At 49.9% G+C, this 115,573-nt stretch overlaps 6 protein-coding genes across 24 annotated transcripts; 4 read left to right on the top strand and 2 right to left on the bottom strand.

Moving 5' to 3' along the window:
• Positions 1–6,140: 6,140 nt before the first annotated feature.
• On the bottom strand, positions 6,141–31,747 carry LYRM9 (LYR motif containing 9). 9 transcript variants are annotated; one of them, XM_080357253.1, is made up of 8 exons: positions 31,641–31,667; positions 22,001–22,093; positions 20,518–20,592; positions 16,182–16,346; positions 10,358–10,570; positions 8,962–9,102; positions 8,302–8,394; positions 6,141–7,170 (listed from the first exon to the last, which is right to left on the bottom strand). In XM_080357253.1, exons 6-8 carry the CDS (start codon positions 9,085–9,087, stop codon positions 7,153–7,155), a joined length of 237 nt encoding a protein of 78 aa, XP_080213379.1. In that variant the 5' UTR covers positions 9,088–9,102; positions 10,358–10,570; positions 16,182–16,346; positions 20,518–20,592; positions 22,001–22,093; positions 31,641–31,667; the 3' UTR covers positions 6,141–7,152. The 9 variants fall into 9 exon arrangements, with proteins under 9 accessions (XP_080213379.1, XP_080213380.1, XP_080213378.1 ...); XM_080357254.1 differs by lacking the exon at positions 31,641–31,667 and adding an exon at positions 31,316–31,543; XM_080357252.1 differs by lacking the exon at positions 22,001–22,093 and having other exon boundaries at positions 31,641–31,747.
• A 203-nt stretch (positions 31,748–31,950) lies between these two features.
• On the top strand, positions 31,951–58,062 carry NLK (nemo like kinase). 5 transcript variants are annotated; one of them, XM_080357159.1, is made up of 13 exons: positions 32,251–32,291; positions 33,059–33,243; positions 33,377–33,812; positions 47,089–47,218; positions 48,457–48,512; positions 51,194–51,300; positions 51,538–51,623; positions 52,185–52,394; positions 53,343–53,444; positions 54,130–54,216; positions 55,134–55,332; positions 55,642–55,735; positions 56,271–58,062. In XM_080357159.1, exons 3-13 carry the CDS (start codon positions 33,388–33,390, stop codon positions 56,323–56,325), a joined length of 1,551 nt encoding a protein of 516 aa, XP_080213285.1. In that variant the 5' UTR covers positions 32,251–32,291; positions 33,059–33,243; positions 33,377–33,387; the 3' UTR covers positions 56,326–58,062. The 5 variants fall into 5 exon arrangements, with proteins under 5 accessions (XP_080213282.1, XP_080213285.1, XP_080213283.1 ...); XM_080357156.1 differs by lacking the exon at positions 32,251–32,291 and adding an exon at positions 31,951–31,972 and having other exon boundaries at positions 33,059–33,812; XM_080357157.1 differs by having other exon boundaries at positions 33,059–33,812.
• A 1,624-nt stretch (positions 58,063–59,686) lies between these two features.
• TMEM97 (transmembrane protein 97) lies at positions 59,687–63,081 on the top strand. Its single transcript, XM_080357332.1, has 3 exons — positions 59,687–59,820; positions 61,004–61,148; positions 61,655–63,081. Exons 1-3 carry the CDS (start codon positions 59,701–59,703, stop codon positions 61,903–61,905), a joined length of 516 nt encoding a protein of 171 aa, XP_080213458.1. The 5' UTR covers positions 59,687–59,700; the 3' UTR covers positions 61,906–63,081.
• A 154-nt stretch (positions 63,082–63,235) lies between these two features.
• Positions 63,236–65,102, bottom strand: IFT20 (intraflagellar transport 20). 2 transcript variants are annotated; one of them, XM_080357018.1, is made up of 4 exons: positions 64,874–65,102; positions 64,582–64,667; positions 63,768–63,871; positions 63,236–63,666 (listed from the first exon to the last, which is right to left on the bottom strand). In XM_080357018.1, exons 1-4 carry the CDS (start codon positions 64,998–65,000, stop codon positions 63,585–63,587), a joined length of 399 nt encoding a protein of 132 aa, XP_080213144.1. In that variant the 5' UTR covers positions 65,001–65,102; the 3' UTR covers positions 63,236–63,584. The 2 variants fall into 2 exon arrangements, with proteins under 2 accessions (XP_080213144.1, XP_080213145.1); XM_080357019.1 differs by lacking the exon at positions 64,582–64,667.
• Positions 65,103–65,157: 55 nt separating this feature from the next.
• On the top strand, positions 65,158–76,044 carry TNFAIP1 (TNF alpha induced protein 1). Of its 2 annotated transcripts, none has more exons than XM_080357321.1 (7): positions 65,158–65,261; positions 66,544–66,880; positions 68,535–68,704; positions 70,029–70,118; positions 70,223–70,275; positions 72,388–72,583; positions 73,768–76,044. In XM_080357321.1, exons 2-7 carry the CDS (start codon positions 66,664–66,666, stop codon positions 73,984–73,986), a joined length of 945 nt encoding a protein of 314 aa, XP_080213447.1. In that variant the 5' UTR covers positions 65,158–65,261; positions 66,544–66,663; the 3' UTR covers positions 73,987–76,044. The 2 variants fall into 2 exon arrangements, with proteins under 2 accessions (XP_080213447.1, XP_080213448.1); XM_080357322.1 differs by lacking the exon at positions 65,158–65,261 and adding an exon at positions 65,363–65,426.
• Positions 76,045–77,608: 1,564 nt separating this feature from the next.
• Positions 77,609–112,705, top strand: SGSM2 (small G protein signaling modulator 2). Of its 5 annotated transcripts, XM_080357103.1 has the most exons (24): positions 77,609–77,796; positions 83,383–83,458; positions 90,754–90,916; positions 92,261–92,422; positions 93,609–93,676; positions 94,156–94,301; positions 94,726–94,860; positions 95,278–95,402; positions 96,348–96,415; positions 97,389–97,549; positions 98,381–98,510; positions 99,901–100,035; positions 103,268–103,418; positions 103,905–103,969; positions 104,389–104,534; positions 104,991–105,119; positions 106,361–106,543; positions 106,839–107,240; positions 107,918–108,042; positions 108,488–108,570; positions 109,033–109,142; positions 109,350–109,446; positions 109,870–110,037; positions 110,831–112,705. In XM_080357103.1, the coding sequence occupies exons 1-24, from the start codon at positions 77,740–77,742 to the stop codon at positions 110,917–110,919; spliced, it is 3,174 nt and encodes a 1,057-aa protein (XP_080213229.1). In that variant the 5' UTR covers positions 77,609–77,739; the 3' UTR covers positions 110,920–112,705. The 5 variants fall into 5 exon arrangements, with proteins under 5 accessions (XP_080213229.1, XP_080213230.1, XP_080213232.1 ...); XM_080357104.1 differs by lacking the exon at positions 99,901–100,035; XM_080357106.1 differs by lacking the exon at positions 99,901–100,035 and having other exon boundaries at positions 97,386–97,549.
• Positions 112,706–115,573: the final 2,868 nt, after the last annotated feature.

Genomic DNA, 115,573 nt, shown 5'->3' with positions numbered 1-115,573 from the left:
ACTTGGGAATCCTTTCTGCCTCGCCCTCCTTGAGCAGCCGTGCCCAGCGCGGTGCCTGGGACCTGCGAATCCCAGACACCCTCCCCAGCACGGCCAGCTCCCGCACTGGCCCATCCGGACACCGTCCCCAGCACGGCCAGCTCCTGCATTGGCCCATCCGGACACCGTCCCCAGCACGGCCAGCTCCCGCACTGGCCCATCCGGACACCGTCCCCAGCACGGCCAGCTCCCGCACTGGCCCATCCGGACACCGTCCCCAGCACGGCCAGCTCCCGCACTGGCCCATCCGGACACCGTCCCCAGCACGGCCAGCTCCCGCACTGGCCCATCCGGACACCGTCCCCAGCATGGCCAGCTCCCGCACTGAGCCCGCTGCCAGCACTGCACCAGCACAGCCCTGCGAGTCCTGGCGAGCGGCACTGAGCACCGCACCTTCTCTAAGTATTCGAGGTAGTGAAAATGGCGTGAAACGGTGAGCGCTCACTGCAGCACACAGGAGTCCTTCCCTTTGGTTTCAGAGGCTTTGGCTCAGAACCCATGAAGACTAAACATCCTGACAAGTAATTATCTAGAACTCCTTTGTTCTTACAGACCAAGACAGAACGTGACAGTGCATAAAGGCAAGACTGATGTCTCCCAGCTTTTCACAGACAGTCCCTCTGAATCCCAGACGTTCTTAGAGTGTTATAAAGTTCTATAGAGCAAAGTTACAGAATTATGATCTGTGATTTTTTCAGATACTTGTTAAATTGAAAACACTTTCTAACCAGTAAATCAAAAAAATCCCACAAACTCACAGTACAATAAAATCAGCTGATAACAGGTTCAGTTTGGTACCCAAACTGTTCCTTTCAAAGTGCCTTTGTCAGATGAAAGAGTTTATGGTTCTGTTTCTCTCTCAACCAAACATATATTTCATTCAAATTACTTTTTATGCTAAATGTGACTCATATTGTGTACAGTCTTTGTATTATTACATTAGCTATAAAACCTGCACCTGTGTTTATCAATTAAGTTTGAGGATAATGAACAAGTCATAGAGGGCCCGCAGGGAGGCGAGCCGGGCCCCGCGGGTGCCTGCGCCGCGCTGCACGCTGCAGTCCCACACAGCGCTCGGCGACCTCTGAGAAGAGGGAAAACCAGAAAATAAAAGAGAAAGCAGCCCTGGTAGTTGCACAACTGTGGAAACAAAATACTCCATTTTTAGGCACAAAAGATGAGTCCCCGGGTCGGTGAGTGCCAGGGAGGCGTCTCCAGAAGACGTGGCCCTTGCCTGTGACCACCACCATGATTTAATGTTTTCCAGACTAGTAACTTCTGTTTGTTTTGAAACAGTTTTCCTTGTTCCTCGTTCCACGCCATGTGAGATCCAGCTGACTCTCTGTGGACCACAGAACTACTGAGAAAATGAAAGTAAGCCTGAGGAGACCCAGATCCTGTGTGATGTTACCCAACACCAGCCCAGTCAACCTAACCGCTTCAAGAACTTGGTGTCAGTTCTCTATCTTCTCAAATCCATTCTGTAGAATGGCAGGAAATATCAATCAAAACACCATTTTTAATCTTCTTTCAAGAAGGATACAAAAGACCAGGCAAAAAATAGGCTGTAATAATAAAAGGACACAAAGTGCCCTGGTTTCTAAACAGTCGGAGCTGAGCCCCGCAGGAGGAAGCACGCAGGTACCGAGGCAGCTCGACCGAGCGCTGCGGGGTGGCAGCTGAAAGGAAACATTCTATGAGGCAGCGAAGCACCCAGACAAAGCTGCCTCAGAAGTTACTGACAAAACGAATACACAAAATCAAGCGAACCCTTTTCAAGAGGCACCCAGGCCGACAGCTCCAGCACAGGGAAGGTGACTCCTCAGGCCTCACAGTTCATGGGTAACCAGCAGTTCCAGAACCTCCTCCTGGCACGGCGCTGCCTTAGCCGGGCGCGCGGCCCGAGCCCGAGGCGTGCGCTGCCTCTGTCTGCTTCGAGACGTTTGAAACTCCACGATCCCGAGCGTCTCTTCCAGCTGAAGCGACTCTATGATTCTATTTTAAATATCAAACACAATGATGAGGAAAACAGAAAATATTTTTCAAACAGGGGTTTTTTTAAGTTAATGTGTCTGCCCTGATTAATCACAAGCTGAAAGGAGTACTTGATGACTAGTGTATACTTCAGTTAGCACTATTTCATAAAACCTGGCTTGACAGAAGTATAAGATAAATTAGTCAAATAATACAAAAGTTGAAAGATGCAGCAGCTGGCTCGTGCTCAGGAAGAACCAGAGCGCCCGGGACAGCAGGAGCTGGCAGGACAGGAATGGGGTGAGCGGGCAGCAGGATGGCGCCGAGCCATCGCTGTGTACCATCACTGTGTGACATCGCCGTGAGCCATCGCTGTGTACCATCACTGCGTGATATCGCCGTGTGCCATCGCCGTGTGCCATCACTGTGTGACATCGCCGTGAGCCATCGCCGTGTGCCATCACTGTGTGACATCGCCGTGTGCCATCGCTGTGTACCATCACTGTGTGACATCGCCGTGAGCCATCGCCGTGTGCCATCACTGTGTGACATCGCCGTGTGCCATCGCCGTGTGCCATCACTGTGTGACATCGCCGTGAGCCATCGCCGTGTGCCATCACTGTGTGACATCGCCGTGTGCCATCGCCGTGTGCCATCACTGTGTGCCATCGCCGTGAGCCATCGCCGTGTGCCATCACTGTGTGACATCGCCGTGAGCCATCGCCGTGTGCCATCACTGTGTGCCATCGCCCGTGCCATCACCATTGCCATCGCCATTGCCCGTGCCATCGCCTGCTTTAGGACACAGCTCTCGGCAAGGAGACCCCTCAGACGGTTCAAACAAACTCAGGCTGGCCTGGCTGACACCGACGGACGCTACACTGCGCAGCATAGAGCTCTGAGACCTGTTCTTACAGCTGAAGGTCAAGGACTCCCATAATGAACGGATATTATATTGAATGTCTAAGCCTCACAGCCCCTGTGCTGCCCATTCTGGTTGTTTTATCAGAGCTTTAGATGAAAGCACAAAGCTATCCACAAATAGGAAAATTTCCCTTAAGAAAAGATCACAGTGACTATTATTTGTTTCTCAGAAATAGCGTGCACAGTTTTTCTTTATAGTATTGCAGTAAAGATCGCTTCCTTATGACATTTGAAAATGAGCCAAACACCAGAGAAGGGATGTTTTTGTTCAGCATCAAATTCTTCAGCTCACGTGCTTCTGAAGGAAAAGCAACGCCTGTGACATAATGAAACGTGTGAAGAAAGTTTACAAAGTGCTGGTGCTAAAGAACCGTTTAAAGAGTATCGAGTTATTGACTTAGGATTCTGTTCAGTACACATAGGGCTCAAATGACCTTCGGTGGCAACAGTGAATTGAAATCAGTAACACCTGACATAAGAATGTGATCACAGATGTACACATCTATTTAGCTATGTGAAGCACAGAGTGCTATCCTCTATTTTAAATAAACCACGAACTTACAATTTTTTCCACACCAAAATCTGATACTAACAAATTTAAAAAAGAAAATTCAAATGATGTGTTTCTCCACACTTCAAGAATTAAAAGCGTGATCCCAGTCTATTGAACAGAAGTCTCCCAACTGACTTTTCCTTGTTCTAATGTTTGTCTTGTATAACCAGCCTCCTGTGAAAACCTCTCTCTAGTTTAACTGGTGGAGCTGTCTGTCTGCAACCTTTGAACAGTTCAGTCCATTCAACTCCTCTGATTGTTGAGGAGAACTTAGAAGTTATTGACCCAAGGTCTTACAGTAACAAGCAAAACTGTAGTTATATCACTTCTGTAAACACCCTGACAATGAGTGGCCAGGCGACGCCAGCCGTGGGGGATGCCCGCCGTGGGGCGATGCGTGCCGTGGGGCGATGCCAGCCGTGGGGCGATGCCCGCCGTGGGCGACGCCAGCCGTGGGCGACGCCAGCCGTGGGGAGAGTGTCACTGAATGCCCAGGACAGGAGTGCTTATCAGTGCAGCCAACCAAAGCCAGGGCTTTGGAGCAGCCTCCCGATTAGCCCTTTATCTTCCCAGGGTTGCACATACCGAGCAACAGGCCAGTACTTACCAGAACTGGCATGATATACGAGCACAGAAATGGGTTCCTCATTACAATAAAAAGAAACTAAAACCTGGGAGTAGCCTTGTTCCTTTTTACCGACATTATCCTTGTTTTGTATCAACAGCTCAACAAACATTGCAAGCTATTTTCTTTGAAACTTTGCAAGAGCAGTTACAGCACACAACACAGCCTCCTTGACCACCTGTTACTTAACTTGCACCCAAGCTTTTGATTTGCAGAGATTCTGGATGACTGACTGTGGAAACAAATGCCCCGGTCTGTTTGGTGTTGGTATCTTCGTTGCAACTGCCGCCAGAGAACCATGACGGAGACCGGCCAAGGAAGCGTTCCCCTGTGAGCAGCAGGAACAACGTTAGGCCCGCGACTAAGTGTTCCCTGCGGCAGGTCTGGTTAGAGCCACCGGCAGCACAGGGCACTGACACCGGACAGACACGTGGGTGGAGTGGAGAACGGCTCCGAGGCTGAGCGCTGCTCAGAGCTGACCCTGGGTATCGATGAACTCAATTTACCGTATTAACTTGTGAGTCAAACAGGCTAGTGAGCAGTAAATTAAGGCAACTCCACGATTAAATGACTTCTGACTAGAAGTTTTCTGAACAATAATTTGGGTCGAAAGTATTGAAGCTCTGCCTAAATCTCTTTCAGAGTGCAAGTTCTCATCTACATCTGGGCTAATATTAAACACCTTTGCCTCAACTTATGCTGCTGAAGAACAGAATTCATATAATAACTTGAAAAGATAAAGGCCTCAGCTATGCAGCTGAGTGACTCCAGGCCAGTTATCAGATAAACGAGTCTGTCTTAGACATCGAGGTTACTTTCACTATTACAAGGAAATAAGTAGTTGTTTGCATTGTGTCTCCCACTACCAAGAAATTTAGCTGTTCCATAACAGAGTAAATAAAGTTATATTCACATTATGTTTCCATTCTGTTCAAAGGTCTGTTATTTTGAAAACCAGGTTATGTTTGTATATAAAGAAGTTACTCTGCCATCTCGTCATGCCCTACAACTGACTGACTGCCATCAAAATATTTAGTCACGGTGTCTCCTGCCTCAGCGACCACGTTCCCCACTGTGCCCCACTCAGAACCGCATGTGCTACCAGGCTCCAAAGACTAAAATTCACAGACCTTGGTCCTACCGTATCAGTTACATCTACTGTACCTTTGGTCCCACGTTCCCAGAGCTCAGCCGGCACTTCAGGCATTCGGAGCTGCAGACATGCCACAGTTGTGCCTTCTAGCTCCTTGGGCTGTCCCTCTTGAACTATCCATAAATTAAATAACAGGCATATCAGAATGGTTTAGATACATGCGATTATCCTATTTACTAACTGAACAAAATATGATACCTCGCACTACACGAAGCGCGACAACGAAAGCCGTGTCCTGGTGGGCACTGGACCGGCTGCCCAGAGCAGCGCGGGGTCCCCATCCCTGCGGGGTTAACGGCCGCGCAGCCGAGGCTCTCGGAGACACGGGGTTCTGGTTGGACTCAAGGGCCTTAAGGGTCTCTTCCAACCAAAATTCTATGCCTATTGCTATTATCTTCCAGACATATTTAGATTATAAGCCTATGGTCTTTTGCAACATGTTTTACACCACTTAGTGTAGTATGGTCTGTTTAATGAACATGACTACCACAAAACACCCTGAGGGAAAGTAAATGTAAGATAGATAAACATATTTAAAAAAGAAGACAGATGAGCATATTTTTAAAACCTATTTTAAAAAGGACAGTAAACATAAGCATTTTTGATGTACGTCCAGGGGTTAAACCCTTCCTAGCTGCAGACGCTCTCCTGCAGCGGCAGCTGAGCGGCTGGCGCAGGGGCTGGCACTGCCACCTGCAGGCGCCGCGCAGCCGGGAGCGCGGCTCGGCCGGCACACGGAAACTATTCACCCCACAGTGCGTTTTGTTTAGGATACCTAGTATTCTATTGAGTTTTCCCCGATAAAAATCTGTTAGAGCAGAGGAAAGATAGTTTTTTAAAAAGGACATGGACTTCCATTTTTAAAGGACATTTATTACATGCTGCAAAAAGCTGCAAAGGCCTTTATATCTGTGCAACATTGCACATTTCAGTGATTATACCATTCAGTGTGCAAATCCTGTCTAAATGGTGTCTGCTTTCATGAAAGCCTAGAGATCAGGGTGACAGGCACCTATATTTAAATAAGACAAGACAAGCATCAGTTCAAGTGCAAACCTAGAGAGCAGAATGAAGATACACCCGCAGCACAGACAGGCAAGTGGAAAATACTGTGGTTCAAGTTTCAGAAGCATTTAAAGTTGCTGTGGGCACAGCGTGCACTCAGTGCCCCTGCGTTGGTGTCTGCTGCTGGCTGAAAACCAGAGCCCAGCTCGGGTCGCACCTCTGCTAACACACCCCCGGTTCTGGCAGAGGCTGATTGAGCCCCCTCGATGAGAACAGGACACAGGAAGCCCCACTGCTGAACCGTCGGGCAGTGCTGTGCCACGCACCGGTGTGCCACAGGCGCTGTGCCACGCACCGCTGTGCCACGGGCAATCCGGGCCCAACAGCACATCCCAGGCCCCAGCAAATCAAAGAAACCTGCCCCGATCCTCGGAGCGTTTCTCGGGTTTGCAGGCTCCCAGGACCTTCATGCTCATCCTAAGTTCTTTCGGATGAGATGCTGTAATTCAGATACGAACCACACACAGGGCATCACTTATTTGTTAATGACTTGTACTCCCTTCCACTTTTATTCTCAGTAAGCCTTCCTGAGAAGCTCCGTGTTACTCAAATCTTAGACTTGCTAAGTTTGGGCTTTAACTTAAAAGCTGGTGATTATACAAGCTAATACTGTGAACCTAGACTGTGCCTTTTAATCTACAGACTCGTGTAGCTTCAGAAATACTAATTCAGCTTCATGACATTCCAATGAGATATAAATTATTGTATTTGCATTATCTAGGAGAAAACTCCAGGCAATAACTAAAATATAGTACTGAGTTTACTGCAAGGCCTCTCCGGACGGTTACCAAGGACATTCTTGTCTTCATCATTCCTTTTCTACTTCTGTTTTTTATACTAAAAAAAAAAAAGAAAGAAACAATTACTTGTGGGAAACAGCCCATAACAACATAATAGTTCATACTGACAAGGATTTACAATCCTCTTCATGATCTACATAAAATTATCTCAGTTTCCTTTAAGTTAGATTGAAATGTGATAGGCTTTCCCTCCGCAGTATAAACTAATGTCTCTTGGCAGGTCCCACGCCGTTCACTCGCCAGCTTGCCCAGGCGGCAGCCTGCCGGCCCCGCAGCAGAACCAGGACGATGGAGAACAAAACCAGATTCAGGCACAGACAGTTATTTACTAGGCTGGAACTGCTGGGATTTGCCTACTGCTATAATTTTATAATCTATGATTAATCTATGCTTGCTCCTGTAATAATTCTCATGTGGATTTCATGGGCTGGCAGAGAGAAGGACTTAACGGTCATTTAGTAAATTAAATCACAGGTATTTAGAGCAAGCTGAACTTCTGACTCGTTTCCTCATACTCTGAGAAATGCACGTCACCACGTTAACACGCTCCTGAGCAGACTGTGGGCCAGGCGACCCCGGCTGTCTGATGAGAAACCGTCTTCATTCTGTGCTTTAAGAACCAGTTTGGGTGTATCGCGCAGTGCTGTGGCACAAGAGGCGTCTCCGCTGGTGACACCTACAGCACAAGTAACCAGTGACCAGAGTTTTGCCAGCTCGGTGTCCAGCCCCGGCTGCAGAGCCACAGGCAAGGGCTGAGGGAGGAACAACTGTTCTGGGAGTTCACATAAACCACGAGAGGACAGAAACCTGTCCGGAGAGCAGCTGACGCACAGCAGCAAACCGTGGCTTGCAAAATAGCATCTTTTTTCCTCCATCATACACTTATAACAGACACCACTGCTGCATTTTAGTGTAATTCTTCATAGAAACAAAGATTTATACAGAGACCAACTTAAAGCATCATCAGTTCTGAAAACACACTTCAGTTTATATCAACAAAGAATTTTTAAACAAGAATTATCACACTCATAAACCCCAGTGGGTATTTCCCTTCACCCAGACACTTCTGCGTCCAGAACAACACGTTTGCTGTTCCTGACTCGCTTTCCAGTGTGTTACTTGGTCTGAACTGGGACAGAGCAGAACGTGGACAATCTGATGCACTTACTTTATTCATGACCCAGTCAGCATCTTCAATGGCCCTCTTAATAATCTGCTGGATTCGCTCGGGATCGTCTTCATCTGCATGAACTTTGAAGCTCTGCAACATAAAGTGTCACACTGAGCAGGAATTCAATGCAAATATAATATCATATGAAGTATTCTACTCCTTTCATCCGTCATCAGCAAAAATCACCAGAGAACTTCAATTCAGGACAATGGAAATTGTCTGGTACATTAAAACTAGAAAGAGACAGGATGACAGTATCATCAAACGCATGAAATTATTTCCATGTGAACAATTAGATGAGATTTACCCAGCGGGGGGTTGGGCCAGGAGATATACATGTAGATAAATGACTGACAAGAAACCAGTAAGTCACCATAAAATATGTGTTCAGTTGAGTAAGGAACTATTGTTCACTTTCTTGTCTAACACAAGAATCAGACATGAAAGCCAAGACAAATAGGTTTTGGATTCAAAGCAAACAAGAAGAAATGCTCCTTCACACACTCCAGGATAATCCTTCAAAGCCACTAGTGTTTCAGACTTACAGAGGAATACATCTTTAAGTGCCAGGGGTTATAAAAAGTTGGTCCAAACGGTAGGAGGAGAAAATAACCCCACAACACGGGATTGCAGCAGGAGAAGTGGCGCGTCCCTCACCTGCCTGACGGCGTGTCTGTAGTGCTGCCGGGCGCCCTCCTCGGGGAGCCGCTCGCAGCACCGCAGCAGGTACCGGTACAGCTGCACCGCGGTGCGGACCCGCTCAGCACCCGGCAGCGGCGCCATCACCCGGCTCCGTGCCTGTGGGAAACAAAACCAGGCAAAACACCTCAGGAATTTTGTTCAAGCCACAGAAATAAAAGTGTAGGTTTACAACAACGAAAACAGGTCCAGCAAATCACAGGTTAGCAGAATTACTTGAAGAAACTTTAGAAGAAAACACAGTATGAAATGAATCTCAGCTTATGGAGACATGGGGCTTAGTTGTCACTGATCAAGGTACTGAAATACCACAGTGTGCGGTTCATGCCAGATCACTTTCTGATGGTAGTATTACTGTGTGTTGCAATACTCATTTTTTCCTAGTTTAAAGGAGTCCTGCAGTGTAAACTGCTGTCGCTGCCCAACACAGCAGCGCTGTCGCTAACACTGCAGCGCTGTCGCTCCCCAACGCAGCAGCGCTGTCGCTAACACTAATGCAGCAGCGCTGTCGCTAACACTAATGCAGCAGCGCTGTCGCTATCCAGTGCAGCAGTTTTCTGCTCGACCAGCCCTGCCTCAGATCCACTCCAGTTTCCAGCGCTCTCCTTGAGCGCCCTCGGGGCCTGTCCCATGGTGATCCTGCAGAGCGAGGATGCTCTGCTGGGATTCAACACTATTTCCTAGTACTGTCACTCTCTCAAGAATGTTTTATGAACTGGCCTATTAACTGTCAGGCTTTAATGTGATAGCTGGCTTTTTGGTTTTGGGGAGTTTTTTGGGGTTGTTTTTTTGGTAACAGGAAAAGAACAAACCTAACAAGTTTCACCTCCATAACTATACTTGCATTTTGTAACAATAAGTCCATCAGAGCTCTATAAAGTGCTAATCACATACTGTAAATGACTTGTCATTTAACAGATGGTTACCATCTGGGGAGAACTAAATTAACATTTGGAAAAAAAGCGCTTTTATATCACTACTTTCAAGAATAAAGATAATAAATAAGTAACTGAATAATAAAGTAGGTGTATGGCATTATTTTAGCACCTGTTATGGTACTTACTCATCATTTGGAATATTTTTTCCCTTTTCTTAAGTCACTTAAGTCCTTTGGCCAAATTTATTTCAGAATAGAACTGGATGACATCTATCCCACGTTGGTTTTCTGAATCTACGTATCTTTTGTCAAAAATAACATCTTGTAGAACGAGAGGGCAGAGCTTCTTGTGTCCAGTAAGAGTGAAAAGAGCCTGGCGATATCAGCGTTATTATCTGTACTGGGCTTGTGCCCATGCTCTTCAGCTAAGGATTCCGGCTCTATCATGGCAGGTACTTTATATACATCCACACCTACCTAATGCCGACGTTTCTGCTGTGAGGAGTGCCGAGGCCGCCCAACGACACGGTGTGAGGAGGCAGGACAGGCAGGGGACGGGGACCCAGCCCGTGCGCTGGGACCCACCCGCACACCCGGCACCCGCGCAGGGGTCGGCAACGCAGGGGCGCGAAGGACCCGCACACAGCGTGAGTCACGGCAGCGATGGCTACGGAACTCCTGAGAAGGGCTCTGCAACACAGATCTCAAAATACATTTGGGGACTGCAGCCAGTTTGTTGAGTTGTTTCTAGGCTTTGATGTGTAAACTCATCATATGTCATTGTGCTCTAATTAAACCTAAGTGGTGCAATAGATTTCCTGTCACACAAGCACATTTCCCTCGTGCGTGGGGAATGCATAGGACAGCTTGTTTCAGCATGAAGAAACGAAGCTATGGGAGAGAGCAAGAAACCAGAGCCACGGAAACATGGAAGGATTAAACCGATCAATGGAATTGGAAATGTTGTTTCACTATAGATAATTAGGAATTTTCCACTGCAGTAACTTTTCACGGGAAAACAATGAGCTGCTGAATCCAAATCATGTAGCAAATACGTCTACATTGATGGATTTCAGAAACAAAATCCTTCCCCTTCCCAGAAATACTGAAGCAGAGGATGCGAAGACGGAGGGTTTCACCAGGTGTGTGAGGCTCCCACGCTGACAGAGAAGAGGTGCCCGAGTTCTACCATAGACTCAGAGCTGCAAGAGTGCTACGAATCGCGTGACATGGGTGAGCTGCGCAGGGCGCTTCACCAACACGGACACACATTTTTCTGAGCACGTCACTGCACAGCACTGGCCATTTTACTGGGCCAAGAAAAAACCCTCGACCTCCCAAAATCTGGCTATAATACTGACTAATAATGTAAATATCTTTCTAATAACTTAAATATCATGCATAGCACAACAAACAAGCTATCTAAACCAAGAACTGTTGAGTCAGAAATAAAATAATCCACTAATTGTGCTTTTCTGGAACGGATGACTGTATAATGTCCCAATCAGAAGGCTGAAATCCCATTTGCATTTAGATAAAGCCCTGTTTAAGAAGAGACAAGTACAAAAGGAGACACTGAGACTATTGTGGCATTTCTCTGCATTGCATAATCGTTTACATTCCTGATAATGACATTCAGATAGTGAAGCAAAGGCTGACCAAAGCCAATTAATCCTGCACTGCGCATTAGCGAGCCTGTCAATTGACTCGGTGCACAGCTGACCCCGGTGACACCGATACGCCGCTGCTCTCGCGTTCGGTTGTTCTGCTGCTGCACCAGTTTGCAAGCAGATCCCTACGGTTCAACAGGCAGAACCTCAGTCCCCTCAGAGCAGTCAAGCAGCCCCAAGCCGGGCTGTAGAGACTGCAAGCGCTAATTAAAGGACGGCAGGAGTTACCTGAGCTGTTGCTGTGTACAGGTTGGCTCCCTCGTCCCCCCAGTTTACAGGCTGGAGATGTGTTTGCTCAAGACCTCAAAGTATTACGTCTTTACAAGCCTAACTCAGGTATTTACAATTCCCTATCCTAGTCAAACCTCATGCTATCTAATGTATTGATGTTACAGTATCCCAGTAAAGCAGCACAGCAGCGCTATGTTCATTTTCAGCAAGGATGGCCCAGGACAGGCCTGGACTCCACTCACAATTTGGCCACTTGGGTGACACGAAGCCAGGCTGGGCCAGCTGCTCCTATTTCTCTGCTGTTGGCTCTGTGTTACTGCAGGTACCTGTGGGATCAAAAGCTGGAACCGGAGTTTGCAGCTGGCTCCAGGCACTGGCTCCAGGCTCTGTTAGAGCTGATCACACCACACGTTCAAGAATTAATTCCTCAATTAAAAAGAAAAAAATAAACAAAGCCCATGGTGTCTCACTGGGTGTTATTGAGAAGCAAAAAGTTCACTTTGCAGACCAGGATTAAGCAAGCAAACTCTGTAAAAACGAACCAACCCCACCACAAACGCAGAATGTCTTTAGAGCAGCATTAGTTTCACTTAGGGAGATGCTTCGGAATACCCCCAGCAGTACAAGTGTTCATAAACTGCAGAGAAATGGACTGGGTTTTGTTTTGTTTCAAACATAGGTGTGACTTTAGTTATCTTGGGAATTTGGTGTTGCACTTGCAACATCTTATATAGTTATCTTATTTAAGGTGCCAAAATTATTTAGCCTCCTTGGAAATGTAAATCTAAGCGTCCAATAACAGACTCTGAAAGAAAAACAAATCACTAGTGAAATTACTATTAAAAATTCATAGCCAAGTTCTGTAGCCTGGCTCATCATGTCTTTACTGGACCTGCTTTTCTTAGTACAAATACAGCTTCCAAAAGTGGTATTTGTGCAAAATGAGATCGTAACATTTTCTGCACAGGAAAGTAATAATCAAACTGCCAAAATAGGAATGTAATTGGCAGCCTCTCCAAACCTCTTTAACCACAAAACATGGTGGTTCGTGTCATGTCATCAGCCCCGGAGGACACCCAGCAGATCGCTGCTGCGCAGGATTGCGACTCTGCTCTCGGTGCTGGCGACACCAGCCCTCCCGTCCCGGTCCCCGCGGGCAGGTACAGGCAAGGCCAACACCCGGGCTCTGAAACGCACCCCAGTCACGGCAGCAGAGCGGCAGGCCCTCCTGGCTCCTCCAGCACGTCCTTGCTCATTCCCCAGCAGGTCAGAGCACAGGGACTTGTGCTCCCCGGTCCTACCGCCCCAGGCAAACCAGCCCCTGTGCAGCCGCGCGAGTGGCACTGGCCGCAGACCCCCCGCGGACCCGCCGTCCCGCGGGTGAGCACGGACAATGCTCCAGCCCCGCGCTAACAGACACAGCTCTGCAGCACGCTGGGCTTTTATGAAGATCTGCTGCTGTGATGTGATCACTTCTGACGAGCTGCGGCCTGTCATTGTTGTGGATTTTGTCCTTTCTAAACATGATCTGTAAAGTCCAATTGCGTGAACGGTGACAGTCAGTCTTGTTCTGTTCCCTTCTATTTCTGTTCTTCTCTGCATGATGCTTTGCACGCAGGGCAAATGTTTTATCTCACCCTCTCATTTGGTATCACAAAGCAGAGACACGTCATGTATCAAACGCAGCAAATAAAACATTGAGACTTTTGCAATTTAACACCAGGGAGGAACATGCTGCCCAGCCCACACTGAGGCCAGATTACCCTGTTCTGGATAATTAATAAGCATGCTCAGACTAATTTGAGTCATATTCTTCAGAGCACGCCCACTAACTGCCGAGCTCAGGCAGCAATAAGGGGGACAGGAGTCTCCCCGGTTCGGGTGCAACTCGCACCTCCCTGCTCACTCTTGAGTTGGCAATGGCTACTCTGCCCAGGGAAAATTCTGAAACAGTCTCAAATACCTTCATCTTCCTGGCTGCAAACTGCTCCGCTCAACTTCTGTCAACAGGAAATTTGTTCTCTGTGGCCAAATCTGTACCTTTGAGATCACATCTGAATATGAATTGAGTTGTATCTTAGTGCCATCAGCTTTAAACCAGACCTGTCTGTTCACTCCTTCCTTTCTCATGAAGGCTGTATTTTGACACGTTCCAGTGCTCAGTTCCACTCGAGCAACCATGGGTCTCCCTACTATTTTATGATGGTTAATACAACAACTTTCTGGCTGGACTTACCACCTTCTGTGCTTTTTGAATCTTCAAATTTTTGAAAAATCTTCCAATTGGGCACAATATAAGCTACCACCAATTTTATTATAGGATGGATACCTCTAAACATTCTTCTAGTGCAAACCTCATATCCAGCCTACAAGGGAGTAAACCAGCCTAACAGGGCTCTCCAGTATGACCTCTCATTGTACGGACCCACTGGATGGGATGATCTGCTGAGGTCCGTTCCAATCCCCAGCATTCTGTGATTCCGTGATTTCCAGTCCTAACGAGACACACATAATCCCCAGACTAATGACGATGGCACTTGTGCAGTGCCCTGGTACCTACAGCGCGCCCTGTAATCGTCCTTCCCAATTCACATTATCCACTACCGCAGCACCAAGAACAACTTGGTGTCTTTCATTATTTCAGAACCACACCTACTGAAATTTAGCATCTTACAGTCCTTTGCCCCCAATCCGAGGAATAATCTGAGCCAGAAGGCTCCCTGGCACAAGCCGTTTCTGCAGTGCAGGTATGGACGAGTTTGTCCCACCACATCTAGCGCAGAGACGCCTGCTTGCGGGGGAACCGTCCATAAGCAGCAGCATTACAGAACATTTACGTCCAGGAGCCTTTAGCCTCTTAAGGGGGATTTTAACTTGTCCAGTTCACTAATCAGGGATTGTTACCATACCAACAGCTAATCATGTGGGCAGATGCCCGCCACATCTTCAGGACATTTCTGAGGTCTTAAAGCCACATCTCGAGTTTTCCCAAGAACCCTCCTGTCACTCTCCATGGCCTGGCCTGGCTCAGAGAGCCTGGTCTAGAATAAAACCAAAGGAGAAGTCTGGCTAACAATGAGCTTATTGCAAAGAAAGAGTCCCCAGTCCAGCAGCTGGTTTGTGAGCATGGCGCCTTACCCTGGGTGGCTCCGCTGGCCGCCGGGGACGCCACCAGAGAGAGCTCCTCACAAACCAGAGGAGATCGGCGCCTTCTGCGTGCCTTGGGCGGCCAGAGAGCCACACCAGCCCCTCGGCTCCTTCAGGGACCACTCTCCTCTACATATTAGAAGATACTGTTCTTGTAGGAAGTTAAGATATTCTTTTGAGAGGAGAAGAAAAACGTTAAAGGAACTCCATCATCCAGGAAATCAGTACCTGGCTCCAGAAAGGGGCCACTTAACAACTGATGTCAGTGCTTTATGATTTGACCCAATTAAAAGAGGGAAGCAATTGAAACTACAGTTGATGTACTGATGGCAGATGTTAGCTAGTGTAATGTATTTAAATTGCAGGCCTACGCATTGCTTGAGCACAGGGCTAGAGACGTTGTTGCCTACATAAGTTCAGTCCTTGTTTCTCTCCCATTCTGATTTAACAGAGGCTACCAAAAGGAAAAGAGAAGCTGTGTGTTGGGAGAAGACAGTTTGGTAAATTTTAAATAGGCTTCAAAAGTACACCGATGGATCAGACTCGTAGCAATCTCACCAGGCGGCACAGCTCCGCTGCCCCCCGCGCCTGCAGCGCTGCAGGGCAGGACCCGAGCTCCCGCGGCAGCACAGGCTGACCGACACCATCGCCACGGCAAAGTCACACACGTGCTTTAGCCGAGCACAGAAAGCACACTTTGAGAATGTTCACATTAGTAACGTGACCTCCCTCCTCTCGGTTTTGGCCAAAGGACAAAAGCTGGCTTCGACCCTTGCCAGAGTCGTGAGCACCCCAGCACAGAGATCACTGCAACAGACATGGCAGCCGCTCAGACATCCCACCGCACCGTATCTGGACCGTGGGTGATGCACAAGCAGAGAGAGCCCGAGCCTCTTGGGTCTCTGATAGGGAAAACATCAAAGGAAAGAAACCGAGCTCCAGAAAAATCGAGCCGCTCGTGCAAAGTCACACAGCGAGGCAACAGCAGAGCTGGGAAGGGATTCTCAACCCACCACCTTAGACAAAAAATGGTGCTACTGAGAGTGTCTCAGCCAGTGATCCACAACAGCATCCCTAATCCAAAAAGCTGCCTCTGAACCTTTGGAATCCATGTCTTAATTCTTTTTGAAGTGTGGCATCTAAACCAGGTTCAATATCCTCTACACACCTGAATTTTTGTTAATGATTATTCTCCCTTTCTGCCCTTGGCTGAATGGCTCTGGAGTGACTACAGGATTTCTTTTCCCACATACCTGGATGCTGACACAGAAGCCACAGTGCTCTTCGCTTTGCACACGTACCGACGCGCACCGGGCGCGGGAGCGCGGCGGGACAGCTCTGACCGGCAAAGCGCCCGATGGAAACGGAGCTGCCTCAGGTTCCAGCCGCGGTGCAGATTTGTTTACAGCTTGTGAAACCTCAGGAAAAGGGGGACAAAAGCTTTGGTTCAATTGAAGTCACGTTGTTAACCCCCAGTGCTAATAATTAAATCAATTATGCTGAATTAATTTGATGTAATTGTTGGTGATGGTGCAAAGACAGTGGCCCAGAGAAAGTTTGAGAGACAGGAGGAACAGAAGTCTTAACAATACAAAATACCCCCTAAATAGCATCTTTTTTGCCAGAATGAGTCAAAGACACAAAATGAGTTCATTACAGTCATCTGGCTTCACTCAACCCTCCAAATTACCCCAATCCCAGACAAATAGCTGTGAAATCCAGCAAGCGAACTAGAATTAAAACCTGCCCTGACGGATTTGACACAGCACTCAGCACAAGTGTCTTTCCCCATCCTATTATCTAAACAATACGGATTTAATAATATATTTAAGAGAGCCACAATGCTTTCCCTTTAACTGAAGACATTAATTAAGAACATTTTCTTGTTGCAGTGTTGTCAGTTGGGTGGTTTTTTGACGAACAATCTGGAGAACGCTTAAGGAATCTTTTCATTTGATCTGCAGTTTTTATCCGGCATTTTCAGACTTATTCAGTTCAAAACAAACCAACCCAAACTGTAAAACAAACATCTATCTTTCTCCTTCCCCGTTTAGTATTTCTGTGACTTGCTTTGAAAAAGTATAACAAACGCATTCTTTGTTATGAAAATATGCGTATTTTACTGAGGCATTTTAAACACCTTCTCGTACTAAAGGAACTGGAGGAAACACTCAGATGTCATTGTCTTGTGTGTCTGGAGGGGAGCAGCACCCACCTGAAGAGCGGGTGCCCGTGCCCCCGCCTTCGCTCTCTAACACTGCCTGACTGCCATTTGTCCTCATGCTGTAATTACACAAGCTTCTCAACTTCTACTGTATTTTCATTATTCTTGGTGACAAGAATAAAAATATTACCTCTAATATCACCAATTATTTCTGAGGAGAGAATGCAAGCACTTTGCTGTAGGAAATGAATTGTATCTTTCTAATTTGATAAGTGGGTGCTGCTAACGCGCCCACAGATTGCATCTGCATCAGGAGCTCTGATGATGCTCCAACAGCTGATATTTCAGAACTCCGTCTAATTGCCATCAGGCTCTGATCAGACTCATCATTTCAAAGCAAGATGAATTACATGCATAATTTATGCACCGGATTTCAATAGATCATTTTCTTCCCAGTTGTGAGGGGCAAAAAGTGTTTTCCATTGGGAAGCTGCAAACACTTGCTGACGAACCAAAATGATTTTATCAAGAACATTTAAAAAAAGATACGATTTAAGAAGAGACACTACATTTGTAAGTAAATTTAGTGTGATGGATTGTTTGAAGTCTCCCACATTTATTTGCACAGCTCCTGCAAATTTTCTCTGTGCCTGTTTAGCAGTCTGTGTAGTTTTAGCTTAGTGAGCTCAGAGCTGTCGCTGGAAGTTGTTAAAAGAGATCAACTGAAACAGCGGATGTTGCTGTAAATGAATTTGTGTCCAGCATAAGAATCTGGCATTTTCAAGCAAAGCAAGCAATTGGGAAGCAACCGCTCAGTTCACCTTGGAGGCCGGTGCAGATCCGGCGGGGCCGGCCGCGCTCAGCACCAGCAGCCGGCGCTGGGGGACGTGGCTGGACGGTCAAAGCCGCTTCGCACCTGACAGCACCGCGGGTTTGCCCAAAGGAGAACCGACACCAGCCCCAGCTCCCAGCCCCAGCTCCTCTTCTCACGCCCCCAGCCTGCTTTTTATTTCTGTCGTCACACACTTGATTCTCCCTTTCATGGATTTTTGCTTGAAAAAGCATCGCTGCCTCAATTCTCTATTTTCAGCCTGTGCTCAAGAAAACCCTTTGGTTCCATTTGTAGCCACATCCTGTCTCAGCCTCCCCCTCTTTTTGTTCCTAAATATAAGGCTGATGCAATTTGATGTGACATGACAAAATAGCACATTTGCATCGGCAGAAACTTTCTCCCAACAGCAGTAATTAAAGGGAGTAAATGAGACATTGCTGAAATTGGTGTTTATTTAGCCTGGAAATAAAAGGCTTAAAGAGGACTTGAGAGGGATGTTCAAGTGTGTCGTGAACACGCGATTCATCAACGAGTGCCTTCTTTTACATGCTTCCTCACTGCTAAGCAAATGGTCCTTCAAGCAGCGTAATCAATTCAAAGAGATTTAAAAAACATCAGAGATTTCTCTAGACCATATTCCTAACCAGTGAAACTCATTTAATGTGTTTCAATGTCTTATAAATAATGCCAAGACACTTGTTGTTAAACTCAAGACAAGGTCATTGGATGTCTAACTTCAGATCAGAGACTTTCTCGGTTTGAGTAGAAGAGAACTGAGATCTCATTGACTACAGTGAAAATTAGGTGCTTAAATATCTCTGTTTCTGAGCCGAGGTGCACGAGCAGCAGAGGTGCTCCCCTTCACCCGCACCACATCCTTGTGAATTATCAAGACAGGAATTCGGAATGGCAGCCCAGGGCTCTGAACGCCGGGATTTCAACAAGACTCACATGGCAGCTTAAAAACATGTATCTACGAAATTTAAAATCGTTTACTGCGATTGGTTTTGTGGAACGGATACACTGCAAATACTTGCCAGGATCGGATACTGCCAGCTTCCCACACTGCGTCCCGTTGCGGTGACAGCGATGGAAGCGTGCTGGGAGGGACACCAATGTCTGGAAGTTGAGGGGTTTTTTCTTGATTTTTAGAGAATAAGTTTAATCTACTTAATCTATGTGAAGTATTTCTGGAAAGGTCTGATGAATGTTCCATAGGATTTACCAGACAGCATATGCTTCCAAGTGAAACTTCCTGCTCTCAGGAGAACCTTCCTTCTCCTCTTGTTCACATGAGTCTATTCTTTCGAATCCATCTGTGGCAGGCAGAGCCTGTTTGGAGCAGGCTCGTTTCCACCCCAACACAGATGGCACCAAGAACAAGGCCAGCCAGAAAAAAATCAGTTTGCTTATTATGCTTCAGTTTTTATGGGTCAGATTACCATTCAAAGCCATCAAAATGGCAACCCATATGTGACGTGTCTGCCACTGGAACCACAGCGATACACCATCATCATCTCGACAAGCTGGCTGGAAAAAGTCCGATTAACCTACCTCTGATATTAAAACTAAAAAGCTATTCTCCTTTCCAACATAATTTCAACTTTGACAAATCAAGAAAATAGCTTTGGTGAGCTAAAAAGGAAGAGACATTATCCCACCTTCAGCCCTGCACAACTGTTTCGGCAAGGCTCGCTTGGCAGAAGGCGGCTGAGCGTCTATGCCAAACATCAGCTCAATAAGTGCGCCAGGTGCAGATGTTGGCGATGTAATTCATTCTAAATTCTTTGTTCTACAAGCCAGAAAATTGTTCCCACAGTTTTGGTGAGAACTGGGGATATGAAGAGCTCTTTGCATGTTTCATTGGCGCGAGAATATCAGCTGTTTTAAAGACACTCTTGTAGAAACAAGAAATGTGTCGTCAGCAATATGCACACGGATTAATTACAGAATCGGCAGAGCCGTGTGCCGAGGCCACCGGCGGGACGCGGAGCCCAGGCCGAAGCGGCGCAGCGCTCCCGTGGGCACCGGGCCAGGCCCGGAGAGCTGCTCACACAAGACACGGAGTGTCCTGCGACGCCAGCACCACCTGAATCCAAACTGCTACGGCACATGACAGCCAGGGCCCTGCCCTGCATCACTACCAAGGGGAAAGTTGCTCATCCACCATCCTTAGCACCCCTCCAACTTCTCTATGAGATATTCTGGTCAAGATACTCTCCTGACACTTGAGATATTTATTCTCAACCAAATGCAACACAAACAGCAACAGTCGATTCCCTCCGCCATGCTGAGATCGCTAATGTAGTCGTAGCCCTGACAGAAGTACGAAAATATCGTTTCCTTTGGCACCTTTACTGGCAATTTGCAATTAGGGTTCTGCTACTGCATTCATCAGCACGGTTGGAATGGAGACAGGAGTGTTCCACAATACTAAACGCCATTTAGAAATCTCTCTTGCAAATATGTATGGCCATGGCACCAACTTCATTTCTACCATTTGTTTGTGACTTGGTGTTTTTCACCTTTTTTCCTTCGTGAGGCAAATAGGCTCCTAACGACTTCAATAGAACAAGCAGAAAAGATCACTTACAGCATTCGGAGTAAAGGAACTTCAATTATCTTCCCAGATCAGGTCTGTCGAAGTCCAACAGTAACCGAGAGAGACCTGCGGAGAGAATCAATTTTCATTACCCAGTTCTCCTCAACCCACTACTTAAAGAGGTGCAGAGAAGCCCATCTATACCACAATGTATCAGTATGTAAGACTTCACTTTGTCTAACTGGGTACATTAAACATTAATTCACAGTCTTGACGTGACTAGACTATTGCTTTCAGTAATCTACTCAGAAATCACTTTTTAATAAATATGCACTACAAAAATAAGTAGAGAGCAATTCCAAAGCACTCGGTGGAACTGAGCCTGCAACGCTTCCTGCAGGGAAGAAAGCATTTGACTCCTTTAGACGGTTTCTAGTGTTCCGAGCTCTCTACAGTGACACAGTAATTTCATCATAGAGACTTACATATTTGTCAGAGACTCAACTGTTGCAAATGAAAAGACTAAACGATTATTCCAGCCAAAGGAACCACCTGAAGCACGGGGACGCCAGCAGGGTGAGCCGGCACCAAGCCAGGACTCGCACAGCCCGAGGAGCAGATGAAAATAGGACCTGGTGGGACACATTCAGCTTGAACTACAAGCCGGTCCTGAGTCCACTGAAGCGCTCCAGCTTTGGTACGAGAACTGAACACTGAAAGCTGCTTTAAGACACTATTTTCATCCATCAAAATTTTCTCTCTGAATAGCAAGCAGGTCGCCTGATCTCTGCCTTAGGCCAGTCCTGCAGAAAACATCTATTATTCAGCATTGTTAATTAACATTTTGTAGCTATACCTGCAGTTAGTTATCCCACCAGGATATTTACGATGCCCCTTCTGAAGTACCTTGTCCTTCGCTGTTAACACGTAGCCAACCCAAGAGCCAAAGAGCAACGCAATTAACTTCTCCACGGGCCGAAATCTATCCCAGCAATTACTACAGTAATTCACCGGGCAGACCATCAGGCACCTTTGCTCAGAAAGCTTTCCAAATCTATTCAAAATACACCCAGTTGAGCTTTGAGAACACAATCAAATAGTATCAGTTGCCATATTCCATTGTTTAGTGACAAACATTGCTTAAGGTCTAACTGGAATTTCTACTTTGGAAATAGAGGGGTCTTTAAAAGCAAAGTTAGTTCAAGTTGAGCCCGACGTTCCTTTACACCGCCAGAAGCGTAGGAAGGAGCACAAACGTAAACGTGCACTACATCGCCAACATGTTTACTAGCTGGTGCAAATTAGTTAAAGCCAATAATCTCCACCTTGCTGTGCTATTTTTACCAACTAAAAACCCAGTGTCTTCTCTTGTGCTTAAAACACAAAGCTGATTTGCACTCAGTCACTTTTTGCATGGTACTGTTTACTTCAGGGTATACACTTTAAAAACCAAACCAAACCAAACCCATAGACACACACCCCCAAACAAGTTCTAGTGGGCATTTCTTGTTTATCACACATCAGATATACTTGCCATATCCAAACAGGAGTGGAAAGATGCTAAAGTCTTTACACCTGAATAAACAGTGATTAAGGATATCTCCTTGGAAATTCCAACTTTGCAGACCTAGAAGAACAAAACCAAAACAATTCTTTGTGTTTTGTTCTTCAGTTTGTGTTTGCCGTTATGTAAACTTGCTTTGGCGGGCAGACAAGCCCTGCGGCTGTACACCCATGATGTGTTTGGCCGCTGTGTCTGCGTGTCCAGCGCCGTGTCTGTGTGTCTGGTGGGACGGCACCAGGACGCCCCGCACTCAGCTCTGCACCGGGATTGCTGCCGCGGTCCCCGGCGAGGCTGCCTGCAACCAAAGAGTTAATATCTGTGACCCAAATATGGAGACCCATTTTAAACTTGCTGAAAATTGCTTTTTAATCCTAGCTCTCGAGGATTTCCTTTGAAACCATCTGCCACGCACGCTGGGTACGCTTTTCCTGTATATATGCAGGATTACTATAATATGGATTCTTTTGTGTAACTTAATACATTTCAGCATATTAAAAAATTAGTTGAAATTCCCATTATTTTCTGATTTCAACTCCATATCATAAAAATGACTGTAAAAGTCAAAATCAGAGATGAGTTCATAGCAAAACTGACACCCGTATTTATCTTCTTTACCACAGTATTTACACTGCAGTCCTAACACATTTAGTCCGTCTAACACTGGAGAGGATTTAAGCAAATAGTTACGAGTTATTTAACTAATAGAACTTACGCACATGCTTAAAATTAAGCTCAAGCATTTTCCTGGATAGGAACAGATTTAAGCATGTGCTTTCCCGACTGGAGCGTAGTTTGAAGACTGAAAGACACAATTAACATTATGATAATTAGAGATCAGAGAAGATTTCCAAATATTATTTCAAATCTATTGTTCAGCTTTTTGTATTTTCTTGCTGCGAATCTTCACACAGTTGTATTTTTATAGTATAAATACTGTGGAGAAGCAATAAAGTTACATCCATAAATAAACTGAGTCTTAGAATCAGTGCATGCAATGATATAAATTCTAGCGATCACCCAAAACATAAAACAAAGAAAATATACTGCTTCCTATCAGAATCATCACAGCAAGAGTGATTGAAATGGCAAACATCCAGCAAGACAGATTGATAATCAATTTATTGGATCGATCTATAAAGAAAAATCAAAATTCCAACACAATTATTATTTTCAGTGTAGAATACTTTTAAAAAATCATGATGTGCCTCATAAACATGCTGAGAACAGAAAGCAAGAGAAATGATGGGCGCAGTTCGAACCGCGCACGGTGACGCCGCACGCAGCAGACCGGCCACAGCCTGCAGCTCCTTTGTCTCGCAGCACATCTGGCACGGGCTGCGCGCAGCACATCTGGCATGGGCTGCGCTGCCGCAGCCCCGGGCACTGGGCACCACGCCGGGGCTGGAGACCCAGCAGCACCCTTCCCTCCGCACCCAGCCCCTGGAAAGGAGCCGCGTTCATTGTGATTGATACACAGAGCAGACCTACACTTGCGGATATCAGAAGAACGTGGAGAGAGGAAAAAAGTAATAATTAAAAAAAAAAAAAAATTGAGCAAATAATTTTGTTTATAGGAGCATCATCCTGCAGACATTTCACTTTTAAAACAAAACTGCTCATATAGTGAGTGAGTGGACAAGGACAGAATCAATGCCCAATTACCCAGTTACTTCAGTGTTTCCATTTTAATGAGCTTCCTATATGATTTTGTCTTTTAGTCTTCCTTCTCTAATAATCATATCAAATTAGTTTTGTCTTGAATGTCAGTGACAAGAAACTCAGCTGTCTTTAAAAAAATTCCTAAAGCAGCTAGCAGTGGGTTTTTAAAAATGACACGTTGTACTGTCATTTACTTCTGGGTAAACCCAGAGCAATTCGTGAGATCCTATGGCACTACTTGGGACGAGCCCTGACTGAAAACAGCTTCACATCCCGATACATCTGCTTCTGTGGGAAATGGATGAGAAAAGACTCCAACAGTGCTCTGGCATTTGCAGATGTATCAGTGCTGAAAAAACAACCAAATGCATAATAGATTAAAACCACCTTTCTCTGGCCGAGGGATTAACTAGGGCCTGGTCTGCATTCCAGCTGGGGAATAACCTGCTTTCCTGCTGGATTGTGTTTCCCACTCACATTACCAATAGAGCACCAGCTTCCTTCCAGTTCCTTAACCTCGGGCAGTGGGTGATGCTGAGGAGCCGCAGAGACAGCAGGGCTGTGAGTGGTGCTGGTGCTGCAGAGTGTAAGCCACACCGGCACACGCTTCGCCCTCACCAAGTCTGTCTCTTCACATGCGGGGAAAACAAAAAAATCCCCAAAAATCAAACAAACACAAACCAAACAAAACCAAACAACACCATACACACACAAAACCAGAAAACACCACCACAAGCCACAAGCACAACAGCCCACACGCACACACCATCACCCGAAGGCAGCAGTCAGTCCAAGCCCCAGGCTGAGCGGTGGAACACGCTGCAGGGCCTGCAGGGCAGCACGGGCGCAGCACGGAGACTGCGCCAGCGCCCACTGATGGCATCTAAGCCCTCTGCTAAGCCACAGGAACACAAGTAACTGCCAGCTACTCGGAGAAGCAATTCAGAAAAGCTTACGCAAGACAGAGGTGAAGATCATGATGCTGTATGGATTCACCAGGCTGAGCAGCGTGGCATCACACTGTAAAAACGAGGCTTAGTCCATGCTGGAACAAGAGAGCCGTGTCCTCCGCACCACACACACTGGTACACGGAGCTGCAACAGTGCCTGCTGAATTGGGGCTGTCATCTCAGACACCGTTTCTATTCAGACTGCACCCCCTTCTTTTTAATGCCAGACTGCTACTATGTCACCCCAGAGTCTCATTTACAGAATATTTACACCCCACTTCCCTTTACAATGAATTAAATTGAATATAATTAAGACCACAGGGCAAAAGAAAAGTGATCAGCAGCTTTTAGGTCGCCTGGAATTCAGCCTGGTCCACTGAAGAGAGCGCCATGGCAGTGGCAGCAGGCACACGTATGCTGGTAGATGCAGGACATTTATGCACCAGCTACAAACGACTGTACTTTGAGAGCCCTGTATCTCTTGGATGACATTCTCCATCACAAGTAGTTTTGGAATAAATTTGCTTAGCTGTGTATAACATGGCCCCTCACTAGTAGGCAATTAGCGCCCCAAAAGCTGCCTAAAGCTACCCCGTATTTCTTCATGCACATGTGTAAACCTGCAGGTTTTCAGCAGCTGTGCAAAAATACGTATTTCAAATAGCCATGCAGAGGATGTATTTCAAAACAAAAATCCTCACCAAAAAAGTAAAGACAACCCCCACCAGCCATAACTGTTCACAGAACAGCTTTCTTGGAACCCACTGGTCCACCAATACCAGAGAAATAGTGATGTGTAACTAATTGATACAAATCTCCCCCGGGCAGTATTGCTGCTGGTTATCTTGATATGAGAAATGTAGTCCAGAAGGGCAAATCGGACAGACAGCTGAAAAGCTTTAGTTCTCCTAGTAGGAAAGGAATTGATCTGGTAAAGAAAGTCCTTAAAGGGATATGATCATGTCAAAAAGCAGGATTAGGAAAAACACCTCAGAAACACTGTTGAAGCTGCGTTCTCAGAAGCGCCCCGCCGCAGCTGCGCTGCTGCAAAAGCCGCAATTTTAAAATCACCCTTGAGGTGTTTCCACAATGCATTCTTCTCTTTTTGATACCGAATGCATATGGTCTATTACAACGCTCAAGGAACTCTGACATGGTGAAGGATTTATCAGCTATTACGCCATGCCATAGTAGTCATTACACGCAAAAGCACTAAGAAGCTATCCCAACTGGAAATAAAGGTGTGGGGGTGTGTGGAGGAATCGGAATCAGGGTGGACTTTGTGCTACCATTATAAAGCTAGAGCAAACAAAACTCACTGGTATTTACAGATACACCATCACCTGCAGGAACTTCACAACCTAAAGGTTCAATCTCCTAGCCAGAACTTTGCTGAATCGTGCCTAGAGAATATCGGGTCAAAATACAGCTAATCTGACAAGGCAAATTGTTGCAAGGACTTTGTTTCAGTGTAACTGAATGTGGGACAAGAAATAGCCCTGACCATTAGCCATGATGTTGCAAACGAATCTCTTGGCAGGGGCTACAATCGGAGTTGCATACAATCAATTCCGAAAACTCAACTGCTTTGCTCGATTTGTTGTCACTGGACTCAACGACAGAAGGAAAAGCGACCTGAGGGACAACCAGAGTAGGGAGTCAGGTCTAAAGGATGGTATTCCCAAAAATACCACCAAGCAACAGCATTTTCTATTCTGATTAAATCTACAATCCAGAAAATTCAACAAAGTACTGGTGCCTTAGCCTCCCTCCTCCCTCCCCATCACCGAATAAAAGATATAGCAGAAGCAAAGTGCTTGGATATTATCGTAGCTATTTTAATTTGGAGGAAAAGTAAACAGCCTGCTTCTCTCCCCACTCTAAAAAACGTTATTTAGGGATCCTGCTCACACAAAAACAAGTGGCTTGTGGTAGCTTTTTCAGTTCTCCACCTCCTAGGGAAGAGAAGATGCTGTGGAGCTATTTTAAGAACATCCCATTCACAAAGGTCTCCGATTCAGTCTTCAGAGACAGGGATGATTTTCTTGCTGCTTCAACATCTTTACTGGAATGACATTTGCTTCAGAGGGAGTTCATTTGCTGTTCCAACATCAAAACGGAGCGAGAGCAGCTGCCAGGAGAGGGATAAAAGGAAACACTGGAGACAAAGAGCAGCAGGGTCATTTCTGGTGTAAAGAACTGGAGAACAGAGAGAACTGCAGAACTGTCACTTTCTCCAAAGGCCGCAGGGGACAAAGGGCTCCGCTCTGCCCCTGCAAATGGTGGTTAGCAGCAAGAAGGAAAAGGAGACAGAAAGAAGAATACAATCAGGCCAAAGTCTTTAAAGGGCAAATTATTATAAATCAACTTCAAGCACCTGAGCACTCCCAGTTAAATCCAAGCTCATTCTTAAGCTCTGCAGTGAGCAAAGAATTCAGGAACTACTTCAGAAAATTCAAAAGAAAACACTTGTGGCTAGAAAGCACCGTAGGGTATGGCGTTCAGTGCCTGGAGGTGCAGCCCGGGAGGAACTCCTGCCCCAGCGCTAATCATGACCTCGATGTTTTCTGCACAGCACACTGAACCAACCGGGGGCGAAGCGTCAGCTGCAGCACGACCCCCAGACGCGCGGCCAGGGCCGCAGTGGGGCTGGCAGCCCAGGGAGCCGCAAAGCGCCCACAGAGCACCTCCAGCAGCCCAGACACGCACTGGCTCAGATGACACCATCTGTCACCGCAGCCCTGGTCCCCCAGACGGAGCTCAGATCAGCGCGTCCAGTGCAGTAAGTACCAGCCCATCATCTGAGTGCCTCGTCAAAGAAGTGGCCAAGTTCCCACAAAGATGAGGTTCATCTTGGTCAACTTTTCTGATAAACTAACAAGCTTATGCTAGGTCATCCGCTTGGTTTGACTGCTTCATCTTTTTCCTCATCTTCTTATTAATACCTTGCCCAGAGCGGGACAGGATTGGTCCATCATTCAGCAAGGCGAGCAGAACCCTCCCTCCTTACATGAAGGTGTATTGCCATCCTTGCAAACTCTTACCAGACAAACCTTTATACATAATCCAAGTTAAAACAAAGATTATTTCCTCCTGCTCCACACTGGAATTTAATAATAGATTAGCTTATTCTTTTCCACTTTTGTAGAAAAAAGGCTTTAAAGATGAAAACTCTGGAAAATTATTCTTTGCAAAGAGAAGGATTAATATACACCAATGGGAATTTTAATCCTATAAATATTTTGTGTATATTAACATTTATTCTGCTGTTTGTTAGGACCACAGTTTTATTTAGATCGTGATATTTATCTGACTAACCAAACCCCCTCAAATTCACAGGCACTGTGTTTATGACACCTTAAGGGCTTCAGCATTAGGATTTATGAATAAAATATTACCAGGGTGTTATAAAATACTGAGGACTGCATCTGCAGATTTGTATATCAAGGTATGCGTGGGCTTGTCAAACACCCACAGGATAAGCTATCACCAGTGCAGCTCACAGTAGTCCTTTTGTGGATCACACAAATCGGTGCAACCATTTTATTCTGCTTTGTTCTCCTTAATGTTACTTTTTCCTGCATTAAAGGGTCACCAAATATCCATACATGCATCAGGGCTGAAGGACCTTTATGCACAATATTCAGCCATGAAATTAAGAGACTTGAGTCCTGTTTTCTCACCTAGTTCTTGTGGTACAAGAGTAAGCTCCAGCAGGCCTGTGTCTGGAACTGGACCAGAACACTTTATATTGTGCAATGCAATACCATCTTTTGTGGAGAATTTTAAGTTTAAAACACTTATGAGGAGAATAAAAGAAATGGAACTGGCTGATTACAAATTGGCTTCCATGTCTTACTCTTATGCAAAATGCTGTTGAAAAGATTATATCCCTGCAAAGCAAGTGGCAAATCCAAGGGAAAAAAACAATCTTTTAAGAGTTAGAAGAGACTAAACTTGATATAGTAGATTTTCAAATAGGGACAAGTCTGTACTCTGTGTTTCTAATACACAGTATTTACTTTTTTATGTAGTTTTGAAATGAGATTAGCTAAGAGTGCCTGACAAATCCAGATACACCAGCGTTCGGTGTTCAGTACTCGAAGGGCAGACTTGCTCCTGCACTACAGCACTCTTACTGTGAATAAAATAGTAAGAGACAGATGCATGTCCCCATGAATAACTGTCTTCACCAGCAAGAGATTAGAATTGATCTGTCGTGTTTCATCAGCAGTGGTCACCAATCACATCTCTCCATGCATCACTGGGGATGACAAATGAGCTGCAATCAACCCGGGCTTTGGCAGATCTCGAGCACTGTCTCTACCTGCCCAGTTCAAACTGCCACGGTTAGATTTTGCCAACTCACTCATCAAGCAGCTCGAGCTCACTGAAGTGCTCACAAAACACTCTTGCTCAGTTACACGAGCCAGCTCTGTAACGAGCTCCCCCTCGGCAGACTTACGCTCCTTCCACAGAGGCAGGAAATAACAAGGAAGCACCGACTTACAATAAGACACAATTAATTCATTCTGCAGCCTTGTTCCAAGTAGCCGTGATTCATATCACTAATAGGTAATGCTTTCAAGTAACAGATCTGTTCTGAGGGAACAAAGGCTCAATTAGAAGTTGAGTACTTTGTCTGCAAGTTTCATGTTTTCTTAATATTATTTTAAAATATTTTTCCTTAAACACACCTCTGTATGAATCAACTGGATCTTGTCCCCCTTAATTTCCATAGCACAAAGTGCATAAAAAGCTGCAGAACTGACAGTCTTAAACTTCACAGCATGACAGAAGGCAGGGACACCAATTAAAAGTGTTCACAAACCAGTGTGGAAGGAAGATACACTTGTTAGGGTGGGTCATTCAACACTGGCATCTGACATTACTCCATATGGACGCAGAAGATAAGCGTATCCCTTCAGCTGCCATCTCACCAGGCTCTCGCCTCACTGAAAAGAGCTGGTTCAACTTCAAAGGGCAAATAAAAGATGAATAATATGGTTGTAGCATTTAGTCAAACTAAAATAAAAAAAATAATGTGGGTGCCAGATTTACACTTTACAGACAAGGAAATTGGAAAGCAGGGCTCGTGGTAGCCCAGTCAAGAAGAGCTGCCAGGAAAACTGGTGCAATGCCAGGACTGCAACCCAGTTCACTTCTTCTGCTCTCACTGCTGAAAATGCATCTACATGACAGAGTCTAACGGCACTTTTAGAGTATTTCTAAGACAAGACGCTTATGTACTCACATATGACCAAAAATGAAGCCACCATGGACTTGATTTACTAAAGCTAATAGAAAAAGTCCCTATGTCAAATCAACAGGAAGCCAGTAAATTTAGACAAAGGCATGTGGGGAGAACCTCTGCTTTGTGTACAACTGTAATATCAGCTACAGGCCACGGGCAAGAAGACGGAGCATGTCTTCCTTCCCTTTTCTTCCCAACATGCAACTGAAGACGACTGACCTGCAGCAAATGCACCAGTAAAAATTAAACTCTACTAAAAATCAATTGTTTAAAGATATGAGACCAAATTAACTCAGTAATATATCTAACTGAAAAAAAAAAAGTTGAGATGACACTCTATATGTGGACTTGAACAATACCACTGAGGTGTTAACCTGCAAATGCATTGAGAATCCAAGTTTCCATAAAAAGAATGTTAGGCAAATGCTTGATTTTACTACTTGGAAACTTTTCACAATAACAGAGAAATAAAAAAGCCCACGTGTGGGAGCCTGAAGAGCCTCACGCTCCTCACGCGCTGCCCGGGCCAGCCGCCAGGCTCCGCGTCCACTGCCCCCCGCCAGACCTCAGCGCCAGCAGCTGCGCTCTCGCCGTTCCGAGGGCCTTCTTCCGCTCAGACATGAGCCAGAGGCGGCGAAGGAAAGGCGGCCAGCTCACCCATAGAGGGGCATGCACAAATTCACCACCGGCCATTTGTTTCCTTTGGAACTGCTCACCCAATTTAATTATATGAAGGAACCTCTTTGCCACTCTCACAGTTAATTTAATGCTACTACCATCACGGGTAAGGCTCTGATAACTAGGAGATTTTGTGAGGTAAAACTGTTAATCCGATGTGATTAATATTCACGCAAGTAAATGGGAAGTGTTAGAACTGTCAATTTTTTATTAATCTCTATGTTTTAGGGAACATTACGCTTTAAAGAACCACACTGCATTCCCAAGCATGCAGATTAATGCCACAAGTGAACTAAAACAAGCCACAATGCATATTTTGATCCTATGTTAACACATCACATTTGAAACGACTTTGGAGTGTGTTAATGAGCGTGCTGTAGCAAGCCTCAGAAAAAGACTTAGAGGAGGACTGGCTATGGTGTCTACCAGTAACTCCATAGTGACTACAAGCTGCTGAAGAGATTAAAACCTCTTTCTCTTTTTTGGCTCCCCCGCGCCCCGGGGCCCGTCCGGGGCCCAGCCGGGCCCAGCTCCGCACCGGCCCCGCTTCCTCAGGCCCTTCAGGCACAGCCCTCAAGCTTTGCCTTCTGCTCTTCACACCAAAGAAAAAATCAAAACCGAAAAATCACTAACAAAAAGATCCCGCACACATTTCGAGGCCAGTCCCCGACTTCGAAGCACGTTTTGCTTTCCGTTAACCGAGTCAGGCGAGCTTCTTTAGCGAAATCCCGATTGAACAATCACCTTCTTCTGGAGAGCGGGGCTGAGGCAAAAACATCCACCTCAGGGAACCGAGCTCCTCTTCCCTCGCTCGGCTCCGGCGGGCGCAGCGCGGGCTCCTCAGAGTACCACAGCCCTGAGGGCCGCTCCGCCGCCCTGGGGAGCCGGCACGGAGCCGCCGCGGGCCCGGCCGCGTCCCGCTGCTCCCGGCCCGGCTCCCGCGCCCCTCAGCGCCCACAGTGACTCCCGCGCCCCGCCGCGTCCTCGGCTCACCCCGCCCCGCGAGCGCCATTGGCCCCTCCCGCCGCCCATCAGCCGGCTCCCCGCCTCCCATTGGCCAGCTGCCCACCCGCAGACGGGCGCACGAGCAACTTCCTCAGCCGGAGCCTCGCGCTGCGATTTGAAGAATAACGGCTCCTTTACCGCCTCCCGCTGCTAGTCACTCGCGAGGAGAGCTGTCAATCACGGCACCGCCTCGCCCCCGAGTACTATTGGCCCAGTAACCCCTTTTCGGGTTCTCATTTCTCCTCATTGGCTAATTGGATCGGATAGGGCCCTGCGATTGGGCAAAAAGCTGGCCTTGTGGGCGGGACTCGGCTCATAAGGAAAGTCAATTGGCCAGTAGGCTGGAGCGGCACCATGTGATTGGCAGGAAAGGTGAAGAAGGCGGGGCCACCCGAGGTGAGGGTTGTGTGAGGTGAGGGAATCTCGCGGGGTCTCGCTGGCTCTGGGCGCGGAGGCGCGCGGTGATTGGGCGGCGGGGTCAAGGGGGCGGGACTGAGCTAGGGAGTCTCCGCAGCGGCCGAGTCCTATGGGCCGGCCGAGCTGGGTCCCGCTCGGTGATTGGGTGGGGCCGGCTCTCGCGGAGCCTGGTGGGCCGGGTCCGATTGGCTGCGGGCGGGTGTCGGGCGCGCGCCCCGCATGGGGCAGGGGGGGCGGCAGGGGGAGGGCAGGCCGGTGCGCGTGCCCGCTGTGCGCTCCGCGCGGGCTCCGTGAGGAGGTGAGTGGCGGCGGGTCGGGCGGCCGAGGCGGCGGCGGCCGGGGGGCGGAGCGGCGCTGCGCGGCGGGGCCCTGAGCCCGCCGGGGCCCTGAGCCCGCCGGCCCCCACCTCTGCCTGCCGCACGCACGCAGCGGAGACCCCCTCCCCCCGCGGCCCCGGGCCCTCCCCGCCCCGCCGGAGCGGGGGCTGCAGCCGCCGGCGCCCCCCGCGGAGCGCCGCCCGCCGCCGGCCGGGCTGTCAGGGCGCCCCCGCCGCCTCCTCCCCCCGCCCCTCTTTATCCCGGCCCCGCGCTCTTCCCTGTCATTCATTTGTCACTTTCCCCGCTCCCATTTTCTCCCTCGCCCCCGCTCCCTCTCGTCCCTCCGTTGTTTCCTTCCCTTCCCCGGCCTTTTTTCTTCCGCCATCTATTTTTATCTTCTTTTCATCCCCCTCGCCTCCCCCCCGCTCCTCCTCGCCCTCCTCCCCTCACTCCTTCCGTCCCCTTCACTTTCTCTGGGTGCTTGTGTGTGTTTCAGGCCTTCAAGGAAAAGTTGCAAAGTGCCGAGTTGTTTTTGCTGCGTTTGAGGGAGCAGGTGCCTGGCAGGAGGGAGCGATGTAGGAGGTGCCTGGGCGCTCGGGGAGGCTCCAGGAGATACATGGAGAGGATGTGGGAATGGCAGGGGTAGGCTGGTCAGTGCACTCAGGGTGTTCCAGGGGAGAGACTCCAAATCCTCCTTCTGCAGGGAAGGGGGATTGATCGCTCTATTTCCTCTTTATATTAAAAAAAGAAAAAAAAGTGAAGAAAAAACCAAACCAAACCCAAGCCAGTTGCCCAAGGATGGAGTTTCAGTAGCCACCAACAGCTGGACTCGTGGGGGAAGAGGGTTCGTGCACTCACGCACACATGAAGAGATTCTCCAAATTGTTTGGCTTCGTGAAGAGATAAGGCCAGTTGAGCTCCATGTTTTTGAAGGTGGGCCGTGTGTGATGAAACCCAACTTCTTTTAAAGTGTAGCAGATTTCATTTTTATGGCCAAATGACAGCTTGACCCAGTTGTTATCCAATCAAAGGGCATTTTTTTGAATGTCTCTTTGTGGCACAACAGCCAACGCAAAAATGATGGCGGCTTACAATGGCGGTACGTCTGCGGCAGCAGCAGGTCACCACCACCACCATCACCACCACCTTCCTCACCTCCCTCCTCCTCACCTCCATCACCACCACCACCCTCAGCATCACCTGCACCCCGGCTCTGCGGCCGCGGTCCATCCCGTACAGCAGCATGCCTCTTCGGCAGCTGCGGCCGCGGCAGCGGCGGCCGCGGCGGCGGCGATGCTGAACCCAGGGCAGCAGCAGCCGTATTTCCCATCACCGGCACCGGGTCAGGCCCCTGGACCAGCTGCGGCAGCCCCAGCTCAGGTACAAGCTGCAGCAGCTGCTGCGGTCAAAGCGCACCATCATCAGCACTCACAACATCCACAGCAGCAGCTGGACATTGAGCCGGACAGACCTATTGGATACGGAGCCTTTGGTGTTGTCTGGTGAGTACAGGACAAAAACTGAACCGATTTTTTCCATTTTTTACCAGATCATAATTCATTCTTGGTTTTGTCATTTGAATCAGAATACAAGGAAACTGCTTACTGCATTTTTTATTTTTTGCTGGTTCTTCTCTGTTCTTAGAAAGTTGACTTCGCTGGGTTTTGTTGGCAGAATGAGTTTAGAGCGGTGAAGAGCAAGCTCTGGCTAACAGGCCGCACCAGCGGTCTCTTAAGACAAACGCAATGGGCTTATGTACCTTCTGCGCATTTTATTAGAGTGCGCTAAGCTATGCTTCCTAAAGTTTCAGATTAACAAATGAGCATTAGAATATGTGTTTTGACCTGACTCGAGAGTTAAAAATTAAAAGCGTATGAAAATGTCTTCCGTCTTCAGTCACCTGTCAAGATCTTTGTCTGGGAGGCTGTTTGACCTGCGGTAGTGTGCTGTGCGCTGCCTGAAACAGCATATCTGAACTTTGCTCTCCTCTCATAAATGTAAATGCGATTTTCTGTCTCGCTGTAGTGCTGCCTGCAGCCCTTTTATTCCCCCAGCCGCTATTTCAGAGGATTCTGTCAGTGGAGCATAATCTCTTCTAATACCTTTTGTGACCACCTAAACATAATGTACGTAATTACTGCCCTTCAGGATCACTGAAGCAAAGCTGGCATGAGTTTTATGTTTTGTTTTTTTAATAAATGGCCGTCAGTTTACTGTATTCTGAGATGTTCATTAGAAACATGCGAGCTGCCTCGGTGGTGTTTTCGGGAGCGTGTGTTGCAGCACACTTCCTGCATCGCAAACGCAAAGTTTGAACTGTGCAACTGTGTCGTGTCCCTGCAGAACTTTCCACAGCATTTAGCTGACAAGACCTGCTGGGGTGCTTAAGGAGTTTTGCTAAAGTACTGTCCATACTTTAACTTTGCTGAGCTAGAACTGGGGGGGTTGCAGGCTGTGCAGGACAGGCCTCAGAAGCAGGCTCGGGATCGCTCCGTCCCAGCCCTGACGCCAGGCTCTCGGAACCAGAGCTGTCCTTGGAACAAAACCGTGTTTTCTAAGAAGGCTGAGCGAGCTGCACGAGCCAGGCGTGGGTTAATGTTACGGTTGATCCGGTGTCCCTGGATTCAGAAGGCCTAGGGAGTTAATTTAAATGCTGAGTTTTCAAAGTCGGAGGGGTGCTGTTGTTGGTTAGCGCTGCTGTGTTCCTGCTGTGCTACAGGGGAAAAAAGTTGGTATAAAAGACTGAAAAATGACAAGAAATCTGCTGTAAAAAATTATCTAAAGATTATTTCCATTTGTTGATATATTTTTTTGATAAAGTGTGGAGTTTTTTTTAACTGAATTGTTACAAGCTTCCTTAAATTCAGATTGTTATGTAAGGTCAGACCTTGTTATCGTTTCTACAAGCATTTTGTTTACATGTATTTATTTCCTGGGTCTTTATTTTCTCTGTTTTATTTGCAAAATAAGAAGGTGCAGAGAGAGATCTGCTTTTGTAATATTCAGTAGAATAAAAGGTCAGGCTTGCATATTTAAATATAATATCATGAAAAATGCTGGGGGGAAAGAAAGAAGTGTAGAAAGAAAGGTCTGTTCTTGGGCAGCACTGGCAGAACTGTGGTGCAGCGGCCACCCAGACCCCGACCACGCAGCTGCCCCGGTGGGACTGCGCTCGCAAAGTTGTCACTGCAGCGTTTGCTTCAAGATAACAACAGCTTAAAGAAAAGCAGAGAGGGAGGGTGTTAAGGAAAAGCAGAAGCTGGGAGGTCAGGCCGCCTGGTGAAGCTGCGCACAGTGCGACCGGTTGAATTCAGTTCCTCTTGCTCACGTGGGTTTGAACTCGGTGGCCGCTGTCGGGCTGTGGCGTTTCATACGGAGCTCTGCAAGTGGAGAGTCTGTAAGCAATAACTAAACTGCCCTTTAGATTTCAGTTAAAAGGTGAAAGAATGCCTGCGTAATTTAATTTTAGCCGTATGAGATAATGCAGCTGAACAGAAATGTTGGTTTGGATATTTATAGTTTAAGTTGACTTAGGCGTGAAAAATGTATACTTTGGTACAAGTGCAACGTAGAGTTTCAGTAATGTAAGGCCTGAGCTAATTTTCAGTAAGGATTCTGTTGCTTATCTCTCCCTCTGAGCATGTATTGGCACTGGCAGATAGCTGGGAAGTTCATCTATGTGCTTCTGAGGGAAATGGATGTTATTTTACAGACAGTTGGAGTGTTTGAAGAAGTCGCCTTTCATCTTGCGACTCAGATGTGTCATTGCATTGTCTACAAAGATACGACTTACCCTGCAGTGGGGTTGGGCTAATAAGCAATCAGTAATGTGTGGTATTGAGTTTCCCGTTAGCTCACCGAGAGATTTTGACTTGGCAGTGGAATTAGCATTTGTCATTAGCTCATTTGTCTGGTACTTTATGATGTTTTGGGGTAGCTAATGTGCTGCTGGAGTGTTTCCCTCACCCAGAGCCGCAGCATCGTGCTTCAGCATTTCCACGACGCGCTCCCGCGGGCTGGCGTTGCTGGGTTTGCGCACACCACTGCTGCCTTGCCCAGCTGCTGGCCGCTGCGCCTCGCGTCGGTGGCCCTGGCACCCTGTCTCCTTTGGTACATGCAGCTTTTAAAGTGAACTTAGGCCAAGCTAGCAAGGTAGAAAAGAATCTCATGAACAATCAGCATTAAATTGCTGTATCTATCCATTTTCATTGTGCTCCATGGTTAAAGGTGTGTCTATTAATGCAGTACCGGAGCTCGGTGTTTCTGAACTGGGACAAGACCGGAGCTGCTGGAGCAGGAGATGAGCAGGTTCCTCCCCCAGCTTTGCAGATTTGCCTCAATGAGCTCTGGTGTGGCAAATCGCCACGGGGCAAGTTGTGTCCCTAATCCACTGAAAACAAAGCCATTTGCTCCTGAGTATTCACCGTTAAGACATTCCTAAAGCGCTGGGAAAACAATTCCAGATGTTAGTTTCGGCAGCAAACTCTGTGCCCTGGGTTCGGAATCGTCAGTGTGATTTTTGGAAGTCTTGTGCACGTTCTAAGAATAAGGAGCTGTCCTTTGCAGAACTGCTCCCTGCTTTGCTGGGGAGACGTGCTGCTGCCATCTGGTGGGATTCCTCAAAATAATAACAATAATAATAACGAAAAGCTGTCTGATGAGCCTGCCCAGGCTCCTGGCGGTGGTGTGAGGGGTCGCAGGGACCCCTCTGCGGGAGCCGTGCCCTGCAGACTCGGGGCCATGGAGCTGGAGCCGGAGGGATCGCTCTTGTGGCCGGTCCGAGCTGTTAATGCAGCCGGGATTCTGTGGAAATGCCTCGTTGGTCGGGATATCTTATCATGGGGTGAGAAACTGAGGCTCTGGAAAGTGTGTGGGGGTTGTATTTGTCTTACACGCGTCTCTGGTTTGGAAAAGTTATTGTTGTTCATCAAAGATTGTGAAATCAAGCCATCTGTTTTATTATCAAAACTATGTTAAAAGACGTCTCTGTGGAAAAGCTGTTACAAATGAGAATAGAAAAACGTATATGATTACCAAAAAAAGTCCTGATTTACACAGTTTTAAATTGCAGCGTAGATTTGGATGTATTTGCTCCTAATACTCTTTATTCGGGAAGTCAAACAGCAGTGTGAGGTTCCCAACAGTCTGGCTGTTGATGTTGAGCTAGGACATCACGTACAGGCTCCCACAGCTTTTAAAGGGAGAGATGCTTTATCCTGAATCGGTTCTTCATTCCTCGCCTTCAAAGGCCTGAAATCACTAAAGTCATTCCTAAATAAAAATTGAAAGAATATTTGATGCCATCGATTGTTGCCTGAACCCTGAAACTATTTTAAGAGGGTTTTATCACTAAACTGATACAAAGCGCAGCTGTAGGAGAGACATTTCTAGGATAAACCGATAATCTTACTTTACAGGAACGTGTGGTGCTGAGCAAGTATGCAATAAAGATAATTTGTTTTGGACAAAATTGCTACAATGTATATTAGGAAAAAAAGACGTTACAGCTTCAAAAAAGTGTGAATAACTGCAGGATGAGTTCCCCTTCTGATGTCTGAAATTGCTGTGAACCGCAACGGTGTTTTGCATAGTTAATGCAAATAATAATGCAAAAGTCCGGTCTGGTAATGATGAAAAGTTTAGAAAAAGTGAATGAGGAAAATTTGTTTTATGGAACTTTTTAAGACCTTTGGCGTGAGGGATTTTTTCCAAAGCTGAGGATGTTTGTATCATAATCTTTTTCCAGTCCCTCCAAACTCGCCTGTCAGTGGAAAACAGCACCTGACCACTGAGGTGATGCCCTGTGTTAATGAGCGTTTAGATGGGCGATGGTTTGCAAACCCTCTCCTGTGACAGAAATGCTGTTACCGTTTCCTGGCTGCTCAGGGGTGACGTTTTGTTCAACACCGTCCCCGTTCTGGGGGGTCTGCTCCCCCGGGGGGGCCTGGCCGGGCCGTGCCTGCAGCCCCGCAGCCCCCGCATTCCGCCCTCTTCCCCCGGCCGCGTGCTCCTCAGCGGGTTTTCCTGGTGTCTGGGTGTCTGATGCCGATATGCAGCGGCTTCCTAAGCACCACGCTAAGTCATTTTTATCCGGTTATTTCTTGGAGGAAGCGGTGAGGCTGCCTGGGGCACAAGAGGCGGTTCTGGCAATGGGGATGTTACGGAGCAGAGGGCGTATTGTGTTTCACTCTTACATCACGATTTAAGGATCTGCAGGTGATTATCTTTAATAGCTATGCCAGTAATTTCTAAAGGATTGCTTTATCTAAATTGGATTGTGTTTGTGAAGAAATACAGTAGAACAATGACATTATGCAGGTTTTTTATATGGGAAATTTTGCAAAGCTGGTATGTTTAAGCTGGGGGTTTTTTTCCAAATTTCATGAAAAGAAAAATTCTGTTAACATTTAAATGACTGTGTCCCCAAATGTGCTGAATTAAATGAAATGGATATAATAACTCCCTGCATTTACGTTAGGGGTTGGGAATTAAGTGACATTCTATCTAAGTAATGGACCGGATTGTTCGTTATTGTCTTGGAAGATGATGCAAGGAGGAAGGAATGTGCATAACACACTTTTCTCCAAGTTTTGGATGAATCAGTTCACTGTGAATTACGCCAGGGTCTCGTTTCCCAGGTCCCTTCAGACGCAGGTTGGTTGTGTCCAGGTTCAAGTGCACGGGGACACCTGCGTTGTCTCTGAGTTACAGCGGAACCGCTTGTGACTGGCCGTGCCACCTGATGCTGAGTTTGTACAAGACATATTTCAGATGTTCTTTTCCCATTCCCCCTCACATACTCCTTCACCTTTTCTTAAGAGAGCTGACATTGTAGATGTCACTAATCCAGGCCCGGCAGTGCCTTTGGTGTGTACACGGGGGCGCAGGTGTGAGCACTCACACCCGCTGTGTGTGTTGGATGAGGCTGCTGCATTCCTGGGGAACATGGATTGGGGCTGGAAATAGCTTTGGGCAGGTGAAGTGGAAGGAGGCCTTTGGGATGTGTTTGGAGTGGGTTTTGATGACTTCTAATGGTTGTATCTGGGTCTCATGTATCTTTAATCCTCTGGAAAGTTCTGCCTTCTAGTCTGGAATACGTAACGTTCAGCTTTTCGTATGAGAAAAGCTCGCTCAAGGTTGTGTAGAGCTTAAACTGAATTTGTGTTTATTTGATAATGTAATTTGTAATGGTTTTTAAAATGGCACATGAAAAAAATCCCCAAAGAACTGTAAATTGTTAGAAAATAAGAGAACTGCGAAGCTGGCTTAGTCTGCAAAACCGAGCAGAGATGAATGAGTTTTATAATGGAGGGAGATCTTTGGGGCAGTAATATTGTATTTTAGGTTAAACTATTGCTGTAGGCTCCTCTGTGTAAGTAGACCCATCTGTTCGGTATTCGAGGGTTAGTTTTTGAAGTCCTGTTTGTCTGAGTTGTTTGTAAGCAAATAGAGAGCAGTGGCTTTACTGCTGGATGCTGCGTACCCAGGAGGTGCAGTGCCCGGGGCTCCGTGTGGCAGCTCTGGTGACTGGGGCACAGCGCGCCTTTGCTTTCTTCGGAAGAGGAGTTGCAATGGAGCAGTCGAGTCCTTGTTTTACACAGTGTGAGAAATGTTCCCCTCTGTATTTTTGAAGGTGACAGTGGCACACAGGGAATGCCACCTTCTTCTTGCACGATCTGGGTTAATGTGATCGGGTGGAGCGTGCGGCTGGGCTGCAGCTTTTCATGGGTTCACAGGTGGGTTGGGGGCACCCAGGGGCACCCAGGGACACCCAGGGGCACCCGGCACTGCCGACACTTCCGTTCTCGTTCAGCGCTCACCTAAGCTGTGCTGAACCAACGTTCCTTACTGCCTAGAACCAAGGATATGCTACAGGACTGTTCCAACTGATCCAAACAATTCCTACTGAGACAAAGAATGAATTGTGTTTTGATGGGTCTTTTCCTACCTTTGCTGTGTTTAGATTTCTGTTAGTAGAATTTCTGTGCATGTTCCCAGACTCTGGAGATTTCTTGAGAATAGAACTGGCTACTTTGAATTAGTTGAAAATGAAAGTCCTTGGAACAGAGAATAAGACGATATGGGGCAATTTAGATCTTTAAATCCTTCTGGAATATGAGAAGCAAGGTAAAAGGCAGGATCTGAACTCAGAGCAGCTTCTGGGGTTTACTGAAAACCCGTTTATTTCTGTTCAAACGAATTCAATAGAGAGAAGCTTGGCTCAGTTACTGCAGTTTCCTCTGTAACCTTTTGAATCTAACGGTAAACACTTGATTAAAGATTAAGTTATGAATATTATTACGGGAGTAATCTATCTGAAAATGTTTGGATTTTGTTTCTGAAATTCAAGTGTGTAGTATGCTCGGTATTTACTTAATAGCTGAAGTCCACTTTAACTTTCTGTAATAGATTATTTAATGACTGTGATCAATGACTATGTCCTCTGTTGCTTAGTACCAGGTATTTACAATTATATAATCACTTTCAGTAAACAAGCTCTAGTTCCAGTTTTCCAAGGTGTAGCTGGGGCTCGTGCCAGCCCGGCTGCCTGCGCTTACCTGTGAGGGCGGAAATTCCCACAGCAGCGGGGAATGTTTGGAGGTGGCGCGGCTGTAGTGTCCGTGACAGCGGTGAGCGGAGTCACTGGTGTCACCTCTGGAGCGGGGCAGGTCTCCCTGGCGCCAGCTCCGAAACGCCTGTGTACGGCTGTGCTGGAGCGGGGAGCCCCGCGGCTTCACCGCGGTGCAGGACGGGCGTTCTGACACCTCTGACCTTGGTTCTGTGTTGCAGAGTACACCAGTGGGCCCGTGTCAGCCTTGGCATCGACTCATTGCGCGGCTGACTGCGGAACTTGCCCACGCAGAGTGTTTAAAAGTGCTCAGTAAGAATTCCAGCTTTAATCAGGAGGCTGTAGCAAAATTGGTGTGTCCTGGTAGTACCACTCTTTAATTTCCTGGTGTGGTGTTTTTTGTAAAGGCTTGGAAGCATACCTGTGTGAGTAGAACTGTGCTGTTAATGGTGTTGGATACAACACCAGAATGGTGTACTTGGATAAATGATCTTCTGTTATTTCTTTTCTTGGCCGTCTCTGCTGGTCTCGCGTGGCCCAGAGGGCGTCCCAGGGCCCGCGGGGGACACGGCGGCAGTGCTGGTCGGCCCTCGCGGCCGTGGGCGTCGTTGTCTGACAGAGTGCGGCACAGACCACGCTGGCGGGCAAGCACGTGGTGTTTAGAAAATTTTACCATAGGTCACTTGATGGAATTCAAGGGAGTAGCAGTAGTATGCAACAGCTTAATCAAAAGCACTTCTTAATTATGAAGTGGGAAGTACCTTTTATTTGTTTTCTAAGTTATTACAGACAGCTCAAGGTATCAAAGTGCTTTTCTGAGCCTGTTTGAAAAGTCAGGCTAAGGTGTCGCACTGATTCTGCCAGCGAGGCAGTGGCGCTGAGCCGCGCTGCCAGGCTGCCCCGCGCTGTCCCTGCCCCTGCCGGGGAGAGCAGCGTTCGTGTTCTGGAGCTTGGGCTTGTTTGTTGTTTTCTGAAGCAGCTGAAGAAAAGTAGGTGAATGTTGACAGAATCGGGACCAGCCTTGACCTACTTGTGGCTTTTTCTCTGATCTGTCTCGGGCGCGTCACCCGATTGTTCTTTATGCTACTGCTCACTCCTTTAAACTCATGTAAAAGATGGAGAACTTAAAAAAATACACAGGCAAGGACTTGCTTTTACCAGAAAAACTGGATTTTGCAAATTTTACAGTATTTCAGTCGCTTGGGTAGTAATCCAAATGATCTCCCACAGAATTATCAGCAAGGTGAGAAGCTGCGTTGGCCGCACGTTCTGCCCGTGGCACACAGGACAGCGTTTTAAACGTCTCGTATTGCCCTTGGCAGCTCTCAGTTCACAGGTGCTGGTTACCCCTCTGCTTTAGTCTGGCCCTAATACCTTAATATTTGTGGAATTGCCCTTTGAATCCAATGGTTACTTTTATGGAATTAAAAAATACATCCAAATAAACGTCTTGTACAGTGTAATAACTTACTGGAGTTGTGGTTTATATAGGCAGTCAAGAGGTAAATAAAAAGGTCTCAAGCATAGCCAGAAAATTTTGTGTAGATGGGGAAATAAATTTGATTTGGAAAACAGTTTTAATTTAAGCTTCCACGAAGGAAGACAAATTAAACATTTTCAAATATATTAGCCATAACAGTATCCCTTTAATTTTCTATCATTTCTTTTAAGGAAGATACTCTGGATCAGTTTTTGTTGAAGGAGGCAGATTTCTTGCAGTAATCTTGCTTTTAGCTCTGATTTTTAAAGCAGTGCTGATGGCGCACGTGCTGGCGGGTGTGCGGGGAAGGCACCGTTCCAGGAGGCGCGTGGTGCAGAAGGGGCTGTGCAGAGCTGAGCCAGCCCGTACGGCTGTGCAGTGCGGGAGGAGCAGGTCGTTAACCCTTTCACGTGAAATACCGCTTAGTGAAAGGGAAATCCAGGTGTTCCCCAGACCCGTCTATACGTTAAACCTGTCAGCCTGTGTTCCGCCGTTTCTTTCCGGGATGAATCCGGTCCCTCTGAGAGCACCTGTCAGGTCTGTGTTGAGAGCGCCGGGTGTTTGGAGCGCACGGTGCACTGTGTCAGTTTTCCTCCTCGTAACTCACCTGGTGTGGCTTTTCCTTTAAAAGTTAGAGCTGGAATGATTATGAGGATCTCCTTTGAGCGAGGTTGTATCAGCTTTTGCATCTCTTGAACAATGCGTGTACAGCCAGAGGGTAAAACACATTATAATACCATGCTAATTGCAGGAGTGTGTGTGCTGGAACTCTCTTGTTGTGAAGAATCCAACAAACCCAGAACGCAGCTCCCTTCGGTGACGCCGCTCCATTAGCCACCGCTCCGCTTGTCCCTGCAGGGGGACGGGAATTAACACGGGTTGTAGCGTACAGCAATTGTGATTATAAGAGTATAAAATGTCTCTAACATTTGCCAGGCAAAAGCAGAACTCTTTTACATATTAACCTCAGTAGTTTTATTTTAAGCTGTGCTGTTGTGGGTTTATTGCAATACTGTGTGCTGAAGAAGTGGCATATTGGGTATCACATGCCCTCAAATTTGAGTTGCGTTATTTGTTTAAAAGTGTGTATCAAATACTCTGGGTGAGCAGCTGGGACGCCGGTGGGACCGGGTTGGCGTGTGCCTTAGGGCAGGCTTTCTGGAGACAGCCAGGCAACTGGGGAAGGAAGTTCACTGGCTAATGAGAAAAACCTGGAAAGTAATCCTATTAAATCCCCCTTCTGATAAGTCCTGAGGTAAATTTATATGTATTTTGTATAAACATAAGGGAAAGTTCACATCTCCCTCAGAACAAACTCCATCAGCAGTTTCCCACACCAGCCCGAGAACATTCTTTCATTATCTTGTTTCTGCGTAACAATTGCCGTGGAGTAGTCACACACTTGTTGAAACGGCAGAGCGGTGGTGTGCCCGACCCGCGTACACACGGACGGGGTACCGTACACACGGACGGGGTACCGTACACACGGACGGGGTACCGTACACACGGACGGGGTACCGGCGGCCTGGCCGGCACCGGAGAGCTTGCCGTCCAGTGGCAGGGGTGGTGGAGACTTCGAATGCGGAGCTGGAAAGGCCGAATGCCTGCAGGGAGCCTTTGAGATAAGGCTTGTCTTTGGAGACATGTTAACTAGACATCTGGATTGTATCGTTAATCCTTTCTGTAGTTTCTTACTCTTTCAAATGTTGTTATTTCTAGAGTGATTAGCCTGCAACGTCAATAGAAGCTACAGTTTTTGTAAAGTAACTTTTTTTGGGATATGGTTTATGTCACACTCTCTTAAAACTTTTTATGCAGTTCCTAAATATAATGAGATATATATTTATATGGCGATGATGTAGGCAGGGTGTGAGTGCCAAGGGGGCACTGGCCACCGGGGCCACCAGCCAGGAGCCAAACCTGCGGCAGCCTGGGGTCTGGTACAAGGGACGTGGAGCCGCTGTGGAAGCGAAACGTGTGCCGTGGTGTGAGAGCACTGGGAGCAGCTTTTTGCCGTGGTTTATACATTGTGATAAAGAATCCTAAGTGATTGGGTGTTCTCATGGAAACATCTGGAATCATGTAATTCTTAGAGGCACAATTGAAGCCAAACTAGATACTCTTTGATATTTTTTCCCCTCTCCAAATGAAATTTATTAACTTTGTTTTGCTGGTTATATTTGGTTCAAGTCCTGGTCTCTTGTCTCTTTATCCCCAGCTGATGGTTGGGCGGTAAAGCACTGTGGACTCTGTAGTGCTGCCGTGCCCGCGTTCCTGCTGCGCTGCTGTCACCGCGGGCTCTGGTGTCACCGCCGGCCTCCCGTGCTGTCACCACAGCCTCGCTGGTGTCACCACAGCCTCGCTGCACCGGTGCCACCGCGGCCTCTGGTGTCACTGCCGGCCCATGGCTCCCCAGCCCAAGCACAGCGGGAGCCGGCAGGTCTGGGGGCAGCAGGAGGCAGAGCTGCCGTTCCAATTGTTCCCTCAATGAGCTCCTCAGAGATGTTGGTGCCTCCCTAGTTTCTCTCGGGGATATGTGACCTGATAGCGTATTGCTATAAATAACTCTTTTCCTGCTATCAAAGCAGGTGCTGTACACAAACACAAAGCAACGTTTTCAGCGTCTTTATTGGATGCTGTAAATACCCGCTTTTCAGAGAGGCTGTTTTCTTTCTTTGTTTCCTTTTTCTGCTCTCTGGAATACAGTCCCCACGTTTCTGATCTTGACGACCTTGTCAGTTTTGTGCCGCCCCTTGCAGGAGCTGCAGTGGTGCTGTGAGGCTCTCAGGCTGAGGCAGGGGGTGAGGAGCAGGGTGAAATCGTTGCAGCTATGGGGAAGGAGTAGAGGGTGCCCCTAATGCAGAACTGGGGGTCAGCCCAGCCAGGTTCCAGCAGCGGGAATGCGTTAATAACAGCATTACTGTGTATGGACGGGATACCCCTAATGCAGAACCGGGGGTCAGCCCAGCCAGGTTCCAGCAGCGGGGACGCGTTAATAACAGCATTGCCGTGTACAGACCCTGGCACTTATCTCTGCTCGGCCGCTGTTTGCGCTGAACCAAAGCGGCTGCTGCCCCGGTTTGCAGAGAACAGACTCAACACAGCGTGAAATTGCCGCGCTGCCATTCACCTTCGTTAGAGCGAGATTGGTACCGGCCCCGGCAGGACTGGGCTCTGCGTGGATAATGACAAGAAATGCTACTTTGGGAGTTTTACCTTAAAACATAATGCAGACTTCGAAACCATGTGTTTTATGGTCCGTCTGATAATATGTATTATCACATTTTTCTTGTCAGTTGCTGGAATAATATTTATACTTACAAGATTTGGAAAAAGGCAGATAGGAAGTTTCTAAAGGCAAATATGGTTAAAAGGTGACTATTGAAAATAACTCCAAAAGATCTCGAGTGTAGGTTCCCGCAGCTGTGTTGCACTATAAACGTGCGGCCGCCGGGATGTTTGTTGTGGGAGCAGAACCCGTATCCCTGGAGCACCAAAGAGGTGATTCCCTTTGGGCGTTCGCTCCTCCCCGCAGAGCCGGCCCGGCCGCTGCCGGCAGGTTCTGCTTCACTAACGGCTCTGTCTCCTGCCTTAAATTCGGTGTCGTTTGTTGGTGCTGCGGCAACAGCGAGACCTGAACACAGCTGGAAATCTGCCGGGCGTGTGGTTCTTAAGGACAAATGTAGCCATCAGGGTACCTGGCTGCATGGAGCTGCTTGTGTGGTTACAGCATTGCACGAGAGGAAAGTTATCGTGGGCATCCCAATAAAAACGTGCAGGAAAAAATGGAGGTTTCCTAACAACTGGAGATCTAGAAACCCTGTTTTGTAGCGAGCTTTGAGAAGTCTCACCTTAGAAACAGTGATTGGGAATGGAGGCACCATGATCTCCTTGCTCTAGTTTTATGGTTCTCATTATAAAATTCTATTTTCAGAATCTAATTACTTTAAATTAAAATACTTGCCATGTGCAAAGCACCTTCTCGTTTCTGAACTACTATACTTGCATCCCATAAGCTCTGCGAGAGAAAGGCAGGTGTCATCCCTGCTTTCTGTTGGTGGAAACTTGGATACCATGTCCTGTTGCATCTCCGGGTGTAAAGTGGTTTAGTGATGGATCAATTGAGAGTCTTACACTGGCCAGTGTTCTCTCAGAATGGGATTATTACATTTTTTGCCTCCTTAGGAGAGGCAGAAGAAAGCAGTACACCTGACAAAATCAAATCGGTGTAACCGAGAGAACGTTTTCCTCTTGCTCTGGTCTTTTTTGGGAGGTGACGGAGATGTTTGTGCTCAGGTCTGCTCCTCGGCTCGAGGCGTTGCTCTGGCTGAGCTCCAGCCTGTGCGCTGGTGTCCCAGCGTGTGTCCCCATGTGTGCTGGTGTCCCCGTGTGCGCTGGTGTCCCTGTGTGTGTCCCCATGTGTGCTGTTGTCCCTGTGTGTGCTGGTGTCCCCGTGTGTGTCCCCGTGTGCGCTGGTGTCCCCGTGTGCCGGCACTGGGCACCCAGGCTGGGCTGCGTGTGCCCTGCTCAGCACCCACGGCTGTCGCTGTGGACTCCAGTACAGGGCATGATGCCCTTTGCTTCATGCTTCTTTGCCTAGAAGTGTCTTTGTGTTGTTTTGACTCACTGTCTAATTTGAGAACAATCAAAGAGCTCTAAAACAGTCCTTTCTGACTCAGAAGAGTTGTCTAACGATCATATGTGATGTTCTGAATCTTTTATTCCACAGGTCAGTAACAGATCCGCGAGATGGAAAGAGAGTTGCACTCAAAAAGATGCCCAACGTCTTCCAAAATTTGGTCTCTTGTAAAAGGGTCTTCCGGGAGTTGAAGATGTTGTGTTTTTTTAAGCATGACAATGTAAGTAAATTCAAAGTAATTTTCAAGTATTTGATAAAACCTGATTGTAAAGTGGAGCTGTCTATGACAGAAGTTTGGGGTTTTTTCTTTTAAGTTATAGATTATCTGAAATGCTTTAAAAGTTCTCTGATTTTGTGGTTATCAGACTTCCTGGACACTCAGACAGTAGTGTTGCAAACACTCTAAAAATGAAATCTAGGGATGTTCATAATTCCCCTTCCAAAATATTTGCAAATAGACAGGTGGTACATTTCTGCCTGTTCTTGGTTTAGGCTTCAGGTAACTGTCAGTGTGCTCAAAGCTGTGCCAGCTGGAGACGCGATTGCTCCCAAGCTGTTTCCTGCTCCATGTCCCCGTCCCCTCTGGAGTTCTGTGCTGCCCCGCTCCCCAGCACAGCGGCCGTGCCAGCGCTCCCGCTGCCGGCAGCTGCTCGGTTAAAACACGTAGAAATGGTCTGACCCGGCCCCCGTGGTGGTGTCCGGTCCGGGTGGGTCCGACCGTCCGTGCGGGTCCCGGTCCCGCGTGCCGGGCCTTAAACTGCCCCTCGCCAGGCTCTTCGGTGCGGAAAATAGTTTATGGAGAACTATAACATCGAATAAAAGCATCTCTGTAAGTGCTTGGAAGTTGAGCCAAGATCGTATTTTTTCCTGTGGGAAGGAAGTGAATTCTGTGCTGCTGCTTTTCAACCCTTGGCTTTGTGCAGGGCTGAGCTTCCGATGGGGAGCGTGAGCAGCGCAGGGTTGGTAATTCCCAGCCGTGTATCACAGACTCTGAAACATGGAAGGCAGAACGAAGTGGAAAATCTTTTGCTTTTGTGTTTCTTTGCTAGAATTACTTGTTTCAAATATTTTATGGTAATATATATACATTTGCAGTAAACCAATGTTAATTGGGTAGATAAATGGATGCTTTTAAGCTAGTACTTGAACAGATGGAAAAAGTTTCTCTAATTAAAAAAAGAGAGGCCCTGAGTGTACAGAATATGTGACCAGGGGGTATGAAATTCACGCTCTCAGGAGGCCGTGTCCGTCTGTCTGTGCGGGACAGAGCACCGCCGGCCGTGCGGGACAGAGCACCGCCAGCCGTGCGGGACAGAGCACCGCCGGCCGTGCGGGACAGAGCACCGCCAGCCGTGCGGGACAGAGCACCGCCGGCCGTGCGGGAACATGCAGCCCCGCTGGCTGAAGGGATCTGGGTTTGTGTGGCGGGCAGGCCTTAATCCTCTGTTGTGTTTCTAGGTACTCTCTGCCCTTGACATACTCCAGCCTCCACACATCGACTATTTTGAAGAAATGTATCCTAAATATAAAATAGAGCATCTTAATTGAGGTAGGTGTGATTTTCATTAGCTTAAAACTGCAGGTAGTTGGTGGAATCTATGGAACAGAACGACAAAAGCTGGAGCCCGTATGTGAGCAGCCAAGGAAGTGAATGTCCATCAGGAGCTCTGGGTGGCTGTCACGGCTGAGGTGGAGCGCGCAGGATGGAGCGTGGCGCGGTGGGCGCGGCAGAGCCGGCGGGGCTCGCGGTGATCGCCCCGCACACCGCGGCTGCTGACGCCGCTTCCCCCAAACGTTGTTCTGAACACCAACCCGGTCATTGCGTTCCCGGTGCACCAGCTCACTGCCGCGGCTGGACGGCGGGACGCTGGGTTTAGTTACTGCTTCTCTGCATGACCCACTTTACCAAACAGTTAATGGGTGCAAAGTTGTTATTCTTTATTTTTAGACAAACTGAACTTTGTGAAATATGATTTGATCTATTTATATCTTGAACTGATTGGTGAAGAAAGTAAGTGTATTTTAAACTCTGATATTAACCAAAGTACAGCGTGATTTACTGACTGACAAACAACTTTGTTGGTTGAAAATCTCACTACACTCCACCAGGGCTTTTTTGTATCAATGTTAAGATAAAGCTCTTAAATTTTGCCTTGGTATGTATTTCATGTGAACAGCATATAAATAGTCTTCAGAAACTGGATTTTGGTTATTTGTACTAGTTCAATGCCCTCATTTCAGAACAAGTCAGATGAGTTACAAGTCAGATCTAGGTTAAGGATCACTCCTTCCCTGTAATCGTACGGCCAAGAAGAGTTAAATGGGATGAGCTTATTTTGATGAGCTTAGCTACGGCCAAGTTTTGAGTATAAACCCAGAAATGTTAGGTTTCTTCATGGTTAACTGATTCTAAGTCATTCTGACTCGTGTTTTATAAGGCTGGGCTTTTTTTGGTGTTTTTTTTTTTAAATTTGTTTTAATTTCTTGACTATTGGTAATAGAAGACTATTTGCTTTGTATCATCTTCTTTCTGATTTCTTTAAAATTAATTGCAGTCAAGTGCAATTAATTAGAAGAACAAATGAGTAGGTGTTTCAATTTGTATACACATTTTTAATTGCATGTGTTTCTGCTTACTGGGGAATACGGAGAGCTTACTTCAGGTTAGCTTTTGAGAAAATCAGGTAACTATATTCCGTATTTAGGGGATGCGGTTGTAAAAACTTCTTTTATTGACCCACTAGTACAGTTCCTAAAGATGTCATAGGGATGTTCACGTAGCGATGTTCACATAGTGATGTTCGCAGTGTGCTGGCCTCTTCCAGAGAAACGGGCTGTAGAAGTGAGTTTTGAGGCATGCAGAGACTCGGTAAAGAAGGACCCGAGTCCCGATGACAGCTCCACATCACAGTGTGCTTTATTCCTTTGCAAATCGCCCCTCACTTTGTGAAATTTACCCACTCAGCAGGTCTCCCAGTCAACAGAGTAAGTGAAGTTGTTCTGTGCCATGCATTTGCCTTGGTAATTATTCTGAAGCAAATTGGTACATTTGTAGTTCTAATTTTATACAGCTACTTAACTAATTACTGCTGTCAGTAGCAATTTTGATCTGCGTGTAACGTTCAGCTTAGCTGCGTATTACAGCTCCGGTGACCACTCGTAGCCAGGGAAGGGAAGGGAAGGGAAGGGAAGGGAAGGGGAAAGCTGCAGGTACCTGTTTGAAGAGTTGACTGAAATCCCACGGGATTTTTGTGGATTATTTTTGCTAAACGTTTCTAGTCCTGGCCGAATAAAGTCATTGACTGGTGAAGAAGCTGCCACGTTCGTAAAGGCAGGAGCGCCAAGCAAGTGCTGCTTTTGCTCTTGCTTCAAGATCCTCATTAAATTACCCAGAGACAATAATCAGATCGCCGCTGTTGGAGTTAATGGCACCTCTGAGCCCCGTCAAGAGAGCTTTATTTAATGCGCCGCAGACCTGGAGTGGTGCAGGTGCCATTTCGGGCCCTCATTTAATTTAAGCTGCTTTAGTTGGCATGGCAACTAGTGGAGACATCTGGGAGACATTATGCTTGGGATTGAGATTTGGGAGGATTTGTGGTGTAGCAAAACAAAAATCTTATCAGAATAAAGTGCAGAGTAATGCTTCTGCTTTGTTTTAATATATATTTTACTCTAAAAATGGGATGTAAAGATTTGTTGCAGGCATAAGGTAAAACCCAAATTTTAATAGGCTGGTATAAATATTTAGGAGGGCATTTGCAAAAGGAAAAGCTAAATTAGAAGACTAGAAATTACGGTGCTGCAAGGTTGGTTTTATTCTTTATTAATGCAGTTTTAGTTTGGGGTGGTTTTGGTTGAAAAGCTGGCAATGTTTCATTTATCAAATTGATTTAGTGTGGTGTGCTGATAGCAGGTGGACGGCTTCGTTTTCACCCTGTAAGAGTCTGGAGACTCGGCCTCTGAAGACGCTGTCTCGGGCTCCCTCGGGGCTCTGCGTTCTCGCAGGAGCTCCCACTCATGGGAGCTCCCACTCACAGGAGCCCACTCGCAGGAGCTCCCACTCGCAGGAGCTCCCACTCACAGGAGCTCCCACTCACAGGAGCCCACTCGCAGGAGCTCCCACTCGCGGGAGCTGGGGGGAGTTTTGAGGGATTATGTGCTGGACTTCTGCTTTTACCTTAACTAAGATCTGAAGATACGTTGTCACTGAGTTGATGCAGAGTGACCTCCATAAGATTATCGTCTCTCCTCAGCCGCTCAGCTCGGATCATGTCAAAGTTTTTCTTTACCAGATTTTAAGAGGTAATTTTTCTTCTTTTAAATCTAATGAAAGTTGTGTAGCAGCACTATTCTGTCTTTCTCTTTCTTGATGTTTATTCTCGAGACATCCTCATCTTGATTAAGTTTCCCTTGGAAACTCTTTGTATTTCATGTTGTGCATGAACAGCAAGCACCAGTGACTGTAGTTGTAAGAGTGGCAGCTTAAACTTCTTCTGAAAGTCAAAAAGGTATTTATTTTAATTTCATTTAATATTTCAGGTCTGAAATATCTACATTCTGCTGGCATTTTACATCGAGACATCAAACCAGGGAACCTCCTTGTGAACAGCAACTGTGTTCTTAAGGTGCTACTTGATTTTATTGAAAATGTACATGTGTATATGCTGTTCATTATAAATCAGTCGTTATTGTTTTAAACAAGAACATTTCGTGTGAACACTTTGCCTGAGTCATCTTAAAAGAAAAGAAATCCTACAGATTCTTTAGCAGCTCTAAAGGAAACAGGTGGCTTCCTCTCCCATGCTCTCCCTGCCTCTCCCTGCTCCTCAAACTTTCTGGAATATTGACGCGTATCACGAACAACTTAAATCTGGTTTGAGATTAAATATTCTCTACCCAGAGGTTGGCAATATTTTTTTAATGCAAAGCTTTTTAATATTTTAGATGATCAGTGTTGTAATGCCAACTAAAAATGTACCGTGATTCCAAGTGAAGCTGTAGGAAGTCTGACAGGATGTGGAGTGGAGTAGCTATTCCTCTTCCTATTCCACTTCCCGTTGCTCATGCAGTCACAGCAGATTGTCTGAGTGTTTGGGATTCCCTGCTTCGCCACCAGAAGGCTGCCTATTTGAAACACATTAAGTGTTTTGGTTATTTTAATTTTCTTATTTGCCTTCTCAATTTAGATTTGTGATTTTGGATTGGCCAGGGTGGAAGAATTAGACGAATCCCGCCACATGACTCAGGAAGTTGTCACTCAGTATTACCGGGCTCCCGAAATCCTGATGGGCAGCCGGCACTACAGCAACGCCATCGACATCTGGTCCGTAGGCTGCATCTTTGCAGAGCTACTTGGGCGAAGAATATTGTTTCAGGCACAGAGTCCCATCCAGCAGGTATCACCACGTTTCCCTTGGCGTTCCGTTCTGCTGCATCATTTCGTGCCGTCAGTCACACTGATGCCTTGTGAACCTCGAACCTGCTTTTGTTTTGCTTGGTTTACACGCAGGCGAATGACCAGGCTCTTTGTAGCGCTGCAGGGACAGCGCCCAGACAGCCACAGAAGCAGTGGTTATCAACGTTAGCTTTAGCAATGTGCGTTTTGTGTGCCATCTGCTGCAGTACCAATGCCTCCTCTAGCATTTTATTGCCATAGGGAAAGGTGATATAGCCAGGATCAGGTGTTTTTTAACAACTAATATGAGAAAGTAATAAGTATTAACAGTATGTTTTATGTCAAGACACTTGAACTCTTTGAACTGCCAGTTAATAGCAGTGCTGAGACTGCTCCATTTTAGTAACGACCAAGTGTGTAAGAAAGTAGTGAGTGTTTAGTTGTGTAACCGTGGCCAGGTATAAAAACATGGAATGCACCAGAATACTTCATCACCACCCCAGCAGCGAGCGAGCTGATGTAATAGACGTACATCTCTGATCTTGGAGTGCTGTTTGTGCAGTAGATAAAAAGAATGTCTGCAGCAAGATACGAGAGATGGCTGCATTTATACTTCTAAGGGAAGGAACAAGATGTGGTGACATAAAAATGCTTATCTGCAATGTCGCAGTATCTCTTAATGATGTGAAATGGACTTTTAAATTACAGTAAAATATTTTACTAAACCTGTAAACAAAAAAAGCTCCCAGACTTGAAAATCAGCTTCTGTTAGGGCTTTTCCAGTGAAGTTACAAATGTTTGTACTTCCTATGGACCAAATGTATACGTTAATATTTGTAATTTACTGTCCGTAAAGCAGTGGTTGTGATTCATGCCCGCAATAATTGACGTTAGCATAAGGATGTGCTGTCGTAACGGTGTCTGAGCTGCGCTGTGTGTTGTGCTGCAGCTGGACCTGATCACAGACCTGCTGGGCACGCCGTCGCTGGAGGCCATGCGCACGGCCTGCGAGGGCGCCAAGGCTCACATCCTCAGGGGTCCTCACAAACAGGTACGTGCGCTCAGCCCCCAGGCCGGGCTTTGCTCTGCACAGGCATTTCAGGGCGTCCTGGGATCCTCCTCGCCCGTGTGCTCGCAGACTCTTTGGTTGAAGGTTTAATCTCGTGGCTGTCGCTGCCTGCAAACCGGGTTCCGTTTACCAAAGGTGTTGTGGTGTCGCAGCGACATGGGCTGATGATGCAGTTGTTCAAATTACTGCTCAGACGGTTGGGTGCTGACAACGTCACCATCGTGCCGCGGGAGCTGCGCCATGTGCTGGGGCTGCGCTGGCCCTCGCCGGGGCTGCTCCCTTTGCAGCTCCAAGCACGTTTCATGTTCGAATGTAAATTGGTGGCTTTTCATCCTTTAAAATGGAGATTTTGGTGTTTATAAATAGCTAAATGTTACCAGTTTCTTAATTAGATTAATAGGGAGAGAAAACCAAGTTAGAAACTGGTGATTACTTTGTCATGCAGACTATTTTCGTCGATGTAGGTGAGCGCAGTGGGAGTGAAGGGGTGAAGCATTTCGCTGCTCTGTGTAAAAATAGTGGTCGCGCTCGTGTTGGGAAGCGTTGGGTAGCGCGTCCCCTGTTTCACAGAGTGTCCGTAGTGACTCAGGTAAAGCTGGAGCCGGGTTTTCTTGCCAATGGATCTGACAGGACAACTCTGCTTCTCTTTCTCCCGTGTCCCCCGCAGCCATCCCTCCCTGTCCTGTACACACTTTCCAGCCAAGCGACACATGAAGCAGTTCATCTCCTTTGCAGAATGTTGGTCTTTGACCCAGTAAGTATTATTTAAAGTGTTTCTAATCCTTTTCATTTTAGCAGTTTGTGCTCTCTGCCACTTAAATTAATATTTTAAGAGAAGGACTGCTTTAACTGGTTATCTCCTGCATTGCATGTCAGTATTTCAGGGTCTGTAAGACATGAAAGTATCATCTTATGGTTGATCAATTAATTTCCCCCTGCAGTGGGGGTTTCGCATTTAAGATCGAGTGGTCTTTTGAAGAAAGCCACAATGGGCGAGAAAGAGGAGGGCGTTGTGAATCACGCTCCTTTCCTGGCGAGGTGTAGGTAGCAGAACATCAGATACGTCGGTGCAGTTCTAATTAGAGACACGTGGGTGTTCGTGGTCTTGCGACACACAAAAATTCCTTCTGCGTCCGCAGCCCCGCGGCAGATCCTTTTTATAATGAGAAATCGCTGCTGTGGGTTTGGGATTCTGGAACATGTTATCAGCGACCCTTAGATTTGCGTTTTATTTTAAATAGGTACTTAAGGACACACAGAGTATGGACCCACAAAATGCCATATTTGCTAGCATTACATTCATATTTGCTTATATTACATTATTTGGGCTTACTTTGATTTATTGTTGGAGTCGTAGTTTTAAGGTTATCAGGATAAAGTAATTATTGAAAAGTGCATTTCCAAGAGTCGCATTGGTAGCGTTTCTGTGCTGAGCTGGAGCACAGAAAGGCCGATGTCCTGAGCGACGCGACTCGTTCTGAAGTCAGACCTTCCCCCTGGTGGCAGTTTGCAGAGCAGAAACGCTTCCTGACCTGAACTGATCCTTTAACATGGTTAGGCATTTATAAAACAATTTAGAGTTAATTGGTAAGTGTTTGTTAAACTGTTTCAGTGCCTCTGAAAACACCCTGACTCTTTTTTTTGTTTATTCTCTTTAAATGCAACGTTCAGTCCAAAAGAATATCTGCTAAGGATGCCTTAGCTCACCCGTACCTTGATGAAGGGCGGTTGCGATACCACACCTGTATGTGTAAATGTTGTTTTTCCACATCGACTGGAAGAGTTTATACGAGTGATTTTGAACCCATCACCAATCCCAAATTTGATGACACTTTTGAGAAGAACCTCAGTTCTGTTCGGCAGGTTAAAGGTGAGCGGATGCACCGTTGTGTTCATTGCAGTGGGTGTGGGTGGGCTGTGCAATCTGGACACTTACACTGACCCAGCTCGTGTTCTCTGGTGTGTCATTTTCCATAGTAGCTACTGAAAATCATTTATTTTCACTAAAAGAACAGAATAGCCTGTAAATGGTGAGACACAAAGAGTCTTGCGGCGTGGCTGCCGTGCAGAACCTCTCGGTTCCCAACGGGCGCGTTGTGCTGGCGCGGGACAGGGCGGGCAGGGAGTCACCTGGCGACGTCTGCGGTGTTAACGGAACCCTGTGCTCTGTCCTGTACAGAAATCATCCATCAGTTCATTCTGGAACAGCAGAAAGGAAACAGAGTGCCTCTCTGCATCAACCCTCAGTCTGCTGCTTTTAAGAGCTTTATTAGGTAACTGTATGTAATCACAGCTGATACTCATTCCTGTTTCTTAGCAGTACAGAACTCACACATCCAAAATGTTTCTATGTTTGAAGTTTCTGAGAGTAGGAAAGGCCCCTAGATAATTTCTGCAAAAAATACCTTATGGACATGTCTGGTCAAATTCTAAAAGTACTTTTGTGAGTTCTTCTAGAGTGAAGTAAAATGTGCAGAAATTTCAAGTAATATTTTTGCGTAAAAGCACAAAAGTCAGACTAAAGACTAGAATGGAAAGACTGACAATTTGAATCCTGATCGTAGAACCGCACTGTACAAACATTAAAATGAATTACTTACAGGTGAAGGAGCGTTAAGGAAATAAGTGGGCGAAGTGTAGCGAAGCCCGGGCTGTCGGTGCCGTCAGGCGTTGCGCTCGGGCTGCTTTGCGCTGGGTCCGGTGGGTTGGTTGTTTTCCGTGCAGTGTTTGCTCACTGGTCAGCATTAACTTTCTCGTCTGTTCGCGACTGCAAATGAACACTGGTTTTCTGTGTCGCCCGCATTCTAGTTCCACGGTTGCTCAACCCTCTGAGATGCCGCCATCTCCGCTGGTTTGGGAATAACGTGGAAGATAATTTACTACTGAAGATGTAATGTAGCTTTCCACTGGAGTCTGGGATTTGCAATTCTGGAGGTTAATCATGCTTGTACTGTAATTTTACTAATGAAGTTTTAAATTAACAACCACTACTTGTACAATATGAATAATATTTAGAAATGTACTAGACTTTTAATCTTGTAAAGTGGTTGTGCTTTTAGAAGAAACTGTTTTACCCAGAGCTGCAGGTGTTTTCTGCATCGTGGTGCCGCTGCGATGGCTCAGCGCAGGACGAACGGAACCCAACCAAATTCGGGGAGCTTTGTTCTCTTTTCTTTTATTTCTTTTTTTTATGGAAGTGGGATTGTACAACAGCCAGACGTACGTTTTGATATCGAGCCATTCCTGAAGATTTGGGGTTTTCTAAAACTAAGGAACACAGAAAACTTGACCGCGACCAATGACGAAGTCCCGTCGGGTGACGGCGACCACGGGCAGCGGCCGCGTCACCCGGTGGCCAGGCCCTATAAATAGCTTCTCACTAGAGCTGTGGTGGTGATGTGTGCTGTTCTAAATCAGATGTTGTGAGTAGAGAGAATGAGTTTGTGACTAGGAGAGACTAAACTTCTGTTTCCTTACCCAGTATAAATATATATATATATTTAATCTATTTTTATTAGAAGTTTTTCTGCTCTTTCTTACATAAAACCCCCAGCATGCATCTTCTATGTGTGTAAATAATTCAGTTTATGGGCTAATTTCAGAGATCCCGACATCGTTGCTGTATAGAGAGGAACTAGCTTGCACATTCTAGGTCTGTGAAATTTTGTGAGAACTTTTTCCTGCACTGGACAGATGAGAGAAAAAGAAAAAGGAAAAAAAAAGCACCTAGGGAATTGCATTAATTGTGTTTGTGTCGTTAGGCGAAGCTGTGGAAGTCTTGAGATGTCACAGTAGGACAGAACTCTGATTACGTTTGGGCTGATTCCCTTTCTGTTGAACACTGAATTCTGTGCATATGTATATAGGAACACGAACCGAAGGCTCTACCTCCTGGAGTATCCAACTTGCTTTGTTTACCTCCACATGAGTTTTGTTTTTTAAGTTCAGTGTGGAGACTTGAAACTTGAATGTCCCTTCCAACTTTTGTATTTAAAACGACTAGAAAATCCGAGACTGTTTTTCACCTGTACAAAGGAATCCTGAAGGGTGGTCTGAAAATCTGAGCATTGGTCTGGAGAGAACCGTGGTGTTTGCTATGGACAATTAACTGTTAAAGTTATTGTAAGTTATCTGTATTTAGCAGAGTATTTTCAACAAGAGTGATCTGAGCTGAAATTGGAGACTATTAGTAAGTTATGTTTGGAAGTTTTAACTTCAATGAAGTAATTATTTGCTGTGAAAGAGACAAACATTGAATAACTGAACAAAGATGGTGCAATATCTTTGTTTTTTATGAGGCTCCTGAGAATAAAGCAACTGAAGCATTTCAATTCACTTGATTGAGAATCGTGTTTAATTAAAGAGCCCCAGAAGACACTGGTATGCAAGGTAAAATCTCAGAGGTTGGTCAGTTATGTGGCACACTTGCTGGTCACTTTGTACAATGTAGATTTGAAGTACAGTGGTGAAAACATTAAATGTGACATTTGAAAAAGAAGTGGCGTTATCTTTATTTCCCGTCTGATCTCCCACCGTTATTTAAGAATAAGCTGTTACCTCTTGATTAAGTGCTGTCTAAACGAATACAAGTAAAAAGACTTTATAACATCTTCGTTTGGCCATGGTTTTGCTTTTTACACACACATGCATACACACACGTATACATACATAAATGCGCGTATATATGACTTCCTAAACAAAACATTCATTGACTCTCTAAGCTTGATCCTGGATGAAGGCAAAACTTGCTGATTAAATGAAAACAAGGAACTGCCTTGCGCTTTAATGGGAAGCTGAGAGACATTGGTCAAGCATGGATGGTCCTTCATTTGCGAAGTTTGTGTTATTTTTCCAACACAAATGTCATTGTTTTCTCTGGTCCCAGTGCGAACAGTCCCCCGCGCAGAGATGTTGCACGGGGACGGAGAATGGCCGTGGTTTGTGGGTGAGACCTTTCTAAAGGTCAAACCAATTGGCCTGTGCAGCCCTTGGTCTCACCAGACATACACAGAGGCCCCTCGGTGCTGGCCGTGCCGGTGCTGGCCGTGCCGGCTGCGCGGGACGGGCGCAGCTGTGCCCGGTTCACACTGGGGACGGTGTCGCTGCTTCGGGCTTTGCTGCTGCGGAAGCAGTTGCCATTAACTCGCTGCCGTTTCTCCTGAGCCTGCTCGTTCGATCCTCGCTGGGCGCGGGACGGGGCCCAGGGCTCGCGGTTGGCTGGGTCTCGGTGTGAGACGCGGTTTTTGAGGCTGCGAGCGGCGAGGACAGAGCTGGCAAAGGCCCTTCGTGCAGCGCTGTTGTGTTTTGGAGGGAGCTGCTGGACGTCCGTGGGTTAATCTCATTCATAAACATAAAAAGAGTAAAATGTCTTTTGGACGTTGACCTTTTGGGGGTCTCTGTACAAATGTGGGCACGGGGCTCTGCACACCCAGTGATCAGAATGGGCACAACTGCGTTACTGAAATTGTAATGCAAATCTATGTAAAAAAGAATGTTTTCAGTCACCTCAACTGCATTTCACGTGAGGATGGCGGTGAGGCCTCGTGAGAGCTGCTGTGCCAGAGTGTCCCTGCTCGCGTGGACGCCGGGCCGGCAGACGTGGGCCGGCAGCGGCCGTCGCGGCTGCCTGGCGGTTCTCACACTTGCGTTTTAATCCGTTTTAAGCTTTGCTGATATCAAGGTCTAATTACAGATTGTAATCATAAATTCTGTATTGTAATCCCAAGTTCTAAGCTCTCCAAATACAGCTTCTGCACCTCCTTCTATGAAGTGTGCCTCGAGAAGAGCACGGAAGTTGTGAGCTCAAAGAATAACTTCAGAATTATTCACAAGTTGTCAAAGGGACATCCTGGTATGAGGCGGCCTCATCTCTTTCTTCATACGAGGTGATGCGAAGGAGCTGAACGAGATCAGCTACGGAAAAGTTGCTAAAATCAATTTCCTGGTGTTGGGTGACATATCATTGACTGATTCCAATCGATGAATTAATGGAAGTTACGAAGCGCTTTTCTCCTCCAGCCGGTGTGTTGGAGGAAGCTCATCGGTGAAGGAAGCCGGGAAAGCTCCGGAACGCGACCCGCCCCGCCCGCCGCCCCCACCGCCCCGCCCGCCGGGCTTTGCGCAGCCGCTCCGCAGCGGTGGGCGGGGCCCGCGCCTGGTGGGCGTGGCTCGGCTTGCTGGGCGGGGCGGTGTCGGTGGTGGGCGGGGCTCGGCGCGGTGGGCGGGGCTCGGCGCGGTCATGGCGGCGGCTCCGCGCTGGCGGGAGCGGCTGTTCGCGCTGTACTTCATCTCGCACGTCCCGGTGACGCTGCTGATCGACCTGCAGCCGCTGCTGCCCGCCGGGATCCACCCGCCCGCCGTGAGTACCGGGGCGCGGGGCCGGGCCCTGCGGGCAGCGCAGCGGCGCTGGGGGTGACGGAGCCTGGGGCGGGTTTTGCAGAATCGCGTGTGTGGGGACGCGAGGGGGCGCGAAGCGCTGCGGTGCGTTTCCTGGGATGAAGTGCTGCTGTGAGCTGCGCTCCGCACGTGCCGCGCGGGTCGTTCACTGGGCGGGACAATCGGTGCGCTCGGCGGCGCGTTCAGCAGCCGCGGCCGCTTCTGGGCTCGAGTGGGTGACCCGGCGCGCGCGGGGGCGAGCGGCCCGCGGGGCGGCCTGCGGGGGGGCGGGCCCGGGGCGCTCCTGTGCTCTGCGGGCGGGAGGGACCGGGCTCCGCACCAGGCTCCGGATCGGCCGCGCTGCCACGTGCCCCGCGCGGCCCCGCCAGCACGTGCCCGGCGCGGGCGCCCCGTCTGCTGGTGAAAGTCTCCGGTTTGCTGGGTTTGGGGTAAACTTAGAGGTGAAAAGAAACAATAAAGTCAGTTAAGTTAATAGTTGGATAGAAGGTAATCGGTTGAGCTCTCGTGGTCAGGGTGAGATCAGCTGTAAGTTCCTACACAAGCTTTACAATTAGTGGGTTTGAATTTTGCCGTCAGGATTGCCTATAGAATTACTCCATTGTAGAAACCATTCTTAGTTAATGGTTAACTAGCAAATATCAATACCTATCTTTCTGTTCAAAGTCCACCTCAAAGCCATGCTGGAATTTACATTTCTGTCATGGAAACGAATTGCAACTCCCTAATCCAAAGCTCGTCCACCAGGCAGCAGCGGGACGGGGGCGGCCCTGGCAGGCGCGGGCTGAGCCCACCCGAGCCGCCACAGCGGCGCCCGACCGGGAGGAACGCGAGGGCTCCCACGTCCACCAATGCCGGGGCGCGGGTCTGGGCTTTGGCATTTTTCTGGTAGGAAATGATACGACAAATGGTTCTTGGAAAGCGACTGCGCTTAGTGCTGTCGTAATCCTGGAACCGCCTGCAGTGCAACGCTCACGTGCGCTTAGTGGGATGGTTCCTCACTCTGAGACTTCAGAACCGTCGTCCCCGCCCCAGTGCAATTAGCAGAACGAAGCCTCGTGCAGCACGACGAGGCCGCTCGGGCTCCCACTGCGGTGGCGGGTGTGCGCGACATGGCCCGTGTGACGCCAGCCGTTCTGTCCCCGCAGCTGGCGGAGCTGCTGCAGTGGTACGTGGCCGCCTTCAGAGACCCCCTGATGCTGCAGCCCCCCGAGTGGTTCAAGGCGTTCATCTACTGCGAGGCTTTCCTGCAGCTGCCGTTCTTCCCCGTGGCAGGATACGCCTTCTGGAAAGGTTGGTGTGAAACACGCATGGGACGTGTCCCGCGCAGCATTTCTGTGTCTGTGCAGCAGAGAACATTTATTTGTCGGTCTAAAGCAAATATGTCCCGGGTGCAGCGCGGTGCTGAGCTGCTTTCCTGGCAGGTTTCATTGGAGAAAGCAGCACGGAATAAGACCTGTCAGAAGCAAAACTCTGAGCGGGGACCCGTGTCCACTGCGGCCATTTATCTGTAAGCAGCATGAGCGTCTGACACCGGGCATGTGTCCAGGGCAGACAGAGTTCTGGGTCAGGCCTGCGGACTCATCTCGTTACTTTAAAACTTTCCCGATCACCCCATCGTTCCAGATTTCCATAGAGGTAGATAATTGTCACGGGTTGCTACTACCGGTACCTGTGTGACGTGATTTCTGGCTCACCCTGTCAGACAGAGCGCGGTTCATGGTAGTTTAAAGGCCACTGAATTCTGCTTGTTCCAAACTAATACACTGAAATACTGTTTCCTTTTTGCTCCTGTACAGGTGGCTGCAAATGGATAAGGACACCTGCGATTATCTACTCCACCCACGTAGCCACGACTCTGTTTCCCATCCTGGCGCACATCCTGTTCCACGACTTCTCCAAGTCTGAGCACTCGGGACCTCAGACGCCGCGCGAGCGCCTGACGCTGCTGTCGATATACCTGCCGTACCTGCTGGTCCCGCTCCTCATCCTCTACACCATGCTCCGCAGCCCCCACTACAACCAGGCGGACAAGAGGAAGAGGAAGTAGCCCCAGCAGCGGCTGCACCGCAGCGCCGTCCCGCTCTGCTGCAGCTCCTGCGCTGGCGTCCCGCGGACAAGCGGCTCTGGCGGTGCTGGCTGCAGCAGCGACGGCCCGAGGACCTGCACCAGGAACAGGACTTGGTTTGAGTCTACGGCTCCTTCCATCCGAGTTTAATGCTCCCCCCGTCCCAGCTCCGCTCTCCGTCCCCCGTCCCAGCTCCGCTCTCCATCACCTCTCCCGGCTCCGCTCTATCCCCGGTCCCGGCTCGGTCCGGCCTGTGCAGCCGCCTGTGCCGCAGCCCGCGGGTCCCTCCCTCGAGGGGTTTTGTGCGGTACCTGTGCACAGGAACGGGAGCTGTTGGCCATTTGAGGTGTAATTGTGCGGCGAGGGAGCCACAGCCGATCCTTTTCCTTCACGTTCCTTTTCCAGGGTGACTGTTAGAAAACCACTTCAGTAACAAACTGGTCTTCCAAAAGCAACATCCAGAGCTGGTTGTCGCAAAGCTGTGCTTTTGAGGCATTGCAAATCATACGATCATTCTTTACTTCCTCGCTCCTTCCTTTAAAATTTCACCTTCCTTTGCTCTGCTTCAGCCCTGGCACATCGTCAGTGTCTGACCAACGAGAATGTGCCAAAATCTGAATTTCCAAATGCGTATCGTGAACTTTATGACATGAGGATACCGCTGGAGTTCCGAAGTACTTCAGGGTTGTACTCGAGGATTTCTAAATTGCTCTATCCTATGAAATCACTTCTAGTATGGAAATAAATAACTACATGCATTAAACTGCATTTAATCTTCTTAAGGGAATGACTGAAAGGAATTTAAAATGACCACGACATCATAGACAGTTCACAAAGAAATATACACATAAGCTACAGTAGATAAACCAAACTACTGATGGAGATTCTGGGGTGGTTGGGGCTCAGGCTGGGTTTCAGACCCCAGGGCTGAGCTGTTCAGTGGGTTTCAGACCCCAGGGCTGAGCTGTTCAGTGGGTTTGAGCTGTTCAGTGTCACACCTGCGGTTCTGTCGCCACCGCGGCCCGTGAAGGACCCGACTCTGCCCTCCCGGGGTGGACACACCTGGGGCAGTTTGATGTTCTTCATTCTGCTGTGTTTTCTGTTTCACGAGTCCGTAATTGATCCGTTCTGCTAATCACAACTCGTTGGGTGTTTCCTAACTCTGTAGAAACAAAATCATCTGGTCAATATAAATGAAAGTTACGGTGGCTTGTGTGTTGTGTCTCTTGCGGACATGGAAAATAAGCTCTGTAGGAAAACCGCTGTGACTGCCCCGGGAGCTCAAAAATAACATCACAGAAACAACTCACTCTGATATATCCAGAAAATCTGAAAACAATACTTTATTTCCTGATTTTTTGAAAGAGTTGTGCAATGCAAAAAGTGACAGACATGACACCAGCAGCACTAATTCAACTATAATGTGAATTAGAACTACCGACTGTACAAAACTTTTATAAAATCAAAGGACAGAACAGTCTTTAGAACTGTTAGAAAACTCTCCTTATTGCCACTTCAGTGTAAATCACACTGAATTAAAGACATTTCCGTTTGTACAAGCCAGCTTATTCACTCACACACAGTGAAAAATTGCATATTTTTTAAATTCTGAAGATTCTGGAATGGTCAAGTTTCCAAGTTCATTTTTATCTTGAAATCCTTTATTTCTGGAAAATGAATTGGTCGATGAATTCGTTCTGGTCTGCTTCGATTTTGCAGAGAGTCTCGTACTCTATTCGGTACCTGGAAGAGAAACGCCGGAGGGTCCCCAGCGCGTGGCACCCAGCGCAGCGGCTGCAGGGGCTGGGATGGACCTTCCCCAGAGCACAGAGCAGCAAACCCACCTTTCCAGCTGCATCTTCTTCTCCGCTATCAGAGCCTGGAGCTGCTGCTCCTGAGCTTCTCTTTGCTTCGCCATGGACTTGAGCAGGTTCCGTGCGCCAATGGCCTGTGGAACAGGAGGGGCAGAGATGTGCCTGTGTCGGGGTTTAAATGTTTTAACCCTTTCACTGCAGCAGGGCGGGTTTGGGGCATTTCAGGGAGGGCGACATCGGAACAGCCCCTGTAGAGGCTGAGAATTCCTACACACTGGAGGAACTGGAGTCCCCGAGCCCTCTGGAAACACCAGCTGGTCAGCGGTGCCCCGGCGGCCACACGAGCTCTGGCTGCGGCTTTTCCCCAGAACAAGGAAGGAAAAAACCAATTACCTACAAGCATGCTAAACATTAATTCCTATTTCCACAGTAACGTGAAAAACCCACAGCACCGGGTGTCCCACAGAAAGACAGAATATTTCAACGGTAGTTACAGGGCTCTTCACTGATCTGGTCTTGAGAAAGCCCTTCTCCTCATCCTCCTCAGCCTCCTCATCCTCAGCCTCCCCCAGGGCCTCCCGGGGACACAGCTCTACCGAGCGGTGGCAAAGCAGAGGTGCTGCACACACGGTGCGGCTGGAGCTCTGCCGGCTGCGGGCGCCAACGCGGGAGCACCGCGTGCTGGGGCCAACGCGGGAGCACCGCGTGCTGGGGCTGCAGACGGACGGACGGACGGACGGTAACCGCGGCGGCAGCGCCGGGGCCAGAGCGGCAGGAACCGGCTGTTTATGCAGGAAGGGGGCGGAGCGGCGGGCCCTGCCCAGCGCAGCGGAGCGCACCGTACCTTCATCTTCTCGCTTTCGGCAGCTTTTGCCAGTTGATCCACAAGCTCAATTAAGCTCCCCACTATTCTCTGAAATTCCACTATTTCTGCAAAGAAAAGCAGCTGTCAAGCGGCACTCAGAGCACCCTAAAGACCGGCGGCGCTACCGCACGCGTGCAGCTTGTACTGGTAGTTTGCTGCAAACACTGGAGATTTTCTTTGCCTTTAGGTCCGCTATAAAAGGGGTAAATAAAAGAGAAGGGCCCCCGGGTGTCCGCGGGGCCATGGGAGCCCCGAGCCCCGCGGGACTCACTGTCCAGGAAGGCCCGGCACTCCTCCCGCAGCTGCGCCGTCTGCTGCGCCGCCCCGGGCTCCAGCACCCGCAGCTTGTTCAGCTCGTCCAAGTGCAGCCCCGCCGCGCCCAGCGCCGCCTGCGCCATCTCTGGGCACGGAGCGCACGGAGCGCCGAGCCCCGGGCCGACCCGCCGGGACCGCGGCCGAACGGGGCCCGACCGCCGCCGGCACTTCCGGCTCCTCCGCCACTTCCGGCTCCGCTGCCACGACACCAGCGCGCGCCCGCGCGGGGCACGCCGGGAGCGGTGGTTCTGGCGCCGTCGCGGGGCACGCCGGGAGCGGCAGGAAGCGGTTCCGGGTCGCCGGTCCCTCAGCGGAGCCGGAGGAGATGAGCTCAGGCGGGGCCGGTGAGCGCCGGGCGGGCGGGCTGGGCCGGGCCGGGCCCCGGAGCCGCTGCTGGCTCAGCCTCCGTTCGCTTTCTCGGGTGCTGGAGCGGCCGCGGCGGGAAGGGAAGGGACGGGCGCCCGGCCGCGCTGCCGTTCCCCGGTGCCGTTCCCCGGTGCCGTTCCCCGGTGCGTGAGGCCCCGGCGCGGGCGGGCTGAGGCGGGCGGTCCCGCAGGCCGGGCCGTTCGGGCACTGGCGGGAGCGCGGCCCGGGGCCGGGGCGGGCCCGGCTGTTCCCCCGCGGCACGCTCGGCACGGGCCGTGTCCCGGCGCGGCGCCCCAGCGGCTGTGTCGTTGCTCCCGGCCCCGCCGCCCGCACCGGGGAGGAGGGGCGAGAGGATTTTCCCTTGTTAAGGCGGGTGGTTGAAGGTCGCGGCGCCGTGTACCGCACAGCCCTCCGGGCGCACCGGCTGCCGCGGCGCTGGAGCGATCGCGGCGACTCGTGCGTGGATCGTTCCGCTCCGGGGCCCGAGTGTGAGCGGGCGGGGGCCGGGCCGTGGGGGGAGGTCCGCCCGGGCTGCCGCGCTCTGCCCGCACAGGGCCGGGCCGTGGGGGGAGGTCCGCCCGGGCTGCCGCGCTCTGCCCGCACAGGGCCGGGCCGTGGGGGGAGGTCCGCCCGGGCTGCCGCGCTCTGCCCGCACAGGGCCGGGCCGTGGGGGGAGGTCCGCCCGGGCTGGCGGCTCCGCAGAACGCGGGTGTTGTGAGGAAGGGGCTGCGGGGCCGGGGCAGCACGGCGCCCGCAAACGTGCACCCGCAGGCATTTTCCCCTGTTACCAAAGGTCTTCCCGGCAGCACGAGGTGTAGTTGCTTCCGGTGCTGATTTACTTATTTGTAATGGATTGTAGTGGACACCTCTGAGTGGCGGCTAGGAGGAACCGTGTTACCTGTGGTGCTTGGACAATTTCTCATTGATTATAACCCTCGGTGGCTTTGTTGGAGCCATGTCCTTCTCCAGCCCCGCCACCGTAACACGCAGCTCCCGCTGCTGCTCGCTCACGGCGCGGGAATGGCGCTCCTGGCCTGTTCCGCGTGCCGCTGCCGTGCGCTGGGGTTGGTTCCCGGGCTGCTGGGCCCGTGTGCCGTCACAAACACGGTGTCTGAACTGTGCTCTGAAAACCAGCCCAGCCTTGTTTCTTCAGAACGGGTGTAGATGTGTCCTTACGACTCTACTGAAACGTGGGCTCCGTGGGTTTGGTGTGAATGGCAATTCCAGGCTCTGTGCTGATTTCCACGTCTGCGTCTCCAGGCCCGCGGGGTGTGAGCGCCGCCGCCTCGCCATCCTCGTCGGGTGACTCGTGACCCCTCACCAACCACGGCGGAATCCGTCAAGCCCACGCTCTGCAGGGTCGTCATCTACCTACAGAAGATGTCGGGGGACACGTGTCTGACCACCGCGCTCTGTCCAGCTGCGGGGCCCAAGCCCAAAACTTGCAGCTTCAAGGGGGGCAGCCTGGGTAACAAATACGTGCGGCTGAACGTCGGGGGCTCGTTGTATTACACCACAGTACAGGTGCTGACCAGGCACGACACAATGCTGAAGGCCATGTTCAGCGGCAGAATGGAAGTGCTCACAGACAAGGAAGGTAAAGGAACAGCTTGTGTTGTTGAGAATTCAGGAAAACAATCAGGTTTTGATGGTGTTTTTTTAAATATATTAAGACTACGCTCAGTTAAGGACGTAGGGAACGGTATATTCCAAAAATAACTTGGAACATTAGTCAGCCAATACCCATTGGCACTAACAATCCTCTGGGCTTTATAAAAACGTGTTCTTTTATTACTAAAATTAACTAGCGGAAGGACCGGTTCTCTCTCCTACGATCACAGCTGATGTGCAGATTGTTGATGTTGTTGTGAGGACTGAACAGACAGTACGTGGGTTGTCATTTATGTGGTGTCATGCAGTGGCATCATTCGAAATGCGTATGTGGGGAGGGACATTAGGTTTTCATCTTTAAAACTCAAAATAGCCTTGCTTGCCATGTTGAAGGTTCCTGTTTTCCTCCTCCCAGTAGCATGTGGTGCTCACGGCTCCTGGCGCTGTGACCGCGCTCAGCCGTCAGCCCCGCAGTGTGTCAGTTCCAGTGGACGCGAAGGGTCGGCACTGTGAAATTCTGTAGCGAGTTGCAGAGAGGACAAGTCAGAAGAATCTAGCAGTGGATTAGTTTGCTTTCCTGTGGTGTTTGCTGTGGTGAGGTCCTACGAGAATACTTCAATAGCTTTTTGCCTGCTCTCCACGCTGTGGAGGAGGTTTGGCGCCGTACGAGGCCCTGCGCATCCTGCATGGCCGTTGTTTGCCAGCGACTCACACATCCTGTTTCCTCCGCAATGGGACTTCAGGGATGTTTTACAATTGCGAGAACTGTCTGTCTGCAGTTTCCTGTGCTGGATCCCCCTCTGCTCCCTCCCAATGTGCCTCTGTCCTCTCTTTGCTCCCGTTTGGAGACTGGAAGAGCCTTTTTCCCATACTGGGTGTTCCAGGCTCATCTGCACTTCTCTGTCTTTAGCTCTGACGACAGCAGAAGATGTGGTTGGAAAACTGCCACATCCTCCGTGTTAGTGCACGGAGCTCAGCCCAGGTCTCCTTGTGAGCACTTGTGAGTTCTTTCTGCCAGTCTTTCCTGGCCTGGTGATGAGTTTCTAATTACCCAGCATTACACTGTAGCAGCAGTTATTAAATCTATTCCCGTACCAGGACAGCACACCCCATTTTGTTGGCAACACAACAAGCCTCTAAATAAAAGAAGCAAACCACTTCACAATAAGCTCTTTTTATTTTAAGGTTTGGCTGACTCGGGCAGTCAGTTAACGGATGTCAGTGAGACTTTCTGTAGTACTTAAAAGGTCTGTTCCTTTAGACAGAATTTAATACAGAAAAGACAAAGCACAGATAGTCATTTTGGTCAGGCAGCCCACTGACTGGTCAATTGATACAGCGCAGTCAGGTCCACGCAGCAGTTTTAGTGTCTTGTGCTACGAAGCCAAGTATTTGTAGCTTGAGGGTTTTCTTTTGGGGTGCGGGGAAGCAGGGAGGCCTGCGGGAGGTGCCAAAGGGGCTCGCTGTGGGCTGCTCTGTAACCAGCCCTTTGCTCTCCTCCAGAGAACCTTCACTGGGTGGAGGGAGCGGTGCCGGTGCCGCCTGCGCCTTCCAAACGTTCGGTTTCCTTAACCCCTTTGAGGAGTTTTCTTGCCTCGCAGTGTTGAGATGACTGAAGTGATGCGATGGGTATTTTTCAGGCTGGATCCTTATAGACCGTTGCGGGAAACACTTCGGAACAATCTTAAACTATCTCCGAGATGACACGATCACACTTCCAAAGCACAGACAGGAGATCAAAGAGCTGATGGCAGAAGCCAAGTACTATCTCATTCAGGGCTTGGTGGACATGTGCCACGCAGCTCTGCAGGTAAGAACTGCAAGTAGCCGCTAAAGATTCCTGTGGGTGTTTTGCTTATCAAATGTACTTAAAACAACTTGAGAGAGTATTCCACGGCCTGAGAGATGGCGTTGAGTCCTAGATGTGCACAGCAGCCGGGGAGGAAAATGAGACAGAGCCGGGTAAGTTGTACATTTATGCAAGTCCTAGTTCCCCTTGCTCTGTACACACACCGGAGATTCTGTGATGCTTTGAATAAGAGATTCAATTTAATTTATGATCTCCCTGGAGATGTTTTCAGACCCTTGTGCTATTACAGCACAGCCTTCCAGGCCGCAGGCACCTGTGTCTTAAAAAACCTTATGGCATTTCGCTTAATTTTCCGCAAGTTATGTCACTTTTAAGTATATAATATAGAATGAGTTTGAATATTTGAAAACATGGTAACTTTAGAGTTTGAATCTTAATGGAGAAAAATGGTAAGCAATGAGTACTTAAGGACTTCTCTTTGGATGAGTTCTGCAAATACTTAAGTTCATAGTAGCTTTATTCACTATACAAGTCTCTCTACATTCAGCTGATTGAAATCAGCTTGTTCTGCCAACATTTAATAAGGTTAGGCCAGATGTGGTATGTGTAGCTTATCATTAGTCTTAAGATTGTGAAATGAATGTTTCCTGCAGGACAAAACTTAGTAATTAATGAATGCCTGGCATGCCTGGTTCAGCTCTTGAATCCACTGGAGGAAATGGAAAGCCACACTGACAATTTTCCTTTTGGTTTGGAATTTAAACCCTTTCTTCTAAGGACAAAATGTTCCAAGGCTTCCCCGTTAGCTGTTGAGCTTTCCTTAATTTGCTGCCCGAGGACTCTGGAGTCGCAGACCGTGCTGCGCGCTCTCGATCGCTGCTTTTGTATCGCGAGGGCCCAGGTCTGCGGTGACATGCCGTTCTTACCAAGTATTCAGTTTGTAGTGGCTGATGTTCCTACGTACTGCGCTGTTTCCTGCTGATTCGAACTGGCGCAAACTCTTACAATCCTTTTCTTCAAAAAAAGATAGAATAATAAGCCCGCTTAAACCAAACAGGGCTTGAGCTCAGGGTCCTTGCGACAGCCGAGGAGAACATCCACGTGCATGCCAATATTTCCATTACTGCTGCCTCCTGGGGACGGGAGATCTGTGTGCAGCTCAAGGTAACGCGGGGCGGTTGCTGTGGCAACACAGAGCGTTTCCTTCGCACCGCAGCTCTGGGAACGCGGCCGGAGGGGTCGAGGCGGCAGCGGCAGTCGGTGTTGGCTTTAGCGTTTCTCTCTCTTGAGTCTATTTCATCTCTCTCTCCTTTCTTTAAAACAGGACAAGAAAGACTTGTATGAACCTGTCTGTAGCATCCCTATTATCACGTCTCCGAAAGAAGAAGAGAGGCTGATAGAATCATCAATGAAAGTAACTGCTTTTCCACAACTAACTAGTGAGAAACTGAATTTTTGCTAAATGTGCTCAAACACAGAACTTACCTTCTCTGCTTGTTTTTCTTTCTCTCCCCGTAGCCTGTTGTTAAGCTGCTTTATAACAGAAGCAACAACAAATACTCCTACACCAGGTACGTCAGCTTTTTCCCCGCTGTAATGGGAAGTTTTCCCTGTGACTGTGGGAGTGGAGGGAGATGTGGTGCAACCTGACTTTTTTTGTTGTGTTTTTGACGGATGTGAATCTAAATGGAGGAGAACACAACACCCGGTGCCTGTCAAAGTCCAGCGGGCGATCCAGTTGTGTGAGAAATCATGAGCAGGCTTGCGAGTGCGCCGCACCTCTGCCAGCACTCGCTGACCTACAGAAATTCTTCATCTTCTGATGCTTCTACATGAATTAATTATTTGGTTATGAAGAAAGATTCTGCTCAGGAACAACCCAGAGAGGGCCAGACTTTCCTCCTGCAGAAAATAACGTTATTTACTTAGTTTTGTGCTGTAACTATCACAATCTCTTTGTTATGATGGTATCAGAAAGGCTTTGGGTTTTCCCACACCAGCCGTGGAAGCGATGTGAGTAATGCTTCATGCTGTGCAGAATCCTCGTGTTTGGCCTTTTGAGGCTGAGATGCAACCTTGGAAGCTTTTATTCTCCGGACAAGCCGGCAGTCTGTCTGTCTGTCCGTCAGAGGCGGCTTCTGATGGTGCCGGTATTTCGGGGGGGCAGGGGACGCTGCCTGTGGCAGCGCTGGGGAGCAGCCCGGTTTGCAGCGCCCGCGTTTTGTGCCGGCGGTTGCGTTTGCCCGTCCCCGCGTGGCCCACCAGCCCGTGGCAGCCGTGCTGAAGCGAGCACGGGAGAGCAGATTAGTCACCGTGGGCCTGGAAATGTAAACGCACCAGTAACGAGAGCAACAGAATCCTGGATACCAGGCGGTGCTGGTATCTCACTCGCTGCAGGTTTCTAATTATTCCTGGCCTGTGAATCTGCATGCCTTGCTGGCATTTGAATGAGACATCTTTATTCAAAATTCCACTCTGCCTGCTCGCAAGCACACATTTTTTTTCCCCTTCTGTTCTTCCTGACCAACAGTATAAAAGGAGCTTTCTCAGTGACGTTGTCAGTGTGGTTTAGTACCATAAATGGCTGATGACTTCCACGTTTTTTTCCTAGCTCTGCCACTTGATAGAAGCCCAGCTTGCTTTAGCAAGTTGTTTTTGTGAGCTGAAGGTTTTGTCTGGTTGCACATCATCCTTTTTTGATTAACGCCTGAACAGAAACACTCCTCACACCAAGTACTTTATGCCCAGCCCGGCCGTCCTTGGCGGTGTCTGCGGTGTCCCTGGGCCTCCCATGGGAGCCGCGGTGCTGCGTGCAGCAGCGGGATGTGCCGTCTCTGGGGATGCTCTTGGCAGCACGGTGGGGATCTGGAGCCTCTGGCTCCAAAGCGTGAGGCATTTTCCTGTTCAAGCTAGCGAGGTTGGCCGTGCTGGCTGGGCAATAATGTGCTCACTAATTTCCACAGATCGCAGATAATTTCCCCGCCATCTATACAAAGACAAAGGGACACAGAGTGCTTATGTTCAATACAGCTGCATTCAAGCTGATGTCGGAGGAGTAAGGCTTTTACATGTCGGGTTGGTTGTTGTTGGGTTTTTTTAATGACTTAATCAAATTGGACATTTATTTGCCATAATGTTATTATTGAAGTAAAATACTTTAAGTTTTAAGAATAGTTTTCCAATAGCTTTACTTGTTTTTAAAGCTATAATACATTTTATTGTTTTTTCTCTAGACCATCTAGATGTTGCTTTGAAAAGTAATTAATATCGCACATTGCATTGGCTGTCAATAAGACTTCCTAAATATTGTGTTTGCCCTGGAAGTCTGTGCGTGGCACCAGCAGCTCCGGGTGCCGAACACCTCGCTCCGGCGCTGCCCTTCAGTCGAGAGCTCGGTGTAGGTAGTTGATGTAATGATTTGGGAAATCGTGCTGTCGTTATTAATTATACAACTTGACCTCTAGAAGCTGGTGTGTTTGCTCATGGGCTCAGAGCATCTTATTTGTATCCGAAATTGGCTATTACCCTCTTTTCTTGGCAACATATGACAATGAGTCACTACTTATTCGTGTTCTGCAGTTAGATCAGTGCTCGGAGCTGTGGAGGAATAGGCATATGGAATCTGTAGAGGTGGCCAGTTGGGAGACCACAAAGCCCACATTCCTTCTCTGTGGCTGTTTCAGTAACTCAGATGACAACTTGCTGAAGAACATCGAGCTGTTTGACAAGCTCTCTCTGCGGTTCAACGGCAGGGTGCTGTTCATCAAGGACGTTATCGGGGATGAGATCTGCTGCTGGTCCTTCTACGGGCAGGGCCGCAAGCTCGCGGAAGTGTGCTGCACCTCCATCGTGTATGCCACCGAGAAGAAGCAAACCAAGGTAACGCCGCGTTACCGGCCTGGCTCTGCTGGTTTTAAACCATCGGGGGGACGGTACATCACAGAAAGATTTCCTGTAACTGAGGGCTGGTTGCTGGGGACAGGCAGTGTCATTTCTTGGGAAAGCTTTGCTACCAGCTCTCCTGAATACTGAACTGCTGATCCATGCTGTGGAAACCAGCCGGGTGGCTGCAGGGTGAGCTGGTGTCTCGGTGGAAGATGCTGTGTGCCAGGTAGAGTTCGGGGAAGGTGGAATGCGGTGGCAGCTTTGAAGGAAAGACTGAGAATGGTGATTCTGAAAGCATGTACGTTTTAGCGCAAGTCCCTTAAAGCTGATGGACTTTGTGTGCCTGAAGCATGTAAACCTGTTAATTCTTCTCTAAATCGAGTAAAGATATAATTCTGCTCCTCATTATCCTACGGAAGTTTACTTCATCACGGTTACTTCGTACTGCGTTTCGCTTGCCCTGATGTAGTTATTGTATGTAATTGGACTAACTGGTTGTATCTAGGATTCTGAATTTCTCCAGAATGCTGGAAAGTTTGTGCTAAAAAGGAGAAGACTGGGATGAAATCAATGGAATGAAAACTTGAGCTCAAACACTGTTTAGAAACATGATATGTTTAGCATCACTCTTGTATGTGCAAAGCTGTAGAATATCTGTTAAAGTTCAGCAGGAGCACATATTCCCAATAACAAACATATCTCGATTTCCCCACGTTTCCAGTGATTCTTCTCAAAGTTGTTCCACCTCTGATTTTGCAAGGGTTACCCAAGGACTTGCCTTCAAGCACAGTACATCCTGAAGATGAGAGTTACGTGCATGAAAATAGGATAAGGATTAGCATGACATCTGCAGCGTGTCTCTGATTTCAGGAGTTAACCGCTGCCTTGCGGTGGGCAGGTGAGGTGACCAGGGTCCAACATTAGCTTTTAAGAATCAGATACACCGTATTCCATTCTAGAACAATCTAAAAGAAGAGGCGTGGCAGGAGAGCGGGCGGGGGCAGTGACCCTCTGCTGGGAGTTCAGTGGCTTTGCTCCATCTTTCCAATTTACAATTGTTTTACTCTCTCTATAGCGTATGTCTTTTTATGGTGCCAGTATCTCTGGACCTGCGGGCGCGTGTTCCAGTCGCGTTCTCCTGCACAGATCAGGAAAGGGCCATGTGCTGTGTTTTGCAGGTTGAATTCCCCGAGGCACGAATTTATGAGGAAACACTAAACGTCTTACTGTACGAAACCCCACGGGTTCCTGATAACTCCCTGCTGGAAGCAACGAGCAGGAGCCGGAGCCAGGCGTCTCACAGCGAGGACGACGAGGGCTTTGAGCTTCGAGACCGAGTGCGCCGCATCCACGTGAAGAGATACAGCACCTATGACGACCGGCAGCTGGGCCACTAGCGCCCCGCTCCGGGACAGGTTTGGTGTCAGGGCTCTGCCGATGGCCTGGGGGAGATGGAGGGGAAGGGAGGGTCAGTTGGACTCTGGATTGATCTCGTTTGGCTGCTCGGCTCCCTGGAGAACAAACGGGCGTTTGTGCGCACAGAGCAACGCTCCAGGGCTGTGAGAACTCAGATGATAACTTTGCACCACGTGCTTTAAGTGCGGACTGGCCCCCTTTTCGTGTCGTGTGAGGAGTGGAACTCGGACCAGCGATTCTGATGGCTGAGGGTTGCTCTTTCAGCACAGCTTTTCCTGGAGGAGCTGGCGTGGTGGCAAAATCGTATTCCAGACACCCGCCCTCTTAGGGCTTTGTATAATGGAATTTCCAGTTTTTAAATGAAGATACCGAAGAGGGGTGGAGAGGAGGTGGAGACAGGTGCTCTTAGAGAACACCACGTGCTGACCCCAGCAGGGCGGTAGCGCTCAGAGGCGATGCGCTGCGCCTGCGAGTTCCCCTCCTCCCCGGTGCACTTCGAAGGCCGGTGTTCCGAGGTGCCTGACTTGGAGCTCGTCCATTCTAAGGCAAGCAAGCTCTTCCCCAGAGCTTCCCGCGTCACCAAAACCCCTCCTCTTGTGAAGATCGAGAAAACTTTGACAGTTGAAATATGTGTGAAATGACTTGTCTTGGGAGATGGAGAAGTGGGTGTGGGGAAGGAAGAAACTTCTTCGGGTTAGAAGACTTGAGGAGCAGATTGTGGCAGCATTGCTGTTCTGGCTTGTGATCATGAGATCCCATTCATACAAACAATGGCAATATGGGGGACTGGTTTTACATTAGCTTCCTCATGTGGCCCAAAAGTGCTAATTTATGTTCAATTTCTCAAGCAGCGGGGAAAAGCCGCAGTGCTAGGGACGTCCGGACTCAATATTTGATAACACTGGAAGAGCGAATTCCAATCCTGTGTTCTACATCCCATCTAGAGCACAGAAGTGGAAAGAGAAGAATAGTCATAAATATCTTGTTCTAGCATGAAACTGCAAGAAGCTTTGGACACAGGACGGAGGTTGCTTATACTGACTTTTAAACTGAAATAATCACTTTAATTCTGGGCGCTTGGCTGGGTGCTAATTGTAATCTCGCTCTGCGGATTGGATCTCTGGAAACAGTTTCAGGTTTAGTATTAAAAGCTGTTACTGTATTTTTAAATGATTGAATCTGTGACCTACAGCTAAACATTCAAGCAAATGTTAGCACTGCCCTAAGCAGTTACCGCGTGCTGGCGTCGGCAGCTGTGGTGGCGTCGGCTGCTGTGGAGTGTGACAGCGGTGCAGCATGCGCCACAGCTGCCTTTATCTTCCCACATTGCACATGGACACAGACGCCTCCGGCTCCGCGATGGTCGGTCTTGAACCTACTGACCAGTGCCAGAGCTACCTGTCACTTGTAAAGGAAATCACTGCAAAAGCCTGGCAAGAAAATAATCGCAAATTAATCCAGCAAAGTCATAAGTAGAATCGAGACGGCAGATGGTTTGGTAGTAAGTGAAGCGGGAAAGGGCACAAAGAAGTTATTTCCACTCAAATAGGCTTTTCACAGTGAAATGGTGGGTTGGTGAGGGGTCGCCGGTGGCCGCAGAGCCGGGTTCCGTTGCCCGGCGCTCGGCGCTCCTCACGTCCCGAGCAGCGTTGCTGCAGCCGCGCGCCCGCCGTGCCGGGAAGGGCCTCTCTAGAGCTCCGGTAACCTCTTCTCTTTTCATGTGGCCTTCTCTAAGTTGTTTTCCAGCTGGTTTCCTATTGTGCCGGTGAAAATACAGCTGCTGAGGTCAGTTTTGATAAAGATTTTGTGGGAGTTTTTTCTTTAATTCTGCTGCAGAGTGACATGGAATTTTGTTAAGAAGTTTTTTTGCCCTCCACTCTACAATTTAAATGTCGCCGTGGTTGCTCTGAGCTGCCTGCAGAGCCTGCAGTAACGGGCCTTTGTGCTGTGCTCAACAGCTTCAGCTCATCCTCCTGTACTTTTTTCATCTTGTAACACGTGAGGCTGCCGTTTGGAGCCCATGGGCGGCACTTCTCTCTCTCGACAAATGATTTATAGTTTTTTTCTTATTATAGTGAATGTTAACAGATCAAGTAAGTGATGCTGTGCCTTTGCAAGGGAGAGGTGCCTTTTGCCCCATTCCTAATGACTGAATTCAAACTGCGTCAGCTTGCACTTATTAGCTGCTGGAGCTCTTTTTGAGACCTTACTGTCCTCTTCACTCCTAAATTTAAGTGAACTTTTGCACATTTAAAGATAATTTTAGCAGACTGAATGAATGGAAGAGATGACCTGACATCTCTAAAAAGCACCGTAATAAAGGTGGCGAGTTTCTGTAAGGGTGTTCACGCCCTGCAGAGCGGCCTCGGGCTCTCCACAGAGGAGATGGTGCCTTCAGCAAACGTCTCCTGTTAAACAGCTTTTCAGTGCCGGTGTTAATGAGGCAGTAATGTCAGAGGAGAGCTCTGCAGGGCAGCGGCCTCGACTGCTCGGTAAATGCCGAGACAAAACCAAACGCTTAACCTTCGCCTTGATATTTAGTTTTTGGAACAGGAGGTGTTTATTATAAGGTTCCATCCCGCTGGCTTCTTATCTATTGCACTTGGTTAAAATAGCAAATAACTGTTGGGGAAGGGGGGCACTGGAGGGGCCGGTGCTGCGTGTTGCCGAAGGGCTGCGTTGTGCTTGGAGCCGGCAGTGCCTGTGGTGGGTTTGATTAGATGGTTTTTCTCACTTTTTAAATTTTCAGGCACAGTTCACTCTCAGAAATACAGATGAGGTCCCTTAACTCAGTGTCTGGCCCAGCAGTCCTTGTCTTACACAACTAGATCATATGGTCTGACAATCCTTGGCATTCGGTGTTTGCAGCCAAGCCCCGCAGCGGCCGCTCTGCTCGAATGGTTTGCAAGAGCCGAGCGGGCACGAGCACGAGTGCTGTTTCCAGCTTTGCCACTGACATGCGGCTCCTCGGTTCTTCTGGGTGTGCAGAATGTGTCCTCGTCTGTAACAAAACGGTGGGAGGACCCTCCCCTACCTCAGAGGGATGTTCAAACTTAATTTGTTTAATAACAGTAAAGGACTTTAAATTTCTATAATACTTTGTATCCAAACGATAGTAGATGAGCTAGCTGATCTTGTTTCAACTGACATTTCTGTGATCAGTTCTGTGATTAGTTAATGCAGTAACCGTATTAGCTGTTGATTTAAGTGTTTTCTCTTTTATCAGTGCATTAAATTGAAATGGAACACTAATTTTTAATAAAGTGTTATATTTTGTCTTCTGTGATTTTTCTCCAGCATCATAGCTTCCTATTTGCCGCGTTGCTCTCTGCGCTGCTGTCCTGCGCTGTGGTTGTGGTGCTCGCCAAGCACTGAGGATTCCTAAACCACAGAAAACTGGAGCAGCAGCCGGCGTTAGTGTTAACGGAGCTGTTGCTGTTTTCACGCACGCCCGGCAGGGCCGAGGGCGCCGGGGTCCCGGGACCCAGCGCCCGGGAGGCCCCGCCCCCGTTGCCATGGAGCCCCCGTTGCCATGGAGCCCCCGCAGCCGGGGCGGTGGCGGCAGGTGCGGCCCCGCCCCCGGTGACGTCAGCGCGGCGGAAGATGGCGGCGCAGCGGCCCCGGTGCCTGCAGCCTCCCCGCGCCCGGCCGCGCCGCGCGGACCCTTCGCCCCGCGGGCACCGGCGGCTCTGAGCGCGGGCACGGCGGCCCCGCTCCCCGCGCCCCGCGCCGCCATGAGCTGCTCGGCGGACGCCGTGAAGGAGAAGCTGCTGTGGAACGTGAAGAAGGAGGTGAGCGAGCAGCGGGGCGGGCAGAGCCCCGCTCGCCGCGCTCCGGAAGGCGGCGGTCCCGTCCCCGGGAGGGCTGCGGGGCCTGGGGCCGCCGGCCCGGCCTCCTGCGGCGCGTTCGGGCCGGTAGCGCGGGGTGGAACCTTGGTGCGCTGGGTTCGGTTAACGTCGGGCGGTAGGGCCGGCAGGTAGGAGTTTGCGTAGAGTAAATAAAATAAAGCTGTGGCCAGGCTGCATTAAGCCCCGGGTTCCCTTCAGGAGGCGGTGAGCGGGCGGGAGGACTGTCCGCCTGCAGCCGTGTCACCGTCTGTGCGCTGCCCGGGCCCGCCCGGCGCTGCCGGGCCGCACCATGAGCCGGGCCGGGCCGGGGGTTCGCGCTGCAGCGCGGCTCGGGAAGCGTGCCCGGGGCTTTGCGGGTGTTTCCCGGCGGCCCGGGGGCGGGAGATGCGGCTCTGCGCGTCCCTCTGCCCAGGCACGAGCTCCCTTATTTCTGCTTCTTTACTAACTTTTCTTCAGCCACGAGTCCTCCAGGAGAAAGGGGGAAATCAGTGATGAGGAAGCGAGTCCCGGGGTACCCTCCGTGCCTGGACTTGGCTCCCGCATGGCAGAGCCCTGGCCGGAGCGGCTGCTCGCAGCGGCACTGCCTGCGCTGCGGGAAGCGTGCGGCTGGCTGGGTTACCCGAGTCCTCGCGAAGGGCTGTGACAGTTCTGCGCTGGGGCGACCTGAGATCTGCGGGCGGACAAACCCCCGAGCACCGCGGCCCGAGCGGGGACAGCGGCGTCTGGTCACGCCAGCTGGGGCTGTGGTGCCGCAGCCTCGCAACGAGCTGCTACCTGTGGACGTGTTAGCGGGACGGGGCTCCTGTTCCCCGTGGCCGTGCTCGTGGGACGGGGCTCCTGTTCCCCATGGATGTGCTCGCGGGACGGGGCTCCTGTTCCCCGTGGACACGCTCGCGGGCCGGGGCTCCTGTTCCCCATGGATGTGCTCGCGGGACGGGGCTCCTGTTCCCCATGGATGTGCTCGCGGGACGGGGCTCCTGTTCCCCGTGGCCGTGCTCGTGGGACGGGGCTCCTGTTCCCCATGGATGTGCTCGCGGGACGGGGCTCCTGTTCCCCATGGATGTGCTCGCGGGACGGGGCTCCTGTTCCCCGTGGACACGCTCGCGGGCCGGGGTTCCTGCTGTGTGTTGCTCTGGGGTGGAGCGGCTGTGCACCCAGAGCGGGGTTTGTGCTGAGCCCCTCTCGGGGTCCCTGCAGGGTGCTCTGGGAGGGAGTGCCCGGTGCTGTGAGCCCCCCGGGTCCCTGAGCACCTTCCTGAAGGTGCTCCAGGTGGAAGCAGCAGCGTTGCATATTGTGCACACCGTATTTTGTATTTCTGTGGCACTGTGTAACAGCTGTGTGTAGCTGCCTGTGCTTATGCAGGAGCCAAGGGAAGATGTACCGCTTACCCATCACAGCAATGAGAAGTCTTCTGAAAAAGGCAGCTGTCCCTCTCTCTGCTCCTTCTGTCCCTCTCTCTGCTCCTTCTGTCCCTCTGCTTCTTCCTCTGCCCCATTCACAGCTGGGGAAGTCAGGAAAGCAGGATTCAGTAAAGCTCAAAGGAAAAGTTGTTGCTACAGGCACGGTACCTGGGCCTGTGTCTGGTGTCTGAATATTTGTTGGTGCAGAACCGCAGGACTCTGTCCGGTAGGTGACCCGGGCAGCGCCGGCCGCAGGCACCGAGCAGCTGGTCCCTGCTGCTGCTAAATGCTGCGGCTTAATGCAGCCACGAACCTGCTGCTGCATTTAGAGATGTAGCTTAAACTAGGACCTTTGAGCCAAGACCGTGTAAGGTTTCATTTGGAAGTGTGTGCACTTACTCTCCTGGGTTAATGTTTAAATATATAAATAAATGTGAGAAATGTTTTCCAACTCTGAACACGGCAATCTTGTGCTAATGTACGAGATGGGGAGTGAAATGGATTTTCATGATCCAAGCCAGCTCAAGCTGAGGAGAACAAGTGGTATATAATTAAAAAATCTGAGGCTAATTTGTTTTTAGAGTCTCTAAAATGTTTTTAATCGGTCAGTAGCTTTTAAATTACTTGAATAATGCTTCCAAGTGTTATTTGTACCTTCTGTGTCATCTGCTTTTTGTTTTGTCTTTGATTATTTTTTCCTTCTCCAAATCCTCACAAACGCTCATTTGGGGGTTTGTGTTGGTTTGGCTCTGGGGGACTGGCCTGAGCTTCCCGTCCTGCGCTGGCCACGGGGACCCGGGGGCCCGTCCTGCGCTGGCCACGGGGACCCGGGGGCCCATCCTGCGCTGGCCACGGGGACCCGCCCTGTGCTGGGGGACGTCGCGGGGCCAGAGGCACCGGAGACGCCCACACTGAGGGTTTGTCTCTTCAACAGTTGGTGACAGGAGCCGGGGATTGAACGCAACCCCGACCATACAAACCAGCAGATTCACTGCCCTTAATGATGGGAATTAACTTTTTCTGATAGAATTTGCAGCCTCATTTCTTTATTTTGCGTGAGTTTTCACACAGCCGCTTCCACCCCCGTGCGTGGTGTGTGCTGGTGCTCTTGTTTTGCAAGTGTTACGTGTCTCACCTGTTCTCAAAGCAACCGTTCCTTTCCCTGTCCTCCACACCTGGCTTTTCCCCCGCTGGATTGTTTTCATGTCACCCCGGGATGCAGTGGGGTTCAGGGGAAGCATGTTCTTTCTTTATGTTGTTTACACCGAGCCTGTTAAAATCCAATTGTCTTTGCAAATTGTAAAATGGTTGTCTCCAAATCACTTGGTGCAAAGTGGTTTTCGGTTTTTGTCTCTCCCTCTCAGCCAGAACTTTTTCCTTTGGGAAAATTTAATGTCATTTGCTTTTCCTGAGAGAGACTTTCAGTGCCCACGGGTGACGCGTGGATCTCGTGGGTTCTCATTGAAGGGCTGTGTAATGCGTTTTGGAAATTGAACTCTATGGGGATTCACGCTGAGGCTGCACATAAGTTCACATTTCAAACATTCAGGAAAGTCTGTTGTGACAAGTAGACTCATAAAACAGACTTTGCTGTGGCCGTTTCCTTCTGCCCACTGAAACTGAGGGGCTTTGCCGTTTCTGGGTTTAAACAGCGCATTTTCTAGCCATGAAACACACAGGTTATTAACCTTAGCAGTTTCACCCCGAAAAATTTCAGAGCCCTTCAGAAACACGGTGGCTCATCTTACAACTAAAATGCAACCGCTTTGGAGCAGAAATACAGCACTTATTTAACAGCTTGTGTTTACGGCACCCAGCGCTTCAAGAGTTACAGCAAGTCAGCGCAGCAGGGCTGGGTGACGGCACCTGCACCAGCTGCTGAAGGCGCCATGCTGGACGGGGCTTTGCTCTGTCGAGAAGGAAATGCTGCAGGTGTTAGCGTGGCGCTGGTGTCCCCGCGGCGCTGTCCCAGCGATGGGAGCGCGCTGCAGCCGGGTTCCGGAGAGCGCTGGTTTGAAAGGCTGTTCCGGACCATGAAGGTTGAGGACCTGCAGGTCAGCCCTGCTCAGAAATGCGTGCTTGCGGCAGCTCAGCACTGCAGCAGGGCCGGTCCTGTCTGTCCCTTCGGAGGGCACCGGGAACTCAACAGAGGGATGGAAAAGGCAACACCGTGGGTCTCCTTCCAGCCCTGTGCTTGGGAATAAATCGGTACCCAGTCAGTGCAGGGGGTGTCTCCGTCTTCATTTTCTTGGTCTCTTATACATGGAGGTTGCTGCAAAATTGGAGTTTATTTCCATTTTTAAAGCTTCCTTATAATAAAAATATATATTTTTTTTTAAATGCCACAACATAAGAGGCATTTCTCTTGTCTTTTTCTTTGGTGAAACTTTGTAAATAATCCATATATAATGACCTAAACTTGGTGTTTACCTGGTTCCGAAGGCCCGGGCCATTGTTGCACGCGGGAGGCCGGGGCAGCGATTGTTCATCATGTCGTGCCGAGCGTGTCAGCTTGTGTTTGGGGAGCTGGCTCTGCCCCGCTCGCTGTCCCGCCCGCTCCTGTCCCGGCCGCGCGCCCTGCGGGGTGCCCGTGGGCTGCGCTGCTCCGCGTCTCTTTCAACGACGCTCGTTGGCAGTTCGGTCAGCCCGCTGCTGTCTGCGAGTGGGTGTCTGTGTAGGCTTGTGCTCAGAGAGCTTCATTGACAAGCGCCTCCTCGGAACAGAGCGTCACAACAGCGCAGTTCCTGCAAAGAGAGCCGCGCGGCATTGCGAGGGGAATAAAAAATAGCTTAAAGAAAGGTTTGTGTTCCGTTGGATCAGAAACATTGGATTGAGCTCCTTGTCTGGAGCACCATCCCCGAGTTAGGTGGCACTGAGGGTCGAGGCGGGACTGAGGAGCGCTGTGGACATTCTGGGGACGCTGCCTGGTGTGCGGTGTCGGGGGGCCGCTCGCCCCGCCTGTCCTGGTCCAAACCTGCCCGCGGGCCGGCCTGCGGTGCTGCTGCTGAAAGGAGCGTTGGTTGGTGTATCTGAAACCTTTTGCTTGTTTTTAATACACTCTAAGTTTTTGTTCCTGGGCTACAGATGGGGATGTAAATGACATACTGAGCTAATGAAGACTAATGACTGGGGTATAACTGGGGTATGCCTGGGAAATGTGTGACAGTGGGGAATCGGCCTCTGAGCTCCAGAGCTCTCGCTCCCAGGAAACGACTCTTCTTCCTTCCTGTCATCAGGAATTTGATTCCCGTTGCTGGTCCCCGGGGGCCGAGGCCGGACCCCCCGTCTGCAGCGCTGTGAACTCCAGTGGTGTTGTGTGACCGGCCCCACTGCAGCTCGCTCTCTGCGGTGCTCGTGGCACGCAGGGGGACTGTAGTGAACCAGGCCTTTCCTTGGGGGGATTAACCATGGCCTTTTGCAGTGAGATGGGGTTGCGGAGGCCGGGTCGGAGTCCGTGTGGCACAGGTGGGCTGGCCCAGGAGCAGAGATGAGCGGCCGCGGAGCCAGCGGGTGGCAGGTGCTTTCAAACCTCTGGCTGAGGTCTGGAACAAGTTTTCCTGGGTTCCTGCCAAGACAAACAGACATCAAGCTGGTAAATCAACAGTGATGCGAATAAAAATGTGAGAAGAGGATTGCTGGATAAACAGCGTAGTCCAGGTGCTGCCCGTGTGAGTTCCCTTCCATGAGACCGACTCACACCTTCTTGCTCGATATCCTCTTGCTCCTCCACCTCCCACTGCTTTACTGTAAGGCCCAAGGTTCTTATAGCAAATACTGAAGGCAATACACGATCTTGTTCCATGAGCAGAAGTGACTATATGCGGGAGGCCAAGGATGAATCGTATAAAAAGTTTTGCATGGCCCTTCGGAGCCTCTGCTGAAGTTCTCCAAAGGGTCATACCCCAAACAGACCTGTCCTTGCTCCACCAGAGGTTCCCTCGTCCCATGAAAAGCTACTCAGGCTTGTCCTTCCTTTCCCTTTGATGCTTTTATCGCTCCTTCCCTGCAGAGTAACTTGTGTGAGTTGTTGGTCTGTGGTGGTAGGGAAGGGGCAGGCAAAGGCTGAAACAAACTCCCGAGTGCTGGTTTGTGCTGGGATCTTACAAATCTTTTTGTTTCTTTATTTTAGGTAAAGCAGATCATGGAAGAAGCCGTCACCCGGAAATTTGTACACGAAGACAGCAGCCACATCATCGCCTTATGTGGTAAATGACACACAAATTGCTAATGCTACGGAATCTCACATTTCCTGCAGAAATGGGTTTTCTCTGCTGGTACATGCAGGGCATTAAGTGTTGGAGATCGTTGCCCCCCCCTGTGCTGAGTGCTGTGTTACATCAGTGGGGCGCTTGGGAGACTGAGGTCTAGGATTTGGCATTGTGGACATTCTCGTGTATTTTTTAATATGATCAGTGAGCCTTTGTGTTGGCAACTTTTCCTCATCACTGTATTTTGGAGGTTGCATTAGCAAGAAAATAAAATGTAGTTGGACATAGCACATATACCAAAGGCAGCTGGTGTTTCAGAGCTCTGTGGATCAGTCACAGTCGGAGTAAGTTCTACAATTTCCTGGTGGTTTGCGTGGCCCCCGCAGACTCAGACTGTGAGCGTGGGGACACAGAGCCCCGAGCGCTCCGCAGAGCCCGCACCGTGGGGGACCGCCGAACGTTCTCTAACCTGGCCCATCGTTACTAGGGCCAATAAAGAACTAACGCTATTCATCAGACTTTGGTGTGTGGAGAAACATCACAGCAAGAAAACACTGAGAATTAAAGCCACGTGCAATTGTAAATATGTATGTTGGCCTGGGAATTCTTGGCTACTTTGTCTTCTGGCTTCAGATTGAAGACTTAACTGGGAGCCATGCTGAGAGTGGCTGGAGAGCAGCCATCACCTAAACGCTCTGGGTGTCGCAGAATGGAGCGTTTGCAGCCAAACACCAGTTATGTGCTGGTGACGGTGGCGAGGTTAGGAAGAGTGGGAGTTAGGTTTGGAGATAAGTGGACTGTTCAGATGTGCTACTGAAAGCCAAAGTCTGAGAACAGGAAGCTTTTCCTAGCGTGCCATGGCAATTCCAGCTTGCTGTGCCGCGTGTGGCTGTGGTGTGTGCACAGAGACCGTGCGTGGGGCTGCTCGCCGATCCCAGCTCATCTTTACTTACAGCTTAGGGAAATCCATCCACTCTACGTGTTGAGTGTGGGAGTGCAAGATTAGGCCGTGTTCTCTGGCTAATCTTTTGTTGCTATTAATATAGACCGTAGCCGTTTCCTCCATAGAGGTTGTGGTTATGTTGAATATTCCCCTTTTATCTGCTCTGTATTTGTACTATACAGAGGAGAAAAAGTACCTGGGGTGAATAGTGGCGGGCTGGGAGCCCCGTGCCTGCTGCAGGCCGCCCGTCAGGCCGGAGAGCTCTGCTGCCCTGGCTCTGTGCCACCTTTGAAATTATGTTCTGGGTTAGAAATTGTATTCTGTGAGATGTGCTGCAGCGTTGATGTAAGGGGTGGCAGCTATTTCTGTTAGAATCTGCTCGGCCATAATTCGCAATACTGTAAAATCTTCTTAGTATTTCTCCCTTCCTCCTGCTGGGTTCCAGGTGGGTTTGTTTTCTGAATTCCGTAGGGTCTGAAGAGCTAATGGCTCTCCATGAACTGCCCTGTTGCTGCCCAGCAATCACACCTCTGCTGAGGAAGCACTCCGGCCCGCGGCTGCGCGGGATGGAGGGCTTGGTGAACCCGGGGTGTTCCGCCGGTGCCGCGGTGCCTCCCTCCCGCCGGTGCCGCGGTGCCTCCCTCTCGCCGGTGCCGCGGTGCCTCCCTCCCGCCGGTGCCGCGGTGCCTCCCTCCCGCCGGTGCCGCGGTGCCTCCCTCCCGCCGGTGCCGCGGTGCCTCCCTCCCGCCGCCGCTCCCGGGCCTCCGCGGGAGGTTTTTCCCTTCTGGTTAAAATTAGATTGGCTCGGTACATGAGTCACTTTCAGTGAATCTTCGTTATAAATATAGAATTCTTGTGAATCATTTTACTCTCCTGCACGGCTGAGTTTAGCAAGAGTCTCAAACGCATGGTCGCTGATTTTCAGGGCCTGTCTGCATCAGTAACTGAAAATGTCCAAGCTCCTCAATGGTGAAGGTGCCAGTTAAATGGTGTGTGCTGCAGTTTCCACACCCTCCTTGGGTGCCTCCGTGTTATGGCACGTGGGGAGGGATAAAACCTCTGTGCGGGTTGGTTGTACCCGTCCTGCGGGAGAGATTCGTTGTAACCACAGTAACTGCTTACAATCCACAGCCTTCACCTGCGCAATCTCAGAACAGCAGCACTGGCGTTTTCATCTCTGGGGGAAGCACCGAATGCAGATGTTTCGCATTTGTTCTCAACCCAGGTTATAGCCCAGTTACATGCGGGTTACTCCTCCATCCTGTCTGGTTCACAACAGATCAGCTCTGTCGTTCAGAGCCGTCACAGTTCGCGCCGTGTGCCGCGTGCTACCGTGTGCCGTACTGCGGCAACGCCTGCCCCTTCCCGCGGGCTGCAGGGGGCTGCTGGGCGAGTCTCACCCGTGTCTGTTGTCGGTCGGAGTACAGTGACCCGGCCCGGGCCCTGGCTGTCGGCAGCGCGTTCTGTGAGCGGGACGTGCAGGCCGGGCTGCGCGGTGCCGTGCCCATGGCTGCGCGGTGCCGTGCCCATGGCTGTGCAGTGCCGTGCCCATGGCTGCGCGGTGCCGTGCCCATGGCTGCGCGGTGCCGTGCCCATGGCTGCGCGGTGCCGTGCCCATGGCTGCGCGGTGCCGTGTCCATGGCGACGGGGCTGACGCAGGCCCGGCCTGGCGGTGCCTGTCACCATGGCCCAGCTCTCCTGGCCGCTCCCGCCCTTCCCGGCTTCCACACTGCTGAGGGAAGGGGGAGGGAGGAGGAAGGGTTTCCCTGTCTCTGCGGTTACCTGGTGTGTATTTAGCCGCAGTCAGCAAGCAGAGTGTTAACTCACTGCGTTTGTCTGGAAACCACCTGCCGTTTGCTCAGCCTTCCTCTGCGCGGCTGCTCGTCTTCAGGGCTGGCAGCGGCGTGCTGCTGCAAGGCACATCCTGTCTCTCGTGGGTGTCTTCCCGGGCCGCCGGCGCGGTTTGCGGGCGGTAGGCAGACGCTGCCGCGCTGCTGGCTCTCAGTGTGGCTTCTCCACGTGCTCCTCGAAGCTGGAGGCGGCTCCGTCAGCGCCGGCGCTGGGGCGCTGCAGGGCGGCGTCTGGGGACAGCGGGCGCCTGAGCTGCAGCGGCGCTGCGGCGTGCACAGGGCTGACCACAAAACATGGCTACTTGTGGGAGTTTTCTTCATTGGTCTTATGATAAGTTGTTATCCCATTTTGCACAAGGTTAATTGTGTTTGAAAGAGAAGATCTAATTAGGAGCCGATGACTGCATGATGCTGGAGCTTGTGTTCTGTTTTGTCTCGTTCAGGACCTGAAATCCAAGCAATTATCAGAGTCACCAAACGTCATGATTGCCGGCCCCAAGCAATGAAAAACCATGAGTCAGAGATCTTTTCCTTCATGGCCCTAAATTACAAGACAGGATTAAAGTTCATGACAGGAAAATAAAATCAACTGAGGAATAGAAGTGTATTTCTTAAATACATTTCTTATCCAGTGGCATGCCTCAGGATGGTAAAGCTTGCAGAAGAATATCAAATATCCACAGGCTTGCAGTAGAGTCATGGGCGGCAGCAGTGTGGGAAACTCTTCTTTGTTTTTAAGGTGAGAAGTAAGTTCCTGATAGAAGCCCTTTCTTCGCCTCCTGTTTAAAGTATGGCAAGTGTTCCCAGATGTCCATGAAAGGAGCAGGAGATGGACCTGGAGTTAGGCTGGAGCTCGTGTTTGAGGTGTGTCCGCACACCACACATTCCCAGCACGTCAGCCTGTGCTGCAGCCCCGGACCAGCCCTGGCAGGAGGAGCTGCCCCGGGCTCTGCGGTTCTGGTGCTGCAGCCCCGGTCCAGCCCCGGCAGGAGGAGCTGCCCCAGGCTCTGCGGTTCTGGTGGTTCTGCAGCCCCGGTCCAGCCCCGGCAGGAGGAGCTGCCCCGGGCTATGCGGTTCTGGTGGTTCTGCAGCCCCGGTCCAGCCCCGGCAGGAGGAGCTGCCCCGGGCTCTGCGGTTCTGGTGCTGCCGCAGCCCTGGACCGGCCCCGGCAGGAGGAGCTGCCCCGGCGTTGCGGTAATCCTGGCGTGCTCCAGAGGAGAGGAAAATGGAAGAGCGAATATTAGCTGCGATGTGAAATCAAACAGTTTTTGAACTGCACGTGTTTCTTAGTCTGAGAAGTGAAATATCTCTCATGCTTTTTAGAGAACTCTGCTGAACACTTTACTGCAGTTCTGGGCCATCAGATTCGATCACATCCAATTATTCAGAGAACCTTCAGTGATTTTGATTTTGCCTTAATAGTGTTTAATGGAAACACTTCATTTTCTGAGGGGTGCTGGGATCTTTGAAGTCTAATGGTCAGGACTGTAAGGAGGAGCGGTCTGCAGCCTCCAGCGCGGCTGTTCCCGGCCGGAGCTGTGTCTGGAGCTGAGGGCTGCCCACTGGAGTAGCTTCTTTCCCCAGGGATTCACTGAAAAGCCAATGTCCTGCCTGTGCGGCAGGGCAAACACAAGCAGCTCGAGTCCAGGGGAGCTCGACCATTAAAGCACAGCCTTGGGCTGCTCCCCGCTGCCCCTCCGCAGGCTCCGTGCTGAGCCTGGCGATAGAGCCGGTTTCCAACAGGGCAGGTCTGTTACTGCCGAGGTGACACAACAGCAGCTGGAGGCTGAGCAGCTGATTGCTGCTTTATCATCTTCCTCTTTTCGTTTGTTCTTATTGTTTTCAGCCCCGTGAGTTCTATTCCCTGTGCACAGTTTCCATGAAAACAAGGCATTTAGCTGTGGTGTTTCGTCCTGTCTGAGGAAAACTTCCTGTGCTAAATAAACCCCACAAGTAATCCTCGCACAGGCCTTGTTTTTCTGTGCTTACACGCTTGCAGCCCCACCCTGGAGCTCTTATTTCACACTTCATTAAGTCACATCACAATGTTCATGAGGCTAAAAGAAAACTGAGAGTGTTCAGCTGGCCCTGCGAGACGCAGCCTTGGCCGAGTCAGAAAAATGGGATGTTTTTCAAAGCTTGTTGGGGACCTGATTACTGGACTGTAGATCAATAATGTACCTGCACTTAATTAAACTCAGCGGTGGGTACTGCAGGGGATGCTCCTCCAAACCGGCTGGAGTTAAGGAGTTTTTAGATGCTGCTGTCAGCTGCACAGTCCAAGGCACTTACCTGAGCTGTGTCGATGGACTGTTCCTGCGTTTCCCGGGGTCAGGTTTGTACATACTCATTGCTGTGAGCATGGTGGCAGCAGGCAAGCTCAGGATCTCGGCTTGCAGCAGCTATTCATCTGTGTGCATGCACACTATGGGTAAAAGCACATGTATTTGTGTACGAACTACCTGCTTGTAAACAAAACTCCCTGTTGATGTCTTTCTGATGCCATCAGTTCCTCCAGAAACAGCTCAATCTCCATCTCTCCGTGTCTTTCGAGAGTGTCAGATTCCAAAAAGGGAAAAACGGTTCCTTTTCTTTCAAACAGGTAAATAACTTCATTTTCCTGTCCCAAAGGTTCTTCTAACTATAACCCCTCCAGTGTTTTGTGCGCTGTCTCTTCAGGCAGCAATGTGAGCTTGGCGCTGGGGAAGGACCTGGTTTTGGTTTCTAAAAGATAAAGTGGGTTTGCAGAAGCCCCATTTACCTCCCCCTCCAGCTCCCTTCCCCCAGAATTGTACGTGGCAGCACCATTTTCCCTGCCCCCCTGTTCTCCCGAGCGCTATTGATGTGGCGGTTGCATGCCCTGGGGTTTGCGTGGCGCTGGCTGCGCTGCGTGCTGAGCCCCGCGGCCGCGGGCAGCGCTGCTGCGCTCCCTGCCCTTCTGGTGTTCAGCTGAGATCTCTCGCCGTTTCTGACGCCAACCAGCAGAACAACAGAAGGGGGTTATATTGGGGAGAGATGAGTTCAGTTTGCTTCACCTGTTGCACACGGTGAAGGGCAGGAGCCTGCGCAGGGAGCAGATCCGGAGCACGAGCCGGCTGGAGCGCCGCGCGTTCTCCTGGGGCGCGGCAGCGCTGGGTGTGCAGACCCTGCCCCGGGCCACCGGAGCTCTGCAGGAACAAGCTGGAAATGCTGCTTTATTTCTCTGTACAAAGTGGGCTTTTACTCAACATGCATTTTGAGTGTCTCTCCCTGCAAATAACGGCTCCGTGGGCATTACCGGCAGCTGGGGACCGATGTTGTGCCAAGTCCTTGTGATGAGAAATGTCACAGTGGAATAATTAAATATTGGGGCTTTAGGGACAGTCACTGTGGAAATTGCCCTCCGTGGCAGCTGCAGCGTTTATTAATAATTAAAGCTGTGCCTGCTGTGCTTTTCACTAAATTTGTTTCATTAATATTTTATTGTTTTAAAGAAAGAAAAAGCCAGCAGCGAAGGTGGGAAGAGAGCTTGTTTCCTAAGCAACAGCAATGCACTTCTTTGCAGTTATTTTTAAAGGCAGGTTGCTTCATTTAAGATTTGGAACCAATTTTTGCTGCATTGCTTCAGGCATCCAGAAAGCTGCTTTTCTTTTCTCGTTTTCTTTATTTCCAATTGAAAGAGCAAAACAGTAGCCGGGTTAAGAGTTGTTGTGATGGTTGGCAGACAGGATGTGTGACTGACGTGCAGAGCATCCTCGCGCTGCAAAAAGTGGGATAAATGTATATGTATTTTCTTCTACTTTTTACCAGTCTTACTGTCTCTTACTGTGTGACTGTCTCTCAGTAAGAATGAACCATATTTTTTAAACTTTAAAATTTAGGATACTCTGTCCATCCAAACAGCAGTTTGTTGGCGCTGTTTAAAGTGAATCTGGAAGGTAATAAGCAATTAAATGAGGGATCACACAGCAAGGTGAGTCACGCTGTTTTATCCAGAGCGGTAGTGGGTGTTGAAGTGTACAAATACCGTGTTGTACCTCTCAGCGAGGTGTTACTGGGTTACAGTGGCACGCAGCGCTGGGCCCCCCTTCCTGCTTCGCATGGACCTCTGCTCAAAGCAGCAGCAGTAAAAGCAGATTTCAGGCTCGTTGTATCTTGAGTTGGGACACCTGGTTCTGCTGCGAGGAGCTGAGAAGAGGTTTTGCTTTTGGCTTCATTTTCAGTAGAATCAGGAATTCTTTCACAGTGATATGTGCAAAACAGGGTGAAAATACTGAGACATATTTCAGTCCTGTGGTTCATTTGTGTACCAACATTATCAGGATCTTAGAAGATGCTTATTGTTGCAGATGAGACACATGCTTGCATCATGGGATTTTGAGATCTGATCTGTCTGTCTGTCTCTCTCCCCACTCTCTGGACGCCCTCGCGTACCGGTGGGTGTGAGCAGACGGTGTTCACCCTAGGGGGCTGAAGGACAGCGGCGCCCGTAACTGTGTCCCTCCCTCCCTCTCCCGCAGGGGTTGTGGAAGCGTGTCTCCTGCACATGCTGAAGCGCAGGGCTGCCGGCTTCCTGCGGACGGACAAGGTGGCCGCGCTCTTCACCAAGGTGGGCAAGACGTTTGTGGTGGCTGGAGACGTATGCAAGAAGGTGCAGGAGCTGCAGCAGCAGGTGGAAGGCAGGTGAGGCTGAGGTCTGCGCATCAGCAAAATCCATACGATGTGTGTGCAGCGCGGAGATGACACAGAGACTGCTTGGGAAAGGGAAGGAGTCTTTCCTGGCCACACTTGTTCAGGCTTTGCCTCTTCAGTGTCTGTAACTTGAAGGCAAATGTGTGTCCATCCCTGCACTGGGCTCTGGTAGATTTTCTGGGCAGCAGAAAGCTCTGCAGAGAGGAGGGACGGCTTCACATAGGGTTCAGAGCCCACTAGAGCAGCCCCTGCATCCGGATGGGCACAGCACTGGGGAAGCGGTGGTGCTCAGCACTGGGGAAGCCATGGTGCTCGGTGCGGCTGGGCCTGGTGCTGCGCTGGTGCTGCGGGAAGCAGCAGAGCCTTGGCTCTCAGCACGCTCCCAGCTGGCTTCAGATGCTCATTTGCTGTAGGTCTAGTTTCTCAGTTTGAAGTTGCTTCTCTCTCAGTTGTCTTGTTGTTCTGTAGGTGGCAGGAGACAGGATCTCACTGCCAAGACACTGGCACAGGCTGTGCTGTGGCTGTGCTGGTGCTGTATGGAGAGAACGAGAAGCTGTGCCGGTGCCACGGGCTGTGCCGGTGCCACGGGCTGTGCCAGTGCCATGGGCTGCGCCGGTGCCACGGGCTGGCGCGGCAGGGCAGGAGGTCCTGCGCACGCTCTGCCTGTGGCGGCTCAGGCTCAGTCCTGCTCTGTGCCTGCGCCGAGCAGCCGCTGTCGCCCTGGGGCCGGGGCTGCTGCTCCCCGAGAGAACTGGGCGAAAAGCGTCTTCTCCCCCTGGCTCTCGCAGCCGTGGGGCTCTGCTTGCTGTGAAGCAAACCGCTGCTCATCAGATGCACCTTGTTTTCTGCCACACTTTGCATTATTTTTTGTTCGTTCTTGAGGGGTGTATGTTCTGCCGTGGATTTGCAGCCTGTTCCTTTCAGCCTCGTGTGTAGGAACTTTGGAGCAGCTCAAATGTTGGGCTTTTCCTAAAGCTCCAGAAACCAATAAGGCATTTTTGGTGGGTGACTGTCTAGCCCAACATACCTAATACAGCCCTGTTTGGGGGCCTTTGTAGAGCTTGTTTAGCATCTGTCTATGAATTAGATAATCTTTACAGACTTGTATTTGTAACTCAGAGCCAAGACATCCTCAATTATTAGTCAGAGCCATGATTTTCAGAAAGTCCCTGCGGATGGCCTGACTGCAGCTCCACAGCCCAGCGGCAGCGCTGTCAGTGGCGCGGGCAGCAGGTGTACGGACACGGCAGATACAGCGGGTGTGCTCTGACACTGCAGAGCTCCCTGCGAGACGCGTCCGAGCTCTGACTGCTCTGGCTTTGGCTCCTTCTGCAGGAAACATCAGCCGGGTGGGCAGGAGCCCCTCAAGAGACAGGGATCAGCCACCAGCAAAGCACCCGTCCTGACGCCTCAGGCCATCAAACACATCTGGGTTCGGACAGCGTTGATTGAGAAAGTGCTCGACAAGATTGTGCAGTATATTGTTGATAACTGCAGGTAAGGAAAGAATCAGAAGTGCAGGGATTTGTTGGACTGATGTGTTTGGATATCTGCAACAAGGCATTTAATCAAAAGTCGTCTTCAAACTCCTGCAATGCAAATTTCTGGTAGGAAGAAAACCAGATACATGGATATTTAGAAGAGACTGAACGAGGAGGAGAGCCAGAGCAGCAGAACGTATTCTCACAGTATTTCCAAGTTTGCATTAGTGTTTTCCTTGTTACCAGCTTTATTTTCCTTACCTATCTTGCCACTAAACAGGAGGATGGGAGGAAGGTGCTTGTGCAGTTCCAGCACCGTCGCCAGTTTGGCCTGTGAGCTGCGTGCAGCAGGCGCAGCGAGACACCCCCAGTGACGTCGGTTTGCTGTGTCTGCTGAGACATGGATACAAGCATTTTTTAAGTACTTTTTCCACATAATTCACCTGGAGACATGACTAGAGAGTTAGATCTCAATTGTTTTATTGTAGATACTCATCTTACTGCCTTCTCCATTCAGATGAGTTGGGGTCTAGTCCTTGATTGCATGTGTGTGGTTTTGAGACCCTGACTTAGTGAATAGAACGGACCTCTTCCTTAGGCTTGTTCTCCTGCGCTTTTGTGACATTTCTGCTCAAATGCTCCATGTTCAAGTCCTTCAGCTGCTCTGTTCTTGATAAGATGGTTTAGGGTTTGAGCCCCATCTAGTGGAAGAGACAGCAGAGGATAATGACAGTTCAATAAATGTGTGTGTTCTGGTTTTTTGGCTATGTGGTTTTATAGGTCAGCTTTGCTGCTGTGATGGGAAGACTTTGGGGTCATTGCGAGAGCTGCTGTTTTAGTAGCTCATGGTTCTTGACAGTGTTTCAAGATTATTCCTCACAGATGCAAGAGATATTTAAGAATGCATGGACCTCACGGTCTCTGAGGAAAACTGACCAAATTGCTTGCAGAGAGTTACTGTTTGTCTCCATATTGCATTAGTGCCCAAAGCCCCGGATCAAATACACCGGGTGAGCGCGTTTAGCAAGAGGCCAGCGAGCGCAGCAGGGCGAGCGTGGCAGGGCGCCCGGGGCCCGGCCCCGTCTGCCCGCTGCGCGCTGCCCCGGCAGGCGGGTCCAGGGCAACGGGCTCGTTCCAGGGGGGACAGGAGCTACGAAATAGCAGCCAGGGTTTTTAACTGGGCTCTGCTCTTTTATTCCTAGTAAATACTATGAAAAAGAAGCTTTGCTGGCAGATCCTGTTTGTGGCCCAATACTGGCTTCTCTCCTAGGTAAGTTCTTGCAAAGCTACTTCTTATACTAAAGAAAATAAATTGTTTCTTAAAACATTTTGTATTCTGATAGTGTTACAAAAGGTGAATTTTCTCTCTAGCATTTATAACAGAGCAACATAGAAGATGTTGTGTTGCCCATCAGACCAGTCACCTGTTTTTATTATTAGTTACTGGCTGGATGAGAGAACAGAACAGGAATGGATTTTTACTGAAGGCTTGCCAGCACGCTGTAACTACTAATGCTGCCATGGCAGGCTGTCGTGTCCTGCAGGAGTGCTTTCATACAGCCCTAGGTAATAGGAGCTGGTATGCTATTATATGTAGTGTCTATATTATGGGCTGACCCCATAGGATCATTAAGTGATCATTAATATTCACTTGGCTTGAAAAGGAAATGTCGCTTTCAGTGCTGAGCCAGCAGGTTACGCCTGGCTGTGACAGCCGCGGGCGGGTTCTGTCCCGGGCTCTCTCCTTAGTTGGCCCGTGTGCTCTGGAGTACACCAAGCTGAAAACAGCCGACCACTACTGGACCGACCCTTCGGCAGACGAGCTGGTCCAGCGGCACCGGATCCACGGCGTCCACGGCCGCCAGGACTCTCCTTCCAAGCGCCCAGCCCTGGGAGTAGGTATTGACTGGGTGGCTGCTTCTGCGTTAGGGCGTGTGGACAGTGAAAACAGCCCCAGGAGGGAGAGGTCGGGATTTAGAACACCCTTTCTTTTCTCATCTGTAATGGAGCCTTTATCACAGATTAGAAGGCCATTTGTGCCCAAATGTCCTCTTTGTATGGCAAAAAGTTTGAGATCCAAGACTAAATTATGTGGCTTTTGACACTTGTGATCAGACCATGTAGTTCACAAGAAATTTCGAGTGGCCTCGGTCAGGGATGAGTGTGAGCCCAGGCCGTTCCTCTGGAAGGTCTCCTGGCTCCAGAACAAGCGCCGCTCCGCAGAGAGGGGTCTAAATGGAACTGTTCGTGTGTTGCTGGGCTGCGGCACAGCCCCTCGCTCCTGCTGACCCGCCTCGGCCGTGTCTGTGTGTGTGCTAGATCCGCAAGCGGCACTCGAGCGGGAGCACGTCCGAAGATCGCTTTGCTGCTTCGGCACGGGAGTACGTGGAGTCTTTGCACCAGAACTCCCGAATACACCTCTTGTACGGCAAAAACAACGTCCTGGTCCAGCCGGTGAGTGCACTGAGTTGTGGGCTGATACACACAGCCTGGCTGTGACTTAAGAAGTCAGTACTAGAGGCAAGAATATAACCTGAACTTGACAAGTCCTGGCTTAACGTCTTGTCCTCAGGACAGTGCTGCCTCTCCCCTGACTGTGTTTTGCTTTCACTGCCTGAGCAATGTGACCTGTCAAGTGAGCTTATCGGTAGGAGCAGACACGCTGGACTGTATTTCATAAACCTGATGTCCGTGCGGTGCTTTCTTCCCCTCTTTCTAATAGCAATATTAAATACCAGTATTTTCGGTGTTGAGGTTCCCTCAGCAGTTCCTGGGTAATGCGCTGCTCTGGAACTTGTGGGGCACGGGGAGGCTGGAACGTGGCTATTGTAGTTGTGCATTTGAGTCATTGTCTGGTTTTTCTGTGAACAGAAAGACGACTTGGAGGCAATTCCTGGGTATCTCTCCCTTCATCAGTCAGCTGATAGCCTGACTTTAAAATGGACTCCAAATCAGCTGATGAATGGAACCCTTGGAGATTCAGAGCTGGAGAAAAGGTATTAATTGCATTCAGGAAAAGATGGGAAGCCTTCCTGGTGTTTATTTCTTGTATACTTGGCAATATGACATAAGTGTAACGAGGCTGATTTCATTGAGGGGCTTCTGAATATAGTGCCTGAGTTGAGGTGTCCGGCAGCTCGGGGTTCTGTTCCTGTTCTGCCACAGATGAAGCGACTTCCCCAAGGTCCTGTAATGCACTCAGTTGTACGGCCTTTTCAAAGGGAAACAAAAGCCCACTTTTCCAGGCTCAACGCTATCTTCCATCGTTGCAGTTCTAGTGCCTCCCTTCAGAGGATCACAAGTGGCCTGGCAAGCATGGCTAATTTCAGCCTCAAAGCAGAGACCCGCAATGTCACTGTCTGTCGTTAGATGAGTTTATTCAGCTAATTTGGCATTCTGCTTGAACAGGCAGGTATGTCTCTGCAGGGAACGCTCCTTCAGCCCTGGAACAGGGCTCTCGAATGCTTCATGCACTCCATTCTTTCTCTAAAACTTCATCTGCACTTTTAAACAGAACATTAATGAAGCCCTCTGTTCTTGCTTTTATTGCTAACCTCTGTTGGGGTTGTTCTCAAAAGGGTTCAGGCCTGTTTCTCGTGTTTAATCTGCTGCCATAAGACACGTGTGCAGGACAGAGCTGCCCCAGCTGTGCTGAGCCCAGCTGCACGGGCTGCGGGAACCCGTGTCCCGCACTTTGGCCTGGGCCGGCGCGTCCCTGCGACCCGGCCGGGGGACAGGGGCTGCGGGACGGCTGGCGCCAGACGTGGCTGCTGGGGAGAACTAGTTCTTTGCCTTTTACTTGACTGTTAATTCACCTTAATTGACCCAATTTAATAAGCAGTTATTAACTTAGCAGAGTCTCTTTATCGGGTGCTTGGAACCATAAGCACTCCTGAATATGGAAAAAAAAGTGTTTCCTGCCCTTTTTCCTTCCCTATTAGTGTTTACTGGGACTACGCGTTAATAGTGCCGCTCAGCCAGATCGTCTGCATTCACTGCCATCAGCAACGTAAGCATAAACCTTCTTCTCACGGGCTGCTCCCGAAACCCCTTCCTGCCAGGTGAATGTTAGTGCTGCTAATGCTGCTGCCATTTAAACGGTGCCTGTTGGGGGTTATTGCAGAAGGATCAGACCGTTTTTCCTGTGCAGATGTGCTCACCGAGGGGCCCGCTGAGAGCTGCTCCGCTGTCAGCCGCGTTCTGCGCTCTGCCTTTTTCCTGTGTGCTTTGTTTTTCCTGAGTCACCTGTGCAGAGCAGCACTTACGGGAACCTGTCAGCTGTATTAAACGTAGAAGCTTTGGCTTGATGGTTCATATATATTGCTTTAAGACACATAAGCAGAGGAGCCACTAGAATGATCACGTTTGCTCAGTGTCAGTGACGCTTCTAACTAGTTATGTAACACGGGGATGAGTGTTAAAACCTGGAGTCCTACCCGATGGAGGATGACAACCACGTTAGTCCAGGTCCATTGGCCTCGCTGGTGGCCGCAGGTGTCACCGCTCTGCTCTGTGGCGGTTCCTTAGGACGTGGGGAGTCTGGCGGCAGCTGTGAAACGCGACAGCCGTTGTTGCTCCTCGCTGAGAAAGCTGGTTCAGCAGCAGGTGCCCGGCGCACACAACACGGTTGCGGTGTGCACGGGGCGGCAGACGCGGGCACTGCTGCCGCGGCTCCACGGCCCGTCCTCAGAGCCCCTCACCCAGGGCTCCAGGTGCCAGAGACTTAGTGTAGTTATTCCTTTATTTATTATATTAGTGTTTAGAATCACTTTAAATGTTTCTGCCTGAGGCCTATCATAGTTTGCTTGTATCTGGAGCTCGTTTAGGACTAAAGGACTGACATCATCCCTAGGTTGCACTTTGACTTACAGAGGTTTATTTATCTACCGTGAGATGATCACAAATAGAACTTAGGAGACAAGAGCAAAGCCCGGCGGTTGCAGTGTAACGGTGTGGACTGCCCTTGTCCTCCTTTGCAGCAGAAAGCAGATGGACGCTGGTGCTGGTGAGTCAGGACGGGACTCAGAGGCCTCCGCTGCACTTTCCCCAGGGCGGTCACCTCCTCGCCTTCCTGTCGTGCCTGGAGAACGGCCTCCTGCCCCGCGGGCAGCTGGAGCCCCCGCTCTGGTCGCAGCAGGGCAAGGTACGGGGCGGGCGGCAGGGCAAGGTACGGGGCGGGCGGCAGGGCAAGGTACGGGGCGAGCGGCAGGGCAAGGTACGGGGCGAGCGGCAGGGCAAGGTACGGGGCGAGCGGCAGGGCAAGGTACGGGGCAGGCGGCAGGGCAAGGTACAGGGCGAGCGGCAGGGCAAGGTACGGGGCGGGCGGCAGGGCAAGGTACAGGGCGGGCGGCAGGGCAAGGTACGGGGCGAGCGGCAGGGCAAGGTACGGGGCAGGCGGCAGGGCAAGGTACAGGGCGAGCGGCAGGGCAAGGTACGGGGCGGGCGGCAGGGCAAGGTACAGGGCGGGCGGCAGGGCAAGGTACGGGGCGGGCGGCAGGGCCGGGCAGCGCGGCGGCTCCTCGGGCGCTGCTGCAGAGCCAAGAGGGGCAAAGTAACTCCAGTCAGTCCAGTTCGATTCTTCTACTGATAATCTATAGAGATTGTTCATCCCTTCATTGCCCCATTGAGCAATGAACTGGAGTCGGCTGTTGTATCAAAATATGAACCCAAATGATAGAGACCAAGACTCAAATGGACTGGACATGCTTGCTGTCAGAGGGTTGAATCGTTGAAGCCGCTGGTGCCCAACTGGCATGGATTACAAAAAGAAGCTGTGTTTTAAGTACTCAGAAAAGTTGTGTCGAGTACCCCTAAACCACCTGCTCTACCTTATTCTGCCGTTGTTTTCTCCCTCACCTCCTCCCAACATTGAATGGTTAGTTTTAAGATTTAAGATGCCAAAGTCTAAGTACTTAGTCTGCTGTGCTCTGTTAGTCATTTGCAGCTCAATGTATGGAATCATTATTTCCTCTAGGGTAAGGTATTTCCAAAGCTTCGGAAGCGGAACAGCAACAAATCAGTGGACCTGGAGGAAATGCCAGCCGAAGACACTTCTACAGACTACGTGTTCCGAATCATCTACCCAGGACACAAGCACGATAACAGTAAGTGCCTTTGTTCCGCTTTCTTAAAAAAACAACCACAAATCACTAGGAAAACCTTGAAGTGATATCCTGGGAAGTAACCGAAGGGAACAGGCGAGTCAGGCGGTTTGTTGCATGATGATTGTGATCAACAGGTACAGATTACTGTGGGTTTCCTCAATGCGGTGGAACTTGGTGTCTCGGTGTAACTGGAGCTGAGGTGGGGGATCTTATTTATATTTACTCTGTGTTTTGCAGAGGAAAGTTTCAAAATACTCCCCTGGGCTTGCAAACTAAGACTAAAACCAAAACGATTGCTTGACTAGCCAAGAGCAGTTTTGCTCCTGACGTGAGGATATTTTTATTGGCCATGCTACTTGCTCATAATGTTGTTATTAGAAAAAAAAAAATTAATAATTTAAAAAATAGGGCAACAACATAAACTCAACTCTTAAAGTACCCCAAGAACTCCTAGGCTAAGTTTTCCTGGCTTGGAAGCAAGAACTTGACAATGGATAAATAAAGGCCTTTCCAAGGAAACTCAATGAATTCCCAAGAACCAAACCAGCTCATGTCATCAGTGAACACAAATTCCTTACATGCAAGAAGGCATTAGAACTAGCTCTCAAACACCATGGTCAGTTGTACTCCCTTGGCAAAGCAGCAAGAATTTCCCAGGAGGATCAGATGCTGAAGTTCACAGGGGGTTTGGATTTACTGCCCATGTTGGGACTCACTGCAGCCGCAAAAGCAGAAATCTGGCTGCACCTCCTCACGCAGGGCACGGCACCACAGCGTGGCCGCGCTTCGTTAGGGCTTCGGGGCTCGCGTGGGTAAGTGGGTGCACACAGCAGCACAAGCGCCTTCTGCCCCTGCAGCCCCCGTGGGCGCGGTGAGCGCAGCCCTGCCCGCGGGGCGCCGGACGGGCGCGGAGCCGGCTCCAGCGCCGCGCCCTCGGCACAGCCCCTGCGCCTGCAGCGCCAGGCGGGCTGGGAGCGGCCTGTGTGCTGTCCGGGTGCATCTGGCGCAGGCTGCAGGGTGGAAAGAGGCCACAGCATTGGCAGGGGCTGGTGAAGGAGAGAAGCTGTTAACGTTTGGAGCTGAGGATTCCCGTGCAGTTTGCTAAAAAGCACACGGAGCGCTGCAGGCGGCTCTGGGTCTGTCTCCATTGCCGCGATGTGACGGGAGCTCTGGGGTGCAGCCTGGGCAGTCAGGAGCTGGCCTGTGTTTGGTGAAACATGCTTTTTTTCTGTAAGAAACTCATTTTTCATACCCATTGACAGGAGTGTGTGCCCTCAAGAAGAGGGCAGGATTCAAGTCCTTTGTGTTTGCTGAACGTGTCCTTTTGAGCTTTCCCACAGAATCGAGTTCTCTCTTCTTATGCTCCTCTTTCACTATTTTCTTTGAGCAGTAACTATTAACTACCACCACTTAGCTGCCAGCCGCTCTGCCTCTGTTGACGATGACGAGGAGGAGGAAGATAAGCTACATGCAATGCTATCAATGATCTGCTCTCGGAACCTCACAGCTCCTAATAGGATGAAAGGTTTTTATCCTCCTCCCCCTGTGTCCCAGAGCTCTATTGCAGCTCGTTCCACTGACGCATACAACAGTGTTGGCATTATTACAGGGAAAACCATTTAACTCGCGCCATGAGTTCTGGAGATTAAGGCAACTGTGCAGGGAGGCTGGGAATGTGCTCACAGCCTGCGAGAAGTGGAAACAGGTCTCCCCTCTCCTTTGAGCGTGTGCCACTGAACAGAGAGACCTCTCCTTCCAGAGGCTTCCTGCCCCCCACACTGGATACCGGAGCACGTCCTCACCAGAGGAGGGAGCGTAACGAGTCTTGACGCTCTCCCGCTGTGAGTTGTCGTGTACAGTGTAAGAGAGCGGGAGGGCAGCCTGCCTGGGAAGGGCGAGAGCTGGACCACTGCAGCACGGGGGGGCAGATCCAGGAACAAGGAGCGCGTGTGGACAGAACAGGGCAGAAGTGTAGCGAGTTGGTCTGAGCCCAGGGATGGTGCAAGTATGCGTGCTCCCACGCTTCAGATACCGCTGCGGGGTGGCAGACGTGTGCAGAGGAGCCCGTGTGGAGATGCAACACCTTTCCAGGATCAGGTGCTTTCATTCAGCTTCTTGCATTCATGGGTGAGGTGGGTTTCAGATCATCAGCTGCACAATTTGTCATCTCATTCTTTTCCTAAGGCAATTTGTAACACGTGTATGAAGTTGGTATTCTCAAGTAAGCATATGTATTCCAAGCAGTCAGGTTCTAGTGTAGTTCTGCAGACCAAGTACTTGTTCCTCAAAGGAGGAGGCTGAGCGGCGTGTGAAATAATCCATCCCGCAGGCCAGCGCGTCCTGCCCGGCGTGGGTGCCGAGCCCTGCGGCGCTGTAGGAGGGAGGCAGGCGCTGCCGAGGCCTCTCTGCCAGTTCATGTGAGATCTCCCTCCTGGGCTCACCAGTTACTGCTCAGCTTCCACGCCGCCAGACTTTTGCCCTTGATACCTCCTGGGTGCGTGTGCCAGATCCCTTGCGCTCCCGTTAGAATCAAAACAACCGCCTCCGCCTCTCCGGAGTAACCGCGGTGTCTCAGCAAGAGCAGGATCTCGGCTGTGATCAGGCTGTGAAGTAGCTGTCGAAGGTTTGACATCTGCAGAGGAGGTGGGAAGGAGAGCAACCGCTTGCAAGTTTGGCTCCTGTCTGTATTTTCGTTTGTTGTGTTAGCATGAGCATACTGTTTCTGGTATTTCTGTTTCCTAAGAAAAGCACTCTGTATCTTGACTGCAGAGAAGACGTTCGTACCTTTGAATAGTGGAGCAATGAGTTTGGTTCCGAATAGATGTCAGGCCTGGGCTGGTGGGACTGACAGTAGGAGACAACGGGCGTCCTGTCGATGCACCCGAAGCGCTGTTCACACAGGCTGCTCGGCCAGAGCCTCCTCGGCTCCCCGCGCTGGTCCAGGGCAGCAGCCCCGAGAAGCTGATAGAGCCCAGCCCGAGTTCATAAGGAGTTCCTGGAAGGTGTGGATGGAAAGAAACTCCAAAGCACAGCATTCCCCTTGCTGAAAGGTCCTGCTGCAGGAAGGGTCTGTGTGTCTCCACTGAGCGTGTCCGGACGCGGGTGACAACACAGGGCAGCAGGTCTGACACTGACACTGCGTTAAGAGAGTGTCGCTGTGATCTAGCGCATAAGAAACACAGTTCAGTCTTTAGTCGGGTGGCGGGGATGTTGTTATCCCGCTAGAACAGCTGTCAGATCTCTGCTTCTGCTACATAATTGTGAAGGTAACGGTAGAGGTAGGACTGTGGCTGCAGTTTGAGCGGTGACTGTGCTGAACGGGGCTGGATTGGCAGCGTCCCTCCTCAGTAATGACAACACTGTTGTGGCAGGTTTGCCAGCCATTCGCTTTTACATTCCGCAACATGCTCGACTTTTGCATGTAGCTGAAGTTACAGAAAACACCACTACGATCAAATAAAAGATGCTGTTCACTCTAATTCTTCACTAATTCAGGGACCTTTCATCTGAATCTTTAGGTTCTGTGGGGTTCTTTCCTTGTTTCTCTAAAAAAGAAAAGAAAAACATTAAAACTGAAAAACCCACTTTCCTTGTCTGTAGAGGGGAGGCAAAAAATAATGATCTAAAAATGCTTGAGCAATGTTTTTTATTTGAACCCAATAAGAAGCTGCAATAAATACTGCGTCATTCAGCTCCTTCTTGAAGAATTAAGGTGAAGAGCATTTTTCATCACACTTGTTTCGTGAACTGAAGTACGTGGCTGCTTCCGCATGAGCCTGTGCTTTCTGTGAACAGTGTTTTCACTGCACGCCCTCCTCGCCGCCGCCCCCTTTCCAACAGGCACGACTCAAACGCTTTTGCTACCTTGATTTAAAATGCATGAGATGGTTTGGAATTGCCCCCCCACCACCACCCAACAAACGTCTGTTTGAAAAGCACGGCCCAGGGGACTGGATTTTGCTTACAAATGTTGATTTAGTGACATACGGTATTACGACATTTGCCTTAATTTTAATCATGGGTGAGCTGAAAGGCCAGTTATTTATTATAAAACAAAAAATCCCACGAGCCCAAGTGCCAGGTGGGAAAGTGGAGGAGCTGAAGCAAACTTGCTGAAGGCAGCGGGTGATTTTTTGGCTTGCCTTCCTGAAGGCAGGAGCAGGGCTGACTCCAGACGCTGCACTGTACTGTTGGATCACGTTTCCCTGCAGAGCATCCTACTTTATAAATACAGCGCTCACATTAGTGGGACTTGAACTGCTGCGCTCAGTATTCTAGGGTCTGTTTCTAAGGGAAAAAGAGGTGTCTTTGAAAATAACTGAATCAGTTTGCATTATTTTATGCTTAAACTTTCACTCTATCTGGACTAGCAGTTACCTGGCTGATTCCAGAACTGCTAAACAAAGTTCTGAGACCTGAATTAGATAGAAGGTCAGGTTAGATGATCTCTTCTGGCCGTAAATAACGTTAGCGTAGCATTACACAAGAACCAGCCTCGGTTGTTGCCGCAGCGCCCTTTTCTCTGTTCTCTGGAATCACATGGGATGTGCATGGGCAAGGAGGAGGACGCGGTGCGGGACGGGAGCCGCGGGAGGCGCCGTGCGCAGCATGCGGCTGCTTTACGTGTGCCGAGCGTCGCTGGGACGGAGTCACGGCTCAGAGCCTGCTGAGCAGTGGAGCATGAAGCCATGGGGACGCACGGACGGGAGGGCAGAGAAGAAAGGCTGACGGGCGCTGTTTGTGTGGGTTTTTCCTAGACGCCGGCGACATGCTGGAGATGCAAGGCTTCGGGGCGAGCGCGCTGTGCTGGCAGCTGGAGCCCTGCAGCCGGGGCTCGTCCTGCGTGTCCTGCTCCTCGGGCAGCTCCCCCCGCGACGCGCCCGCCTGCTGCCCCTGCCTGCGGGACAGGTGAGCGGGACCCGCGGCGCCGCGGCACGGGAACCGTTCCAAGCAGTTTCTAACGCAAACCGATGGAGTTACACAGCAAGAAATTTCGTTTATTAAAGCTAAACTATTAAACTAATCTCAAGTCACGTTTTGATAGAAAAACTGCAACTAGTTCTTTTGCCTAGTTTAATATGATTCAGCTCTGGAAGCATTTTCTTTAACAAGTTGTTAATGAGAGTAATGAAGGGCAACAGTTGATCTAATTTGACAAGGACCTTTACAATGCACCTGCAGCAGTGGTAGATAAGTGCGCCAGATGAATCTGGTTTGGGCCAAAATGCTGGGGGGGAAATACTTTAAAAAGGGCGATTTCTCATTGTTGTTGTCCTTTAGCTAAATCAGTCTTGGTGCAGAGAAGGAATCGCTATCTGTGGGTCAGACGATCAGCATAACGTTGCTGCTGCTCTCTGTCCTGTGCCCATCCTGTTCCCGTTAATCTCTCCACAGAACTCCATTAAAGATGCTGTGCGAAAGCATGAAGAAGCAAATAGTTTCCAGAGCCTTTTATGGATGTAAGTGAAGCTTCTTGTATCCATATGCTTATCTAAAAACACGTGATGTTTGTTTTAGAAAGCAGTCGAGTCCCAGATTTATGGTTGAGAGTCAGATCACCTCGAGACATTAGGGTGGATGTGACTTGAGCTTCGTAATTCCATTATTTGTGGGTTTGCATGTAGTGATGGGAGAACTGATGAGGAGAGGACAGAAGGCAGTTTTGCAGTGTAATGTAATACCTGGATTTTAACAAGTCTATGTAAGATTTATTTAATCTTTGGCCCTGTTGCGATTCTTCATTCTTATCCGGCACAATGCAAGTTCAGTTCATGCAGAACGATGAGTGGCAGGTTTGAGGTGTCGCAGCTTCGCCTGCAGAAGGGGCTGCCGGCACGGGGTGGATGCTCGTTGACGGGAGCTCCCTCCTGCCACGCAGGGCTCGCGCACTGCCGCCACCTGTCCACGGTGCGGACGCACCTCTCTGCCCTCGTCAACCACACCATCGTCCCCCCGGACAAGCCCTCCAGCGCTGCGGGGGGCCTGACCAAAGAGGTCTGGAGCAAGTATCAGAAAGACAAGAAGGTAAGGAACACAATACCTTTGGGATATTAATTAAACCAGCGCCCATACACTGCTGTGTGGAGCACGGTGTCCCTTAGAACTGGCCTCAGGATGTATTCAAGGTGTTTTCTAGTCCCTACTTGTCTTTCTAGTGAGAGCGAGTTGATCCTTAAAATCTTTTTTATCCTTTGCATCTGTGATGATGGCAAAGATACCAAAGATACCAATGAACGTCAAAGGCACCGATCCCATGGCTCCTCTAGTCTCCTAAAAGTTAAATTACGTGCATGGGAGGCGCGCCAACTGGAATTGCACTGGATTTGAGCAAGGGCCATAACGGCGTGCGTCAAGTTGTGAAACTGATTTTATGCTGTGTGTGCATTTCACTGTCTTTATACTCGGTATTAAGTGTTTATGTGCATGTTTGAGGAAACAAAGATGTATTACCTCAATACCTCTTTTTCCTGACTGCTGTAGAATTACAAGGAACTGGAATTATTAAGAAGAGTTTACTACGGCGGGGTACAGCATGAGATTCGGAAGGAAGTGTGGCCGTTCCTGCTGGGTCACTACAAATTCGGCATGGCCAAAAAGGAGATGGACCAGGTGAGCGCGGCTGGCCGGGGGTCTCAGCCACATTTGCACAATAGGGTTTGTTTCCATTCCGAAGAACAAGCATTAGTCTTTATTTTTTTCACATTCCTGAGGGAAAAATGCTCCTGAAAACAGGACTGCCACAGGTTAGAGGTATCGTGACAGCATGTTATTGTGTCTGCAATTCACTAAAAGGGAGTTTTTAACTGGAGTCAGCAACCTGCATTCAGGACACGCACTTGCTCTGAGCAAATCCCGTTTGCACAGTTTGTCACTTACAGAACGGGAGACGTTGACATTTGGATGGTAATTTGGATCATCCCTCTTTTGTACGGTGGGTTGGCTGAGTTGTTCAAAGAACATTTTGAAGGTTTCTCTACGTGCTAACGCATGTGCACGTGTGGAGCTCCGTTGTGGCTGTGAACAGCCCGGAGTGCACCTGGAGCTACTGCCCAGGGGCCAAAAATACCCAGAGGAAGCTCTGATGGGTACGCTCGTTCTGCTTTGCTAGACTGAACTACGACGTGCCCCTGTAGAACACAAGGTGCGTTTCCAGGTGAGACATCACCTCTCTTAGCATCTCCACGCTGCTGCTAGCGCTGATCAGTGAGTAATTGCCTAGGTTATGTCACAGCCTTATTTCACAGTCTGAAACTTGACATTAAGTATATAGTTTCCATTAATGAAACTGCAGTTTGCCCATCTCTTGGTTCCATTATCTCCCTTTGCTAAGCTGTTTATAGCAACACCAACTTTTTACTTTGCTGAGTGCTTTAATTTGCTGTAATTACTGGGCAGGCGCGTTGGTAACAAGCAGGCTGGCAGCAAACAGAGCCGGGCGAGGCGGCCGGGCCTTCCCCCGGCTACGCGTGTGAACAGCAACCGGACGTGGTCCCAAGCCGGAGTGCTGAGAAAAATGCAGCAATACTGCAATTCCGCTGCTCCAAACCTTATCTGGATCAGAGCACTGGTAGTAAATAACAGTAACAACCAGCTCCTCAAAGAAATGTGCTGCTGGGGTGTAAAGCACTGACTGTAGGAGTCTGTTAAATGAATGACATGGAAACAGTCGTAACATTTGCACCTAGAGGAAACGTATCCTGTCCTTCCTGAAGTCACGGTGGGCGATCCTGCAGGCTTTTGGTTTGAGACGAGACGTTCCCCTTGCTTTAGACCTCCTGCTCCTGGCTTCCAGTGATTTTTAAGGGTGGCTTCCAAGGAGAAGGTCCATCTCAGGACCTGTCTGTCTGCAGGTGGATGAGGACATTGCTCTCCGGTATCAGAAGGTCATGGCCGAGTGGAAAGCCTGTGAGGTGGTTGTAAAGCAGCGAGAGAAGGAATCGCATTCTGCCACGCTGGCCAAGTTTTCGTCGGGCAGCAGCATCGACAGCCACGTGCAGCGGCTGATTCACCGCGACTCCACCATCAGCAATGACGTAGGTGCTCCCGTCCCGGCACAGCTCTGTCGGGCTGGAGCCGCTTGAGTCTGTGCAGAACTGGAATATGAGATCAGAAACCAGCATTTGTTTTAGACTTACAGTTTCGGTGTAAAGACTGAGGGAGGAGCTCTCAGCTGTTTGCATGCGGGGAAGCTGTATTCATCAGTGGTCTTGTTCACTGCAGTGTGTAGTCATTTCTCTCTCGTGGCTGGAGGTTTGTTTGCTACATTAATGTTTCTTCCTTCTCTATTCTCTTCTGCTTCAAGCGAGTCTTCTCTCCCTGCCCCCCCAGGTTTTCATATCTGTAGACGAAGCGGACCCAGTCGAGCGGGACTGCAGAGGCCAGGATGACCGCGGTCTCACCGCGGTGTCCGCGGACACGCCGGCAGCAGCTGCCGTAGAGCGACAGTCCGTGGAGTTCGACTCGCCCGACTCGGGGCTGCCGTCCTCCAGGAACTACTCGGTGGCCTCGGGCATCCTGTCCAGCATCGACGACGGGCAGAGCGTCTCCTTTGAAGACGGGGCTGAAGAAGAAGCCAGCGCGGACTCGGACAGGACGGGTCCGGACACGGCGCGAACGCAGAGAGCCAGGACGGTGGTGCTGCAGTCTCAGGATTCTGCCTCGGAGGAGCAGCTGTGTTCCCAGGTGGACTATTTAATGGACGTCGCTTCTGTCTGCGCTGCATCCTACACAGTAGGTCACATCAGTATCATCATCTCTGCACAGCATTGCTTTTCAAGCAAAGACTTGTACTTTTTCTGATAGGACTCAATGAGAGACAATACCAAACTAGAGCTACAGGTGGTGGGATGATAGCTGATGACTTTTGCATCTAATCCTATCATCTGGATGTTGAGCTAGATTGGAAATATGACAGCAAGAAAAATGTGGGTCTTTTTTGAGTGGGAGGGCAAGGGGAATGTGGTACAGTTGTAGCAGCTAAAAGTTCCTGGGGGCTGGGGAGGTTGGGGATGTGGACAACACGCCACTTGTAAGACTCGAGTGTTGTTTAATTCAGGCTAAAACCCGCATTTAATCAAATTGAACGACAACTTCGATCTAGGTTCAAGACTCCACCATCTTTATTAGTGTTGCTGTCAACACGTTAGTAGTTGAGGTTTTGTCTTTCTCTCTCTGCTGCAGTTGTTCAGCTAAAGCTAACCTTCTGGAAATAGGACAGGTGGGGACATGTACCCGTGAGCGTGTGTGATTGTACCTGGGATTGCTGACTGTAATCGAGTATTTTGATGCTCTCATCTGTCCAAAGTATAATGTACTATTTCTGGTTTGTTGATTCTCAGAGTGAATCTGCTCCGAGTCTTGGGAATGCTCTAAACTGAGCAGAACTAACTAAAACTTCTCTCTTCTAGATAGAGTTGCTGGACACTGTTGCCTTAAATTTGCACAGAATTGATAAAGATGTCCAGAGGTGTGATCGGAATTACTGGTACTTTACTGCCGATAACCTGGAGAAACTCCGAAATGTCATGTGCAGGTAATACAGCTTGTGAACTGAACTTTTCGCGTTTCTGTCGTAATCCATGAACTATAATGAACAGTCTATATAGAATTTCTCACTAATGAACTGAGAAGAGCCGTCGGGGGAGGACAGGCGGCCGGCGGCTGGGGGAGCGTGCGCGGCGGGCGCCCCATTCCGAGTGCGGGTTTGAGGAGATTCTGTTTCTGCATCGAGAGGCAGCGGCTGCCGGTCCCCCGAGCTGTGCTCTGACGGCACCGTTAGCTTTGCGTTCCTGCTGTACTGTTGTTTTGTACCAGCGTGTTGGAGGATTTGAATTGTAGTTCTCCGGACTTGTACCGTTACCTTTCACAGTGCTCTAGAACAAGACACAAGCGTCCAAAAGGAATTAGTTGTATTGTTGGGGTAAGACAAAGTTTTGAGGGTTTTTAATCCGGTTGTCTCTCGTCTGTTCTCTCTGCAGTTACGTGTGGGAGCACCTAGAAGTCGGTTATGTTCAGGGCATGTGTGACCTCCTGGCTCCTTTGATGGTTATACTGGACAATGGTAGGTGTGCAGCTGGAGCACGCCGGTGTGTTTAGGGCTTTATGTAGGAATGCTGTTTCAGAAGCTGTGTGCGTTAACCAGGGCTGATCACCAGGAGACCCAAACCTGCAGCTCTTGATGTGTATTTTCTGAGCGTGGCTGTTGTTGAAATGGCTGCCATTGGTACCTTGGGGATTCCTTATTTGCTCGCTGACTTTGAGACTGAATTTTAGTACGTTTTCAAAGCAGCGGTGTGCCTGCAGTTGCTGAAGCTGAAAACTCACTGCAAGCTGGACTCTTTTGAAACATAACTAGTAAAAATGGTCCAGAGCCAGGTCCTGCCCCTGCTTCATTGAACTACAGGTGACGGGGCCAGGGAACAGCAAAGGGGGAAGCCCGTTTTTCCCTTGTCCTGCAGTACATTGTTTTGGCTCAGGAAGTCACAGAATTAGCAACAGCAAGGGTTCTGCGTTTCACCCGCAGATCAGCTGGCGTACAGCTGCTTCAGCTCCCTGATGAAGAGGATGAGCCAGAACTTCCCCAACGGCGGCGCTATGGACACGCACTTCGCCAACATGCGCTCCCTCATCCAGGTGAGTCTGCTCAGCCTTGTTTGCCAGACGGTGCGCGGGGGCGCAGGAGGCGCAGGGACTCCAGTGACCGGGGTACCGGTCAGCTGGTGCTTTGGAGCTGGGGGGGACAAGGACTGTTTGATGCAGCCCCAAACTGATTTTCCTCCAGCACCTTTGGTCTCGGCTGCTTTCAGATACAACGCTGACAGCTCATGTTTTGCATTCTAGATTCTAGACTCGGAGCTTTTTGAATTGATGCACCAGAATGGAGATTACACTCACTTTTACTTCTGCTATCGCTGGTTCCTGCTGGACTTTAAAAGAGGTAATAATGTTCTGTGCCTATAGTTTAGAGTTGTGCAAAACCCAACAGCTCTGTGTCTTGTTGCCAATTAAAAATAGCAGAGTTTTAGCACTGATATGTCCACTGCAAAGCCAAGAAGGGGCCCTGGATCCACATTTGCAGTTGTAGCCTGTCACGTAGCCCCACCTGGAACAGATGGGCTGGGAGCCACCTCTGCCGCTGGGGCACGTCACTGCGGTTTAGGCATCGTCCCGGGGTGGGTCTCTAAGCCCAATTGTGTTGCCACGCTTGGCGCGAGTGAGAGCTGTGGGCTCGGGAGGGGCAGGGGAACAGGGGTGGTCAGGGACTGTTTGTGTCTGCATGACGCCTGTAAGATGTGAGTTAGGCTGGGGAAATGGCCAATTTGAATAATCAGATGCTCTTGTAATGTTTATTCCCATTCAGAATTGTTGTACGAGGATGTATTTACAGTGTGGGAAGTTATTTGGGCAGCAAAGCACATCTCTTCAGAACATTTTGTCCTTTTCATTGCCTTAGCACTTGTGGAAGTTTATCGAGAGATTATCCGCGATAACAACATGGACTTCACTGATATCATCAAGTTTTTTAATGGTAAGAGAGTTTTTCAAGAGAGCTGTTTTGATAAAAGGCAGCAACGTGAGCCGTTCTGCTGCCAGGAGCAGCCCCTGGGCCTTGACTCCCCCTCTCTTACTCTGTCACGACATGAAGCGCCCAGATTTTCCTGTGTTCCGTGGCCTGCGCAAACAGCAGCTTTAGGAGCTGCACGCACCTCGGGAGGCGGTGGCTTTTTTGGTGCCGGTGGTAACTTTTACCACAAAGCAAGATGCACAATTTCTGTTTAGAAGATTTGCCACAGTGACTCTTTACTCTCGGTTTAATGTAATTTTCTGCAAAAGTCTCTTGCAGGTTTTAAGGCTACCGGTGGTTTCTGCTTACGGGGCTGGCCCCGCCGAGGCCCGAACGCATCAGCCAGTGTTGATGTTCTGGCGGTTAATGGTGGAGCCGGGAGCCAGCGTGCGCTGCCCCGGCGCGGCTCAGCTGGGGGGCGGGGAGCTCTGCTCCTGCACGGCCCCCTGGGGGGCGATTTCGTGTGATCACAGGCACATCTGAATTATCGGTGCTGTGGCTTCCGGCTCTGCTGCAGGAGCCGCAAAACGGGGGTTCCTTCTGCTCAGCCCCTCTAAAACTGTACGTGAACGCTTCCCTCGAAACTCACCAAAACCAAACAAAACGCCACCCCGCCCAAAAACCAACCAACCAACCAACACAAAAAGCACCAGCCACAAACACATAATTAATTACTGCTAATGCTACATTAATATCCATGCCAGGGCAGAAAAGCTCCTGCTGCTGACAGTTAAGAACGCTTGCCTGTGTCTTTTAGAAATGGCGGAGCATCACGATGCCGAGGAGATCCTGCGCATTGCAAGGGACCTCGTCTACAAAGTGCAGACGCTGATCGAAAACAAGTGACGAGGACAGACGGTGACCGCGAGCTGTGGGACGGAGCACTGCCTGCACTGTCACTTCAAAATGGTGTTTTAATTGCATCTTCCGTGTAATGTAGGAAATATTTAAGAGATTTGTAACAGACTTCTAAAAACAGAACTTTTCCTTCCCCAGATAAGGTTTGTGTTTGATAGGCCTTGTTACACTCACTTTGTATTTCTAGACAAAACCTTTTTGCATTCTTTTACCTCCCTCTCTAGAAGACGGTCTGTCTACACATTTGAGATATTAAAAAGGGGGGATTTGACATACTAGAACATTTCTATTTTTAATTACCGCACCTTCACGTGCGCTGCCCGGGCCTCGGGGCGGCTGCCGCGGCGCCCAGCCGGGTCCCCGCAGGATCGCCGGGCGCGGTGTCTGCGCCTTGAGCGTGGAAAACGGGTCGAGCTCCTGTTGCTAAAACATCTGGATTTGCATTCAGCAGAGATTTAGCAGCAAGTGAAGTAAATAAGGTTACCAGGTTACCAGCTGGGAGAGCGGCCCCGAAGTGACTGGCGTGGCTGATGTGGGCAGTGCGGCTGCCCGCTGGACGCGCGGCCGTCGGCGCGGGGCGGGTGCTGCAGACGGGGTTACCACAGATCTCATGGATCTCATGACCTGAGCTCCTGAGGAACCTGGTTCAAGCGCTTCAAGTATTGCAGAGCGTCCCCACCTTTGCCATCACAACCTCAGTGATCTAGGGAAAAAAAACAAAGTCCAACCCAGGATGACTCTGAATCTGAATTTCTGTGTTTCTGCTGTTTGTTTGGTTTTTCCAGCCTCTGGCCAGGGCTACACAGTTTTGTTCCCATTGAACCTTGTAGAGAAGACAGCTCTGTGCGCTTTCCACAGATGGTCTGGGGTGAAGGGACCTGCCCAGCCCAGCGCGCCGCGGGCTGGGACATTGGGACATTGCACCAGAGCCGCGTGCCCAGAGAATTCACATGAACCGCACCGGCTCACGTGAGCTTTTAAAATCAGAGTTATAGTGAAAAGGGGAGTAGGGAGTGAAACCATCCCATTCAAAGACTCCCGTGCCGAGAGGAGGGTCTGCTGCGGTCACTCCGGCGCCGCTACCCGGGCAATGGGCGTTCGTGCCGCGCTCGGGCCGGCGCTGCCGCGCGGCCTCGTGAGCAAAAGCGTTGGAGAAAATGCCAGATTTGGCTCAAGAAAGACCATCTGTGCTTAGATCCTCTGATGGCAGGAAACTAAAAATGGTACCTAGTAGTCTTAAAAAGGGAAAAAAATGCACACAAAGTGTTTCTCAGCTCAGTGGCCAAACCCTCCCTGCGGCCACCCAGAAACGTGAAGGGCCGGCAGACCAAAACAAAACCGCCACAGCCGGTACCTTGGAGGGCTGAGCCGCTTGTTCTCTGGTCAGGAAACACGGGCGGGCGCAGCGAGCGCCCGGAGCGGGGCCGGCGCCGCGGCTGGAGCCGCAGCCGCAGCACAGGAGCCGCGATCGGCCCTTCGTGCACCTGAACAGCAAAATCAGCGTTTTTAAACAACGGAGGAGCGAGAAAAGTCTCCAACTCAGAGCCCGAGGGAGTGATGTAAAAATAAACCTGCACTATTTTTCTTCAGTATGTTGGGAATGTACGATACAAAAAAATGGAACCTCCGCGAATTTTGTTGTATTTGGTATAATATTCTGTCTAATTGTATTTTATGAATGTTGTGTATGGACTTATTTATTTTTGCTGGGAGCAGACTATTCTCTTTGTTGCTCAATTATTTATGTTTAAATGTACCATATGAATAAATACCTATCGTCAAAGCAGCTGCGGAGCTCTGTGGAAGCGTTTCTGTCCCCCAGGTCACTTTGGGGTGGAACCGGGAGTCCCGGGGCCGGGGCGCCTGGGAGGAGGGTTCGGTATGTAACTGACGTCCCCATGAGGAGCGTCCCGGCCGCGGCACCGGGCAGTGTTTCAAGAAGCGGGACATGGCGCCTGCTCTGCCGGTGGGACCAGCGCTGCTGCCCCCGCTGCAAACCCAGCACCAGGAACGGCCGCTTCCCGCCGCTCCAGCCGCCAAACACAAGTTCCACCACGGTCACTAGAACCAAAGTTCTACTCGCAACTTCACCACCACATTGCACTTCCCTGCACAACAGCCTCGGTAAAATGTGCTTTCTGTGTCCTGGCTGCAAAGTGCCCCCGTAATCCGTCCATCCCAGTTTGCTACAACCTGGAGCAGCTTACGGGCTGTTAAACGGCACAAACAGAAACCTCTGATGGGGGTGGAGAAGCCAAAACAGCAGCTGAGAACGGCAGAACACGGCGGTTCCCGCCAGCAGAGCCTGCGCTGGGGTGCCCGTGCTCAGCCCTGCTCAGCTCGGCCCTGCTCGGCTCGGCCCTGCTCGGCTCGGCCCTGCTCAGCTCGGCCCTGCTCGGCTCGGCCCTGCTCGGCTCGGCCCTGCTCAGCTCGGCCCTGCTCGGCTCGGCCCTGCTCGGCTCGGCCCTGCTCGGCTCGGCCCTGCTCGGCTCGGCCCCGGCAGCCCCGGCCCCGTTCCGCTCCAGCCGCCTCCAAGGCAGCGGTTCCCCCCGCAGAACACGGTTTATCCAAATCTACCGTAAAGAGTGACCAGAGCCAGAGAATAGACGCTGGGATGAGCAGCAGCGGCCAGGCCTTTCCGCACCACAGACACCAACTTATTGCACCACCTGGGCTATTTAAAAGCCTCCAATTAACCAAACCCAACCAGGCACCTGCTGGGGTGCAGGGAAGGCTGAGGACACAGCAACCTTTCAGCAGAAGGGCTTTGTTAGCGCTTGGAAATCAAATGGGGCAAAACTGAGCAGGTTTGGGAGGGACCGGGCAGTGGTGGCACCTCCGCCAGGAACCAACGCAAAAAACGTTAAAAATTGCAGCAGCAACACAGCAAATCGCAACAAATGGCAGCAAATCACGGCCTGAGCCTTGACCCGGACACCGTGGGGAGCAAAACACCCCGAACCCCTTCCCAGCTACAGCCGTGGCGGCTCTGAAGCACTGACAGAGCCCGGCGGCTGCTGAGCCCCTGAGCCGCCCCCCGAGCTCCCCCCTGAGCTCCCCGAGCTCTCCAGGGCCCCCCAAACCCTGCCCAGTGCCACCCCCGCACTCACCGGCCATGCTGGAGAAGCCCCGCAGCCCCGGCTGCTGCAGCTCCTGGCCGTGCCCCCCAGCTCCTCCAGTTCCCCCAGTGCCCCCCAGCTCCTCCAGTTCCCCCAGTGCCCTCCAGCTCCTCCAGTTCCCCCAGTGCCCCCCAGCTCCTCCAGTTCCCCCAGTGCCCCCCAGCTCCTCCAGTTCCCCCAGTGCCCTCCAGCTCCTCCAGTTCCCCCAGTGCCCTCCAGCTCCTCCAGCCCATGATGTGAATCACCTGGGACACCCCAGCCCAGTCACAGCTGAGGACAATTCACGCCCGGCCCTGCCCGTCCCGCTGCCCCCGCACCTGCCAGGAAGGTTTGACTCACCCGCTCTGCCTCCACAGGCTCCACGTCCACGTAACGTCCAGGAAACCCCAAGACTCCGTCGTTGTCTGCAGGGAGAGCATTGGAGTCTGCGTCTCCAGTTCCCACCGCAGCTGTGGGCCCCGCAGGCCCCTCCCGGCACCCCCGCCGGTTCGGCCGCGTCAGGCGCACGCGGGGAAGCTCCAGCTCGTCCCGGTCGGACCGGCGCCGCGGTCGCTCGTGTCCGGAGGCGCCGCCACGGCCACGCGTGCAGACAACACCGCTCTGCTCCTTGGGGACGACAAACACGTGAACAACCTGCAGGCGAAGCACAAGCAGGAAAACACAGAATCCTGTTCCAGCTTTCAGTGCACGTTTATTTCAGTTTGATATTTATTTCAGGCAAGTGCTTATTACATGGATATTATTCATGTCAGATACCTAAAATCTGGAACGTGAAGAACCAGTATAGTACAGCTGAATAGTAAAAATACAATATGTACAAAATTAGTTGTTTTTTCACACAGCAGATGTATCCAAACACATAAAAATCTTTACAGCCTAGGGTTTTCAATATTTACTATTTCAACAAATTGGTAACGCAGTGACACGTCCTCACTGAGAACACAGGCGGCGTGTCCCCGCGGGGCCGAGCTGGGGAACATACAACCCGCGTCCAGGAGCCGCGTCCAGGAACCGCGTCCCAGGAACCGCGTCCCAGGAACCGCGTCCCAGCACGAGCAGCGGTGAGGGACACCTCCCAGGGTGAGCACGCGGGGCGGACACACGGGGCGGACACGCGGGGTGAGCAGACAGGGCGGACACGCGGGGCGGACACGCGGGGCGGACGTCCGTCCCACCCCGGGCCGAGGGCTCCGTGTCCCGGGTCCGGGTCCCGCACACTCCAGTCCACTGGAAACAGAACACGACGTGCACGACGCTGCACGCCCCCGGCGCTGAGCGCGTGCTGCTGTTCTGATAATTCAAGTTTGGGGTTATTAATTTTAAGCTCGATATCCCAGGAAGGCAAAGATGCTGTGGCTGACCCTGTCCACAGCCTATTTAACTCTAAACATCTGTTCCTAACTGACATTTGATTGAGGGAGAAAAAGATCTAAAAATAGAGACATAATCAATCTTAATCTGTTCAAAATGATAGTGAGGGATGGAAAACAGGCCAGAAGTAGGAGTTTTCCCTTCCTCATTCC

This window comes from Nesoenas mayeri (assembly GCF_963082525.1).
Source record: "Nesoenas mayeri genome assembly, chromosome: 20".
Lineage (NCBI taxonomy): Eukaryota > Metazoa > Chordata > Aves > Columbiformes > Columbidae > Nesoenas > Nesoenas mayeri.
This window is presented reverse-complemented; position numbering and strand designations above follow the sequence as displayed.

What these genes read in the sequence shown, in the direction of transcription:
- IFT20 (XM_080357018.1), bottom strand. Translation starts at nt 65,000, where the DNA reads ATGGCGCAGGCGGCGCTGGGCGCGGCGGGGCTGCACTTGGACGAGCTG. An exon ending in GTGCCGGGCCTTCCTGGACA is followed by an intron (nt 64,668 to 64,873) that starts GTGAGTCCCGCG and finishes TTTTCTTTGCAG; the next exon opens with AAATAGTGGAATTTCAGAGA. An exon ending in AAGAAGATGCAGCTGGAAAG is followed by an intron (nt 63,667 to 63,767) that starts GTGGGTTTGCTG and finishes TTTCTCTTCCAG; the next exon opens with GTACCGAATAGAGTACGAGA.
- NLK (XM_080357156.1), top strand. Translation starts at nt 33,355, where the DNA reads ATGTCTCTTTGTGGCACAACAGCCAACGCAAAAATGATGGCGGCTTAC. An exon ending in GGAGCCTTTGGTGTTGTCTG is followed by an intron (nt 33,813 to 47,088) that starts GTGAGTACAGGA and finishes TTTATTCCACAG; the next exon opens with GTCAGTAACAGATCCGCGAG. An exon ending in ATCGACTATTTTGAAGAAAT is followed by an intron (nt 48,513 to 51,193) that starts GTATCCTAAATA and finishes TAAGATCTGAAG; the next exon opens with ATACGTTGTCACTGAGTTGA.
- TNFAIP1 (XM_080357321.1), top strand. Translation starts at nt 66,664, where the DNA reads ATGTCGGGGGACACGTGTCTGACCACCGCGCTCTGTCCAGCTGCGGGG. An exon ending in AGTGCTCACAGACAAGGAAG is followed by an intron (nt 66,881 to 68,534) that starts GTAAAGGAACAG and finishes GGTATTTTTCAG; the next exon opens with GCTGGATCCTTATAGACCGT. An exon ending in TGTGCCACGCAGCTCTGCAG is followed by an intron (nt 68,705 to 70,028) that starts GTAAGAACTGCA and finishes TCTTTAAAACAG; the next exon opens with GACAAGAAAGACTTGTATGA.
- LYRM9 (XM_080357252.1), bottom strand. Translation starts at nt 9,087, where the DNA reads ATGGCGCCGCTGCCGGGTGCTGAGCGGGTCCGCACCGCGGTGCAGCTG. An exon ending in ACAGACACGCCGTCAGGCAG is followed by an intron (nt 8,395 to 8,961) that starts GTGAGGGACGCG and finishes TTTATGTTGCAG; the next exon opens with AGCTTCAAAGTTCATGCAGA.
- TMEM97 (XM_080357332.1), top strand. Translation starts at nt 59,701, where the DNA reads ATGGCGGCGGCTCCGCGCTGGCGGGAGCGGCTGTTCGCGCTGTACTTC. An exon ending in CCGGGATCCACCCGCCCGCC is followed by an intron (nt 59,821 to 61,003) that starts GTGAGTACCGGG and finishes CTGTCCCCGCAG; the next exon opens with CTGGCGGAGCTGCTGCAGTG. An exon ending in AGGATACGCCTTCTGGAAAG is followed by an intron (nt 61,149 to 61,654) that starts GTTGGTGTGAAA and finishes GCTCCTGTACAG; the next exon opens with GTGGCTGCAAATGGATAAGG.
- SGSM2 (XM_080357103.1), top strand. Translation starts at nt 77,740, where the DNA reads ATGAGCTGCTCGGCGGACGCCGTGAAGGAGAAGCTGCTGTGGAACGTG. An exon ending in AATACTGGCTTCTCTCCTAG is followed by an intron (nt 93,677 to 94,155) that starts GTAAGTTCTTGC and finishes CTCTCTCCTTAG; the next exon opens with TTGGCCCGTGTGCTCTGGAG. An exon ending in CCAAGCGCCCAGCCCTGGGA is followed by an intron (nt 94,302 to 94,725) that starts GTAGGTATTGAC and finishes TGTGTGTGCTAG; the next exon opens with ATCCGCAAGCGGCACTCGAG.